A 121,896-nucleotide genomic window follows, 5' to 3' on the forward strand; every position below is an offset into this window, starting at 1 on the left:
AGCGAACCAAGGACACTTTCACAGTTTATACCTGTCTATAAAGAAACCGCCTATGGATGCTGAAATGGGCGTAGTGTTAACTTGGTACTACCAATATTGGCACAGGAAGGCATGAGGCATAATGAACATTATTGACTGGTCATACATGAATAGCGTGAGAAGCTTGTCGTGTACTTAATACAACCGTTTCCTCCACTCATGTGTGGCATATACCAGCAATACACGGGCCGTAGTATAGGGGTATGCGCCACAGGCAATTCACAGTTTATATCAACCCAGATACGTCGAGAACAGACGCTGGTAATTTTAACACCAGAGCGTTGTGAGCCCCTATCGCAGAAAATCCCTTGTCGGCGGCGTTGTGTGTAAGTGAAAAAAACACGACTGCTGCAAAGAATAAAAATCAGGATTCCAGTCGGAATCCAACCCAGAAATTCTGCGTGGCACGGTCCAGCATTTCGCCCCTGAGTTACGCCAGGTCTTGAAACTGCTTTGAAGAAGAGCCAGTGCAATACTCATGTCGTGGCAACGTAAATTGCGGTTGCAGTGTTGGCTATACACTTTTATAACAAAGCGATAAACATTACACAGGTACCCTTACGACTCATCAGCCTCTATTGAAGCATTTCTGGACCCCGGAAGAATACACTACAGAACGCTACGCATGATATCTACATATTCCGTTGAGAGCACTTTTTTTTCGATCAAAGTGACGTCCGTGCTCTGACGCGATAGTGGTGACGTTACATGGGACCATAAGTGCCCTTTAAGCGCCAGTGCAGTCGGCGTACTTGGTAAACCCACGATATGCACACAGCTACTCTGTTTACGCAACCACGTCGATCCACCTTGTGTAACGTTTGGCTCAAAGCCATAATATGCGGCATAGTCTCGCTGGCTGCTTCGCATCAAACCGATTCCCACGATTCGTGGGCTCTGCCGGAATATTTAACGCGAACCCGTCAGACAGCTCGTTCCGCAGAAATTGCGGTGTCGGCGTCGCTGGTTGTGAGCGAAAAATCAGCCTTGTCCAAGAGCGAAAATTCGAGAAAGATGCAAATAAATAAATATCAAGAACTTCGGTTCCAATGGGAAACGAACCCAGGACTTGAGCGTCGCAAGCAGGTGTTCTACCACAAAGCCATACCGGTGCTTGAAATCGTTTCCGAAACACAGCCGCTAAGAACGTTTTGCAGCGCGAGAAGTCTCCGTTAAGCACGTAATATTGCGTGGCAGAAGCGTAGAATAGCCCCAGGCGTCAAAACATGTGAATTGCGCAACGACTGCATGCTTTAAAGGCCAAGTAATTACAAAGCGCACAGGCAAAATAATTAACATCAGCGACAGCATCAACAAAGTGTGCGGCGGCGAATTGCGCGTGTTGCCTTACGGAATTGTCGTGGGTAGTCCCATTTGAAAAGGATGAGTCATGGCGTACTGGGCACTTCGCAACTGTGCTTGCAGTAAGCGTTCTAGAATAGTTTCAAACGGCCAATGTTAGGCACACACTTGGGGCACGGTTGAGGAGAAGCGACGCGAGGCTAGCGATTGAGAAGGCGATGCGAACGAGGCCCGGTTACTCTATCGCGTTCTAGTCTTGAAGGCGAAGCTCAAGCGTCCTCCAACCTTTTTCAATGTTTTTACAGCAAAGGTCTTAGTCGGACCTGTGACGTTGGCGTCGTTAATCTTCAATCCACCGCTCGTCGTGTCACTTGTTGGGCGAGAGTGAGGCTTGGTGGAAAGAGGGAAAGGGCTACACCAACACCCTCTAGACTTCAAAACCTGAAGACTGCCGCCGTGACGTCACGAAGCGGCGGCGGCGGCTGCTCGCCACGAAGCAGTGAAGGCAAGCGTAGTAACGTCTGCTCTGCGCTTGTCCGTGTCTTTTCTTTCCTCAGTGATCCTACTTCGCGTCTAAGAATTGCGTTCCCACGAGTGAAGGAACTGCGGGCAAATATTTGCGGTCAAATAAGCCTCACATAATTTCACATAATTTTTCCCCTTGCGAATGAGTAAACGAAGTGCGGTTGCTCTTAGGAATAGCAAGTTGTTAAACACAGTTTTGTTGAGCTTATGCACTCCATTTCAGGTCAGTAATAAACATAAATAGATATACCAAATGTCCAAAAACTTCGCATCATTTTGTTCATCGCTTCTTGCTTATACATCCGATAGGTAGCAGAAATCTCCGACTGATTGATATATCGACCACAAAAGAGTCCGAATACGTAGTCGCACCTCGAAGAGAATTATCTTTGCGTGATATTCCGGAAAGTTCGAATAAAAAAAAACTATTCATAGCAACAAGCTAACGTTCGACGTTTAGTAAAATTACAAGGTTAACTGTTTGTGGGAACATGCGTATGCTTCATACATTCGGTTTCTCCAGTTGCGCTTGCAACTGATAGGGAAACCTACGTGCGAGTAACAAATGAAACAGGAAATCTCACACCAGGTCGCAAGCGTGCTTTATAAACGAGAACGGCAGACTGGTGGCACTTTGTCTGGTCAACTTTATTTACATCGGCGCCAAAGGCAATTCCAGAGCTTTTTCTGGCTGCGCGTTTCCAGCTTCCCCTTCTTTGATTTCGATTCAGCTTCTAAAACCTTATCATTCATGCGGCTAAAGACATGTGAGAGAAGATTCGGGCTGCACCGCAACACGTGCTTCAGAACAAGCTCTCAAGCGTGTCCATCGTAGCAGGTATGAAAATCTGACGACTCGTCGTTGGTTAGGAGGTCCACGGTGAGGTCTGTAACCACTTGGCGCTGGTTCGAGAACTTTAAAAGCACTTGTTGTTTTGGCGATTGCTCCACGACTGCATAATTATGTGCAAGAGCATTTACGCCAAACAGTGCTGAAAGCAGGATATCACCTCAATCGACAAGGTCACAATGCTGCTCTGCAATACCAACATTTCTTTGAATACCGTGAATGCTTCTCTGCATTTCTCACACTTGAGTTTCTTCAAGGCGGCGTAGACAGCATACCCTGCCATATACACGAATACCGTGATAATGCCCTTCATCTTTCACAGCGTTTCTTCGGCTACAACTACATTGCAGCCAGGCCGTGAACAGTTAGCTTCCCTCTGAAGATTATGCCTTGCTCGTCCTCGTCATTGGCATTGCTAGAAGTGGCGACCGTCGTACTTTAATCACGCTGGGAAGTATATGGAGAATATTCTGCAGGACAACTCACCATGGAGTACTGCGAAGTAGTGATGCTGTCACGTGAAATCGCGCGCAGCCATTTTCTGCACAGCTCTGCGTCTTGGGGAAATCTGAAAACGCGCACCTTGCACTGCAAGTCGTAATCGTCACGGTACTGAGGAACACTGCAATTGTTCGGTATGACGAATTCAATGCCCCACACACGCTGCAGAACGCACGATGTTCTTACAATTTCGCAAAAACGGCACATTGAACTGAGAGGGCCGACGTACCACGCGCGGCAGCAAGAAACAAACTGCCGGGCCGGTGTGCCGCTGCACTGTTTGCCCTCCGTCATTAAATATAGCGCGCTTTTGAGTAGAACGTTTTCTCGCTAGATGCTGATATTTCATTAAAACTTTACTGTCATGGGAATATCGCAGGCTTCTTCTGCCGATTATCTTTCTTTATTCAGAGAAATGCTGCGAATTTCTAAATGACCACCAGTATCGCATGTTTCAAGTTGTATCGATCCGCGTTTGAGTTGTTCCCTGTGCGACCTACTCAAGCGCGCCACCGGGAACGGGGGAAACCGGATTCCTGCCGCCACCTCCTTCACTTAGTGACGTCAGCACTTCAAATGCGGAGAGCGCTCCAGCCTTAGAGTCTATTCGCCGCGAGATCGGGCTACAGGTGGCAGCACCGTCGCCGCGCTAGTGTGGATAGGCGGTTGTCTCTGCGTATACAAACGCACACAACAGCGCTTCGTTGTGAGCGATTTGACCCGATTTCCGGCAAACAAAATGCGTTGACTGCAGTTTTCTGGTAATATGTGCGCTCTTCATTCCCGAATTAATGCACGAAGCGCGCCGAACGTTACTATTACTTGTGCGAGAAGCGCATTCTGCCAACGAACGGGTTGGTTGCCTTCGGCAACAGTCGGCGTTTTCGCAATGGATGACGTTTTCTTGTTCTATTTGTGCATGTTTAGCTTGCGAACCACCTACTACGCACGGCTGTAGTGTCACTGAATTAAGTGGTTACTTCTTGTTCACCTAGATATCACGCAACAAAAAGAGAGCCCGTAAGTATTCCTGCACAACTTATCTTGACAGTGGAGCGAAGGCTACGGAGGCGGGGCTTCCGCACATTCGTGTTGCTCCGCAAGTAGTACGGCAGCTTGCGGCTGTTTTCGGTTTTGGTTGCTCGCATCGTTAACGCGTTTAGAACATTATATACACGAAAAATGTGAATGGGAGACACATTTCGATTGTTCAGTGTACATTACGAGTATTGTTCAGTGTACATTACGAGTATAGTTTTTTTTTTTTTTTTTTTTTTTGGAGAGCTAAACAGCGCGTTTGGGGCCGCACACTGACCCACTACGTCATGGACGCCATGTTTACTTTGGAAAACGGGCGTGCTGAAAATGAGGTGCTGTCTAAGAAATGGAAAGAACAGGAAGGCATTCTTGCAAAGTGAACAATAACTGTATTTTACTTACGACTTCCCGCAACTGTTTCAGTCTCCTAATACATAAAGCAGGATTTATTTCAGCAAGGCAAATGAGAAAATTATCAGTAAACTTAAGTACTATTTTTGGCGCGGTAGCAGGCATGCGTTTCGGTTCTGTAGCTACCACAGCGCTGTCAAAAAAAGTTGCCGCCGAGTATGGAAGGTGTTGGCTACACCCCACCGAAGAGGCCTGGCTGAAAGAGGGAAAGACTGGGCCTCGCCGAGAGGGTCAAGAGTGAGGCTCTGCGGAAAAGGCAGAAGCGATGAGGCGCGAAAAGTAGGTGAGCCAGGGGCTTCAGCACAACAGAACTGTAATTAAATAACGATAAATCCTTGCGTGGAGCTAGCAGTACTGTTTTTTCTACTAGAATTCGCAGCTTCAAACTGCATTATTTAAAGATATATAGACGCTGAAATTGGTAAGCACTTTGTTTCAGAGTGAGTGCACGCGCATACATAATCACATTTCGTCAGACCTGCTAAGTTGTAATGAATAAGTCCTATGCAAAACTACGACTTATACACCAATTTCATTCTTAATCTTTTAAATGTCCAATGCACCCCTTTCACGTCAGATTCGATCAGTGAGCACGTCGTGTTCTTCAATGATGAAAGTGATTTACAAGCTATACAGCGACAGGGCAAGCTAAAGACATATCTGTCCCGACAACCAGTTCTAGAAATACAGGGTCATCTTCATTTTTCGACGTTAAACCATTCTTAAAAATCGCCTTTGAAAGATAATTCGAGTCGCCCAGCTCGATTACTCCTGGTCGTGGAAATGAATTGCGCGAGCTAGACATGTATTTATTGAAATTTTTATGAAAAGTTTATTGACCGGAGTCATCCGAAACACTGTCTTCATGAGGTTTTTTATAAGGATGGGCGGTGGGCTGGAACTCCCTCAAAACACATTTTCTTCGATCCATGCAAGAATGTTGGTGATGCCATTCGTTAATGTGGGCTAAGGTTGGAAATGAGATGCGACAGCAGGCACCTGCACGTTACCCATTACCACAGCTGACGGCACGCCACCCATCGCCATAGCTGACGGCACTTCCATCACGAACCACGCCTAAATCATAGCACATTGTGGCTGGCCAGCCATAAGCGCACTACCGATCTCAACAGCCGACAGCACTTGTGGTAGATGGGTGAAGTTATACTTCGATGCTGGTTGGATCCCCGTGCATCTGCGTCAAATATCACCTGCAATCCAGATGGCGGAGCCACGGAAGGAAAATGTAGTTGTTGCGTGCTCTCTAAGAGGTCGTGTATCTGGAAGCATGTTGGCACTTCTGCCTGCTTTGGCGACCATGCACTTGCCGGTGGTTGTAGTTATGCACTTGTGCCGGAGATGGTTGTGGCGCGGCCATAAATGGTCGCTGCTGCGCGCTCAGCGTAGCACGGAAAGTCTACAGCGCCGACGTCATTTCTGCAAAGTGGATAGGAGATGTGTTCGTTGACTGTTGGACCTGTCCGTTTGGTACAACTTCGCACATCTGCATTCGCCGTGATGATTGTCACACAGGGTACGTGGGTACAAACGAGAGTCCTTGCGGTAGTCCGCTCACTTCCGGTGGTGCCTGTGCGACGGGCGATATGGTAATGGCCACTGCACGTTGTGCTGGGCCGATGGTGGGGACCTTGCAAATCTGTAAACCAAGTGCAGAATAGCAATTGTCGCATATTAGTGAGATACTCATGGGCAACACTGTGGCGCCTATCTCTGAAACCGACCGCGTTGTCACGTCAGGATCCGAGACCGACGCCATTGTGGCGTCGGACTCAGTCAATGTTTCCATAGGAACGTCTGTCTCGGTAACCGACGCCATCTCCACATCGTATTTACCACACTCACTGTAACATTAACTCGGCTCTTTTAGAATCCGGAAGCTGCACGCGATTACGTGTGCCTAATTATTTATTAATTAAATAACGTGAACAATGCTAGGTACCTCTGGCAGTCGATAAACGGACTAAGCCCGAGATAAAGCATAAATTTTCGAGAATACAGCACTCTGTGCTGTATTCACAACTTCACTGTCTAAACAGTATCACAAGAGAAACGATGGTTTCAATGTATCAAACGATGGTTTCTTCAGTATCACAAGAGAAACGACGGTTTCAATACTTCATACCTTCAACTCATTAATAATGGGGCGTCTAATTGTATAAAGAGCGTTTCTTTTCATGAGAGGCACAAGTGTTCAAGTTCCATTGGAAGGACCTATATACCTCAGATATACCTCAGATGGCTAGTATATCGCTTGGTGCAACACTACAAACAAATTAAAGTTTTAACGCATACGATACCTAGCAATCGTTTCGTGCAATGAATGCCTAAGTTAATCTGAAAGCATGCACACATGCACCCATAAGCCTGCGCAGGGTTACCCTTCAGGGGGGGGGGGGCGAAGGTTCGTCGCAGCGCCCCCCTCCCTATTATGTCAATGTATGCGGCTGCCTTTGCGCCCCTCTTCTCGCCCCCCTTACAATGTATAGGGCTGACTTTGCGCCCCCCCATTCTCGCCCCCTTGGCCCCCCCACCTGCGCGCGCCTATGCATGCACCACTGAGCTCGCACGCACATATTTTAAATGCATAATCATTCCCATGTCGACTGAACGAGAAAACTGCCCTTCGTCTGTCACATAAGACGAATGCCGCTACAAAGAAAAAAATCAGTAAAAGAAAATGAGTTTGCACTTCGATGCTTTGGTTTGAATCTGCACTCTCACATTCGGAAGGCAGTGTCTTAACCACTACGCCAAGCGTTCATGGTTGCAAACTGCAAACATACGTGACCTACGTGAATGTGTCGCACTTGCGGTGCAAAACAAAGGTAGCAAGATAACACTGAAGGCTTCGTTAAATCTTGCAGAAGTGGAATCAAATATATAAGCGTCTGCAGGACCTGACAAAAACCCGACAGGAAGGACTGCACACATCAGAAAAGTTCACCCTTTCCAGAATTTTGATGCCAGACACGCCTTTCAGTGGTCGCAGGATGCGCGTACCATTGGACAGCGGCCAATGGCACGTGCAAGAGTGTTAGAGAGAGGATAATACGTATTTGAAGTATATGGCGCGAAGACGACAACTGACAAAAGGGAGAGTACACACATACGGAGCCGCACAGACTGCACACACACACAGGGAGTCGGCGCTCCGCGTGTGTGTACTCTCCCTTTTGTCGGTTGTCGTCTTCGCGCCATATACTTCAAATATGCTGAACCAACAAGTCTAATCTGTCATTCTTGCATAAGATAATACACTGACGAGGGCTAAAAAGGAGATACGTCATGCCGATGCCGGCCCAAAACGGCTTTCCAAGGAACGACCCCTACCTACAATAAAACGCAACGCTTACGCGTCACTTAAGCAACTCTCAAAGATGATTCTGCGCTTTTTTTTTTAATTTTGACCCACACTGCATATTTTGCACATACAGACGACAGCAGAAAGAACAAAGGGAAAGCTAAAGCCCGATACATATTTAAACCTTTGTATATGCTCTATTCGTTTAGCAAATACAAGATCTATGACGCCATCTGTCTTTTCTGAGTATTGAATCTTTTTACGAAGAGTGCTTTCTGCTGCTAGGTTTGCCGTGAATTATCATTTATTGCTACAGTTGTTTCACTCCAAGAACCACAAGCCTTTATCGGACCATCTGCAAGTTACACACGGCGACCATGTTGCGAGAGGACGCTAGCAGAGTTGAATCAGACAGTCTCTACGACAATTATTTTCGATTACCGCACGTATCCACGCCATCACCCAATACTGCAGGCCTTGCGCAGAGAATATTCGCCCATTTCCCTGCAGGATCGCAGTCGATTCCCCACGCCGGATGAATGCAGAATCTGTTTCGTTAAACAGCTTTCGAGGTCAAACAGCCAGCGAGACCAAAGTGGGCAGGGGTAGCCGAAGAAATTGTCTCAAATATACAAATCAGTCAATCAGTTCTCGCATGCGGTTCACGGATAAAATTTTATTTATAAATATGATTCGTTGGAAAGCCAGCGAATTGGCCAACTCTGTTCGAATGCCAAACTGGACGCTTCCTGTAGCACTTGAAGAACTTAGACATTATGTGTATGTGTGCGTGTGTACATCTTCGTGTGTGCGTGTGTATCTGTGTGCGCGTGGTCGTGTATGTAACCATGTGTACATATCTATATTTATGTGTGCGTGTCGTGCTATCTATGTATGTGTATTCGTGTCAGTATAGATACGTGTGTGTATGTGAGTATGCATTGTGTAAGCCTGTCTAATCTATGCATGTGTTCGTATGTACCTGTGTGCGTACTCTAAGCTTTACAAGAGTATGGGGCATGGCACCCGCGGCATTGCTCCAACACACGAATGCCGATATCTCTCAGCTCACCAGTTTCGATGGGGACCCTGCACTGGACGAGTACACCGGTGACGGCAGCCCCATCTTGACAGGTGTCATTCAGCGACGACGACGGTGCTACACCGTGCAGCGCATGCTGGTACGGCGCGTGGCGCACTTCTGCTTCTCGCTCTTCTTGATGCCAACGTGATGGTTCAAACCCAGTACAGGAGATGTGCCAAGTAGTCAACGGATTTTTCCAACAGGTTCTGTAGTTTAACACTACTAGACGGCTATAGTAAAATAATATAATAATTTGAATTGCAAAGGATCAATAACGAAATATTTAAAGCCGGCAGGATTTACGAAGGCATTTGATTTTCTATGAGAAAGTCCTCAATAGCGAAGCAAACATCCCAATGAATGTATACCAGACTAGAGGCCCCAGACGAAAGAAAAACTGGTTCTGTGAATTGCAGGCCAAGCTTTCGAGGAGGTGGCACTGACATTCTTATCTCGGAGTCGTGATGCGGCGACTTCTGATTACAGACACAGCACAAAGGGGAAGCCACTAAACCTATCCACTGCAAGTAAAAACTCACAGTGTCATGCATTCGCCTAAGACGACTCGAAAGCGAAAGCCATCTTCCTCTTCGTTTTCTTCTTAATTGATTCTCCAACACCCGCTCCGAAAGATGTATGCACCTAACGTAGTTGTGCACTGCCTCCAGTATCGGAGGCATTGCGAGCTTTGTGTACCTCACCTGGTTTAACACTGCCTTTATGGTCGGCCCCCCTTTGACCACGAGATGATGTCATCTGATGACGTCATCATGGAGATGTTACGTTATGTAACGTCTTAGGGAGGTATGATGACGTTACAAAGTTTTACAATATGTGACGTCATAATGACGTCATATTATGACTACATCCCGTGATGATAATTTTTTGCATGATTCGTTCCGACTCTGACACCGCGGGATGCCGCCATTCAGTTTTCGCGCTTGATGATGAATCTAAGGCTTTCCGTTTAAAGGACCCCTCACCAGCCTCTTAAAATGCAAAAAACGAGCGCAATATTCTCTCCTGGCGTTTCTTGTCTTTCTGGCGCACTTCGTGACGCACAACAGTGATTCTCGTGACGTCTATCTAGTACATACTCTCGATTGGCCCATATACGCGAGATATCAGATGTGAATTGTCTCCTTCACTGCTTTGCTATGTAGCCGTCCATCCGTTCTTCCTTGACTCGCATGACTATCGTGCGCGATCAACTGATTTCACTTCATTTTCTTTGTTTGCGACTGCGCACACGCAGGTAGCAGTGTGTAGACGACAAGCGTGAAAACTTCATAGGCTCAACGCTTGGTGCTGACATGGTACACGTGCTTTTAAGAAATAAGTGGCGAGGGGGAGATATGGCCTGTAGGAAGGGTAGCAAAGGCGAGGAGGAAACCACTCCCTCGTCTTTAAACGCCGGGTGGTGAGGGGCCCTTTAAGGGTAATCCAAGGGAACGTTGCAACGTGATTTCGTGATGGCCACTTGCATCATCCTTGAGTTCACTGCGAGTGCCGCTCTCAGATCACTGTCTTGCCTTAAGGTTCATTTACTTCTCTTGAATACTTTTGCAAGAATTTGCCGCTTATCAATATATTGAATATAGATAGTCATTGCCTGAAATAGCAAGTAGTATGTTTCGCAGTAAGCGCACAAGCATAGATAATCAACTTTCATCATGCCTGTAGAGTTACAAGGCATGCGCCCTAAACACAGCTGCAGCTTTTACACAAATTCTCACGCCACAGAAGTAAAGAGCTCCTTTCGCAGAAATTCCGGTGTTGGCGTTCGGCGTTGTTGGTTGTGAACGAAAAATCGGCGTTGTCTGTAAATAAATTAATAATAAAAAAATTGGCCGCGTATCTGCGTGCTTCGCTGCAAATGTCGTGTAAAGACGATAGAAGAGGCGCTGTGTGAGATATAGACGCCATCTGGCAATACGTCGGGAAACATGAGTGCTGTGTTGCGTGCTGGTAGCCTCGGCGCAGCAGCAGGCGAAGACCGGCGGTGACCAACGCGACCGGCGGGGACGCCAGCCAGCCCGAAAACGCGGTTTGGCGCGAAGCGCTGAAGCAGAGAAACGTCCGCACTCAACGAGTACTCTCCACACACTCTTTTATTTACACGTCGCCTGGGTAAAACAGGAACGCCAGAGCGGCGCCCACAACCGGCAGCCTGAAGGCCGCCCACCACGCTGCTTTTTCATTTTTTAAATATTTTTTTTTCACCTTCTTGGCCTTCTCAAAACTAAAGTTTTTCAACACCAACCCATGGCATTCGTACAGTGCAATACAGAACCGAAACCGAAACACAACAATGAGCTCGTGCGAAGGGCACGGAGGAAGGCAAATTTCAGTGCAGTCGCATTTTCAGCTTTGTTGAAACAGCGCTCACTAGACGACGACAAAGTAAAAGAAGGCACACGACAGGCAGCGCCTGTCCTGTGCCTTCTTTTACTTCGTCGTCGTCTAGTGAGAGCTGTTTCAACAAAGATGAACGCATACCAACTCGCTCAAGCTTCCATTCTTATGCATTTTCAGCGCAGCTTAAGAAACTAGGGTCCTTAAAATTACGTATGTATGCATTTTCTATTAAAGGAACACGCCACCTAATACTTACCTAATGATGTTGCACCTCAGATATGCATGATATTTACTTTTTGATTGACAACGTTCACAAGTATGAACAGCCGTACCAGTTCAAGACGGCTGGCCCTTGGGCAAGTGGTTCAACTTTGGCCGAGTGGCTGAATCGAGGGACGTGCCGACAAACAGAAAGACAGACAGACAGAAAGACAGACCAAAATTTCTGCGTTTAAGTTCCCCAAGAAAGACTATCGTCTTTAAAACTTGGAGGACGCTTTTTCTTCGCCTTCAAGAGTACAACGCGAGAGCGTAACCACGTTCCGTGCACATCGCCTTCACAATCACTAGGCTAGCTCCGGTTCTAGGCTAGCTCCGCGAGGAAACGAAGGTCCATGCGCGTAACTTGGCCGTTTCGAACTATCCTAGGATGCCTACTGCAAGTAGAGTTACGCTGCGCCCTCTGCGCCATAATTCTTCCTTTTGCGAATCAGCGAAGGACCCACTACGCGTCCGTTAGGCAACAGGCGAACCTACGCAGCTGCTCACTTTGTTGATGCTTTTGATGATGATGATGCTTAAATATGTCTGAGCGCTTTGTGATGAATGGCCCTTAAAACACCCGCTCCTTGCGCAGTTCACATGTTTTGACGTCTGGCGCAATTCTACGCTTCTCCCATGCAATATTACATGCGTTAAGGAGACTCTTCTCACAACATGACATTTATATAGTGCTTTTTTTTTTCGAAGCAGTTTCGACCAATCGTGCCGCTCTGTGATAGAACCCCTGCGTGCCACGCAGAAGGCCAGGGTTCACTTCTCACTTGAACCAAATATTTTAGATGCGAAGCAGCTTTTGCGCTGGGCTGTGTCCGTAGTTCCATTGGCGACCGTCCCACCTAGCATAGCCATCTGAGCGCGCGCTCGCGCCAAGGAGAAGTCTTCTTCCTCTTGTCCTTCGACCGCCTTTATGATGATACGTGCAGAGCACTTTAGGGGCCCGGGCTGCCGTATAGACCTTATGCAAAATTGCTGCCATCTGTCGGAGGTTTGACGAAGCTACCCATTCGGCGCCATGTTGGAGGCTTGTGGCCGAATCGTATTGCTGTCGCTGCTGTAACTTCTTGCTTGTGTCTGCTTTGATAGTGGGCAATCGGGGCATTGAAACGTCAGACGAGTGCGTAAGGGTCTGTACACGTTACCGGCATTTCGTAGTTATTACGTTGACGGTTATTACGTGTAAAGAACTGCCTTATAGAGAGAAGAAAATACGAGTTTGACATCGCGAGTCGCATGTTGGCCTGCCGTCGTCGAGAATGAAACTTTGTGCTAGATTACAAGTTTGCTCTTTCTGTTTTCAATGTAGCGAGCAAAGCGTTGTTAGCTATCTGAATAACATGCGTGTAGTACAGGATGGATGGGAAAAAGCGTTAACGTGCGACACGGATAGGCACAGCGATGACGGAAAGAAAGTTCTGTAGACCCAATTTAAAACGTATTTCTTAAGAGACAGCCTATGTCGAGCTGATGTATTGTGCATCTAATTTTAAACTAAAGGCGTTGTCCTCGTTTTTATTTTTTAAATAAAAAATATTTCGCAGCTTTGGCCACCGACGTATGTTATGTATAAAATTACCGCACGATTAAAATGTAAGATATTTGCGCATCTCACGCACGTGAAAAGTGAACATGAAAAGTGTTGTGTCTCCAAGCAGTAGATGCCGATCAGCTGGTGTTTTATTGAATATCCTTCCGACATGTGTTCCTATATAACACGATACGCCAAAATCACGTGCACATCGTCGATTTCGGGGCCTACTGGTGCCTTAAAATGTCAACCCGTAGCGGCAAGGCAGTTTTGCGTCGCCGACTGTATGCCTGCGAAACCACCAGTGGTAGCGCGCCCACGGTCGAATACAGCACATTTCCCGGAATAGCATTTTTTTTAGTTTTATAAGAAAAGTGCCACGCACTTGAAGCACCTCTTAAAATTTCCTAGCACACAGGGGTGGATACAGGACTTTTCCGAAGGGTGATCAGCTTTTGGGAGCAATTGATGTGCTCTTCTGGGGGTATAAATTAAACAAAAAGAAGTAAGGGGAGGGGGCGGTCAGGACATCCGCGCCACCCGTCTGAATCTGGCAGTGACTCCACATGAAATGCTTGAAAAATACGCATAGTGAAGCAATACGCACGCAAAGCATCCCACCAAACGCTACCTTGTTAAACTCCACAATCGAAAACAAACTACAAACAACACGCTGCAGCACTATCGGTCCGTACGCTGAGAATCAATGACGCGCACGAGCTACTTGTGTAACATGTAATTGTTATCGCAATGCAATAAACTAGGTAATGTCAACAGCAGCGCAGGCATGCGCGAGTAGCCGCGATGCAGCTTTGAAGCTCGTACACGAAGCGGGTTTGTCTGTGCCTGTAAGCACACGGCACGAAAACTGTCGCGTTCTGGCATGACATGAAAGAGTGTTCTCTGATGAGTGCCGATGGTGTCACATACCGCATATATTAAGAATGGCGAGCGTAAACACGGCGTTAGTCGTAAGCAGTAGCCGCAGCAACGAAACGATCTGCTGATTCTCGTAGGCTGTAAGGAAATCTAATGACATGAAGGTTAGTTTTCTGCAAGCCTTTTTTTCAGCATCGCAATTTCCTCAATATGAGCAACACGGCACAAGAAAATATGGTGGCATTGCCGCTCCTATCAGCCTCCACACGTTGATTCGCACGCTCCGTGTGTGCACATGCGGAGCGCGCTTAGCCTTGAACATGGCGGAAATGCGCACGGCGGCCGCTAGATGGCAGCACTTTTGCATAAGGTCTATACTGTCCTAGCTTGGTGTAACGCAGACAAAACCATGTGTGCTGGCGCGCGCTAGCGCGTTCGGGCCTGTGTAAGGGGCTGGGTAAGACGCTGTGGCCTCTTCCTTTACACTCTATCAGCAATCCTGTGGTGGCATCGGGGAACGAGATTCTGCAGACGCGCGATGAACCAACGCGTTGTATCATAGTCAGAACGCGCTGGCACGCGCTAGCGCTTTCGGACCTGTGTGAGGGGCTGGGTAAGATGCTGTGGCCTCTTCCCTTACACTCTCTCAGCAATCACGTGATGGCGTCGGGGAGCGAGATTCTGCAGACGCGCGATGAACCCGCGTGGCGTGCTCCAACAAGAGTTCGGGATGAGTAACAGCAACAGCAACTACAGTGAATTCATGGTGTGCTTCACATGCAAGGGCGCGTTAACATCGGGCAAGGTGCCCGTGATGAAAGGAACATTAAGTCGACCCATGCGCTGCTTTCCATCCCCACATGGTTCCCTTTATTGGGAGATGGTGTAATTTTTTTATTATTATGCTGTGAAAATGTCCCGTCCAGTACCAGAATGTTACTACCGAGACCCTCTCGTCGAGATGGTGCGCTGCCCTGCGTAGCTCCCACCTCGACGATCAGCTATGGGCCATCCAGCAAGCCCGCGAGGCGGCGAAGAGGCAAGACCTCGACGTCCCCACGTGGGAGGCCTAGGCCAAGGAACTGAAATTGCTGGTTCGTAATAAAGTTTATTCCTCCTCCTCGTTTTGCTTGCATCTCTCTGGATTTTTCGGTCACGGACAACGCCGATTTTTTGCTCAAAACCAACAACGCCGACACCGACGCCAGAACTTCTGCGTAACGAGCTCTTTAACGCTATCGCGTTGAAACCTTTGGTTCGAGTAGGAATCGTAGGCAGGGCTTCTAAGTGGTGAACAGGAGCTCTACCACAGAGTCACACCATTGCTTCGAAGGGTTGCAGAAAAAGCGAGGAGTCCCCTCGATCCTCGAAAAAAGCGAGGAATGAGGAGTCTGCTTAACGGATGTAATTTTGTGCGGCAGAAACGTAGAATCGCAGCAGGCCTCAAAACATGTGAATTGGACAACGAGTGTGTGGTTTAGAGGCACCCCATTACAAAGCACCAACACATATTTAATCATCAGCAGCAGCAAAAACATCAACAAAATGGGCAGGTGTGGAGGTACGTGTGTTATTTACTGTCGCGAAGTGGGTATTTCGGCAATTCGTAAACAGATGAACGGCGTAGTGGGCGCTTGGCAGCTGTACTTGCAGTAAGCATTCTAGAATAGTTTGTGACGACCAATGTTACGCGCACAGATGTTCCTTTCCTTGCGGCACGGCTGAGGTGTCCACCGAGAAGCGAAGCGAGGCTACCGATTGAGAAGGCGATGCGAACGGCGCCCGGTTACGCTATATAGCGTTCTATTTGAAGGCGAAGCTCAAGTATCCTCCAACTTTTTTCAATGTCTTTACAGCAAAGCTCTCAGTCGAACATGTGTCGTTGGCGTCGTTGACCTATCCTTCGTCACGTGACTTGATGGGCGACAGTGAGGCTCCGTGGAAACAGCGAAAGGGCTACACCCAACCTAGAGGGGCCTGGCCGAAAGGGGGAAATACTGGACCTCGCCGAGAGGATCGAGAGTGAGGCTCGGCGGAAAAGGGAGAGCCAATGAGGCGTGAAGAGTGGGTCACTGAGGTGCTTCAGCACAATACAAATGTGATTAAACTGCAATAAACGTGTGAATCTCCAGCTTTAATGTCTCGTTTACGTAGTTTGTCCGGGAGAATTCACAAATAAAAAACTGCCAGTTCCACGTCGTCATTACCGTCGAACCGTAACCACACGAATATAATTCGCAGAAAAAAGAAACAACACTGAAATTAACAGAAAGCTTTGCAACAGAGGGGCAACTGTGAGGGTCCGAGTGAAAGGGGAATAACTTCACTGCTGGACGGTTTTTTCGGTGTGGAACTAGCAGTGCTGCTTTTTCTTCTAGAACTTGCAGCTTCAAAACCATTTTTTATTGATATATAGAGGCTGAAATTGGTAAGAACTTTGTTTCAGAGTGATTGCACGTGCATACATAATCACATTTCATCAGATTTGCCAAGTTACAATGGATGTGCCCTATGCAAAACTGCGACTTATACACCGATTTTATTCTTACAATATTTTCAATCTCCAGTGCACCCCTTTCCTGTCAGCTTTGATCAATCAGTATGTCGTGCTTTTCAATGATGAAAATGATTTAGATTTTATACAGCGACAGAGCAAACTAAAGACACATCAGATATATCCCGACAACCATTTCTGAAAATACTGGGTGTTCTTGATTTTTCAACGATAAACAATTCTTAAAAATCGCCTTTGAAAGATAGCATAATTGTAGTCCACCAGCTCGATTACTCCATGTGGTGGACACGAAATGCGCGAGGTAGAAAAATATTTAATGGGCTATTTGCGACAAGTTTATTATGAAATTTATTATAAAAATTCTTTTTAAAAATTTATTATACGCTTGCTGCTGAAGGTTGAGGATTGGCGTTGCCTGGAACGGCCTTGAAACAGACTATCGTCGATCCGTGCATGAAAGTTGGTGATGCCAATCCTTAATATGGGCTGAGGTTGGCAACCAGATGCAAGAGCGGGTATCTGCACGCCGCCCATTAACATAGCTGACGGCACGCAAGCCATCACCATAGCTGATGGCACTTCCATCACGAACCACGCCTTCATCATAGAACATTGTGGCTGGCCAGCCATAAGCGCACTACCGATCTCAACAGCCGACAGCACTTGTGGCTAGATGGGTGAAGCTGTACTTCGATGCTGGTTGGATCCCCGTGCATCTGTGTGTCAAATATCACCTGCGATCCAGACGACGGAGCCACGGAGGGAAAATGAAGTTGTTGCGTGCCCTCTAAAAGTCCGTGCACCTGGAAGCATGTTGGTACATCTGCCGCCTTTGGCGACCATGCATTTGCCGGTTGATGATGCTGGCCGCTCGGGAGCATCTTACAAGTTTGGAGTTATCATGTTACGTGTGTCAGAGATGGCTGTGGCGCGGCCACAAATGGTCGCTGCTGCGCGCTCAGCGTAGCCCGGAAAGTCTGCAGCGCCGAAGTCACTTGTGCAAAGTGGATGGGAGGGGTGTTTGTTGACGGTTGGAGCTGTCCGCTTGGTACAACGTCCCACATCTGCATTCCCAGTGACGATTTTGGCACAGGGTACGTGGGTACAACCGAGAATCCTTGCGGTAGTCCGCTCACTTCCGGTGGTGCCTGTGCGACGGGCGACATGGTAATGGCCATTGCAAATCACGGGGACGTTGCGAATCTTTAAGTCCTGTGGAGAATAGCAGTTCTGGCATATTAGTGAGACACTCATGGGCATCACAGTGGGGTCTATCTTTGGATCTGACCGCGTTGTCACATCAGCATCCGAGAGCGACGCCATTGTGGCGTCGGACTCAGTCGAGGTTTCCATAGAAATGTCTGGCTCGGTAGCCGACGCCATCTCCACATCGTATTTGCTGCACACATTGTAACATGAACTTGGCTCCTTTAGAAGCCGGAAACTGCGCACGCTTACGTGTACTTAATTAATTATTGATTAAATAATGTGAACAATGCTAAATACATTTGGCATTCGATCGACGGACTAGTCCCGACATAAAGCATAAATTTTCGAGAATACAGCACTGTGTGCTGTATTCACAACTTCTCTGTCTAAACATAAAAATGTTCTACGCACACGCATGGCCAGTGTTGAATGCCATAAGAGAAACGATGTTGACACGTCAAATCGTCAACTCATGGAGAAGGACGCGGCGCATTTATTAACCACAACAGCGTTTCTTTTCATGACAGGCGCAAGTGTTCAGGTTCCATTCGAAGGACCTCTATACCTCTTATTGAAGGCGTGTTCCCCTTATGGCTAGTATATCGCTTGGCCCAACACAACAAACAAATTCAATTTTTAACAAATGGGATATCTAGCATTCGTTTCGCGCAGTTATTGCCTAAGTTCATCCGAACGCATGCACACGTGCACGACGTAGTTCGCAGCACATATTTTAAATGGGTAAGCATTTCTATGCCGACTGAACGAGAAAACTGCCCGTCTGTCTGTCGCATAAGACGATTGCCGCTATAAAGAAACAAATCAATAAAAGGAAATAAGTTTGCACTCTGATGCTTTGGATTGAACCCGCTCCCTCACACTCGGAAGGCAGTGTCTTAAAGGGGTCATGAACCACTTTTCCAAGTAATGATCTAATGACCTCAGCATCGGAGTTTACTGCCTCCCGAATCGATTGCCGCAAAAATTTCTTGAATCCGTCAAGAATGAGCGGAGTTACGGGGGTTTGGCGCACACTCTCAGCGCTTTCTCTCTCTTCTCGTGCCGACGAGCGCACTGGATGCTAGACAGGGAGGGATGGCACGGGGGTAAGAAGTTACGTCAGCGCGCGTCATGAAACGCGATCGCTCTCCCGCTGCGATTCGCATGCGCGAGTGCGGCTACCGTGTAAATTTAGCAGACTGAGGAGTGCGGCGCGGGCAAGCGGCGACACCCCGTGGCAAGAAGCGCATCTCATCCGGCTATCGGCCAATAAGCATGCCATATCTCTTGCGACATAAACTGGCAGATCCGCGACGTCAACGTGCAGACGCCCCGCCCACCGACGAGAGTGAGAACCGGCCTCTTTGAAAAGAGGGCGCCTGAGGAAACGGCAACTTCGCGCTCCGCTTGTGGCCTTTACGCGGCGCGCACGACTGTAATATTTTGCAGAGCAGTTCATAGCCGTGTCAGCTTTCCGCAGGATGTGTTTTTTCAACAAGCCCAAGGGGTGCTTCATGACCCTTTTAACCACTACGCTAAGCATTCACGGTTGCAAAATGTGAACATTTGCAAACAAACAAATTTGGCAAGATAACACTCATTATGAAGGCTTCGTTTAATTTCGTTGAAGTGGAATCAAAGCGTCTGCAGGACTATATGTAAAGCCGATAGGAAGCACTGAACACATCAGAAAAATTTACACTTTGCTAAATTTTGATGCCAAACACACCTTTCAGTGGTCGCGGGATGTCCGTACCATGAGGCAGCGTCCCATGGCACGCGCGCAATTTTTAGAGTGAGGACAAGATGCTGACGAGTGCTATAAAGAATATGAAATATGTCATGATGATGCCGCCCGAAAATGGCTTTCGGGACGGCCCCAACCTACAGTAAAACACAACTCTTACACCAGTTAGACAACTCCCAAAGGAGATTAGGCGTGGTTTTTTGTATTTTAAGTTTCAACTTCGCTTGCATGCATTGTCGTACGGACGACAGCAGTAAGAACAAGGTGAATACTAAAGCACTATTCGCGTGTTTCATAAAGCACCTTGATCTTTAGTGTTTCACAGGTCGACGGACCTGCGCGAGGTGGAAGCACCGTCTCGATTATTGCCGGCAGTGGCCGCTATTTTTAACGTGCGGTGTTGCTTGAGCGGCATCGTTGTTCTTCTGCGAGTCGACGCCTCCTTTTTTCTTTCCTCGAATTTTTCGAATGGCTCCATGCATCAAATCGGCTTTCCGGGGCAACTGCGTCTGCTGTCTGTGAGCCCCTTTACACGGAAAAGGCTTCGTAGGAGACAGGAAAAGACAGCTAAGACAGATAAGGGGTTCGGTGCTGTCATCATGCCCCAACGTGGCAGCTACAGGTTCAAAAATTGCGCCAGTGGCAGCGAGATTTCAGCTCACCGCAGAAGCACGGCTCGGTGCGATGATCTAGTTTGGCGCCATGTTGAAAGACGCCCATCGCAAATACACAGGCCGTGATGCATGCGAATACGTATTTAAACGGTCGTAAATGCTCTATTCGTGCAGCGAAAACAAGATCTATGACACCACCTGTCATTGCTGCGTGTTGAGTCTGTTACGAAGAGTACTTCCTGCTGCTAGGTGTGGCGTGAGCTATCATTTTTTGCTACATTTGATTCACGTCATGACAACAGAAAGCCTTTATGGGACCAGCTGTAAGTTGAACACGGCCACCATGTTCGGATCGGATGCTAGGAGAGTTCAACCGGTCAGTCGCTACGTCAATTAATTTCTTTACCGCCCGTATCCACGCCCTGACCAAAAAGTTCATGCTTTGGGCGGATAATATTCGCCCACTTCCATGCAGGCTCGCATTTCGTTCCCCACAGCAAATGAATTGCATAACCTGTTTCGTTAGACACGTGTCGGCTAAACGCTTGCTTCGAGGCCAGACAGCCAGCGAGACCAAAGTGGGTGGGAGTAGCCGAATCAATGGTCTCGAATATTTAAGTGATTCAATCAGTTTTTGCGCGATTCAAGAAACTATTTCATTTCCAAATGTGATTTTGTGGAGAGTCAGACAATTAGCCGGCTCTGTTCAAATGTCAAACCGGACGTTTCCTGCATCGTTTGTAGAACCCAGATAGTTTGTGCCTGTGCGCGTGTGTGCATCTGCGTGCGTGTGTGTTTATGTGTACGTGTCTTCGTGTCTGCACGTGCGTGTATATGAGTATGTGTGAGCGCATTCGTATGTGTTTTCGTGTGTGTTCTCTAAGCTTTACAATAGCATCGGGCATGGTACCCGAGGCATGGTTGCAGCATACGAGTACCGATGTGTTTCAGCTCACCCATTCCGATCCGGACCTTTGATGGGACAAGCACACTGGTGACGGCAGCCCCACCTTGGCAGGTCTCATCGAGCGACCATGCATGGTGCCGCGCCGCGCAGGGTACGCTGGTACGGCACGTGGCACACTTCTGCTTCTTCTTCTTCTTCTTGGCGTCAGTATGATGGCTGATACCCATTACATAGTGCTGGGCAGTATCGAAGGTACATGTATCTTAGATACTATCTTAGCTACTCATTGGGTATCTTCCATCTGTATCGCGATACGTCTCGCAATACGCGTATCAGTGTCGGTATTCCCGATAAATGAGACAGTGTATCGTGTATCTTAGGATATAAGAGAATAAACGTTGGCTGAACTCTGCTTCTCAGGCTTATACTGCTGCCACTGAGCCACTTAAATAAAACTTCAGACTGTCATAGTATTTTACCGTTCCGCCAGAGTCCTCCAGCAAGGACAGGTGATGAGGACAGTTCCTCCCTACTGGTGAAGCAGAGTCACGTGGTGGCGCTCGCGCTGTCTCGACAAAAACAAGCGCGCGAACGTGTACGCCCAGCTGACTTTTTGTTTTCTCGTTTTTTGTTTTTGTTTTTTTAATTTTAGTTGTGGTACTGTCACAACACTTGTCCTTAGCTCATGTCCTGTGCCGTATACTCCAACGCGTGCGGCGTCTATCGCACAAATTCTGAAGTCGCTATAGTGTCGTTATCGAAGTTTCTATTGCGTGGTGCTTCGTTAAGAAGCCTGAAAAATTCAAGACAGGGGTTGCTTTCCGTCTCTTGGCTTTCACACATAAGCGACCTGAAGGATATCGTGGATGCAAGTTTGACTTAGATGCGATGAAATCAAGTTATATGCAAATAAGGTTTTAACAGCTATAGCCTCATCGGTACCACTGCTAAAGCTAATACAACAAGTATTTTCCTAACAGAAGATATCTTGCCATGCCTTATTTATTTCTTCCTGCTATCTTTATTCAAAAAATTTCTTAAATCATAAATTGGTTGTTAACACAAGTGCTTTCTTAGCTGTGCTCCGTTAGGTCTCTCCGTTATTCTTCCGGTCTCTTTACTGCAATATGTATTTTGTAACGTGCTGCAAAATCACCTCTCTGCTTTATTCTTACTTTAACTGTCTGCGCAATTTTTATTACTGCTTACATATTTACAGTCCACTTTAGTTCAATGCTATGTCAATATGGTGTTGAGGACAAATATATAGGAATGTGGGCGTGCCTGGAGTAACAAAAAAAATGAGGCAGCTTCGCACTGGTGGTGTCAAGTCTGAAGGAACAGCGCAGCTGGACGGCCTTGCTTGTTTCTGTTTATTTTTCTCTGTTGTTTTCTCTCTCTCTCTCTCTCTCTCTCTCTCTCTCTCTCTCTCTCTCTCTCTCTCTCTCTCTCTCTCTCTATTTCATTCTCAATCTTTCTGTCTTTTTTCTTTCTATTTCTTTCTCTATTTCTCGGTTGCTCTTTATTGCTATCTGTTTCTTTTTTCTCTCTCTCTCGATTGCTGTTTGTCTCTCTTTTTCTCTCTATTTCTTTCTCTCTCTTCCTCTCTGTCTGTTTCTTTCTCTTCCGTTTTCTGTTCTGTGCTCTTTTGTTTTCTTCAAAAGGCACATGCATAGAAGAAACGCCTACACTGCACATCCATCGTGTCAACTTTAATGGGTGTGCTAGCCACAGGACTTATTATCCGCCAAATCACTATAGGCGATACCGAAAAATAAAATTAAGGCAGCTTCGCACTAGTGGTGCCAAGCCTGAAGGAAGAGCGGAGCTGGACTGCCTTCCTTGTTTCTCATGCATTTTGAGCAAGGGTGAGCACAACTATTTCGTAGAGTTTATTTACTATTGATCGATTATCGATTAGCTATCGATTGGCTATCGGTTGGTCATTGCAAGGTATTGGCCATGCACTTCGGGCTAGACCAAGCCCAACCAAGCATTTTCTAGAATTTATTGGTTATGGGCCGATTATTGATTAGCTATTGACTGGTTATCTATTGGCCATTACAAGGTAGTGACAATGCATTTTGGGCTAGGCTAAGCTCAACCAAGCATTTTCTAGGATTTATAGGTTACTGATCGATTATCGATTAGCTATTGACTGGCTATGGATTGGTTATCACATGGTATCGATTGCTAGACTAAGCTTAACTATTCAGAATCATGTTTAGCTAGAATTAGCCAGGCTCAACTAATCTTGACTTAGACTTGGCTATGCAAAGCCAGGCCATGTTTTTGCGAACGCCGCACGTACCAAGGGCGAGCTTAAACAGCTCCGATGTTAAAATGTACTGTAACTATCTTTATTTCTCGAACGTACGTCGCCAAGAGCAAACTGTCTTTATTTATAGTGAATCTATACATAAAGAAGAGGACGAAGAGAGCGCGCGCCGGTCGCGTTATTTCTTTGCACGCGCTATTCGCCGCGAGATCGGGCTATAGGTGACAGCACCGTCGCCGCGTTTGTGTGGATAGGCGGTGCACAAATGTACGCAGCGGCGCTTCGCCGTGGGCGGTTTGAGTCGATTGTTGGCGAGTAAAGCGCGTTGACTGCAGCTTAATGGTGATTTATGCGCCCTCCATTGCCACATCAATGCACGCAACCCTCCTAACGTACCTATTAATTGTGAGAGAAGTGCAATCTGCCAATCAATAGGGTACTGGCCTTCAGTCACATTCGTGTTTTGCACTGGGCTCGATGTTTTTTCTTGCTTTATTTGCACGTGTTTAAATTGTGTTTTGCCTATACCACAATTTGAACTGTGTTGCGCGACTGAGCCAATGAAGTATTTACTTCTTAATCTAGCGTACACATAGAAAGAGAGCCTGTATTTCTGCGTAATTAGATGAAGTAGAACTTTGTGCACTCTGCTTTTCTGTTTGCATGAATACGCGTACTGCTGTAGAAATGCGTGGCTTCAGGTCTTTTTTACCGCTAACCATCCTCTGCAGACGCTAGTTCATGCTTTGCGGTATCACAAGCATTTCCAAATCGCCAACACTTCACGACATGGTGTAGCTAAAATTCTGCATTCACACCTCGACATTTAGTACTTTTTTTTCGTTTAGCACGACGCCGAATGAACTATATGACGTGCTTGAACGAGAAAGCGGTACCAACATTGAAATGATTTTGGCGAATGGACGGTACGATGGTTAGACCTAGCGCCATACCGACACGGGCATGTACTCACTTGTTAGAGTGCATACAAGTCTCGTAAGGCGAAATGCTTATGTATATCGTGTAGGCGCACCTGCAAGGATTCGATGCTGTGCTAGAACAGCGGAATAAGCTGTAATCTGAGGACGCGCATGACGTACGCACACTGCGAACACGGTGTGGCTAGCAGACGACGCAAGGAGCCACCCACACCGCGGGGTTTGGTCTGCTCGCCGCTAGGTGCCGACTCTGCTTGATCTCGCCGCCAATAGGCGCAGCAAAGCCGTTCTTGATGATGATAGTTTTCGTTAACGCGAAACGGCAGAACGGTGAGCTTAAACAGCTCCAGAGTTAAAATTCTACTTACCACTTATTGAACTATCGAAATTGAGCTTTTATAATATATATGCGACGGTTCAGGTGTAAACGTGGGAATCGAAGAGAAGGAAGACTTGTTGCTGGGCGAGTTGGTTTACATCTAAACGATACATATTAGCGCATACTAGGAAACAAAGAGACGAGAAAGAAGTAGGAGCAAGCATAAAGGTCAGGCTTCCTCCTACTTCTTTCGCCTGTCGTTTCGTTGTTTCATAGTTTGCGCTAATATGCATCTCTTAGAAGAGAAAGGAGAGGGGGACAGTTGGAATAAACGTGTTCTGACAGACACCATGTCGTGTTCGTCCTGTATATAATAATGGAAAATGATAAAAAGCCATATTAAAGGTGTTAGGAAGGGAATTCTAGAAACATTGTTTTACCAAATGCTTCATTTTTCTCATGAGCATCCCTACGAGCCGTTTTAGGCTATTTTCCATATGCAATGAATTGTCAGTTGTCTTACCTTAACAGGTAACTCCCGTCGCTTGCGCTTCTTCACCTCGATAGACAAGAGCTTTGGCTGCCCGGCTGCAGAACTCGAGGTGCTCCATTTTCTTTTTATGTCCTTTGAGTCCCTTCCACAAACTCCATGCGTTCACAACAATTGCGTTAAGGAGGTGACAAAACATCATGAGGTAGCCCATCTTGTTTCCTGTCCGTCATTCATCTAACGGGCCACTACCGACTTCGTGTGGTCCACCTATTTGGAGAAAGGCCTCGAGAGAGAGAGAGAGAGAGAGATACGAAGAGGAAAGACAGGGAGGTTAACCAAGCTTTGGCTCGGTTGGCTACCCTGCACTTGGGGTGGGGGAAGGGGAAATAATAGAAAAGAAAGGGTAAAGAAGAAAGAAGAAGAGTATGAAAGGGATGGATGAACAGTTTGAAACTACACAACACGAACTCGCGCTGTTAGTTCACAGGCGCTCGTGAAGTCCTGTGGTCCTCAAGAAGCACAAGAGGGCTTTCGTGGCCTTGCGCATATGCGAGACCGTAGGCCAAGGTCCCAAGATCTTCTTTTCTGTCAGCGGTCTTGAGTCCAGGTGACGGAGCTTGACTTCCATACTACGTCGTTGAGCTTGGTATGATGGGCAGTGGCATAGAATGTGTTCAAGCGTCTCCTCGCAGGCGCAAATGTTGCATGCCGCACTGCTGGCCATTCCAATGAGACTCAAATACGCATTCGTAAATGCCACGCCCAACCACATGCGGCACAGTAAAGTTGCATCGCGTCTTGAGAGTCCGGATGGCAAACGAAGTTGTAAATTCGGGTCAATCGAATACAGGCGCGCGTTGGAAAAACCCGGCGTATTCCATTGTAGAAGAGTGATACGGCGTGCGAGTGATTGTAGTCGCCACGCGGCATCTTTTCTCAAGAGTGGTATGGGTGTCCGCTGGTCTAGGTCATGAGCCGATCGTGCAGCTTCATCCGCGCGATCATTGCATTTCAATTATGCATATATCTCTGCGGTTGTACCGCTTCGTCGTCCCGTCATGCTTTCGCTCAGCATAGCTGGACACAAGTTAAACAAGGAAGTTTTTCGGCCATCTTGTCACTGTTATGTTATCACTCGAACTGCGCACGGAAGTGCTTCCTGATCCTTCACACTTCAGTTATTTCAGGAGCTTCAGTTTAGCGCTTTAAATGCTCGAACCTTGCTTTTAAAGAACAGCTTCTAAAAGCTGGTGCAACGCCACTGGACAATAGAACGCCTGCTGTATAGCCTCCTCAAATGAAGACCGCTGTACATGTGTGCTTTTCTGCTATTAGACTTCATTAAAAAACGGCCGAAGACGTGTTTGCGCCCTCAAACTAAGACTCCTGAACAGAACAAAATATATCGGGCAAAAAGAGCCCGTCTGTCGGTTAAAATTCTTTTTTGTTACGACAACTGCTTCTGGGAGGTCTGATATTTCGCGAGGCTAAATTAAACCAACACATAACATAGACACTAAGTGTCGTCTATGATATACTTCTAAAGGCTTCTTCTGTCATTACTTGGGGACATCACGCAGAAACGGAAGGAATAATCGCAGTCCAATGCCATTTATAAATTTTTACTTAGGTGTCAACTCCTGGCCGTCCGGAGAGCTCACGCCATCGGGAAAGCCTCTGGCCCTACCGGTGCCGTCGTGGGCGGAGCCACCGACTTAGCCTGCGGGCTTTGCCCTCGGGTCGTAGTTTCTCTGGACCATAATAAAGTTCTTGCCATGCCATGCCTAGGTGTCCTCATATGAGGTCACTATGCATGAGAGGGTTAACTTGAACCTGCCCCTTGCTTGGTCAGGAATTTGTAGGATACATTTAAACGGAACTACTACAGGCAATTTCATTATCTTACAACCGTTTGGTTAAAGGATGAAACCGAAACATAGTGCCTTTTTTTCAGTAATTTGCATTGTGTAGGATATGAGTAAAGCCATATGAATAGGCAGCAGAACTCTCGAATATAACCAGATCGAGCACGGAGGCTTTCTCGTGCAACTTAAGCTCGGCATACCCTCGAATTCTTGGCTCCATGGAGATGTCTACCCAATGCAAGTCCACAGCGTTGTACATTCTGGTTTCGGGACTGTTCTCCCATAGTAGAGTACAAAGCAGTGTTGCGGAGTTGCCACTCCGGAATCATTCCACATTTTCGCGACCCCGGAATGGAATGGGAATGGAATTACGTCTTTTTCCAAAAATATAGCACGTTTTCTTCTACGCGCTGTTTTTCAAACTTCAAACATTAGTAAGTCATAGCCTCGAATTTAACAATAAAGCAGTATTTTTAAAATGGATTTGCTAATTACAAGCACGGTACACTTATAAGCAACGCGCCTACTAGGATTCTGTCCTTATATAGACTGTTGTTGCTCCGAAGTTTTTCTCCATTCTTCATGTAACCACGGTTCTATGCCGTTGGTATACGTCGTGCGGAAATACGGCGGTGGCATATACCCCCCCCCCCTTACGCTTTGTGATTTTTTTCCCTCGGCGCCTGCTGTCTCCCCAACCTTCACTTCTTTGTTTTTGCTTCTGTCGCCATCGGCGACTCGAACGGATATTCGAAAAAGCGCTTCTCTAAGTTGTGATGCGTACTGACGCTGGCGCGATGCTTGTGTTCACTGCAAACAGCCCCCCCCCCCCCCCCCCACAAACCTTTTACAATACTGTCCCGCCTGTAGACACATGGGCGCCTTTGCCCGAAACTCTGTCGGCGAAGGTCTGTAGGTCAGCCCAGCACACAGTCGTACACGATGATCTGTGCCCTCCCGCTCCGTACAGAGAGTGAGAGAGGCGCGCTTGACAAGCGTGAGTGCTGACGAGCAGTGCGGCCCGTGTTCCGTACTCGATGCAAAGGCACAAGGTGCCCGAGCGGTGCACTGTTCAAACTAATACAAGCAGGTCTAGAGGGTTTTGTTTCCCATTAACTAAATCTTAGTTTTCTCCATATTCGCGACCGCTCCAGACACGTGGTAAAACTGCTTAGTCTTCTTGAATACTACTTTTGTCAGCATAAAAATATGCTATGTTGTCATTTTAGCGGTAACGCATTTAAGCTTAAACAATATTAAAACATCACGATTCGTTCAAACATGCTTACCATGCAAATACTATAGGTAGCCGGAGAACTGCCCATGGGAATTAGTAGGGTGGTTGTAGTGCACGAGATATGTCACCAAGCTACTATCCCTCAACCTTGGTAACGTGTTTTGCGTACTTTTGCAATTCATAATGCATCTGATGACATCAGCTTTGTGGGGCGTTCATTTTTAACTCGATAAAACTATCAAGATGCCTATTCTACGTTGAGGAATTAGAGGAATGCAATTGAACTGCCCGGCCATTCCCGGAGTGGGAATGGGCTAAGTTTTTTTTCATTCCGAGGAATTGAAAGGAATGGAATTGCGGCAAGTTCCAATTCCCCGGAATGGAATTGGAATGGAATGGAGGCGCTCATTCCGCAACACTGGTACATACCACTGTAAGTTGTCAATATTTTTGCAAACAGCAGAGCTGTTTAATCTCGAGGTTCGGCGCGTTAGCAGGAACTCGCAATGCCTAGCAACCACTTGGCACAGCTGCACCTGGCTTCGCCGAGTGCGCCGCCTAGCAACGCGCTGGAGGACGGAAAGGAAGATGAGAAGAAATTAACAAAATTTCTTGGCGAGGCGGGATTCGAACCCCGGTACCCACGGTCTGTAGCTGAGCGTCGTAACCACTAGGCTATCCAGGCACACTAAGAGAACAAGCATTTGTGGGAACCATGTTATTGTGCTACTATGCGCGGCAGAACGAGAAAAGGATACAGAGAAAGAAAGAATTAGAGAGAGAAAAAAAGATAGAAACAAACAGAACGAGAGAGAAACCTGGCATCGCCGCGACTCGCGTAGCTTCTATAGCAAGGGAGTGGGAAAGGGAAGTGAGGGTGCGGAGGAATGATGTAAGGGTGAGGGGGAGGGGAAAAGGGTGAAGCATAGCATAGCCTTATATAGTATGGTATAGCAAGGGCGTGAAAAAGAGAAGTGAGGCTGAGAAGGAGGGAAGGGAGCAGGGGAGAGGGTGAGAAATAGCATATCCATGTATAGTATTGTTAGGGCTCCGTGTTTTCGGATAAATTCGAAAAAAATTTCCATAAACAATCGCGGATAAAATTTGTTAAACTCCGATATGAGCAGCCACTATGGCCTTGCTCCGTTCTCTATTGAAAGGGCACGTTCGAAGCGGTCATTGGTTCATCAGTCGGTTTGGCCGATATAAACTTTACCTCACGTCAACAGTATCTCGTAGACCGAACCCATCGTACATTTAATAAAGGGCTCGTCGCGCACGGAGCAAGAGACGTCAACGTAGGTAGGGCCCCAGGAGCGCGGCACGACGTCTTGTCCGTCCCCTGGCGGCACTGAAGTGCGCCAGACGACATCGGCAATACGGACATAGTTAAGTACGCTTGCCTCTATTACAATACGTTTGAAGGTTCTAATACGCACAAACAAAGGCGTTTCGTATTCAAGTATCTGTGCATGTGCGTATATGTATTTGTGCGTCCAAACCTTCCAGCCAACTAAGATACGCTTCGCGTGCTCTGATGTTCACGTGTTAGATATTGAAGAATGATGCAAAATTAAACACCGAATTTCGGAGAATTGGGGATATATGAAAAGTAAACTCCGATAAACGCCACATTTCCGCCAAAAAATAAACTCCGAAAAACGCCCTCCAAATTTCAAGAAATGTAAACTCCGAAAACACGGGGCCCTAAGACTAGTATAGAAAGGGGTGGGAAAGGGAAGTCAGGGTGAGGAGGAGGGAAAGGAGGAGGGTAACGCCACCAGCTCCGCTCTTTCCTCAGTCTTCGCACCACTAGAGCGTAGCTACCCTAATGTTCTTTTCTAAACAGTACCTCTCCCATAGCAGCCTAAATAGTACCACAGAACGTGAGAGCACTACAGTGAGCTAGAAAACACTACTCTAAATCGTCTCTATTGTAATGCGAGAGCATCACTTGGCTCATTTGACCCGCCACGGTGGTCCAGTCGTTATGGTGGTCGACTGCTGATCCGAAGGTCGCGGGATTCATTCCCGGCCGCGGCGGCCACGTTTCCATGGAGACGAAATGCTCAGGGCCCGTGCACTTAAATTTAGGTGCACGTTGAAGAACACCAGGTGGTCGAAATTTCCGGAGCCCTCCACTACGGCGTCGCTCATAATCATATCGCGGTTTTGGGACATAAAACCCCAACAATTATTATTATTATTATTATTATTATTATTATTATTATTATTATTATTATTATTATTATTATTATTATTATTATTATTATTATTATTATTATTATTACTTGGTCATTGTGCGACCATGCTGTCGCTAGAAGGCTGTGGAAGAAAAGTGGAACATAAGATACGTCGTCTTCGAGGGCGTGTACGTGGTTGTTCGGAACGCGAGCGTTCGAATACCGAACGTTGGCAGGTGATTGACTAGACGGCACCCAAGTTCCCGAAAAAGCCAAAAGCAGAGCGCGCGTGGTGATCTGCAGCGCGGCAACGCTCCAGCCTCGGGATGGTCCATTCGCTTTTTTAATCGGTTAACGATCAATCATTAACCGGCTTAGCGATTAATCACTACTGATGCGGCTTTCTTTCTTCGACTAATCTGCATTTTTGGCATCCGCTTTCACAAAGGCTGAAACAAAGGTTATACTCACGGACGACCCAATTTATTTTGTTGTTCGAAAAAGCACGAAAAACACAAGAGCGTAACAATTTAATTGATGAGTGATATTATTTACTTTCTTAATTACTAAGTATAATTGGCGCTAATGATTAGTGAAGGGAAAAACAAAAACTTGGAGGACGCCTCAGCTTCGCCGTCAAGAGTGGAACGCGACAAGCGTAATCAGGCCCCACTCGCATCCCCTTCTCAATCCCTAGCCTGGCTTCGCTTCTCGGCGGAAACCGTACGGCAAGGAAGCGAACGTCTGTGCGTGTAACATATTGGCTTTTTCGGACTATCCTAGATTGCCTACTGCGAGTAGAGTTGCGAAGTGCCCACTACGGCATAATTCTTCCTCTTGCGAATTGGCGAAGTACCCACTACGCCTCCGTAGGGCAACACGCGCACCAGCACAGCTGCGCACTTTGTTGATGCTTTGCTGTTAATGATGATCAATTATTCCTGTGCGCTTTGTAACTGGTGGGTCTTTAAACCCACCACTCGTTGCGCAATGCACATGCTTTGACGCCTGGAGCGATTGTACGCTTCTGCCACGCACTATTACATGCGTTAAGGAGACTCCTCCCACTAGACGACATTTATATAGCGTTTTTTTTTCCGAAACAGTTTCCAGCAGTGCCGTGGTTCTGTGGTAGAACACTTGCTTGCCACGCAGAAGTACTGGGTTCGTGTCACACTCGAAGCGCAGATTGTTTATTATTTATTTATTTGTATCTTTCTCGAATTCTCGCTCAGGGACAACGCTGATTTTTCGCTCACAACCGCCGACACCGACACCGGAATTTCTGCGAAACGAGCTCTTTAACGCTCTCGCGTTAACGTATGGTACCAAACCAAACTAGACAAAGACGAAGACGGAGCCTTGAAGGGATACGAAAAATCTTCGAACAAAGACTGTTGCTGGAAAGCTTCAGAAAATGGAATACCGCTATACACCGCAACTTAGTGCTTGCATATTTAGAAGTTTAGCGCAAACGCCGCAGGAAGGTATAAAACACAAGGACACAGCACTGCGGCGTTTTCGTGTTTTCCGTTCTCCTGTGTTGTTCTATTGCGGCAAGCCTCAAGCTATGCAGTACCAAATAATCTATAGCCCACCAGTCTGCTTTGTTGAAATTGTTGAGTGACACAGCAGCAAGATACAAAAAACAAGAAAAAGAAAAGACAAAAAAAGAACCCTATTGAAAGATGAGGTTCAATGAAATATGCTAGAAATTCAAGATGTACATCAGAAAAAGGAACTTACAGGTTTCGGTTTTTCGAACTCCGTGCTCTTTTGTTCAGACTAAGGACATATAAATTGGCAGAGGCGTTTGATACGGCATGACCGCACTTGAACGCTAGCACCGTTGTTCGGGTGACAACCAATGCCCCTAACTATAACAACAAGCCACCTTGTCCTTTCATCAATTGTGTAGGAAAGGAGGGGGGAGGGGAGGGGGGGGCGGCTCATAACCCCTGTAAAGTTGTTTTCGCCCCATGGCGCCCGCGCGTCGTGGCAGCGCCTCCTCTATTTTTCAGTGCCTGGGCGAAGGAGCGGAGCGCAATGGGAACCGACCGTCGGCGTTAGTGCGGCTTTTAGCCGCCGGGCGCCGCCACCGTAGTAGACCTGCCGTCGCGCCGTCGCTCGCGGAAACGAATGCCATTGCTGCATTCGAAGCTGCTGTATGGTTCAGTTTTCGGCTGTATTCGCGTTGTTTAAAGTATAATGAAAACTTGTAAACTGGAATCATGAAGCACTTGTCGTTCTGGGCAACCAGCCAATTTGGAAGGCATGTGTCTTTCGCGGCTATTTGATCGAGACACTCGCGCGTCGTCTGCTAGCCCGGTACAGAGAGCGCATGCCAGTGACGCGCGGAAATTGTTTTGTCACCATTACGTTAGCTTGACTGAGAGTCGGTTTTTGACTGTCTGAAAGTCGATTTTCGAAAGCAGCATTTGCCAAGAGCTAATACTGAAAGCTTGGCATCATAACTTCCTTCCCCGATGCGTGCTACCGTCTCAGTGGTGTAGCACCCTACACGCTGTAAAATAACCACGTTAGGTGCAGAAATATCTCGGAGGGAGGCAGGGAATGTTCAATACATTGACTGGAAGAAAAAGAATACGATGGCTTTCGCCTTTCAGTCGTCTTAGATGAATGCATATGGGACCCTGTGAGATTTGTTCTCTTTATCAATAAAGGGAAATAAGAAAAAACAATCGTAATTTCTTTCAGTTCAATTTGCAGAGTGGAACACAGCAGTATGACATACTAAGGCATTGGGGCGGTTGCGATAGCCTGAAATAGAAAATAAAACGCGAATACTATCAAACTCGAGTGCAAGTATCGAACCGGCAGCATGCACAACCTGACAGACTGCCTGCGGAATACGTACAGCGGGGATGGAAATACACGCGAACATGCGGCATCTGTGTTCTTTGCTGTTTCGCATCTATTTTCAAGTGGGTATAGCCTGGATGATTGATGAAAAGACGACGTCATCCCTGACACAATAAAAGACCATCTAGCACCTTTTTATTGCCACCACGGTTAGAGCGTGATGAAAACAGCGCGCCGCTATGTTCGCGTTTCTTTCCATCCCCCTGTACCTGTGAAAGGCTGCAAGAAGCACAAATGCAATTAAACTCAGATGCAAACACGAATTCGTGAGCTTCGTGATACGCGCGGCCGTTCAGCGCCAGCTTCCCGTAGTCTACTTGCACAGCGCCACCACGCGGCAGCGGCGAGCGGACGCGGAGCGCACGCGCGACGGCCCGAGGAGAGCGTTTGCCCAGGCACTGAAAAATAGAGGCACTGGTCGTGGTTAGCTTAATTTCCACCGAGCGATAGATGGCGCTGTGCTCCCGAGGTGGAGCGAGTAGAGATGCTTTATATGGCTCCTTTACCTAAAGTAAGAAGCAGAATATTAAGGGATCTTTGTTTGTTTGTTTTTATTTTTTGTTAGACACAACATTAATGAGAACGGACAATCAAGCCAAAGAAAGCATAGGGGGTGTTATATGTAGTCATTGTGATATAAATGAGAAGAAATCAAAGCGAACGAAGAGACAACTTGCCGCAGGCAGGGACCGAACCTGCAACCTTCGAATAACGCATCCGATGCTCTACCAATTGAGCTATACGGCGTCGGTCATCCTCCCGTCCACTTAATCAGGATACCTGTGCATTTAAAACTTGGGAGTGTCAATCAGCGCCGTTCGTAGCCATGACGGCGAGGGTGGAACACTGTTTTCTGCCTGCTGGCGTCACGTAGCACGTGATCTTTTAACGAGCTGACAGTTGACCAATAATCCCACGCATACTACCTGAAGACATGAAGTCTGCCAGAACGAGACCCTTGCCATGAATGAACGAAACAAGGGGAATTTTAAGGGCTCGTTTTGATTTATTAGACACAACAATAATGAGAGAGAGGGAGAGAGATTTATTATGACAGAAAAGCTGAGCGGTCGGCCTGAATAAATTTTCTGACCTGCTACTCAGCGTTAGGAGAGGGGAGGGGATGGAAAAGAGAGGAGAGAAAGTGTTGATGGTTTAGGATGAAGGCGGTGATGATAGAAACCCTTGTATGTCCAAAAATATTTACAGTATCTTGTCTAGTTTTGTCTGGCGCAAGAACTTGTTCAGAGCTTTCAGAATATTGCGCTGGTGACGAGGTAGAGGTCCCAACAGAACATTACCCTATACTTCTTTCTTGAAAAACTTCAACAAGGTGGTGGCCATCGGTTTTATTTGTACGGTATATCGCGGGCAGACGCACAAGAGGTGCTCAGTGCGACATGCCTCGCAGTTCGGACTCTCTGCACAGCCGACTAGATGTGTGTAGCGACGAGTGAACGCCACACTATAGTCGTAATCTGTGCAGTAAGCTTGTATTGCACCTTTTCATGGTTGACGGTATTTTAACGTGCATGTCTGGGTCGAGCTTGTGAAGACGGCGGTCACGATGACTTGGTAAAGTCATCGTGACCGCCATGTCCATCGGTTTGCTGTTCAAATGAACTCGGTGCAACGCTTCTTCCCATTAATATCGTGGTAGGACAAGACCAATCTGTCGGCTCTGCCCAGAAATAGCGACGGGTATTGTATGCATGTGTCCAATGGTTACGACCTAATTTGCGAAGTTTTCTGTCGGCGCGGCCGGCCGATCACACAAGACATGGCGCCCTGGCTTTTAGGGGCGAAGCTCCTCTTAGTCTAAACTTGTCACGTCTCCGTTGTCCGGCGTAACCACCTTCGCAAACTGCCCACTACTTCGTCTTTGCAAACCATCCCTCTACGACCCATCACCGATCCATCACTTCACCGACCATAAAGCCGTTATAATGAAGGGGGAACGGAAGCCACGTCTAGCTACCACTTACGATTAATCAAGTTTCTTGTATAAATATATATAGTGTTTGTCACGTCTTTGATGATGTGCTGGGCTATCACTTTGATTACTGCTGGGCGAAACCACTGAACATTTCACGGTGTAACCATGATTGCTTCAGGAGCTTCGCCCAAGCTCTTCATCATTCACCCGTGGATATGCTGTGATTTTTTTTACTTGCAATGGCGGCATCTGCTGTCCTTGATATGCGCACGGCCGTACGTATATACATAAAATTTGCACTTCTCATTTTTGTACCCAAGGGGAGGCATCTCGTGCAAAAAATCACGCCATATCCACGAAGTGAATTATGATTGAGGAGCTGGCTTGGAGATAATCGGGTAAACCGTGAATGCTCCGTACGATTCTTCTACTGTAATATAAAGACGTCACACGTTGTTATAGTAGCGATTGTGGTCAGGTTGTTGTCGAACCACAAGCAGTCGCAGACCTTGCAGCTGTGGCCGAACGTGTGGTCCAGGAAATCGCGCTTGAAGCGCGCGTCAGCGCCACCGTGCACATTCAGGTAGCGACCGCTTTCAGCGCTTGGCCGCTGCATCCCGCGCCTATACCTATTCGAGGTACTCTTGCCGCCGCTTCCACGCTGATTCGGCTTCGCGGGCTTGTATCTCGGGGTCCGCACGACGCTGACGTCTCTGCGGCCTCGCGAGCTCTCACCGCAGGGTCTTGGCGGCGAGCCCGCGCTGCTTCCTTGCGAGCCCTTCGCTGTTGTTGTTGGTGTATCCTCTGCCGTATGGCTCATACCCACCCCGGGGCTACGCCACCTTGTCTTCTTCGTTCATGTTATTAGTATCGAAGCGCACTGCCTGAGTGAAGCGAGCGCCGCATGCTACAGTTGGCTATGCTATATGTGGTTTTGTCTGCGTTAGTATCATCATCAAGGCGCTCGAAGAACAAGAGGAAGAAGACTTCTGTTTCGCGCAAGCGTGCGCATGCTACAGTTGGCTATGCTATATGTGGTTCTGCCTGCATTAATATCATCAAGGCGCTCGAAGAACTAGAGGAAGAAGACTTCTCTTTCGCGCGAGCTGCGCCTGTAGCGGTCGCATCTGGAAGTAAGGTTACGCTTACGGCGCGGGACTTTGCCCCAGCTTAAGAACCTGGCGAGCCACCCCATAAAATAAAAAATTCAACAGATCTCATGGGTTGTGGGAATCGTTTCATGCGAAGCAGTCAGCGAGTACTTCTATGCTGTTTATTATGGCTTTGAGCCAAGCGTTACGAGGTGGATCGACGTGAAACACTTCACTTGGCAGCAGCGACGACTCATCTACTGCAACGCTGAACGCTTGTCTGCATTTTTGCTGCAGATTCCGTTTCCGAAGCTGCAAGTTGTGCCCCCCACCAGTTCGTCTGCAAGCCTGTCTGTGATGTGGCGGACACGGCGACGATTTTCCTGGTAGCTGTAGGCACGACTGTTAGCTGAGCCAATCAACTGCAGCATCGGCGGTGACGTCACAGCGCCAAAGCTTCAAAAAGGAGTGCTTCGCGGCAGTTCACTTGGCAGCAGCGACGACGCATCTACTGCAACGCTGAACGCTTGTCTGCATTTTTGCTGCAGGTTGGTGCTTAGAAAGCTCACTAATACTATAGCATACAATTTATCGTCGCTGCTGCCGGGTTTCTTGGCTCTTTCGATTTGATTTTGCTTTCATTTTGTGACGTGAATACTTGTGTTGATAGGGTATGGCCAAGGAAATAACTAAACTAAGAGAAGATATGAAAGCTGAACTTGCTCAAATGAAACAGGAATTTAAAGAGCAACTAAAGCAGCATCGTGAGGCATTGAAAAGGGACATGCGCAATGAGATCCGAGAATTGAAGGTAGAACACAAAAATCGGATTCAGAGCATTGAGTTCGGTCATGCTTCAGTTGAGGAACTGAAGGCAAAACTGAGTGCTGAGGAAACCGCAAGACGGAAACTAGAAAGTGAAAATATAGCACTTCAAAAAAGATGTCAGGCCCTCGAATGCAAAGCACGAAAACTTGAAAAACGGTTTGTGCGCTCTGAGCAGTACTCGAGAAACAAAAATCTCGAGATACAGGGCGTCGTGAGTACAGATGATGAAAGTGTGCTGGACACTGTTCAAGTAATAGGGAAGGCTATCAAAGAAGAGATTGTTGAGACTGACATTGAAATATGCCACCGTGTGCCCACACGAGACCCTGAAAAATCGAACATCATTGTGCAGTTTAAGTCCCGGACCAAGCGTGATGCTGTACTTAACAAAGCAAAGAAAGCGCGTCTTTCTAACAAGGACATTGGCAGTGATAACACTCAGAAAATTTACGTGAACGAGCACCTACGTCCTACCCTAAAGCGACTACTTGGAATTGCTATTGGTAGAAAACGTGACAACGGTTGGAAGTCTGTCTGGTCGTACAATGGCAAGATCTTCGCGAGAAAGTCTGACGAGACACCGATTTTAAGAATAGAGCATGACGAAGACCTTTTAAAGATATGCTAGTGTTCCATTAGATTTTGCCCTTTCTGTTCGAAATGGAATATTTTGATTTTGTTCTACCACAAAACGTTCATCTGCAAGATACCAAGCTTACATCTATTCTGCACTTTAATTCTCGTTCCGCTGTTTACAAAAGTGACAGTATCTCTTTTCTTCTCAACCAATTTTCTTTCCGGTTCGACGTCATCATGATATCTGAAACTTGGTTTCAACACAGCTACGATGTCGTCGGACTTGATGGTTATACGTCATTTTACATAAACCGTCAGAATAGGCGAGGGGGAGGCGTCGCTCTTTATACAAAAAATAATTGCCATTACGAATTGATGCCGGAATTTGCATTCATAAGTCTTGACTGCGAGATGTTAACTGTCAAAGACAAGAAAAGGGTCTTATCAGTAATATACCGCCCTCCGAGCGGAAGTATTGAGAATTTTTTACTTGTTTTGGTAAGCTTCTAGAATTCTGCTCATTTATTAATCTTCATTTTGTCTGTGGAGGCAATTTCAACATAAATATTTTAGACGACAATAAGCATGTGCACGATTTAAAGTCTACTACTATCGTCTGGCCTTGCCAATCTGATCGCTACAGCAACGAGGGTTACTCAGCCGACCTCATCTGCCCTCGACCTTCTCATTACAAATATAGAAACGTCTGTGCATACTGCGGGTACGATTTCTAATGATATTAGTGATCACTGTCTAGTCTTTATAGTGTACGCACTGGAAAACACTATCAAACAAAACACTGATTTAATTGCTTACCAACACATTTCTAATGAAGCACTGGATTTATTCACTTTGGCTGTAAGTACGCACAGTTGGAATTCTGTGTTAAGAAAAACAAGCGTGAACGAAGCATATAACGAGTTTCTTGAAGCTTTCGTGCGCGTCTACACTGCACATTTCCCATTCAAGCAAGTTAGGAAATCTAAAAAGATACGAAAACCGTGGATTATGAGCGAGCATATCAAGATGATAAAAAAGAATAACCGTCTCTACCATGCGTTTCTACACTCCAGATCAGAAATTAAACTTAAGGAATTCAAGATAGAAAGAAATAGACTGAATAAAATACTAAGGCAAGCAAAAATAGATTACTATCAATGCCTCTTTCCTGAAATTAACAGGAAGCGTCCGGATGCGGTCTGGAAAGTAATAAATAGCGTTTTAGGTCGTCAAAATAAAAGTAATGTACCAAAATCGATAAGTTATAAAAAGTGCGAATTAAGCGGCAAAGCACTGGCAGACCACTTTAATACTCATTTTGTGAATGCAGGTGTTACGCACACCCATGACTCTGTAGTCAGGTATTCACTAAGTAAATGCGTTACAGAAACCATATTTACGGAGCCAACTGACGAACACGAGGTTTTTACAATAAATAAATATCTAAGTAACAGCAAAGCATTAGATATCGACAAGTTACAAATTAAGCCTATAACGTTTTAGATTACTTTCCATTTATTCGCGCATTGGTCCATATATTCAATTTAGCAATAGAATCGGCGACTTTCCCAGATGGCATGAAACGAGCTAGGGTGTCTGTGTTATTCAAAAACGGTGATATAAATAATGTTTCCAATTACAGGCCGATATCTGTCCTACCCATTTTTTCTAAAGTGCTAGAAAAAATTATTGCTGCACGCCTAACAAAGTTTCTGGACAAACATAATGTAATAACAAACTCACAGTTTGGCTTTAGAAAAGGTAGATCTACTGAGGCAGCCCTTTTATGCTTGAAAGAAAGTATCGTGCAAAGCATAGACAGAAATAACATTGATTTTAGCAAGGCATTTGATTGCCTCAGCCATGACATTCTTACATATAAGCTATCAATGTACGGAGTACGCGGGCATCCACTCGCTTTGATGAAATTATATCTTGCAAATAGAACTCAGTGTGTATGTATCGACAACATCCTCTCTTCTTTCCTAACACTTAAAGATGGAGTGCCACAAGGGAGTGTTTTGGGCGCCCTGTTATTTAACCTGTATATTAATGACTTAGTAAATATAGATCCTACAGTTGATTTCTTTATATATGCGGATGATAGCACCATACTCTTTAATGGAAAGGACGCAAACGAACTAATTATCAGATGTAATGCATTCCTAATGAAACTATCTGATTGGTCACTTTTAAATGTGATTAAAATTAACCCCACCAACACCAAAGCCATTCTATTTAGAACCAGAAATAAACCTTTTCAGTCGGAGCACTCAATCACTTATTCAGGTCAAAATATAGAACTAGTTAATGAACATAAAATCCTTGGGGTAATATTTTCATGTCACTTGAGTTGGGATGCTCATTTAAATAACCTTCGGAACAAGTTTTCTGCTGTTGCCGGTGTATATTGTCTCGCTGTAGAGCTTTCATACCGATAAAAGCCAAGCTACAAATTTATCACGCATTATTCACCTCGCAGTTTAATTATTGCAATTTAGTATGGGCGACCATAACGCGAACTAACATAAATAAAATAATTTCATTGCAGAAGGCGCATCTTCGGAACATTGCTAATATCGAACCCCGATCAACAACAAAAACATTGTCACAAAAATACCAAATCATATGGGTAGGTCGATACTACGAATACCGTGTTTTACAAGTATATTATTTTGCAAAAAAGAATATAGCGATTTTATTACATCCATAGCGAGCTTGCAACCCCATGAGATACCTGTGCACATCAGAAACCCTGAACCTTGGTATGTACCACGCTTTCGCACCGAATATAAGTTGCAATCCATTAAACACATTTTGCCGAAAATTCTAAATAATCATGTGAACGCTACTAATCTATCTCGCAAGGAATTGAAGATGTATTTTGTTAACATGTAAGCATGTATATTATTGTACATTGATGCATATGAAATGACCATGTTTTGTTTTATTGCCTCTCTATTTGCACAACAATGTCTCTTGTTGAATGTTAAACGTTCTGTCGTAAAGCATGTATCTGAGTGTCAAATTTTTGTTTTAGTTTTGTACCGAAACGTTTACTGTTATCGCGCCGTCATGTACAACGCCTCCTGGGTCCAGTCAAGCTGCTCACGGCAGCTTTTAGCCCAGGAGGACGTTTCTAGTTTCTAGTAGTCTGTAACTAGAAGAATAAAGAAAGTTGAAGTTGAAGTTTTTGTAAGCTTTCTGCACATCGTGGGCTTACAACACTGGCGACGTAACGTCAGCCCTCACGTTAGAGTACATACGTCAGTATTATCGAAACTAAGTGCACTTTATGGTGCAATCATGTGAATATCATACGGAACTTTCGTTAATGTATTCCTCCGGGGTCGAGGAATGCTTCAATATAGCTTGCTGAATCATAGGAATACAAGTGTAATGTTTATTAGACTGCCATAAAGCGGAGGCAACACTGGAACCACATACGTTAATCTGATATGACGCCTGCATCGTAGGAGTACATATGTTGTGTTTATTGCTTTATTGTAAGATTAGATAGCCAGCACCACAACCACAATTAACGTTGCACCTACATTACGCCTGCAAAGGCTGTTTTTTCTAAACCAGTTTATACACTTGGCGGGGCTCTGCGGTAAAATACCCGATTGCCACGCAGAATGCTTGGGTTATATTGCTGCTGTGATCCTAATTCTTATTCTTTCCATTCGTCGGGTCAACGCTGCCGGTGTACTGAGTAGATATAAACTGTCAATCACCTGTGATGCATACCCGTACACCGCGCCCGTGGTGAACGGGTATGTGCTACATTTGTCTGGAAGAAAGGGTTTCACGACGTACGCGGCAGGATTTTCACGTTATTCATGTCATGACCCGACAGGTATATTCGTCAAATCCTCTTACCTTCCCATGCCAATTTTGATCTACACCACGTTAAACAGGTGATCATTAGAGCACCTAGATAGATAGGCAGATAGATAGATAGATAGATAGATAGATAGATAGATAGATAGATAGATAGATAGATAGATAGATAGATAGATAGATAGATAGATAGATAGATAGATAGATAGATAGATAGATAGATAGATAGATAGATAGATAGATAGATAGATAGATAGATAGATAGATAGATAGATAGATAGATAGATAGATAGATAGATAGATAGATAGATAGATAGATAGATAGATAGATAGATAGATAGATAGATAGATAGATAGATAGATAGATAGATAGATAGATAGATAGATAGATAGATAGATAGATAGATAGAAACGCTCGAAGTGCCAAAGGTTCGCTAAGAAACGCTTCGCATTTAAAATACCTGGGCTGTTTTTCATATCATTTCGGGTGCAATTTGTGGTTGTCCTGGCGCACAGCGCAAAGGCCAACACCCTTTTTTTTATTTTTATAGTGTGCCTGCTGCGAGTTTCAATCGCTCCCTGTTTTATAATTACAGGCGTTTTCTCCCTTACGAACCACTTCCAATAATTTACCCTCACCTAAGTAAAACACGCACGCGCACGCACGAACACACACAAACACACAGACATACACACAGAGGCATAGCGGTGCAATACCGGTGCGGCGTAAGCTGACGTGCTAATCGTGCATTATATCTGTTTCCTTCGCCTTGGCAGACTGCCTGCATATATTTGAGAAGACGGAACTTGTGCAACCTACTACACAAGTCAGATAACGCTTGAGCGTTCCGATGTTCCACGAAGCCACACCGAGGCACGCAACTACGAATGGAAAACAATTCTCAAAGTTGCGGTGCCTTGTTAGTTGATATGTCCCTTTCCAGAAAGAAATTTGAAAAAAACGCTGCAAAGATTAGCTTGCCAGCGTTGCCTGCCTGATCTGAACGAATGAAGACGAGTGCAAGGTTATACCGCAGCTGGCTTCGACCGCTCTAATCTTTTCACGGCAAACGGGTTCTCGACCCCCAAATGCGGCCGCATTGCGATGACGTCTGAATAAAAACGAGTGTATACGGTACTGCAAGGAACGATCATCTGCCAAGTCGTCGCTAACTCCCATAAAGAGGAGGAAATAAACAATTGATAGATCGCACGCTTTTCTAGTGTATCTTATCTACCTTCGTGGTGGTTCGCGGAAAACAAAAAAAAAAACGTGCCGGAGAAAAAAAAAATTACGACGAAGATGGGATTCGAACCCACGCGGGCAGAGCCCAATGGATTAGCAGTCCATCGCCTTAACCTCTCGGCCACCTCGTCACACAGTTCGCGGGACTTTGCAGCTGCATGTTGAGAGCGTCGAGAAATAAAATTATGGCCAAAAATAAGTTGGTTTATTTCGGCCGCGATCAATCATGCGACGACTACTGAATGCACATTGTAGCGCGTACTTGCTACTTGCTGCACAACACGACATACATTCAGCTTCTGAGCTACATTATGTATATAGCTTCAGAAGAAGCTTACGGGCTATTCGGTTAAGAATGTGAATAAAACAGCCTCAGTGAAGAACATTACATTTATTCTGTCTCGACGTGTGTGTGTGTGTGTGTGTGTGTGTGTGTGTGTGTGTGTGTGTGTGTGTGTGTGTGTGTGTGTGTGTGTGTGTGTGTGTGTGTGTGTGTGTGTGTGTGTGTGTGTGTGTGTGTGTGTGTGTGTGTGTGTGTGTGTGTGTGTGTGTGTGTTATGTATGCACGCATGCATGCATGCATGTATGTATGTATGTATGTATGTATGTATGTATGTATGTATGTGTATGTATGTGTGTGTGTGAGCGCTCGAATCGCAATTAGGCAACAGTTCAAAAGCATATGATCAAAGGGGACCTGCAACACTTTTCCAAGTAACCACCTAATGGCTTCAATAAGTTAGGGCGAGTTGGTGCCTAAGTTTGCTATACATGTTTATTCTGGCGCAATGCTTGAAACATGAAGAAGGACTGGGAAAAGCGGACAGGGAATGGCGCTCATCTGTCTCTTTTCCCTGTTCTTCATGTTATAAGCATTGCGTCAGAAATAACATGTATAGCAAACTTAGGCACCAACTCGCCCAGGAACAAGTTCTTCTAGAGTTCATTTAATGAAGCCATTCTGGGGTTACTTGGAAAACTGTTGCAGGTCCCGTTTGAGCATATGCTTTTGAACTGTTAGCTAATAGCGATTCGAGCGCTCACATACATACATACATACATACATACACACACATACATACATACATACATACATACATACATACATACATACATACATACATACATACATACATACATACATACATACATACATACATACATACATACATACATACATACATACATACATACATACATACATACATACATACATACATACATACATGTCAACATGTATGTATGCATTAGCATGCATGCATGCATGCATGTATGCATGCATGCATGTATGCATGCATATACATACATGTTGACATGCCACCTACCCTCGAAAAAAATATTTCTGGCTACGCCACTCGTTAAAGGCACATCACATCATATGTATCCCTACAACCATTTCCGAAAAAAAACTGGGAGTTCTTTCGATTTTATTAAGGCGAAAGCCTTAGATGCCCCATTAAACGCGAAAATGTACCGTCGGCGGAGTCGGCGTCCCTCGAAGGCGGCGTCAACACGATTGATGCAAAAAATCATCATCACTTGACGACGACGCCATATGACGTCATCGTGACCTCACAGATCACCACAATTTGTTATGCCACTATGAGGTCAAATGATGGAGTCACCACATGACAGTCCCTTGGTATAAGGTGGGCCCATCATGGAAGCAGTGCAAAACCATGTGTGGGGCAGAAAGCTTCCGGAAAGAGGCGTGGAAGGATCAATGCGTCGACTGAGAAAAAAAAGGGAAATGGCTTTCGCCTTGCAGTCGTCTTAGGCAAATGCAGAGGGCACCTTGTGATTCTTGCGACAGCAATTATATGGACACTGTCGCCGTGCATCGCATGTCCTACGCGTGCTTTTAAGCGCTCGAGCTCTGGGGATGAACGAGGCTGAAGCAGAGAAGAAACTAGCCGGCCATCTCCGTCACACGAAGGGCGCATGCAAAAACACCGCCCCGCGTGCGAGGCATGCTGTCGACGGCTTCTCGAAGTTTCATCAAAAGGGCTCTGTCGCGAGAACTGCCGCGCGTGCTATCACGAGATGCATCAGCAGACGCCTCGTATATCCTTGTACGATCTGTACTCAAATCACTTCGCGTTGAGACAACAGACAGCAAGAAAACCGCTTCGCTCTCTGGAACGGTCATATTCCCTTACACCTTTCCTACAGTTACGCGAGATCGGACACAAAAAGAGTTAGCAGCTAGCCTTGCTTCGTGAAACATTCCAGTTTGTTGCTATCGCATTCATTGCTTCGCCCTTGCGGCGAAACTGATTTTTTCTATTATACACAATTCTTAAAAATCGCCTGTGAGAGATAACATTTTTGTAGTTGCCCAGCTAGATTACTCCAAGTGGCGGAAACGAATAGCACGAGCTTTGAAAATATTGAGATATTTAAGAAAAATTTATTGACCGCAGCGATCCGCAACGCCATCTGAACTCGTGATGAAGGTTGTCAATGTGAGGACGTTACCCCAGCCGCTGAAAGTTGACGGTGGGCGGCTGGAACGACCTCAAAACACGCTTTCGTCGATTCCTGCGTGACGAGAGGTGCTGCCAGTCATTAATTCGGCTGGGGTTGGAAACAAGACGCGGTAGGAGGCATTACCCGGAGAAGGTTGTGGCTGGTTGTTCGAAGCAACGCTTTGAACTTGTATGTTCAGTGGCAGCTGTTTTTCACCGGCCTGCCTGGAAAACAAAACACGTAACGCAATTAGTCTATGTTGGCGACTGCCGAGTAGCTGTCGCGCAGACCGTAAAGTAATTGTTGCACCATAGTGCACGTCATCTCGGTGAGTCTGCCGAGTTGTACTTATGGTCGCACAGTTGTGTGCAGTCTAGTTTGTTGAGATGTGTTTGGCTATGTGCTTGATTAGAGTGTGACGTCATCTTGGACGTCAACTTCTCGTTGTATCTACGGCATTTTATTATTATGTGCGACAGACGTTGCTACTTCCTCATTTATGGGGACAGTTACTACACTGAGTTATAACATGAACTTCGCTGCTTTAGAATCCGCAAGCTACACGCTGTTACGTGTGCGTAAGTAATTATGAATAAAATAATGTGAACACAAACAGATATATTTGACAGCTGGTATAGACGGAGTAGTGTCATGATTAAGTGTAAATTTTCAAGAATGCAGTAGACTGTGTAACACAATTCCACTGTCTAAACAAAAGAATTTTATACGCACATGCATTGTATAGTCTTCAAAATGATAAGAGAAACGATTATGTCGATACGTCACATCATTTCATTAAGAAGGACGCGCCGCACTGTGTAAACAGGCGGAATTGTTCAAGTTTCATTGGAAGGACCCATATACCTTAATTTGAAGACGTTTGCCCCTTATGGTCAGTATATCGCTTGGGCCCAGAGTATAAACAAATTAAAAGCTTTCAAAATCCGATATCCAGCATTCGTTTCTCGCAATGATTGCCCAAGTTAATCTGAAAATGTGCTCACATACGCCATGGAGCTCGCAAGAACATATATCATTTTGTATTTTCAGTCACCGTTGCAAATATTTCGTACCGACGAAAGCAGCAAGAAAAAGGTTAATGTTAAAGCAGGATACATATCTAAACGCTCGTCAATATTCTATTCGTATAGCGAGAACAAGACCTCTAACACCCCCTGTCCTTGCTGCGATATTGAATCTGTTACGAAGTGTGCTCTCGGCTGCTAAGTGTGCCGCGAGGTATCGTTTATTGCCACATTTGGTTCATTTCACAACAACAGAAGCCTTTATCGGACCAGCTGCAAGTTACACACGGCGACCACGTGGCGAATGAAATCTGGGCGAGTTCGATCGGACAAGCTCTACGACAATTAATTATTTCCTTTACCGCACGTATCCCCGCGCTCACCCAAAAGTGCAGGCTTTGCGCAGAGAATATTGGCCCACTTCCCTGCAGGCTCGGATACGATTCCCCACAGCAGACGAATTGTAAAAATCTGTTTCGTTAAACGCGTGTCGGCGAAACGCTTGCTTCTAGGCCAGACATCCAGCGAGAGCAAAGTGGGTAGGGGCAGCTGAAGAAATTTTCTCGAATATCTACATTATGCAATCAGTTTTCCCGCGATTCGTGGCAAAGTTCTAATTTATAAATGTGATTGTTTCGAAAGTCAGAAAAGTAGCCTCTTCTGTTCAAATGGCAATGCTATTGTTCTCGCCAGTCAAAGCTACAAGTACAGTACGGTCCACTGTTAAATGGAACCCTCGAATGAGCACCCTTCATATTGCTGGCCCCCGAACGGCAAGTGGATGGGGAAGCTTCATTCGTGCATGGCACTGTTCTGTCAAAAGGAGTCGTAACTGTCAACCACCAGTAGTCTTATGCAAATCTAAGCCACTATGCTTTCGCGAGAGGAAATCCGAACATGCCCTGCACGCAAGTGTTCCCTTTAACAGTGGACCCGTCTGTACATCGTGGTGGGCTTCCTTATAAACACGCTTACATGAGTTGGTTTCATGGAAGTTATCGATAGCTTAGAAGGGCAAGAAAAAAATAGCTGTCCCACTGGGGAAGCTGATCACGAGGGTGCGGTAGTCAAAACGCAAGCATTACACCCAGTGGATATACAGCGTGTTCAAAATTAAGCTATGTTGCTCTCTTAAAATGTAGCACAGGGAGGTGCGTGAAAACTAGCTTTGCGGATAAGTTATGTATTCAGGGGGACACAAAGTGAGACAATATCTATCGCTGTCAGCCGCTCAATGAACAAATATTGAATAATGAACTTTTGAATGAGTGCAGCAAGCGGGAATGTTTATATGGAGAAGTTGGAGCGCGCGATCTTTTAACGAGCTGGCAGCTGAGCCATAATCCCACGCATACTACGAGTCGTCTTAGACGAATGCAGAGGGCACCTTGTGGTTCTCTCGACAGCAATTATATGGACACTGTCACCGGGTTCTTGCCGTCACCTTCATCTTCCGTATAAAGTCCAAATCTACAACATCGCCCCGTGCATCGCATGTCCTACGCGTGCTTTTAAGCGCTCGAGCTCTGGGGACGAACGCGGCTGAAGCAGAGAAGAAACTAGCCGGCCATCTCCGTCACACGAAGGGCGCATGCAAAAACACCGCCCCGCGTGCGAGGCATGCTGTCGACGGCTGCTCGAACTTTCATCAAAAGGGCTCTGTAGCGAGAACTGCCGCGCGTGCTATCACGAGATGCATCAGCAGACGCCTCGTATATCCTTGTGCGAGCTGTACTCTAATCACTTCGCGTTGAGACAACAGACAGCAAGAAAACCGCTTCGCTCTCTGGAACGGCCATATTGCCTTACACCTTTCGTAGAGTTAAGCGAGATCGGACACAAAAGAGTTAGCAGCTAGCCTAACTTCGTATAACATTCCAGTTTGTGCTATCGCATTCATTGCTTCGCCCTTGCGGCGAAACCGATTTTTTCTATAGTACACAATTCTTAAATTCTTAAAAACAGCCTGTGAGAGATAACATGCTTGTAGTTGCCCAGCTCGATTACCCCAAGTGGCGGATACGAATAGCACGAGCTTTGAAAATATTGGGATATTTAAGAAAAATTTATTTGCCGCAGCGATCCGCAACGCCATCTCAACTCGTGATGAAGCATGTCAAAGTGAGGACGTTACCCCAGCCGCTGAAGGTTGACGGTGGGCGGCTGGAACGACTTCAAAACACACTTTCGTCGATTCCTGCGTGACGAGAGGTGCTGCCAGTCATTAATTCGGCTGAGGTTCGAAACAAGACGCGGTAAGAGACATTACCCGGAGAAGGTTGTGGCTGGTTGTTCGTAGCAACGCTTTGGACTTATATGTTCAGTGGCAGCTGTTTCTTGCCGGCCTTCCTGGAAAACAACACATATAACTCAATTAGCCTATTTTGAAGACTGCCGAATAGCTGTCGTGCAGACCGTACAGTATTTGTTGCACCATACTGCACGTCATGTCCGTGAGACTGCCGAGTTGTACTTGTGGTCGCACGGTTGTGTGCAGTCTAGTTTGTTGAGAAGATGTGTTTGGCTGTGTGCTCGATTAGAGTGTGACGTCATCTTGGACGTCAACTTCTCGTTGTATCTGCGGCATTTTATTATTATGTGTGACAGACGTTGCTACTTCCTCATTTATGGGGACAGTTACTACAGTGAGTTGTAACATGAACTTCGCTGCTTTAGAATGCGCAAGCTGTGCGCTGTTACGTGTGCCTAAGTAATTATGAATTAAATAGTGTGAACACAGATAGATAGATTTGACACTTGGTATAGACGGCGTAGTGCCAAGATAAAGTGTAAATTTTCGAGAATGCAGTAGAGTGTGTAACACAATTCCACTGTCTAAACACAAGAATTTTATACGCACACGCATTGGTAGTCTTCAAAATGATAAGAGAAACGATGATGTCCATATATGTCATATCATCAATTCATTAAGAAGGACACGCCGCACGGAATAAGCAGCGTTTCTTTTCTTGACAGGCGCAAGTGTTCAAGCTTCATTGGAAGGACCCATATACCTCAGTTTGAAGACTTTGCCCCTTATGGTCAGTACATCGCTTGGGCCAACAGTATAAACAAATTAAATTTTTGGCAAATACGACATCCAGCATTCGTTTCTCTTAATGATTGTCTAAGTTAATCCGAAAATATGCTCACATACACCATTGAGCTCGCAAGCACATATTTCATTTTGTATTTTCAATCTCCGTTGCAACTTTTTTCGTACCGACGAAAGCAGCAAAAACGAGGTTAATGCTAAAGCACGATACATATCTAAACGCTCGTAAACGCTCTATTCGTGTAGCGAAAACGAGACCTCTAACATCCCCTGTCCATGCTGCGATAGTGAATCTGTTACGAAGTGTGCTCCCTGCTGCTAGGTGTGCCGCGAGGTATCGTTTACTGCCACATTTCATTCATTTCACGACAACACAAGCCTTTATCGGACCAGCTGCAAATTACACACGGCGACCACGTGGCGAATGAAATCTGGACGAGTTCGATCGGACAAGCTCTACGACAAATAACTATTTCCTTTAGCGCACGCATCCCTGCCCCCACCCAAAAGTTCAGGATTCAGGTTTCTACACAGTTCCACTTGGAAGGATTCTTTTAGCCTGCCTGTGCCCCGAGATATTCCGCTGCAAAGTTTAATTGCGTTTTGCATGATTACGCATGCAAGACAGTGAGCAATGGCGGTGCTGTACACGGTGCTGCGCACGGCACAGCACCGTGTAAAATCAAAACATCAGGTTTACTTATATTGTGACGGAACAATATAAAAGACCTAAAAGCATAAACCCTTTATACTAGTCGGCGACTTCAACCTATACCCATTATGGACCTTAGGACCTAGCTTTGTCGTCGACTCTCACTCGCCGCCGTCATTTTATATAGAAAATCGTCGCTGTAGTCGAAACATATGTGTGTATGTGAATCAAAAAAGGTTTACAATAAACGAACATCAATCATAATTGCGACGAAACAATATAAAACATTTACAAGCACAAACCCTTTATACTAGTCGGCGACTCCAACGTAGACATTATGAACCTTAGGACCTAGCTTTGTCGTCGACTCTTTAAGGCACTTTATGTCACTCACTTTACATTATATGGGGCAACGCTCGGGTAACGTACGCTTACTCACCCATACGATACCCAGAGCTTCGCCCACTGGTCATGATTCACTTCGTGGATATGCGTGGACTTTTTTTCTATTTCTCAAAGCTGCGATGGGTTCTTCGCATTAAGAACTTCAATTCTCTTATTTGATATAACCGCCAAACACCACTAAATAAAAAGTTAATTAAATCGACTTTCTTAATTACTATCCCAAATTATATATTTAACCTTCTTCGAGAGCATGCACTTGCTCTCGCCTATGTGGCGAGAGCAAGTGCTTCCGAGAAAGAGTGCGCCAACATAAGAACTACGTCAGGAAGATGGAAATGCAACGCAGCGCTCTTGCAGAGCACTGTGAAAAGCACGACCGTGAGATCGACTTCGACGGCGCTTCTGTTCTGGAAACAGAAAGGAATCTGGGAAGGAGGCTCTTGCTCGAGTCGTGGCACATTCAAGGCGCTGCGCCGTGCTCCCGACCGGGCTGCAGAAATTAGGTGCCTTTTCCTCTTCAAACCACTACCACCACCACATTCAAAACACGCCGGCAAATGTGAACCGGTCCCTGGGAACAATGCCCTCGGTTTACATTCACGGCCTTCGAAACGTGAGGGAAAGGAAAATCCGGAGCCGCGGTGGAACAAGTCGGGGAGAAGCTTCCATGACCAAACCAGTCAACCCCTGAGGAAGGGACCGAATCGGTCCCAACCTCCTAAACCTGTATATTGTACGTGTATTTGTACTGTAAGCTTTACAAGGGCATCGCGCGTGGTACCCTCGGCATGGCTGCAACAGACGAATGCCAACGTGTTTCAGCTTACCTATTTCGGTCAGGCCATTTGACAGTTGTCCTCCAGCGACGACGCATAGTGCTGCGACGCGCCGCCCTGGCTGGTACAGCGCGTGGCACACTTCTGCTTCTTCTTCCTCACCTCAGTATGATGGTTCATACGAAGTACAGTATCAACGGAGAAATATTGGCAAAAGTGACCGGTTGCCGGAGCGGCAAGAAGGGAAACACTAAAGTCCCTGGATATTTTAGGAAACACACGCGGCGCTGAGATTTTTCCCGAGCGCGCCGATATCGAGAGTGCCAAGCACATTCCATTTTCCAATGCAGGGGTGGCCGGCGGAAAGCACTCCAATAAGCAGTTTTTTCTGGGCAACTGCGATAAAGATACGGTTGCTCGCACTTCAACGAAGGAAGAAAGGCAAAAAAAAAAATCCACGCATCTCCACGAAATTACTCATGAAGGGGTGGAGCTCTGGGTACCGTAGAGGTCAGTAACCGTACGTTACCTAAGCGTTGCCCCATATAATGTAAACTGAGTGACATAAAGTGACATAAATATTCCACGACAAAGCTAGGTCCCTAAGGTCCATAATGTCTACGTTGAAGTCGCTAACTAGTATAAAGGGTCTGTGCTTCTACGTGTTTTATATTGTTTCGTCCCAATTATGATTGATGTTCGTCTATTGTAAACCTCTTTGATTCACATACACACATATGTTTCGACTATAGCAACGGTTTTCTATATATCGTTACAGCGGACAGTGAGAGTCAACGACAAAGCTAGGTACTCAGGTCCATTATGTGTATGTTGAAGTCGTCGACTAGTATAAACGGTTTGGGCTTGTAGGTGTGTTACATTGTTCAGTCACAATTACGAGTGCTATTAGTCTATTGTTAAACATGATGTTTCGATTTTACACGGTGCTGTGCCGTGCGCACGGACGCCAAACGGACGGACAAGCCTCGGAATCAAGGTGCTTCGCCCCTAAAATAAAAATGATATTGTGTGCATAGCCACATCTGGCGATGAGCAATGAACAAGCGTTTCTATAAGATATGGGCTTTCAAGTTGGCCAACAGCAAGATGGGTTGCTTTCCGCCGGTCCGCCGGCCACCCCTGTTTTGAAAAGTGGAATCTTCTTGGCAATCTCGCTATCGGCGTGCACGTGAACAACAGCGCCTCATGTCGCAATTTTGCAGCTCCGGCCACCGTTCACTTGTGCTAATCTTTTTGCGTTGGGACTGTAAAGGAGATTGGCCAAGTAGTGGGTGGATATATTCATTAGGTTCTATAGGTTAACACTGCTAGACGGCTATAGTAGAAAAATATATTAATTTGAATTGCAAATGATCAATGATGAATTCTTTAAAAGCAGACAAGATTTTCGGAGGCATTATTTTAACCTCTATGTGAAATTCCTCAACAGCGAAGCAAACATCCCTGTGGCTCTATCCATGTTTATGTGGATACCCGATAATGTGGACGAGGGGACGACTACCGCCGTAGATCAATTCGTAAAAGCATCGGGCGCGTAATCCGAAGGTTGCAGGTTCAGATCCTGCCAGCGGCAAATTGTCTTTTCGCCCGCTTTTCTCTTCACATCTATGTCACAAGTACTACAATACACTTAAAACGGTACTATTAACGTGCCCTATAACTTCCTTGACTTCATTATCTGCTGGTTCTGATTGAGGATGCGCAAAGGAAGCAACCTACAGGGGACAAAAATTGATCTGGAGTGTCCCACTTGAGCGGATCAGAACGATTTAATGGTGCCGGCAGGTAAGATGCTAAAACTGTGAATTTCGATGTCGGACTGTTCAAAATTTTATGTATGTCCCATTCCTTAAAGGGACACTAAAGGCAAATATGAAGTCGACGTTGATTGTTGAAATAGCGGTCCAGAAACGTCGTAGTCCTACTTTTGTGCCAAGCAAGTGCTTATTTTGAAATAAAATCACGTTTTAGTGGTCCGCATCGCGTTAGGGCACTTCAAATCACCCGCCTGAAAGCGGTCTTTCTCATGTCACTGTTTCCGTGCCCAACGTTGCCCGCCTTTCCTGCGCGGCGGCGTGCACTGGCGGCGTGCACCATTCGGGCATCCGGCCACATAACATGCAGCCGGCATTTTGTCGAACTTTCTGTCAGAGCGACTTTAACGAGCGCGCAAAACACACGCGGCAGTACGCGATACCGAAACTATATACCACTGAGACGCGACCGCGTGAGCGAAGCAGGGCACCGGGCGAAACGCAGTTCGGCGAAAACGGAACCTTTGAACCACGCGCGCCGTTCCCCATGGCAACGCCAAAGAGGTTCTTTTTTCCATTAATCAAACAGAAACGAACAAGCAGCATTTTATTACCTGTCTTGATGCAAGGAAGGTTCTTTTTTTTTACTGCAGCTAGCTTGATTACGAGTGATTAATTGTAGTCGGACTCTCTCACGTCATCGGGATCATTTCCAAAATGTCCCGCTCGTGGCGCTCATCGTGTGATACATTTAGCTTAATTTCTCGGTAAGTAGGCCACTGCTGTTGATAATATTGCCGTTTTAGACGTTGTCATACAATGAGCTCTCACTCTAAATTGTTATTTGCCTTTAGTGTCTCTTTAATATATTGCCGGCTCCTCAGCAATAGGCTTCCTCCGTCCCTCTCCATCACTCCCTGGCTCGAATGGATCGGAGCTGAGGGGCAAACATAACAGCGCCGACTTCTCGCACGGGCGGTCGAAATGCTCGGCCTGTAATTTAGGGCTGAATAGAAGTCACATACTAATTATACAGGGCGTCCCAAATATCACGCAGCACGATTTCAAAAAAGAGGAACGTCGTTACGCGAAGCACACCTATATAGTGCATATTGTTCCCGGTATACTGTAGTAGCCACTACTCATTTTTTCGTTAATGAGGCTTAGTTAATTAGTCCTAATTATGTTTATAACTCGACCAATACTCACCTAATCATTAAAATCTCAATGAGGCATATGTAGGCATGGTCAAATGATATCTAATTGCGTTATTCTCAACAACGTACTAATTACGTGCCGATTTTTTTCCGGCTGATAAAGAAAGCATGCGAAATATGAAAAACAACACGTGACTATCTCCCACACGCAAAAGGTGGGAGCGTAGTCTTGACCTGGTACCTAACAATGATTGTTTTAGGGCGCTGCTTCCTGATATGCGCTGCAGCCTATAGTCACGTGTCAATTTTCAGATCTCGCGGCCTTTCTTTATTAGCCAATAAAGCGAGCACGCAATGATGAAAATGATGAAAATAATAAAAGTTATACAGTGACAGATTAAGCTAAAGACACATCATATGTATCCCGACAAAGATTTTTGAAAATACTGGGAGTCCTTTTCCTTTCTCGAAGATATACAATTCTTGAAAACCGTCCCTGAGAGATAGACACAATTGTAGTCGCCAATCTCCATTACTCGAAGTGGCGGACATGGAATCGCGAGAGCTATACAAATATTTATTGGGCTATTTACGAACAATTTATTGACTGCAGCCAACCCTAACGCCGTCATGATGATATTTGTGAAGCCGCTGAAGGTTGAGGATGGGCGGCGGCTGTAACTCCCTCAAAAGACACTATAGTCGAGTCCTGCGTGAAGACAGGTGCTGCCAATCATTAATACGGCTGGGGTTGAAAACCAGGTGCAACAGCGGGCATCTGCACGCTATTGCACGCACGTAACTGATTGCCATAGCTGACGGCACTTTCCCCCAACGCCGTCTTCATTATGTTTGTGAAGCCGCTGATGGTTGAGGATGGGCAGCGGCTGGAACTCCCTCAAAACGCACTGTCGTCGAGTCCTGCGTGAAGACAGGTGCTGCCAATCATTAATACGGCTGGGGCTGAAAACCAGGCGCAACAGCTGGCATCTGCACGATATTGCACGCACGTAACTCATTGCCATAGCTGACGGCACTTTCCCTCAACGCCATCTTGATTATGTTTGTGAAGCCGCTGCTGGTTGAGGAAGGGCGGCGGCTGGAACTCCCTCAAAACACACTGTCGTCGAGTCCTGCGTGAAGACAGGTGCTGCCAATCATTAATACGGCTGGGGTTGAAAACCAGGTGCAACAGCGGGCATCTGCACGCTATTGCACGCACGTAACTCATTGCCACAGCTGACTGCACTTTCCCCCAACGCCGTCTTGATGACGTTTGTGAAGCCGCTGAAGGTTGATGATGGGCGCCGGCTGGAACTCCCTCAAAAGACACTGCCGTCGAGTCCTGCGTGAAGACAGGTGCTGCCATCATTAATACGGCTGGGGTTGAAAACCAGGTGCAAAAGCGGACATCTACACGATATTGCACGCACCTTACTCATTGCCATAGCTGACGGCACTTTCCCCCAACGCCGTCTTGATTATGTTTGTGAAGCCGCTGCTGGTTGAGGATCGGTGGCGGCTGGAACTCCCTCAAAACACACTGTCGTCGAGTCCTGCGTGAAGACAGGTGCTGCCAATCATTAATACGGCTGGGGTTGAAAACCAGGTGAAACAGCGGGCATCTGCACGCTATTGCACGCACGTAACTCATTGCCATAGCTGACGGCACTTTCCCCCAACGCCGTCTTGATGATGTTTGTGAAGCCGCTGAAGGTTGATGATGGGCGCCGGCTGGAACTCCCTCAAAAGACACTGTAGTCGAGTCCTGCGTGAAGACAGGTGCTGCCAATCATTAATACGGCTGGGGCTGAAAACTAGGCGCAACAGCTGGCATCTGCATGATATTGCACGCACGTAACTCATTGCCATAGCTGACGGCACTTTCCCCCAATGCCGTCTTGATTATGTTTGTAAAGCCGCTGCTGGTTGACGATGGGCGGCGGCTGGAACTCCCTCAAAACACACTGTCGTCGAGTCCTGCGTGAAGACAGGTGCTGTCAATCATTAATACGGCTGGGGTTGAAAACCAGGTGCAACAGCGGGCATCTGCACGCTATTGCACGCACGCAACTCATTGCCATACCTGACGGCACTTCCCCCAAACGCCGTCTTGATGGCGTTTGTGAAGCCGCTGGAGGTTGAGGATGGGTGGCGGCTGAAACTCCCTCAAAACACACTGTCGTCAAGTCCTGCGTGAAGGGAAGTGCTGCCAATCGTTAATACGGGTGGGGTTGAAAAACAGGCGCAACAGTGGGCATCTGCACGCTATTCCACGCACGCAACTCATTGCCATAGCTGACGGCACTTCCATCACGAAGCACACGTATACATCATTGATTATTGTGGCTGGCCAGCCTTAGGCGCACGTCCCCTCTCAAGAGCAACGGCACTTGTGGGTGAAGGAATGTAGCACCCATCACATCAGGCTGTATTTCGATGCTCGGAGGATAGCCGTGCATCTACATGTCAAACATCACCTGCGCTCCAGACGACGTAGGCACAGAAGCAGAATTTAGTTGTTGCGTGCCATCTAAGAGGCCGTGCTTCTGCAAGCACGTTGGTACCTCTGCCGGGTTTGGCGACCATGCATTTGCCGGTGGTTCATGTTGGCCGCTTGGAGCCATCTTACACGCTTGTAGTTATCATGCTATATTTGTGTCGGATATGGCTGTGGCGCGGCCATAAATGGTCGCTGCTGCGCGCTCAGCGTAGAACGGAAAGCCTGCAGCGCCGAAGTCATTTGTGCGAGGTTGATGGAAGATGTGTTTTTTGACGGTCGTAGCTGTCCTCTTGGTGCAACGTCGCACATCTGCATTCTCAGTGGGGCTTGTGGCACAGAGTAGATGGATCCAACCAGGAATCCTTGCGGTAGTCCGCTCACTTCCGGTGGTGCCTGTGCGACGGGCGATGCGGCAATGGCCACTGAACGTTGTGCTGGGCCGATGGTGGGAACGTTGCAAATCTGTAAGCCGAATATCACTTGAGACATATTTGTGAGACACTTATCGGCATCACTGCGGCGTTTATTTCTGAAACCGACCACATTGTCATGTCAATATCCGAGACGGATGCCATTGTGACGTCGGACTGAGTCAGCTTTGCAATAGAGACGTCTGGCTCGGTAACCGATGTCATCTACACATCGCATTTACTACACTCATTTTAACATGAACTTCGCTTCTTTAGAAGCCGCAAGCTGCGCGCTGTTACGTGTGCTTAATATATTAAGATTTGAATCACTTGAACGCTGCTATAGATACATCTGACAGGCGATAGCCGGAGTAGTGCCAAGATAAAGTATAAATTTTCGAGAATACAGCACCTTGTGTAACACAACTTCACAGTCTAAACATAAAAATTTTATATGCACACTCATGGGACGTCTAAGTGATTAGAGAAACGATGATGTCGATACGTCACATCACCAACTCGTTAAGAACGACGCGTCGCATTGAGTATGACACGTGCAAGTGTTTATAAGTTCCATTGGAAGGACCCATCACCTCAGATTGAAGACGTTTACCCTTTATGTTCTGTATATTCCTTGGGCCAACAGTACAAACAAATTAACTTTTTAACCCCTAAATACGATATCTAATATGCGTTTTGCGCAATGATTGCCTAAGTTAATTCGAAAGCATTTCAATGGCGACTCAGAGAGAAAACTGCCCGTCCGTCTGTCTGTCACATAAGACGATAGCCGCTATAAACGAATCGAAGAAAAGTTTGCACTCCGGTGCTTTGGTTTGAATCCGAAACCTCGCGCCGAAGGCAGTCTTCAATGAGCACTGACAAAATTGTTTTTTCAAATTGTATGCTTTAATTAGTAGCTCTTTGTCTGATAATTCCGAAATTGAATTTTAAGTGCTGTAACGTATCGCATAACTAACGCTAACGTCCAGGGGCGCAGCCAGAAATTTTTTTGGGGGGAGGTTCAAACATACATTATGTATGTTCGTGCGTGCGTTTGTATGTGTGCGTGTACATATACCCAAGCAAAATTGAAAATATTTCGGGGGGGGGGGGGGTTGAACCCCCCCAACCCCCCCCCCCCCCCTTGGCTACGCCCATGCTAACGTCACTGATTATGAAAATTTTCGGCGTCTTTCAAAACGCTCGTCTAATATGAGAAATTTAGGGCCCCACCGCGGTGAATCACCGTATGTTCACGTGCACCTAGGTTTTGGTGACGTTGTGAGAGCGCCTTTTGAATCAGGGCCCCGCGTGCGGGAGAGAACGAAACGAGGGGTGCTGCGGTATCAGTTAATGTGTGACCAATCAGGCACTCTTAGTACTCGCTGTTGGGCTAGCTGGTGCATGTCTGAATTCAATAGTCAATTTCGCGCCAAAATCACGACCACACTATAATACGAAGAAACACATAGACAGGACGGGCGCACACGAGTGCCCGTCCTGTCTATGTGTTTCTTCGTATCTCAGTGTGGTTGTGATTTTGGCGCGAAACTGACTATTGAATCAAGCACGTTCTCCTGGCGAAATTTCTGGGACACACCCGCCTGCCAAGCACCCATTATACTGTCAAGAGTGTGCCTCCTCAGAAAAATAAATACTCACTCGGTTTTAGAACATTTGAGTGAAAACGTGAAAAATAAGCAGTCCAGTGGCTCACAACGAAACAAAATATGTACGGAGGCCTGCTTTCCTATATATATAATATGCGAGCCAGCCAAATGAGGACTGTTGACTCGTGCGAACTGTCTTCAATTGTTTCCGGTGGTGTGCAGCGTACATGGTACCACATAATCCGGAAGCATTGATAGGTCCCATAGGGGACCTATCAACGCTTCCGGATCGCTTACGATTGCGGGTCTTGCGGATCCCAGTGCTCCGTCCTCCGCGCATTCTCCTCTCCGCACAACTCGACATTACGTGACTCACTTTCATTAACTACGATGAAACTTCAGTGGTGCATTCATGTCGTGTAACGTTTTGTTTTTTTTTTAATTCCAGGTTACGGTGGCGTCCTATTACTAGGCGCAGTTTTCGCTCACGTGAGGCGTAGAGAGCCTCCTACGGTATGAGGATTATCACGGGAATGTTCGAAATATAACGTGCGTGCCTAAGAGATTGGCGCATGATGCATGCGCAGAGGCAACAAACTCTAACACACAGCTTTGCAATGTTAGTAATGTTAAGCAATCGTTTTCTAGGGAACTTGAGAGAGGCGTGGCCTATTATCATGAAGGGACAGACGTCAAGTTTTTCGCTCAAACTCACTGAGATAGAACGCGCCGAACATTCACCTTTCGCAGATGACATTACTATCTGGTGCACTGGACGGGGAGGAGGAAGACTCCCTGCAGAAGGCTACCGAGAACATTTTGGAGAACGCGGGGCTTAAGCTGTCCCCCAGCAAGTCGGAGCTCCTTCTCTGCTTACAGCCAGAGAAAAAGAAGTACACCACCATCCCCCCACCTCCAGAGAAAGTCAGAATTACTATCTCCACGAAAGCGGGACAGCCGATTCCCCGCGTGGAGAAGATTCGCATACTAGGCATGCTCCTAGAGTAAGACGGAAGTAATTCACAAACGATAGCACGTATTGCCGCTACATCGGACAGCATGGTTAAGCTGATAGTCAGGGTCTCGAACGGACGAGGAGGCCTGAGTGAGACGAACCTATCGAGACTATTTCATGCATTTTTAATCAGTCACATAAATTACATAGCAGCAGCGCATAGATGGAAAAAGAGGGACCAGACGAAACTGGATTGTATCATTACCAAGTGTATAAAAGCGATTCTGGTTCTCCCGAACAGAGCCAATGAGGACAAACTCAAGCAATCGGACGTGCATAACACTTTTACGGAGTTAGCAGAAGCACGACAGGTAGCACAAATCACAATACTGCACTCTTCCAAGGCAGGTCGGCGCATTCTAGAGGTTCTTGAATGTGAGCCCACTCTAGTGGAAGACAAAAATGTTCAACTACCGCGACAGGTTAGGGAACGTACGTTCGTATCGCAGATCCCACGCAATGTTCATCCTCAATACAACGTCGGTAGAAAAACCGCCAGAGCAAAGGCCCATCTAAGCCTTGCTGCAGGCCTCCCCAATCTTGTCTCATTCGTGGATGTAGCTCAATATCTCGTCACGTCCAGCTTTGCAGCCGCGGTCGCTGACCTCCACGGTAATATTACGGCGGCATCGTTCCGCAATACCACTCTGACCAGGGCCGAACAGGCGCTAGCCATCGGTATCCCGTCCCGAGCACAGGTCTTTACAGATTCAAGGGCGGCTGCCGAGCCTATACATGACGGGCTCAATCCGTAACGAGGCAGCTAGAATCATTCTCCCCCATTCTATATGGATGGAAGAGAGAACCGAGATCATTTTGTTCCCCGCTAACATGGGTGAGGGGGCCCATCCGGTCATCCCGAATGCCAACGAATGGGCCCATGCCCGAGTACACGAACTAATACACTGTGACGGACCTGCGCCAATTCGGGGCGAAGGGGAGACGCGGCAAGGAGACCCATGCAGTCCTCACCTTTAATGAAATTTGTAAGCACTCAGTAGGCGGAACTTCCCGCCGCCACATCCGAGACTCACGAGGCCGCAGTCCATCATGCGCAGAATGCTGCAAACGGAACCGTACCCATCTCCGCTGATATTTAGAAAATTTATGGACAACATTAAGCAAAACTGCCCTGACTGCATGGAACGACGGTGTACACTTCCGCACATGCTATGGCAATGTTCGGCACTGCATGACGCCTCACTCCACTCATCTGAGGCCTGGCGAACGACGTTCACCAGCTCGGACTACGACGTCCAACTTCGGGCTGTACAGAGGGCCTGCAACTTGGCGGCGGGGCTCGCCCTGCCCGTCTCCACGTGGGTGCGGCCCGCAGCCGAACCTCCCCCTTGAGGAAAATCGGCCCCTCAGGACCTTAATAAAGTACTTTGATTGACTGACTGTCAAGAAAGTTTTTCAGTATATAAAGATTTTATTATTTTTATTGACAGCTCTTCGGAAAATTTTGAAAGTGAGAGTAGCAATGCGTTGAATGTGTTTTGCGATTATCTTGATCCCCTTGATGTGACAGATGAATGGCCGAGTGAAACACGCGCATGAGGTTTTTAGACTTGAGAATCGTTTGTTCTGACAACCGGCTATGCTGGTGCTATGACCCTTGCTAAAAAAGCTTTACTCCGATTTCATTCTATTCGTTCCACACTAAGAGAGGTATTGCGACGACGTGCCTCAGCAACGCGTTGAACAAGTCCTGTGTCCGCCTAACGAAGCATATATTCCAGAACCAGATTTCACGCTTGAAGAAATCTAGTTATCAAACCATGTTTTAGTGTATGTGGCAGGAAAACAGTTAAAAAGAATTCGCAGAAGTTCAATTTAGTCTAACGCTCATGGCTGCATGTTGCGAGCGGACGCTAGGTGAGTTCAGTGGGACAGTGTCCACGACAATTAATTTGTTTCTTTATCACACGTCTCCAGCCTTCTACAGTTGTCTGTAAGGGCATCGGGCATGGTAGCCATAGGCGTGCGCACGGGGGGGGGGGGAGGGAGGCAGCCGCTCTTTCCTAGTCGCCGAAGAGGGTGGGGCGCAAAGTCTGCCCCATACATTGACTTAGTATGGAGGGGGGGGGGGCGCTGCGATAAATGTTTGCCCCCCATCTGATGAGGAACCCTGCGCACGCCTATGATGGTAACCGTAGTATGGCTGCAAGAGACGAATGCCGATATACTTCAGCTCACCCATTTTGATCATAGCCTTTGACAGGACAACCACACCGGTGACGGCAGCTCCATCTTGACAGGTGCCAACGAGCGAGGACGCGCGGTGCTGCGCTCCTTGGCTGCGCCGCGCAGTGCAGGCTGGTATGGCGCCCGGCAGCGCCGCCCGGCACACTTCTGCTTCTTCTTCTTGACGTCAGTATGATGGCTCAAACCCAGTACAGGGTAGAGCATGGATTATCGCACTAGGTTCTACAGTATAGCACTACTGCACGGCTATAGTTAAATAATATATTAATTTTAATTGCAAATGATCAATACTGAAATATTTAAATCTGGCAGAATTTAGCAGGGTATGTTTTTAGACATCGCGACGCAAACATCCCTGTAGCTGTATCACGCAGTAGAGGCCCCAAACAAAAAATTAACTGCTACTCTTAACCCTTTCGACCCTGGCGGTGTCAATCCGCCCTTTTCACGGCGCCCCCACGCATGCGCTCTCCCCTAGCGGAAAAGTCGCAAAACGTCTCATCATCTCAGAGGCCTCGCTTCCGGCGATACCGGTAGTCCCAGCCCCATGGCCTCCGAGATTGCGCGCCGGCGGGTTTCTCTCCGGCCGTCCCAATCGCCGCGCTCCCCAGCAAAAAAAAAAAAAAAACATGTTCAGAGCCTCGCGCGCCCGACTACCGCGAGAGGGCGCGTTTCGTGAGGTTTCGTTTTTTTTCTGCCATGCCGGACTGCTAGAGAACGGACGTGTTTTTCGTGGGCTCCGGAATGACAGCGTCAGATAAGTTTTTTTTTTTTTGCATGATTCGAGCTTGTTTTTTTTAGTTATATGAGTACATAAGCCACTAGATTGAAGGTTAATAGGGCTTACAACTTTGTACTGTTTCCTGTGTGACAGTTGCCTGGGTTTTTTTTTATTATTATTTGTTTGTTCGGACACCACGTGGCTGAAAGGTACACATGTGATTTGCAGTGTAGCATACTTGCGGAGTTTAGTGATATCATTTGGCTTTAAGTGTATTTAATCCGCCGTGTGAACGATCTAGCCATGGTCAAAAAGACCGTAAAGTGTTCAGGGTGCGGAATGGGATGGAAAATAGAGGTTGGTACGGATGAGAAGACAGAGGGAGCTGACGCCAAGTGTAAGCAATGCGACTTAGAGGCGAAAATGGAAATAATGATGGCTGCCCAGAATGAGCTCATGGTAAGAATCGCCGAGCTGGAAAATGCGTTGGCGACAGAGCGGGAAAAAACGATGGCTATGGGGGAAAGGCTTAAGTCAGCCGAGGAGGGGTTAGCAAAGGTAGTCATGGCGAACAAGGAAGCAAGCGACAGCGGGAACAGAGGGGCATCGACCCCCACAGTGGTAGACGCGAAGGGGGAAACAGGTTTGGAAAAGACAGGTGCAAGGGTCACAGGACCTAGCTTCCGCGAAGTAGTTTTGGGAAGGGAAGGGGACAATACAGCAGCAGTGGCACGCGCTAAAACCGAGGCAGTGGCCAGGTGCGGGAGAGTCCAGCAGAAAAGTCGGAACACGTGATAATCGCCGGGGACTCGAATTTAGTTAGATGCGCAGAAGCAGTCAAGGAAAGGGTGAGAGGCGACAAACGAGTTTTAATAGGGAAGTTCCCGGGACATGGGCTGGGATCAGTGATGAGACAAGCTAGCGCAAAACTCGCAACTAAGGCTAATGGACGTAACCTCGTGATAATCGCGGGAGGTCTAAACGACGTCTTGAATGAAGAATCAGCCGAACTAGCGACCACATTAGCGAAAGGGGTAGATGACATGCGCGCCATTTCCCCTCAGGTGCAGATAGTGGTATGCACAATACCGGAGGTACCGGTGCGTGACGTCAACCTGCAAAGAGCGGTTGTCGACGCAAACAAAGAGATATGGCATATGAGTCGAGAGAAAGGCATCGAGGTAGTGGAAATAAACAGAGAGGTGCACAGGTGGGGTGGTTTTCAAAGAGACGGAATACACTTCGATAGGAGGCTTGGTCATGAGGTGGGTTGGCGACTTGCGGGACGCGCAGTAGCTTTTTGGGGGGCACGCGGGCCCTTCGGTGCCCAGGGTAGCTTGTAATGAGGAAAACAACCAGGGGGACTCTTTGACAGGCAGTATAGCGAAAAACCAGAGAAAAGGTAAAAGAAGGGAGAAGGCGCGTGTTGCAATTAGTTACATTAACATGCAGGGTCGCAGAAAAAAGGAAAAATGGTTAGAGATTGAGGGACAGTTAAACAAGGAACAGATAGGTGTTTATGCGGTTACAGAAACACACCTTAGAGACTTGGAAGAGCCACCACATATTGACAATTATATTTGGGAAGGATGTAACAGGATCACATCAGAAAGGAGAGGTGGGGGTGTTGGAATGCTAATTCATAGCAGAACAAAATGGGATAGAGTGAAGCAGACGTGTTCAGAGCACCTTTGGGTTTCGGGCACAGTAGGTGGAAAGAAAACGTGGCTAGGTGTAGCATACTTGTGGACGGGGAATAACTGCAGAGAAAAGAATCTGGAGATAGTGAAATGCATAAGCACCGATATTAAAGAATTTGGTCATGATGCCGAAATAATCCTTCTAGGGGACATGAACGCTCACATTCATGACCTTGACGGATATTCAGACACCAATGGCAAGTTATTGCTAGATCTCTGCGAGCAACATAGTCTTGAGATAGTTAACGTGGGGCCTAAGTGTGAGGGGCAGATCACGTGGGAAGTCGGAAACAGGCAATCGAGCATTGATTATTGTCTCATGACAGAAGGAATATATGACAAACTTAGAGAGATGAGAATAGACGAGGAATGCATTAACAGCTTGGGTAGTGATCATAAACGCATAATATTACAAATGGGATATAAAACTGAAAATAAGAACATAGAATCAAAGTTTGGCAGCTTGTATCTAAATGACAAACAAATAACAAATATAGCCGCAAGAGTCGAGGAAAAAGTAGACGAACTACCAGGCAAAGACTGGAAGTATAGTGAGCTGCTACATGTAATCACGAAATAAATGGAAAAAGAGAAGAAAACTATTTGTTGGAAAGGAAAGAGAAAGCCAAAAAGTTGGTGGAACAAAGAAATCCGGGAGGCGATCGAGAAGCGACGTGAGGCATCACGGGAGCACAGACAGGCAAAAAAAGAGAAGCGGCCACAGGACGAAGTCAACCAAATATGGGAAATATATTTAGAGCAAAAATCCATCGTGCAGAAATTAGTCGAGGCAAAAATTAAAGGTGAAAGTGAACGCTGGATGACAGAGATTCGCGAAAAGAAGAAGGCCGCGCCTAGGATATTTTGGAGCCACCTAAAAGCGCTAGGTAGGAAGTCTGTCACAATGCAACAACGTTTGGTAGATGAAGGAGGAAATCAATTGGAAGGGCATGAAGCGCTAGGTTACATCCGAAAGATAACAGCCGATTCGTTTAAAAAGGTCACCCAGGGGATTCCCCCGGTAGGTAATAGTACGCAAAGGAGTGCAACTGACGAAGATGTAGTACTAGAGAATTTCAATTGGAAGAAGGCCGAAGGAAAAATTCCTAAGCGCACTACTCCGGGCTTAGATAGGGTTCCCGTCAGCCTCATTAACGAACTCGGACATAACACTAAAGAAGCACTGCTGAAAGCCGTAGAAAAGTGCTTACAGGAGCGGGAAATACCAGACAGTTGGCGAAAAAGTAGAATGAACTTAATCTATAAAGGCAGGGGAGAAAAGGATAACATTCGCTCGTATAGACCGCTAACCATTACATCGGTGCTATACAGGTTGGCGATGCAGGCAGTAAAATTAAAAATAGAAGCGTGGGTAGAACAAAATGATATTTTGGGAGAACTTCAGAATGGATTTCGAATCGACAGGCGGTTAGACGATAATCATTTGTTCTTACCCAGTGTATAGAAATATCGAAAATAGAAAACAGGCCCTTATACATAGCTTATCTAGATATCACCGGAGCGTATGACAACGTTAAGCAGGAAATTTTGTGGGATATATTGAAAGAAGTGGGCATAGGGGACGACTGTATACAGCTTTTGAGGGAAATGTACCGAGAAAATACAGTTTTTATAGAATGGGAAGGAATAAGTAGCAAGGACAGCGTTGAAATTAGCAAGGGGCTGAGACAGGGATGTCCTTTGTCCCCGCTGTTATTCATGCTGTACATGGTGAGGATGGAAAAAGCGCTAGAAGGTAGCAACATTGGATTTAATTTGTCACACAAACAGGTCGGCACGATGGTTGAGCAGAAGCTTCCAGGTCTATTTTATGCTGATGATATTGTCTTATTTGCAGACAGTCAAGATGATATACAGCGACTGGCAGATATATGCGGAAGGGAATGTGAGGCTCTAGGACTAGGATTTAGTGCAACAAAATGTGGATTGATGGTATTCAATGATCACGAAGACCATGCGGTCTTCATACAGGGCCAAAAAATACCGAGGGTAAGCGAGTACAAGTACCTCGGAGTATGGGTAAATGAGGGGGATAGATATATGGAGGTACAAGAGAAAGCAGCGGCAGCAAAGGGAAAGAGGAATGCTGCAATTATGAAGCACAGAGCTTTATGGGGATACAATAGGTACGAGGTGCTTCGAGGGCTGTGGAAGGGTGTGATGGTCCCGGGGCTTACATTTGGGAACTCAGTGGTTTGCATGAAGTCAGAGGTACAATCAGGAATGGATGTAAATCAAAGGACGGTGGGCCGCCTCGCGTTGGGCGCTCACGGGAAGACGACAATTGAGGCTGTAAAGGGTGATATGGGATGGACAGGCTTTGAAGTGAGGGAAGCTCAGAGCAAAATGAGATTCGAAGAGAGGCTGAGGAAAATGAAGAAGAGTAGATGGGCAGAGAAGGTTTTCATGTATTTGTATAGAAAAAGCGTTGACACGCAGTGGAGAAAGAGAACTAGGAGGCTCACCAGTAAATATACGGCTAGCAGTGCGGGCGATATGGCAACAGGGAGCATTAAGCGGAAGGTCAGGGAGGCGGAGAGGACTTATTGGATGACAGCGATGAAAAAGAAGCCGGCTCTGAGTAACTACCGAAAGGGAAAAAACGAAATAAGGAGGAAAAGGTTTTATGATAATTCAAGGGGAAGCGCTTTACTGTTTGAAGCAAGGTCGGGCTGCCTTAGAACGCGAAGTTATAAAGCGAGATTCACTAACGAAGACGAACACTGCACATGCTGCGGGGGAACTAAGGAAACGATGGAACATGTACTGATTGAATGTGGCGATATTCACCCAGGTATACTTGTGGGCACGAGTCTACAGGAAGCCTTGGGTTTTAGGGACAACAATGGAAAGCTGAACACGTCCGCGATAGAAATAAGTAAGAGACGGTTAGAGTATTGGTGGCAGAAGAGTAGAGATAAAGTACAAAAATAAATAATGGGGGGGAAAAGAATAAGGTCATTCTGCCTTAAGAGGCAGAGAGATAGACCGTGAATTTATAATTTTTTTTTGGTATAATAAGATAGATTTAATCAATGTAGACAAGGTATTAGGCCAGCATGAAACAAGGAAGTTTTTTTTTTCTTTTTTCTTCGAGCATGGTGGCAGACATGTCACCGCCCCGTTATAAAGGGGACGCTCATAGCATCCATCCATCCATCCGTGAGGTTTTCGCGAGCCTGGTGGCACACTTGTCACCGCCCCGTTACAAAGGGGACTCTCATAGCATCCATTCATCCATCCATCCGGCGGCAGCGGAGACCGCGGCAGAAAGCAGAGCACACGGCATACCATCGTGCACGTTGGCACTTTTTCGCGTGCAAAAAAGGGTCAGCGGCCGGATGTTCTGAATGCATTGAAGGCAAGTATTTTTTTTCTGTTACTGCATTTATTATCGCCCAATCAACAAACCAAAGCACGGAAACTGCTCAATTTTCCTTATATAGATCATTGTAAGGACGTATCAATTCGTCTCATGGTAGTATTACTTTTTTTTTACTGTACCCGTTATATATCGGCGCGATGTCCCTCGCGATTTGAGAAATATAGGGGTGTTCTAGCATCCTTCCTTTCTCGAGACGTGTATGGGTGGAAACTGGGCTAATTTTCGTCGGTGAATCATATTGTCCTCCTATCGTGACACATCGTTTTACCATTTGATCGCGCACAGATATTTATTAGGTGGTCAATCCAAGCACGCTTACGCTCTAGGGAGAAACGCTCAAGATAACCGAGTGCCCTGGTCATGTCATTGAAGTAGGGTCGTAAGTAATTTTGCCGGAATATTGTTGCAGGCTTTGAATAGCCGACCTACATTTACTACACGTCGTTCACAGTGAAAATGCCTGAGAAAGCTCCTATTTCGTCGTCTCTATTTTGTTTATGTTTTGGTTGCGCAATGGTAATATCAATATCATCTACGTTTACTGTACACTCGACTGCATCCAAAGGGTCGCACATGCAACGGAACAGCGTCCTTCTGAAGGAAAACGAAGTACTCATGCAGGAGGACAACTGAAAAAAAAAAATCAGCTGATTATTCTTAGCTTTCTTGGTGTTCAAACTTCCCCGCTTTTCTGCGCCGCTTAGCAGCATTTGCGCTCACCTTGTCCATGGCTATACCACATTGGCAAACGCCAGCCAGCCGGTCTGACAAATGGCTAACCTCCCTGTCCTTCCGTTTTCCTTTTCCTCCTCGTCCTCCCCGCTATATGTATTAGCCTCGAGGCCCACCACTGGAAACGACGGCGCCACCGTCGGCGTGACGTGCTTGGCAGGATCACGTGGTCTCAGCGGCCGCGTCGGCTGCTTGTGGAGCGCTGCCGCGTGCTTTGAAAATGAGTTTCAAGTCCCACATGCGCGGCGGTCTGTTCAAATACGGAAGTTTTCTCGCATTTTCTACTCAACTGAAACCATTTTAATAGGGTGGCTGCCGCCGAAGGCGACAAACACGGGACTCTACCGCTCGGTGCCGGGCTTACGCAACGGAGCCCAGTGTCAGCCTGCACCGGTAACCGCGGGACAAGAAACTGCGTGGAGCATGGTTTGTAAAGCTAAGAACCGGCAAGTAGCCATCGGCTACGAGTCTTCTGTGCAACAAGCACTTCCGCGACGAAGACTCTCGTTACTGCGTCGGACCTGCGATGTTCGGTCAGTAGCAAACAGCGCGCACTGAGACGATGGCTCACGCGCGCTTCCCGCCGGCAAATGATGCTTATCTGCCACAGAATGGAAAAGGCGCTACCTTTTACCACGTGCGATGCCATCTCAGAACCCTCCCGTGCGACCTCTTGATTGTTGGCCCCGTGCTCAGCGTCCACAAAATCGGCTGCAGATGCGCAAGTCATTGTCTAGATAGGTTGAATTAAAAAACCACAGGGTCCCTTATGCATTCGCCAAAGATGACTGGAAGGCGAAGGCCACCTTCTTCTTCTTGTCAGTCGATGTATTGATTCTCCCCCCTCCCCCCCCTCCGAAAGCGTTCTGCACCTAACGGTTTTGCACGGCCTCCGGGACCGATCACGGAGGCAATGCAAAGCGACCATGACGTGTGAATACGTCATCATGTGACATCTCGTTATGGCACGTCATGGTGACGTCATATTGTAGTTACAAATTTAGGAGGTCTGTGACGTCATGATTACGTTATATGTTGACCTCATCACGTGACGATTACTTTTTGCGTCACTCGTCTTGACGCCGCGACGGTCAATCTTCCCGTTTGAAGAGGCATCTGGCTTTCGCCTTCATAAGCTACGCGACGTTTGCTGGTGGACGTACATAGCGAGAGAGTCAAATGCTGCGGCTGTGTGCTGCATTCTTGTTGGCAATAACATTTTTTCAGTCAAGCTTGGGTTCCCTTACGCAAGTTCACTGGAATGCAAATGGAACGGTAATTAAGGAGCATTAAAAAAAGGCGTTGCACGATCACGTTTTGTGTGAGCACCAAACGAAACGAATGCACTGAATAAAGAAACAGAACCAGCAGCATTTGCCCGCTCAGAAGGTCGATCAATACGCAGTGCGAGACAACTTGTCAAATGACATTGAAACGTAGACTAAATTAAAAAAAAAACACTGAATCGTCAGGACGGCACATCACAAAGTTGCCATGCGCACCGAAGCCGTAGTTGTAACGAAATTGTTTTTGGACTGCTCTGATACCATCCGCGCAACAGTAGTTGTTTGTGTACTCACAAATTCTCATATTTTGCGGCCTTAAGTTAACAGCGCGGTGCCAAAACGCGCTCGTAGCAAAAGCGAAGCCATCAGCACGAGCATACATGCAGCCGCTCATACGTGCAGAGGCACCGTCAGTCGTCGCGAACCCGTGCGATCGCTGGCTTGAGGCTTCTTTCTGTTTTGCTCCGTTTGGTTATACAGGCAGTCTACACTAACGGGATATTTCACATATTTTGCACTCAGCGAGTGACTACCATTCACGCAAGAAGCCGATTCAGGGGTCTCGAACGCGGTGACCGCGTGAAGCGGGTGCTCGGTTTTCTGCACAGAGACAGCGACTGTAGACTATCTTGTGCCTTATGTTCCTCCAAAAATCATTCTTTTGACATGAAAGAACATATTTCTTTTCGAAAGTACCTGCAAAAATGTCTCGGAGGGCTTCCGCGGGGTGATTCTGTAGAGCGCCCACAGCAAAACCTATGTGGCGCGTGCCGGCGGCGTCCTGCCTAGCACGCAATCGAGGCGCGTCCGATAGAGGGCGACTCCGTAACTCCTCGCCGCCAATACCCCCACTGATACGTCTGCGTATGCGCATAAAGTGAGAGGCGCTATCAAGCGGCTCCAGCGCAGCGTCAGACGGCCACTGCGTAACGAAGGCGCACAGCTGGCAGCGCGCCGGCGCCAATGCGTCTGCCACGGCTATGACGTCACTCGTCTGGAATGCGCAGACAGGCGAGGCGCGCTTGGCGGCGGCTCCGGTGCGCCAGCTGTACACTGTGTGACGTCACTGCTCCTCGCGCATGCGCAGCACGGCTCTCAAACTGGCACGCGAAATTGCTCCGCCTCGGCCTGTGTAGCTAACGCTACAAAAAAGCGCAAATTGTGACTGCTATGTAACGCCCAGTGTTTTATATCAGGTACACGAAACTTTCGACGCGTGTTGCATTCTATTAGAAAAAACTAAAGATTTCGATGTCCGTTTTTACAAAGCCCAACGTATCTACTAAACACCGTAAAACTAGCAATGCAAATGGGCGACCATAAATGAATAAAACGCGCCTGTAGCATGTCCGGAGCCGTCACAGCACCGGCGACGCTCAGTCTAGACGTACGGCGACCGCCTCCACCCTCCTCCCTGTATCTTGCTTCTGCGGTGCGACGGGAGGTAGTTGGAAAGGGAAACTGGGGAAGCCTCGTGGGCGAGTGCGAAGCATTGTGCGCTCCGCGAGCGCAGCTTTCGCAGTGACTATTCTGTGGTCCAGACCACAGAATAGAGTGCAGCTTTATTCTGCGGACCAGACCACAGAATAGAGTGCAGCTTTATTCTGTGGACCACACAATAAACTTGCGCGCTGTGGGCTGTGCTGAAATGTTCTGTAGCCCAAGCAGCCTACCTCTCTTGACGACGGTTTCTGCGCACCAGACCACAGAATAGAGTCCCAATCTATTCTGTGGACCAGACCACAGGGTAAACTGCAGCTTTGTTCTGTGAACTAGACCACAAAATAAAGTGCAGCTTTATTTTGTGGACCACACCAAAGAGACTTGTTAGAGCCACCCTAGACTTGTGCTGTGGACCGTGCGCACCAGACATCGCTGTAGCCCAAACAGCCCACCTCTCTTGACGACGGGTTTCTCTCACAAATTGGTAGAGTTTATTCTGTGGTCTAATTCACAGAATCTCTCGCGAATCTCAATATACGCTCACAGCTTTGTGAATAAGTCCGGACCAAGGAGGCCATGTCCGGGCATAGTACGCGAGATGGAAGACGCTTATGCATGAAAGGTTCGAAATACGAAGGCGAAGCCCACCTTTGGCATGCTTGCTGGTCTGACATGCCAAAGCAGGTAAACTTGTCGTGAATTGAAGCAGCAAAAAGAAGGCGTATAATAACAAATGACAGCGGTTCTAAAAATTTCTGGACCTGATCTATCGAGAGCGGAACACTTAAGTCACTTTCACCACAGTACATCTGTGTCATGCAAAAAGAAAATGTGCACTAAGATCTGCACGGGAGTCTCAAATTTTGAGCGATCCCCCGATTGTGCGAACACAGCCACAGATCTCCTTAAGAACAGCGTCAACGCCACCGCGAGAAGGGAATCATAATGACAGAGGGCGACACTACTAAAATAGTCTGGCCCTGATCTCTCGCGTCAGGACACAGTTCAGTCACTTTCACCGCAGTGCATTAATGTCGTGCAAAAAAAGTGGACTGAGATTAAGGGGCTATTTTAGCTGTTTCTGTAAAGTTTTCAGACGTTGACGATCATACAAGTACTCGTAATTATACGGCGCGTGCAAGTGTATCTAATTAAGTGACAATGTGTGCTGTGTCCAGTGACAACTAGTAGGTTCTCGCCAATCTTACTGCGCTTTTTTTTTTGCTTGACACAGGTGTACTGCGGCGAAAGTGGCTTAAGCGTTGCGTACTCGATGGATCAAGGCCAGAAAATTTTATACACGCTGTCATTTGTTATTATTGTTTTCTTTTCGCGGTGGCATTAGCGTTCTTTTACGGGTGATTTATGGCCGCGCCCATTCAGAAGGATTGCTCAAAGTTCGAGTCTCCCGTGCAAATGTTTGTGCACTTTTTCACATGACACAAACGTACTGTGGTGAAAGTGACTTTAGTGTTCCGCACGCGATAGATCAGGTTCACGAAATTTTAGAACCGTTGTCATTTGTTATCATTATACGCCTTCGTTTTGCTGCTTCCGTTCACAATAACAAGTTTATCTGCGGCTGATATCAATACTGGCATATGTCAAAACATTGGAATCTTTCACGCATACGCGTCTTCAATAGCGATTCACAAAACGGCGAGCACATATTGAGATTCGCGAGAGAAGCTGTCGTCAAGGGAGCTCGAGCGTTGGCAAATCGAAGTCTTCATGGGGTGGGTTCAGTTCCTTCTGAGGGCATTAACAGCGCCTGTTCTGTGGACCAGACCACAGAATGAACCCTTGCAATTTGTGACAGAAAACCGTCGTCAAGAGAGGTGGGCTGCTTGGGCTACAGAACATTTCCGCACAGCCCACAGCGCGCAAGTTTATTGTGTGGACCACAGAATAAAGCTGCACTCTATTCTGTGGTCTGGTCCACAGAATAAAGCTGCACTCTATTCTGTGGTCTGGACCACAGAATAGTCACTGCGCGCAGCTTTCGCGCCAGACCCGGCGGCGCCGGCGACATCGTGAGGAGAAAGCATGCCAAGTGCTGTTGCCGAGCGCCGAGTTTGGTCGGCGCGGTTAGCGCTCCAGCGTGCGCTCGACCAGAAGCGTAGCCAGAAATTTTTTTCGAGGGGGGAGGGGGTTCACCCATCCTTTTTGTATGTTTGTGCGTGCGTTTGTATGTGTGCGTGTATATATGAACATGCCAGGGTTGCCAATGGTGGCTACTTTTCGCCACATTGGCGAATTTGGGAGGCCCTTGACGACCTAAAGTTATGAATGGCGACATGGCGAAATTTTGGCGATTTTCGGCTTAGGTCTCCGCTGAGTTATGCATCCTAAGCTCAGTGTTTTCCCAACGAATGAGCGGCAGCATTCTCTGTATTATTTTTTAGACCCATGAGTAGAATGTGCACATTACGCATCATTCGGTATGTCCGTCCTGTAACTCGTGTGTATTTCCTCAATTCGTCTAGATGCAGGAGGTACTGGAACGTCCCCAAGTGACATTCTAGCAAAATGTAAGTCAGCGGACCGCCTTGCAAACCGCGAGCGAGGGGGCAGTGTTTGACTGTAAGTTTATGGCTTTAGGTGCTTTAAGCTTCTCTAAAGTTTCGCTTCTGAAGGAGCTAGACGACGGGCTGGTCGCGTGTTCCGACCATTTTTTCCGCCAAAGCTCCAACTGTTCTGAATAGCTTGGCGACTTATTCACTGTTGTAGTACCCCCAATTTAGCTCGTAAAGACTGTTTTGGAATAGCGAAGAGAGGCGGATACCCGACTACTTTTGCAATAAAAAAATATTTATTGAGGCATTTTCCACTGTTCTCGGTGAGCCTGTACAATGAAAACAACTGCTATATAACATTTTACATTGTCTACCTGTTCATTAATAACGCATCGGATTGACATGTGTAGATATAAGTGACTATAAGGAAGGGTCGGTGGCGTCCTTTATCATATTAGTTCACACTTAAAAGGTGTAAGACTCACTAATGATCGGTTCCTGCAAGAATTCTGTCGTGTTACCTTGAATAAACCTTTTAATCCTTTTAATTCATATAAGGGTATACATAAAGCTGCCTACAAACAACGGTTTTCGCCCAAGGTTTACCACACCTTTACCTTTGAAACGAGCGGACAGGGATGGAAGGATATCATGAGCGCTTCATTCATTCATCCTTGCGCCACCACGCACATCTTGCGGCTAGGCGGAGAAGCAGCACCATGCACTACCATGGTGAAGCGGGCGATACGACTGGCATTGAGAAACGTCAATATATAATTTAAGGGCCTTGGATGGTACTGTATTCTACGGGGCTATACGTGAGCGGAAATTGTTATTACTAGCTATGCCGCACATATCTAGAATGGCGACTTTTCTGGCGAAATTTGTAAAAAAATGGCGACTTTTGGCGACTTTTTGCTCGTCGTTTGGCGACATTTACTCGAAAGTCAGTGGCAACCCTGGAACATGCAAAATCGAAAAACTTCGGGGGGAGTTTCAACCCCCCCCCCCCACGGCTACGCCCCTGCTCTTGACCTTATTTCTTTGAAGTGTACGTGACGGTGCGATGATGTGAATACCATACATAACTTTCGTTAGCGTTTTCCTCCGGGGTCTAACGAACGCTTGAATATAGCCTGCTAAATCACAGGTACACAAATATAATGTTTATTAGACTTCTATGAAAGCGGAGCGAACGCTGAAACCACAATTGACGTTAACTCGGCATGACGGCTGTATCATAGGAGTACATATGTAATGCTTATTGCTTTGTTATAAAATTAGCGAGCCAGCACTACAACCTCAAATGACGCTGAACCGACATCACGCCTGCATAGGGCCGTTTTCCAAAGCTGTTTCAAGACGTGGCGTGGCTCCGTGGTAGAATACCTTACTGCCACGCAGAAGGCTTGGGTTCGATTTGTGCTGGGATCCTGATCTTTATTATTTGCATTCGTCGGGTCAACGCTGCTGATGTCGATTTTTCTTTACGCGCTCGCATTTAAATTACCAATGTCCTAAGAGGGTGTTGAGGAGAGCTCGTTGGTACGGATCCATTTGAATGTAGCGCTAAATGAACACAAACACATTGCAGCGAGAACGAGGCAGCCCCCGTCCTTGTTTTGGCTCCATGTGTTTGTGTTCCTTTAGCGCTGCATTCTAATGGTACCAATGTCTGTTCTCGCCGTTCCTGGTAAGATATGAACTGTCAATCACCTGTGGCGCATACCCGCTTACCGTGGCTCGTCGTATACGGGTATGTGCCGCACGTGTATGGAGGGAAGGGTTTGACGACGTAAGCGATAGGATTTTCGCGTTACTCGTGTCATCGCCACACAGTCATATTCGTCAAGCCCTCTTACGCTCGCATGCCAATTTTGGTCTACACCATGCTAAGGAGGCGATCGCGAAAGCACCCAGGCGTAGATAGATAGATAGATAGATAGATAGATAGATAGATAGATAGATAGATAGATAGATAGATAGATAGATAGATAGATAGATAGATAGATAGATAGATAGATAGATAGATAGATAGATAGATAGATAGATAGATAGATACGCTCGAAGTGCCAAAGGTTCGCTAAGAAATGCTTCGCATTTAAAATACCTGGGCTGTTTTTCATATCATTTCGGGTGCAATTTGTGGTTGTCCTGGCGCACAGCGCAAAGGCCAATACCCTTTTTTTTATTTTCTTAGTGTACCTGCTGCGACTTTCAATTGCTCCCTGTTTTATAATTAAAGGTGTTTTCTCCCTTACGAAGCACTTCCAATAATTTACCCTCAACTAAGTAAAACATGCACGCGCACGCACGCACGCACGCACACACACACACACACACACACACACACACACGCACACACACACACACACACACACACACACACACACACACACACACACACACACACACACACACACACACACACACACACACACACACACACACATAGCGGTGCAATACCGGTGCGGCGTAAACTTACGTGCTAATCGTGCATTTATCTGTTTCCTTCGCCTTGGCAGACTGCCTGCATATATTTGAGAAGACGGAACTTGCGCAACGTACTACACATGTCAGATAACGCTTGAGCGTTCCGACGTTCCACGAAGCCACATCGAGGCACGCAACTACGAATGGAAAACCATTCTCAAAGTTGCGGTGCCTTGTTAGTTGATATGTCCCTTTCGAGAAAGAAACTTGATAAAACGCTGCAAAGATTAGCTTGCCAGCGTTGCCTGCCTGATGTGAGCGTATGAAGACGGGTGAAAGGTTATACCGCAGCTGGCTTCGACCGCTCTAATCTTTTCACGGCAAACGGGTTCTCGACCCCCAATTGCGGCCGCATTGCGATGACGTCTGAATAAAAACGAGTGTATACGGTACTGCAAGGAACGATCGTCTACCAAGTCGTCGCTAACTCCCATAAAGAGGAGGAAATAAACAATTGATAGATCGCACGCTTATCTATCTTGTCTATCTTATCTAGCTTCGTGGTGGTTCGCGGAAAACAAAAAACAGAAACTTGCCGGAGAAAAAAAAATTACGACGAAGATGGGATTCGAACCCACGCGGGCAGAGCCCAATGGATTAGCAGTCCATCGCCTTAACCTCTCGGCCACCTCGTCACACAGTTCGCGGGGCTTTGCAGCTGCATGTTGAGCGCGTCGAGAAATAAAATTATGGCCAAAAATAAGTTGGTTTATTTTGGCCGCGATCAATCATGCGACGACTACTGAATGCACATGGTGCCGCGTAGCGAGCTTTACTTGCTACTTGCTGCACAACACGACATACATTCAGCTTCTGAGCTACATTATGTATATTGTTTCAGAAGAAGCTTACAGCCTATTCGGTTAAGAATGTGAATAAAACAGCCACAATGAAGAACATTACATTTATTTTAATGTCTCGACGTGTGTGTGTGTGTGTGTGTGTGTGTGTGTGTGTGTGTGTGTGTGTGTGTGTGTGTGTGTGTGTGTGTGTGTGTGTGTGTGTGTGTGTGTGTGTGTGTGTGAGCAAGCGCTCGAATCGCAATTAGCTAACAGTTCAAAAGCATATGAACAAAGGGGACCTGCAACACTTTTCCAAGTAGCCATCTAATGGCTTCAATAAATGAACTCTAGAAGAACTTGCTCCTAGGCGAGTTAGTGCCTAAGTTTGCTATACATGTTATTTCTGGCGCAATGCTTGAGACATGAAGAAGTACTGGGAAAAGAGACAGATGAGCGCCATGCCCTGTCCGCTTTTCCCAGTCTTTCTTCATGTTTCAAGCAATATATAATGCAATATATATATATATATATATATATATATATATATATATATATATATATATATATATATATATATATATATATATATATATATATATATATATATATCACAGTATATTCACTAACGTTTCGTCTGGTGGACCAGACATTGTCAAAGCTACAAGTACGTCGTAGTGGGTTTCCTTATAAACACGCTTACATGAGATGGTTTCATGGCAGTGATTGATAGCAATAATGGCAACAAAAAATAGCCGTCCCACTGGGGAAGCTGATCACGAGGGTACGGTAATCAGAACGCAAGGATTACACCCAGTAGATATAGATTCATGCATTGAAGCCATAGCGCTGATAAGACAGGGACCACAGAAAGAGGACAGCACGTCCTGTCCTCTTTCTGTGGTCCCTGTCTTATCAGCGCTATGGCTTCAATGAACGTAACGAACCAACTAGCCCAAAAGTCTGTCCTCATAGATTCATGCGCACACATTTCGTACTCGTGAAAGCGTAGTCAAGTTACACAATGTTATGATAGATTACCCACACTGTTGGCATGGCATTACACACTGATGATATGGCGCTATTCCTAGATTGTACGTGACATGCAGGAAAATAATAAAAAATATTTAAAATATAAAATAAAGGATGAGATCAGAACTGCGCTTTTACCTATACTTCTTTCCAACCGGAACGTAATCACATGCTAGCATTATACTGCAAACCGTTGGAAAGCGCAAAGAGAAGAACATGGCACACAGCACTAGGATCATTTTTTAGTTTTTTAGTTACTCCTGCAATGACATTAAAAAAAGAAAAAAAAAGCGGTGAGACACAGCGCAGGCATATCTCACATGATGCGCACTACTCAGTTCCCACGATCGGGCACTGGATGAATGATCTAACCTTTAGTGGCCCATGTACAATAACACGTAGTTTGTTACACACACTATGGAAAATAGTGGCAGCGTAATCGTAGACGAAACACAAAGGTTATTAAAAACAAAGCTGCGTATAATATTATCCCGAGGAAGGCGTGGTTATGACTAATGATGCTTAGTGGGAACGCTTGTAAGTGTGCCTGTGCTTTCGTTCATACCAGATAAGACGGTGTTAAACTTATAGATTAGGTAAGACTAGCGGGTTTAACTATCGCGATGAAAACGAAAGCCTGACTCAAGTATAGTGGCCCAGATATTCTCAAAGGAATATTCAGGTAAGCGAATTTGTTTTGATAATGGCAGGGTAGGAAGCGCGTTAGCATCCGAGCTATGGTTGTTGAAGCGTAACCGAAATGAAGTTTCTGTTTGGCCAATTTACTGTTGCCTTTCTTCTTTTTCTTCTTTCTTTTTCCTTTTTTTTTTTTGCAGACGGCACACTCAAGCATGTATATAACGTTACAGCTATCGCAATTAAATGAACCTCGAGTGTTAAGGGTGAAGTTTGAAACCGTGCTTGTGGCTTCCTGGGTAGTTTCCAAATGTACGCACACCATGCAACGTGCTTTGTTGCTGGGTGCACAGTCAGTTATTTCGTGCTCCTTTACTTTTGATGATGCGAATAAGTCTCGGAGATTCTCAGAACGTCGGTACACAACGCGAGGTGGTTCAAGAAAAATATTCTTGAGATGTACACTTTGAGCAAGGATGTTATATATGGTGGCGTTTTAATATAGATTGTACGTGGCGCTGATGCTGAGTACGTTAGTACAAGATGGTGCTATTCCGTTTTTCGGGCAAACGGTTCCCGCTCAGAATTTCCGCTCTGTTCAGTTTATCTGCTCGACATATTTCGTCATCAATTAAAGTTGATGCATATTGCCGTTTAATGAGGTAAGATTTAAGTGGTTCGCAACCAGATGTGAAATCTTCGCGGTGGGAACACAGGCGGTGGGCCTGACTAGAGGGAGCGGCGGTCTTGCCATGTCGTACACGGCTGCTCTCGAAATGCAGAAGCGGGTTTTTGTCAGTAGGCTTGCGATACAGTTCAGTCAGCAGTTTTCCTTGGGATAGCGAAACAGCGACGTCTAGAAGGTTGAGAGAAAGTCAGGAGCAATTATGCAACAGTTTGATTGAAGGATGAAAATTATTAAATGCGTCTATAAACCTCAAGAGGTTCTCCTCCGCATGTGTCCAAATCAAGAAGATAACCATCCATAAATCGCTTATAAAAAAAAAAGTTTGTAAGTCGGTACTCGATAAGAAATCATACTCCAAAATACCTATAGAGATATTAGCATAATTCGGGCCTATTCGAGTTTCCATTGAAGTACCACTGACCTGAATGCAATGATTATTATTGAATTCAAAGTTAATAACTTCAAGAAAAAGCTTCAACAGGGATCCCAGGATTTCTTTATCAAAAGGTTTTTTCGAAACGACAACCTTCATAAGTTTGAATAGCATGGCAGGGGTACAGGGTTGCCAATGGTGGCTACTTTTCGCCAAATTGGCGAACTTGAGAGGCCCGTGGCGACCTAAAATTATCAATGGCGACATGGCGAATTTCTGGCGATTTTCGGCTTAGGTCTCCACTGAGTTATGCATCCCAAACTCAGTGTCTTCCCAACGAATGAGCGGCAACATTCTCTGTATTTTCCTTGGTTTTAGACCCATGAGTAGAATGTGCACATTACGCGTCATTCGGCATGTCCGTCCTGTAACTCGTATCTTCTCAATTCATCTACAGAGAAAATAAAACGTTTATTTGATGTTCTGTGAGAAGATCGGTGAGTGGAATCCTTAATCCGGGATCCCATCTAGATGCAGGAGGTATTGGAACGTCCCCCAGCAACATTCTAGCAAAATGTAAGTCAGAGGACTGCCTTGCAAACTGCCAGGGGCCAGTGTTTGACTATACGTTTATGGCTTTAGGTGCTTTAAGCTTCTCTAAAGTTTCGCTTCTGAAGGAGCTAGACGACGGGCTGGTCGCGTGTTCCGACCATTTTTTCCGCCAAAGCTCCAACTGTTCTGAATAGCTTGGCGACTTATTCACTGTTGTAGTACCCCCAATTTAGCTCGTAAAGACTGTTTTGGAATAGCGAAGAGAGGCGGATACCCGACTACTTTTGCAATAAAAAAATATTTATTGAGGCATTTTCCACTGTTCTCGGTGAGCCTGTACAATGAAAACAACTGCTATATAACATTTTACATTGTCTACCTGTTCATTAATAACGCATCGGATTGACATGTGTAGATATAAGTGACTATAAGGAAGGGTCGGTGGCGTCCTTTATCATATTAGTTCACACTTAAAAGGTGTAAGACTCACTAATGATCGGTTCCTGCAAGAATTCTGTCGTGTTACCTTGAATAAACCTTTTAATCCTTTTAATTCATATAAGGGTATACATAAAGCTGCCTACAAACAACGGTTTTCGCCCAAGGTTTACCACACTTTTACCTTTGAAACGAGCGGACAGGGATGGAAGGATATCATGAGCGCTTCATTCATTCATCCTTGCGCCACCACGCACATCTTGCGGCTAGGCGGAGAAGCAGCACCATGCACTACCATGGTGAAGCGGGCGATACGACTGGCATTGAGAAACGTCAATATATAATTTAAGGGCCTTGGATGGTACTGTATTCTACGGGGCTATACGTGAGTGGAAATTGTTATTACTAAGTATGCCGCACATATCTAGAATGGCGATTTTTTTGGCGAAATTTGTAAAAAAATGGCGACTTTTGGCGACTTTTTGCTCTTCGTTTGGCGACATTTACTTGAAAGTCAGTGGCAACCCTGCAGGGGTAACTAAAAAACTTAAAAGCTAAAAAATGATCTTAGTGCTGTGTACCATCTTCTTCTCTTTGCGATCTCGACCTGTTTGCAGTATAATGCTAGCATGTGATTACGTTTCGGTTGGAAAGAAGTATAGATAAAACGTAGCTCTGATTTTATGCTTTATTTCTATATCTTTAATAATTTTTATTCTCCATGTCACGTGCAATCTAGTAATACCGCGCCATATCATCACAGTGAAATGCGATATCAAATGTGTGGGTAACCTATCTGTGTGTGTAACCTGACTACACTGCCACGAGTACTAAACGTGTGCGTACTAATATATATATATATATATATATATATATATATATATATATATATATATATATATATATATATATATATATATATATATATATATATATCGCTGTTTCCTCAGTCTTCGCACCACTAGAGCGTAGCTACCCTAATGTTCTTTTCTAAACAGTACCTCTCCCATAGCAGCCTAAATAGTACCACAGAACGTGAGAGTACTACACTGAGCTAGAAAACATTACTCTAAATCATCTCTATTGCAATGCGAGAGCATCACTTGGCTCATTTGACCCGCCACGGTGGTCTAGTCGTTATGGTGCTCGACTGCTGATCCGAAGGTCGCGGGATTCATTCCCGGCTGCGGCGGCCACGTTTCCATGGCGACAAAATGCTCAGGGCCCGTGTACCTAAATTTAGGTGCACGTTGAAGAACACCAAATGGTTGAAATTTCCGGAGCCCTCCACAACGGCGTCGCTCATAATCATATCGAGGTTTTGGGACGTAAAACCCCAATTATTATTATTATTATTATTATTATTATTATTATTATTATTATTATTATTATTATTATTATTATTATTATTATTATTATTATTATCATTATTATTATTATTATTATATTTGTGTCCAAGTTGAGCCCTGACACTACATCTGCTGACCTCAAGAAACACATTGAGTCTGTTGACCTTTCTGCCATTTCCTGCCGGAGGCTCAAAACAAAATATCCCTCTTACTCCTCGTTCTGCGTTACAGTTGACGAAGATACATTGAAACGTCTGAATGACCCGTCAATGTGGCCGTGCGGTTGCATTTTCAAACCACTCCGTGGGGTCCTCCACGAAGACATGCTCCATCCCTCAGAGTGCGCACCCGTTTGCAACGGTGCCGTGTAATTTGGATATATTTTATCAGAACGCTCGTGGTCTTCGCACTAAGACGCGCGAATTCTTTGCTAATGTTGTTTCGTCTTCTTTTTACCTTATTGCGATTTCTGAAACGTGGCTGTGCAGTGAAATTCCTTCCTGCGACTATCTTCCGTCGAACTACACCACCTTCCGCAGTGATCGGGACTTCTGTGCAACTAAACAAAAAGGTGGTGGTGTATTGATGGCTATAGACAGTTCGCTAAGATTTGTTAGACGCAAGGACATAGAAACAATTTCTGAATCAATTTGGGTCGAAATTAGTCTTGAGCACTGTGAAAAATTGTTGATTGGATGTTTCTATGTATCGCCTAGCGTTTCACCAATTGCTTTTAATCAGATCGTCTCTTCTATTGAAAATGTAGTAATTTCACATAAGAAGCACGAAATTCTTGTACTTGGCGATTTTAACACACGTAGAATTGACTGGACCACACTTAATTTTTCTCATTATCATCATTTCTTAAAGAACAAATGCAGCGTATTGTTAGATTTTCTCGCTTTTAATTCCCTACAGCAGCACAATAGTATTGCCAATTCCTGTGGTAACGTCTTAGATCTGTGTATTTCTAATAATCAACCTATCGAAGTATCACTCTCTCACATCTCTCTTGTTCGTCCTGACAAATTTCACCCACCACTCAAACTAACACTCTGTATTTCACCAGAAAAACCAAGCTTTCCCAGAAAAATCGACAAAACGCCCAGATTTGCCTTCAAGCGAGGTGACTATGTTGGCTTGTACCATGACTTGTCCACCACAGATTGGTCACTGGTAACTGACAAACCCAATGTTGATGATCAAGTCGATCAGTTTACGGAACTTATCTTGAACAGCATGCGCAAGTTCATTCCCCAGTATACACCTAATCATTGTAAATATCCCTCCTGGTTCTCATCAGAACTTATAAGTGCACTGAAATATAAAGATCGTGCACACAGGAAGTATAAATGTTCTCCATCAACTCATTTGAAGGAAGAATTCTGTCGTTTTCGTACTCTTTGTAAACGCCTTTATAAACGGGATCACAGTCTATATATTTCATTTTTAGAAAAAAGCGCGTCTGACAGGCCGGCTGAGTTTTGGAAGTATGTGCGCAAACGGTCGAGCACAAGTGGCGAGTCCTTCAGGATACTGGACCCAAATGGAGTAGAAGTTCAAGCCGTTGCTGACTGTTTTGCCATGCATTTCTCATCTGTTTATAAGTCTCCAGCCTCTGTAGCTAGTAACGGTCGACAGGTTAAGGCAGTTGGCACAGCTGATGCTGTGTCGCTAGATGAAGATTCCATTTCAGGATGCATTAAGCGTCTGAAACCATCCTTTTCAGCTGGCCCAGATGGCATCCCCTCTGCCATACTAAAAGCCTATGGCAGTATACTTGTACCAGTATTGACTACCCTATTTAATAAGTGTCTGCATACTTCAACTTTTCCTAGCATGAGGAAAACTGCTCGTGTTTTCCCAGTATTTAAGTCTGGCTGTAGAAGTGACGTCTCGAACTACCGCCCTATTTCGCTTCTTTGTGCCGCATCCAAAATCTTTGAGCTTGCTCTTCACAAAATATGGTCTTTTGATGTAAAAAATTCATTGATTGTGAATCAGCATGGGTTTCTCGCTGGCCGCTCAACTGTCACTAATCTTGCCAGTTTCATGATGCAAGTCTCCACGCCTATTTCGCAGAGAGGACAGGTTGACGCTATTTACTGTGACCTCAGCAAAGCTTTTGACGTTGTCAGCCATTCGCTGCTTGTGGATAAACTTGCACACTTTGATGTTGATTCTTCAATTGTGAATCTCCTCCATAGCTATCTTCTTGATAGATCATGTTATGTTGCCGTTAATGGCCAAACGTCCTCTTTGTACAAAGCTACTAGTGGGGTTCCTCAAGGGTCGGTACTGGGCCCACTCCTCTTTTTAATTTATGTTAATGATGTTTCTTCTGTCATTCGGAATTCTTTCCTTTTGTATGCCGATGACATAAAGATGTTTAAGGAAATTCATTCAGTTCTCGATTGTCGCTTGCTGCAATCTGATTTGTGTTCTTTTTCTGAATGGTGCAGGAGCAATAACCTCTCCCTAAATATTTCAAAAACCAAGGTAATGAGTTTCACTCGAAAAACATCTAGTGTGCCATTTTTATATTCTGTCAATTCTGTGTCGTTGTGTAAGGTATGTGAGATCAATGATCTAGGTGTTCTTTTTGATAGCACCTTACACTTTTCTGCTCACGCTAAGCGTGTTGCTTTGCGGGGTCTTCGCACCCTAGGCTGTGTTTGCAGAATGTCTAGAGAATTCCGTTCTCCTGTGCCCTTCCGAAAATTGTACACCGCGCTATGTCTTCCTCAACTAGAGTATGCATCTGTGATCTGGAATGGCATTCCTAATTCCAGCAGCAACGCCATTGAGCGAGTCCAGAAGAAATTCCTAAACATTTACAACCATCGTTTCGCTAGAAATGACTCTGGATCTCGTTCTAACGCTGCTGGATTATTATCATTGCCATCACTTTGCTGCCGACGAAATCGCGCTGATCTGTTATTTCTTTACAAGCTTGTGCATGGTATCATATCCTGCCCTGTACTGCTCAACTGTCTTAATTTCCGAATTCTACGTAAGCTGACCAGAGAGAATAGACCTTTTCATGTAACCGCCTGCCTCTGTGAACATTCGACCATTGGCAGGATACAACGTCTTTACAATGCTTACTTTTTGGAGCTAGATGTTTTTCACAGCTCCCAGTCATTGTTCTGCTCCGAGCTTTGCACTGTACTTACATAGCCTCGTACACTGTTGACCTTTTTTTTTTCTGCGCATAGCTGTATATGTGCAATTTTATAACGTTTTTTATCCCTGATATTTTATTATGAATGTTGGCCTTTGTTTGTTTGTTTTGTTTTTTTTTTCGTGCGCCAGTACAAAGACCTTATGGTTGTTCTTGGGCACGTTAAATAAACGTTTGATTGATTATTATTATTATGATTATTATTATTACTATTATTATTATTATTATTATTATTATTATTATTATTATTATTATTATTATTATTATTATTATTATTATTATTATTATTATTATTATTATTATTATTATTATTGCTCCCAGTCGGGATGCATGCTTGCTATGCTCCTGCCCGTTCTTCGGTAAGCAGCAGTTTTTCCGCTGTGAAAGTTGTTCTAAACGTGTTCATGCGAAGTGTGTAACCTGGCCTGATGAAGAGCTGCAACTTCTGAAGTCTGGATCGCGCTCATTTTGCTGCAATTTATGTGATCTGAGCAGTTCTTCTGGTAAGCCTAACGAAGACAACTCGGCGGCGTGCAGCGATGAGCCCTGCAGCTGCTCTCAAACCGGTTCCCTCTCCACGTGTGCCCCTACGGGTGGTGAGCTCGCCGGGCTGCGCCGCCTCCTCCTCGACGCGTTGGAGGGAATCTCGTTCCTCAGCGACGAGGTATCCCAACTACGCGAAGAAAACGAGCGCCTCCGCAAGGATCATTCCCGCGGTGTTGAACAACAAGCCCGTGTGGTCGCCTCCCTTCGTGCAGAGGTCCGCTTCCTGCGTGAGGAGCTGACGCGCCGCACGGCCGCCGTGTCAGTGAAGGCGCCTGTGATCCCTCCAGAGCAGGTGACCGTTGGCCGATCTGTGACCTCCAAGCAACCTGCGTACTCTGAACAGCCTCTGTCCAAAATTCTTTCATCTTCGAATTCGCCGCCATGTGACGTAGACACGTCCGAGCGTGTCAGTGTGATGCCTGCGACAGCCTCTTCTGCAGCGGTAACTGAGGGTGTAAGAAAGAAGAAACCCGCCTCGTTTGGAGCATTGAAGACATCCACTATATCTGTAGCTCAGCGGCCACAACAGCCACAACGGCCAAAGGCCATTTTTGTTACGAAGCTGAGCCCGGACACCACTGCTGCTGACATCAAAAAACATATTGCTTCATTCGATATGTCTCCCATTTCCTGCCGGCGACTTCAAACAAGATTCCAGTCATATTCTTCATTCTATATCGAAGTTGACGAGGAAACGCTACAACGCCTGAATGACCCTTCGATGTGGCCCCTCGGATGCCTCTTCAAGCCATTTCGTGGGGAGCTGCGCGATGACATGCTTCATCCCTCTGAGCAAGTGACTGGAAACGAAAGTGCCGTGTAACGTAGACATATTCTACCAAAATGCTCGGGGTCTGCGTACCAAGACACTGGAGTTTTTCTCTAATGTTCTTTCGTCTTGTTTTCCTATTATCGCTATTTCTGAAACCTGGCTCGGCACTGAAATTCTCTCATCGGACTTTTTTCCCCCGACTTACACCACCTTCCGCCGTGACCGAGATTTCAGTGAAACCAAACAGAAAGGCGGTGGCGTGCTGATTGCCATTGACAATTCACTGAAATCCGTTAGACGGAAAGACCTAGAAACTATCGAAGAATCGATCTGGCTAGAAATCAACCTTGAGCGCCGTGAAAAATTGTTGATTGGATGCTTCTATTTACCGCCCAGCATTTCCCCTGCCTCGTTTCACGATGTCATGTCTTCTATTGAACTTGTGATATCTTCTCATAGTGGGCACAGAATTATTGTTCTTGGGGATTTCAATGCACCTGGAATTGACTGGAGCACGCTTACCTTTTCTCATTACACTCATTTCACAGAGAAAAAGTGCAGCCTGCTCTTGGACTTTCTGGCGTTTAATTCCCTAGTGCAACATAATTCAGTCGTCAATTCCAGTGGCAACGTCTTAGACCTGTGTGTGTCAAACGATCAACCCCTTGAAGTTTCCCGCTCCAACATCTCTCTTGTACGTCCGGACAAATTCCACCCACCACTTAACGTAAGATTATCTGCATCAGCCGAAACAACGAGCTACAGCAGTTACGTAAACAAATCTCCAAGATTTGCGTTCAAGCGAGGTGATTACACGGGCCTCTATCATCACTTGTCCACCGTTGAGTGGTCACAGGTTACTGACAAACCTAATGTTGATGACCAGGTTGATCGGTTTACGGAGCTTGTACTGAGCAGCATGCTTAATTTTATTCCCCAGTATACACCTAAACAACGTAAATATCCCCACTGGTTCTCATCTGAACTTATCAGTGCACTGAAGCATAAAGATCACGCACACAGGAAATCTAAATGTTCTCCATCCAGCGAGTGGAAGGAAGAGTTCAGCTTTTTTCGAACTCTCTCTAAACGCCTATATAAACGGGATCATAGTTCGTACATTCAATTCTTAGAAAAAAGCGCCTCTGACAGGCCGGCTGAGTTTTGGAAGTATGTGCGTAAACGGTCTAGCAAAAGCGGAGAGTCCTTCAGACTACTAGACTCAAATGGGGTAGAAGTGCATGCCGTCGCTGACTGTTTTGCCACACATTTCTCATCCGTTTATAAGGCCTCAGACTCCAGCACTGATATCAGACAACAGCCCAAGGCAGTTAGCTCATCCAGTGCTTTGTCGCTGGATGAAAATCTTATCAGCGAATGCATTAAGCGCTTAAAACCATCCTTATCATGTGGCCCAGATGGCATCCCCTCCGCCATACTAAAAGCATATGGTACTATATTTGTCCCAGTACTGACTACGATATTTAATAACTGCCTGGACACTTCCACATTTCCTAGCATGTGGAAAACTGCTCGTGTTTTCCCAGTATTTAAGTCGGGCTCTAAGACAGATGTTTCTAATTATCGCCCGATTTCTCTACTATGTGCCACATCAAAGATCTTCGAACTGGCTCTTCACAAAATATTGTCTTTTAGTGTGAAAAACTCACTGATTCCAAATCAACATGGTTTTCTTGCTGGCCGCTCAACTACCACAAATCTTGCTAGTTTCATGACGCAGATCTCCACACCTATTTCTCAGAGAGGACAGGTTGACGTAATCTACTGTGACCTGAGCAAGGCTTTTGACGTAGTCAGCCACACACTGATTATGGTTAAACTTGCGAACTTTGACGTCGATTGTCGATTGTGAATCTCTTGCACAGCTATCTGCTCAATAGATCTTGTTATGTTGCCGTAAATGGCCAAACCTCTTCTTTGTATAAAGTGACTAGTGGGGTCCCTCAAGGGTCGGTATTAGGCCCACTCCTATTTTTAATTTACGTTAATGATGTTTCTTTTGCCATTCGTAATTCTTCTTTCCTCTTGTATGCCGATGACATCAAGATATTTAAGGAAATTCATTCAGTTAACGACTGTCGCTTGTTGCAGTCAGATTTGTGTTCTTTTTCCGAATGGTGCAACGGCAATAACCTTTCTCTAAATACCGCAAAGACAAAATTCATGTCTATCACTCGCAAAACATCTAGCGTGTCATTTCAATACTTTGTCAATTCTGTGCCGTTATGCAAGGTTTATGAAATCAGTGATCTTGGTGTTGTTGTTGACAGCGCGTTAAACTTTTCTTCTCACGTTAAGCGTGCTGCTATGCGGGGCCTTCGTTCTCTCGGATGTGTTTGTAGAATATCTCGAGAATTCAGGTCTCCCATGGCCCTACACAAATTGTACACGGCAATATGTCTTCCGCAACTTGAGTATGCGTCCGTGATATGGAATGGCATTGCTCAATCCAGCGGTAACACCATTGAACGAGTTCAGAAAAAATTCCTCAGCATATATAACCATCGCTTTGCTAAAAATGACTCTGGATCTCGTTCAAATACTGCTGAGTCATTATCACTGCCATCACTTCACTGCCGACGAAATCGTTCTGATCTCTTATTTCTCTACAAGCTAGTCCACGGTTTCATATCCTGCCCTGTACTTCTCAATTGTGTTAATTTTCGAATTCCGCGTAAGTTAACCAGAGAGAACAGACCGTTTCATGTACCCGCCTGCTTCTTCCAACACTCTACCGTTCACAGAATACAAAGTCTTTATAATATTAATTTTCTTGATCTTGACGTTTTTCATAGTCCACAATCACTGTTTTTATCCGAGCTTTGCACTGTTTTGACATAGTATGGCACAGTGTACAAAGTCTTCCCTTCTCCGTCTTTCCGCATAGTTGTATATGTGCAATCTAATTTTTTATTCCCCTTCAATATTTCTCATATTGTCTTATTTTACTCCTCCCCTTTAGTGTTCATTTCTCTTTGTCTACGTGTTTTTGCTCTTTTTATTTCTGAAGACTGTCTGTATTGTATTGTTTATTTTTATTGATTTTATTTTTGCGTGCGCCTGCACAAAGACCTCACGGTTGTTCCTGGGCACGTTAAATAAATGATTGATTGATTGATTGATTGATTGATTGATTGATTGATTGATTGATTGATTGATTGATTATTATTATTACTAACACTTGGTCATTGTGCGACCACGCAGGCGGTGGAAGAAAAGTGGAACATAAGATACCTGATCTTCGAGGGCGTGTACGTGGTTGTTCGGAACGCGGGCGTTCGAATACCGAACGTTGGCAGGTGATTGACTAGACGGCGCCCAAGTTCCCAACAAAGCCAAAGGCACAGCACGCGCGGTGATCTGCAGCGCGGCAACGCTCCATGGCCTCGGGATGGTCGATTCACTTTTTTAATCGCTTAACGATTAATCATTAACCGGCTTAGCGATTAATCACTATAGATGCAGGTTTCTTTCTTCGATTAATCTGCATATTTCGCATCCACTTTTAGAAAGGTTGAAACAAAGGTTATGCTCATGGACGACCCTAGTTGTTTTGTTGTTCAAAAAAGCACGAAAGACACAAGAGCGTAACAATTTAATTGATAAGTTTAACTGGCGCTAATGACTATTGAAGGGATAAACAAAAACTTGGAGGAAGCATCACCTTCGAGGTCAAGAGCAGAACGCGACAAGCGTAATTCAGGTCCCACTCGCATCCCCTTCTCAATCGCTAGCCTGGCGTCGCTTCTCAGCGGAAACCGTACGGCAAGGAAGCGTATGTCTGTGCGCGTAACATATTGGCTTTTTCAGGGCTATCCTAGATTGCCTACTGCGGTAGATTTGCGAAGTGCCCACTACGCGTCCGTAAGGCAACACGCGCACCCGCACAGCTGCACACTTTGTTGATGCCTTGCTATTAATGATGATCAAATATACCTGTGCGCTTTGTAACTGGTGGGTCTTTAAACTCACCACTCGTTGCGCAATGCACGTGCTTTGACGCCTGGAGCGATTCTACGCTTCTGCAACGCAATAGTACATGCGTTAAGGAGACTCCTCCCACTAGACGACATTCATATAGTGTTTTTTTTAAACAGTTTCCAGCACCACCGTGGCTCTGTGGTAGAACACTAGCTTGCCACGCAGGAGTACTGGGTTCGTTTCACACTCGAACCGCAGATTTTTAGATGCCAAGCATCTTATAGCGGAGTTCAAACCGGTGGTGGTGGGGGTGGTGGTGGTGGTGGTGTGCGGCGTGACCACCCTTACTGCGCGTGCCCATACCCTCTCCACACAACCCCTCTCCACTCCCCCATCCCTCCCCCTCTCCACTTCCCTTCTCTCCTCTTCCTGTCCCCTCTTCCTCTAAAACGCGGGCTAGACATGCCGAAATTCTCTCCTGCGCAACGCCGCGATGAGCGCCAGCGCATGCCCGTCCCCTCCCCCTCTCTCTCCTCTCCTACGCTACCCCCTTCAAGCGCTCCTGTCGACCGCGTTCCCCGCTCGCCCTGCGGGAATTAGCGGCCAGTCTAGAGGGAAGACAAGACGCGTGTTGCGTTCTTCTTCGCGTTCCACGACGCGAGGTCGGTAGCATGCCCAACGAACGCCAACGGAACGCGATCGTGCAAGTGCTCCGGCTTCGCACCGTTTCGTGGTCCCCTTTAGTGGGAAATGGTGTAATTTTTTATTATTTATTTATTTGTATCTTTCTCGAATTCTGGCTCATGGAGAACGCTGATTTTTCGCTCACAACCAAATTTCTGTGAAACGAGCTCTTAAACGCTATCGCGTTAACATATGGTACCAAACCAAACCAGACAAAGGCGATGAAGGAGCCTTGAAGAGATCAAAAAAATTTTCGAACAAAGACTATTGCTGAAAAGCTGCAGAAAATGGAATACCGCTATACGCCGGAATAAGTTCGTGCATATCTTGAAGTTTAGCGCAAACAAACGCCGCAGGAAGGTGTAAAATACAAGGACACAGCACTGTGGCATTCTCGCGTTTACTGTTCTCCTGTGTTGTTCCTTTGCGGCAAACCTCAAGCTATACAGTACCGAATAATCTATAGCCCACCAGTCTGCTTTGTTGAAATTGTTGAGTGACACAGCAGCAAGATACAAGAAATAAGAAAAAGAAAAGACAAAAAAGAACCCTATTGAAAGGTGATGTGCGGTTTCTTCTCTCTTTACAGGGGTTATGAGCCCCCCTTTCCTACACAATTGATGAAAGGGCAAGGTGGCTTGTTGTTAGAATTAAGGCATTGGTTATCACCCAAATAACGGTGCTAGCGTTCAAGTGTGGTCGTGCCGAATCAAACGCCTCTGCCAATTACATGTCATTTACATGGTCTGTAGAAAAGAGCACGGGGTTCGAGAAACCGAACCTCACCTCACTTGCCGCAGGCAGGGACCGAACCTGCAGCCTTCGAATAACGCATCCGATGCTCTACCAATTGAGCTATACGGCGTCGGTCATCCTCCCGTCCACTTAATCGGGATACCTGTGCATTTAAAACTTGGGAGTGTTAATCAGCGCCGTTCGTAGCCATGACGGCGAGGGTGGAACACTGTTTTCTGCCTGCTGGCGTCACGTAGCACGTGATCTTTTAACGAGCTGGCAGCTGACCAATAATCCCACGCATACCACCGGAAGGCATGAAGTCTGCCACAACAATACTCTTGCCATGAATGAACGAAAGAAAAGGAATTTTAAGGGCTCGTTTTCCTTTGTTAGACACAACAATAATGAGAGAGAGGGATAGAGATTTATTATGACAGAAAAGCTGAGAGGTCGGCCTGAATAAATTTTCTGACCTGCTACTCAGCGTTAGGAGAGGGGAGGGGATGGGAAAGAGAGGATAGAAAGTGTTGATATGGTTTAGGGTGAAGGTGGTGATGAAAGAAAGCCTTGTACGTTTTACAGTATCTTGTCTACGAGTTTTGTCTGGCGCAGGAACTTGTTCAGAACTTTCAGAATACTGCGCTGGTGACGAGGTAGAGGTCCCAACAGAACATTATCCTATACTTCATTCTTGAAAAACTTCAACAAGGTGGTGGCCATCGATTTTATTTGTATGGTATATCGCGGGCAGACGCACAAGAGGTGTTCAGTGGTCTCAGGAGTGCCACATACCTCGCAGTTCAGACTCTCAGGACAGCCGAAATGATGTGGGTAGTGATGAGTGAACGCCACACTATAGTCGTAATCTATGCAGTAAGCTTGTATTGCACCTTTTCATGGTTGACGGTATTTTAACGTGCATGTCTGGGTCGAGCTTGTGAAGACGGCGGTCACGATGACTTGCTAAAGTCATCGTGATCGCCATGTCCATCGGTTTGCTGTTCAAATGAACTCGGTGCAACGCTTCTTCCCATTAATATCGTGGTGGGACAAGACCAATCTGTCGGGTCTGCCCAGAAGTAGCGACGGCTATAGGCTCCGTGCAGACGTAACTCCGCTCGGCGTCCCTAGCGGCAAGAAGCGCAGATTTGGCGGGATGCTCTGACGCGCTCGCAATGTGGTGAAGTCGAGGTACTATGCCTTTTACGATGACTACATTTTTCGTGCTTCTTGTGCTGGGCTAGTGACCAGAGCGACGGTACGTCCGCGTTATCAACGCGATCAGTCAGCAGCAGGTGGTGGACGATAAGAATAATATAGCATACAACATTGCTCCGCGATTGCACCCCTGCTCGCTCCACGCTCCCGCTGTGACGGCGCGAGGTATTTTCGCGGGCAGTTCGTTTTGTGCCGGTTCCGCTGTTCGTAGGAGTGTTGAACTCCAGGGATAATTGCTGCATTGTTGGTTGCAATAACCCCTAAAGGAATTCTCTGGGCACGCGTTTTTACCGGTTTCCATTTAGAGAATATGAACGGAATCGGCGTGAACGGTGGATCGCACTCGTTCGACGCCAAAAGTGAGTTTTGTAAATAGATGGGGTTTTTTCTTTCTGGAGTTGCATTTGCCCGTGATTGTTGATCTGCCGAGCAACACCTCTTCCACGAAGCCGTGAACGTGCCCCGCTTCGAGGAGGTCCCTGCCCTTCTCCAGGTTACCTCCTCGGAGGAAACTATATCACGTAGCTCTCTGTATCCAAACGTAATAATAATTGGCACGCTTTGCAGTGCCATGGCATAAAACACGAGCCACGACGACGAACTCGGCTGCACTGATTACGTCAGCGCGGTGAATGCAGCGCCGTGGCCGTTCGATGGAAAGCGTTTTTTTCATTCAGTGGCCGTGACAGTGCAATTGCTGGTATCGCCAGTTTCAAGCTGCCGCGTTAGCCCGAGGGTGATAAGCTGTGATTGTTTAGTGAGCGAGGAGGCCCGCGTTATACATGCGCAGTTTCGCTCAACGGGCTCGTCACCTCCGTTGTCTTCCGCCAGCTCATGCATTTTATGTTGTCGCGTTCGCCTCAGGATACACGAGGTCTGGCGAAAAGAAGCACCCGCGCTAACGCTACGTTCTCGGACAGCTGCTAACAATTTGACGTCTTTTGGAAGCGAACGGGAAAGGAAACGCCTCAAGCGAATCACCAAAGCACGGCGCAGGGGCTTGCCGCCGCCTGCGTTGTCTGCTCCCTTATCCCGCCAGATCTGCTGCCGCGGCCGCTTTGGCGCTGGAGGCAGCGCGCGACTGTGGCGGTTCCTAACGTATGCACGGTGCCCATTGTATGCATGTGTCCAATGGTTACGACCGAATTTGCGAAGTTTTCTGTCGGCGCGGGCGGCCGATCGCGCAAGACATGGCGCCCTGGCTTTTTACTTGCATCGGTGGCATCTGCTGTCCTTGATATGCGCACGGCCGTACGTATACACATAAAATTTGCACTTGTCATTTATATACCCTAGGGGAGGCATCTCGTCTAAAAAATCACGCCATATCCACGAAGTGAATGGTGATTGAGGAGCTGGCTTGGAGATAATCGGGTAAATCGTGAATGATCCGTACAATTCTTCTACTGTAATATAAAGACGTCACACGTTGTTATAGTAGCGAATGTGGTCAGGTTGTTGTGGAACCACAAGCGGTCGCAGACCTTGCAGCTGTGGCCGAACGTGTGGTCGAGGAAATCGCGCTTGAAGCGTGTGTCGGCGCCACCAACTTCAGGTAGCGACCGCTTTCGGCGCTTGGCCGCTGCATTCCGCACCCGTACCTCTTCGAGGTTCTGTTGCCGCCGCTTCCGCACTGATTCGGCTTCGCTGGCTTGTATCTCGGGGTCCGCACGACGCTGAGGTCTCTGCGGCCTCGCGAGCTCTCACCGCAGGGTGCTCCCTTGCGAGCCCTTCGCTGTTGTTGTTGGTGTATCCTCTGCCGTATGCCTCATACCCACCCCGGGGCTACGCTGCCTTGTCTTCTTCGTTCATGTTATTAGTATCGAAGCGCACTGCTGGAGTGAAGCGAGCGCCGCATGCTACAGTTGGCTATGCTATATGTGGTTTTGCCTGCGTTAATATCATCATCAAGGCGCTCGAAGAGCAAGAGAAACAAGAGTTTTGTTTCGCACGAGCGTGCGCAAGTTACAGTTGGCTATGCTATATGTGGTTTCGCCTGCATTAATATCATCATCAAGGCGCTCGAAGCACAAAAGGAAGAAGACTTCTCTTTCGCGCGAGCTGCGCCTATAGCGGTCGCATCTGGAAGTAAGGTTACGCTTACGGCGCGGGACTTTGCCCCAACTTAAGAACCCGGAGAGCCAGCTCCTAAAGTAAAAAATTCGAAAGATCCCACGGGTTGTGGGAATCATTTCATGCGAAGCAGTCAGCGAGTACTTCTATGCTGTATATTATGGCCTTGAGTCAAGCGTTACGAGGTGGATCGACGTGTTCGTGTAAGTGTAGTAGCTTTGTGCACATCGTGGGCTTACAACACTGGCGACGTAACGTCAGCCCTCACGTTAGAGTACATACGTCAGTATTATGGAAAATAAGTGCACTTTATGGCGCAATCATGTGAATATCATACGTAACTTTCGTTAATGTATTCCTCCGGGGTCGAGGAATGCTTCAATATAGCTTGCTGAATCATAGGATTACAAGTGTAATGTTTATTAGACTGCTATAAAGCGGAGGCAACACTGGAACCACATACGTTAATCTGATATGAGGCCTGTATCGAAGGAGTACATATGTAGTGTTTATTGCTTTCTTGTAGCATTAGATAGCCAGCACCACAACCACAATTGACGTTGCACCGACATCACGCCTGCATAGGGTGTTTTTCCAAGCCAGTTTATACACTTGGCAGGGCTCTGCGGTAAAATACCCGATTGCCACGCAGAATGCTTGGGTTCTATTACTGCTGTGATGATAATTCTTATTCTTTCCATCCATCGGGTCAACGCTGCCGATGTCAGTTTTTCTTAACGCTCTCGCATTTAAATTACCAATGTCTGTTCTCGCCGTTACTGGGTAGATATAAACTGTCAATCACCTGTGACGCATACCCGTACACCACGGCCCGTGGTGAACGGGTATGTGCCACATTTGTCTGGAAGAAAGGGTTTGACGACGTACGCGGCAGGATTTTCACGTTATTCGTGTCATGACCCGACAGGAATATTCGTCAAATCCTCTTACCTTCCCATGCCAATTTTGGTCTACACCACGTTAAATAGGTGATCATTAGAGCACCTAGACGTAGGCGGTTAGATAGATAGATAGATAGATAGATAGATAGATAGATAGATAGATAGATAGATAGATAGATAGATAGATAGATAGATAGATAGATAGATAGATAGATAGATAGATAGATAGATAGATAGATAGATAGATAGATAGATAGATAGATAGATAGATAGATAGATAGATAGATAGATAGATAGAAACGCTCGAAGTGCCAAAGGTTCGCTAAGAAATGCTTCGCATTTAAAATACCTGGGCTATTTTTCTTTCATATCATTTCGGGTGCAATTTGTGGTTGTCCTGGCGCACAGCGCAGAGGCCAACACCCTTTTTTTTATTTTGTTAGTTGTGCCTGCTGCGAGTTTCAATCGCTCCCTGTTTTATAATTAAAGGCGCTTTCTCCCTTACGAAGCACTTCCAATTATTTACCCTCAACTAAGTAAAACACGCACGCGCACGCACGCACGCGCACGCACGCACGCACGCACACACACAGACACACACACACACACACACACATAGCGGTGCAGTACCGGTGCGGCGTAAGCTGACGTGCTAATCGTACATTTATCTGTTTCCTTCGCCTTGGCAGACTGCCTGCATATATTTGAGAAGACGGAACTTGTGCAACATACTACACAAGTCAGAAAACACTTGAGCGTTCCGACGTTCCACGAAGCCACATCGAGGCACGCAACTACGAATGGAAAACCATTCTCAAAGTTGCGGTGCCTTGTTAGTTGATATGTCCCTTTCGAGAAAGAAACTTGATAAAACGCTGCAAAGATTAGCTTGCCAGCGTTGCCTGCCTGATGTGAACGCACGAAGACGGGTGAAAGGTTATACCGCAGCTGGTTTCGCCCGCTCTAATCTTTTCACGGCAAACGGGTTCTCGACCCCCCAATTGCGGCCGCATTGCGATGACGTCTGAATAAAAACGAGTGTATACGGTACTGCAAGTAACGATCGTCTACCAAGTCGTCGCTAACTCCCATAAAAAGGAGGAAACAAGCAATTGATAGATCGCACGCTTATCTATCTTGTCTATCTTATCTAGCTTCGTGGTGGGTCGCGGAAAACAAAAAAAAAAACGTGCCGGAGAAAAAAAATTACGACAAAGATGGGATTCGAACACACGCGGGCAGAGGCCAATGGATTAGCAGTCCATCGCCTTAACCTCTCGGCCACCTCGTCACACAGTTCGCAGGGCTTTGCAGCTGCATCTTGAGCGCGTCGAGAAATAAAATTATGGCCATAAATAGGTTGGTTTATTTTGGCCGCGATCAATCATGTATGTCGTGTTGCTGCACAACACGACATACATTCAGCTTCTGAGCTACATTATGTATAGAGTTTCAGAAGAAGCTTACGGGCTATTCGGTTAGGAATGTGAATAAAACAGCCACAGTGAAGAACATTATATTTATTCTAACGTCTCGACGTGTGTGTGTGTGTATGTATGTATGTATGTATGTACGTACGTATGTATGTATGTATGTATGTATGTATGTATGTATGTATGTATGTATGTATGTATGTATGTATGTATGTATGTATGTATGTATGTATGTATGTATGTATGTGAGCGCTCGCATCGCAATTAGGTAACAGTTCAAAAGCATATGATCAAAGGGGACCTGCAAAACTCTTCTAAGTAACCACCAAATGGCTTCAGTAAGTTAGGGCGAGTTCGTGCCTAAGTTTGCTATACATGTTATTTCTGGCGCAATGCTTGAAACATGAAGGACTCGGAAAAGCGGACAAGGAATGGCGCTCATCTGTCTCTTTTCCCTGTTCTTCATGTTTCAAGCATTGCGTCAGAAATAACATGTATAGCAAACTTGGGCACCAACTCGCCCAGGAACAAGTTCTTCTAGAGTTCATTTAATGAAGCCATTCTGGGGTTACTTGGAAAACTGTTGCAGGTCCCGTTTGAGCATATGCTTTTGAACTGTTAGCTAATAGCGATTCGAGCGCTCACATACATACATACATACATACATACATACATACATACATACATACATACATACATACATACATACATACATACATACATACATACATACATACATACATACATACATACATACATACATACATACATACATACATACATGTTGACATGCCACACCCCCCCTAGAAAAAAATATTTCTGGCTACGCCACTGGTTAAAGGCACATCACATCATATGTATCCCTACAACTATTTCCGAAAAAAACTGGGAGTTCTCTTTATTTTATTAAGGCGAAGCCTTAGATGCCCCATTAAACGCGAAAATGTACCGTCGGCGGAGTCGGCGTCCCTCGAAGGCGGCGTCAACACGATTGATGCAAAAAATCATCATCACGACCTCACAGATCACCACAATTTGTTACGCCACTATGACGTCACATGATGGAGTCACCACATGACATAGTCCCTTGGTCAAAGGTGGGCCCATCATGGAAGCAGTGCAAAACCATGTGTGGGGAAGAAAGCTTCCGGAAAGAGGCGTGAAAGGATCAATGTGTCGACTGAGAAAAAAAAATGGCTTTCGCCTTCGAGTCGTCTTAGGCGAATGCCGAGGGGACCTTGTGATTCTTGCGAAAGAAATTATATGGACGCTGTCGCCGGGTCCTTGCCGTCGCCTTCATCTTCCGTATAAAGTCTAAATCGACAACATCGCCCCGTGCATCGCGTGTCCTATGCGTGTTTTTAAGCGCCCGAGCTCCGGTGACGAACGCGGCTGAAGCAGAGAAGAAACTAGCCGGCCATCTCCGTCACACGAAGGGCGCATGCAAAAACACCGCCTCGCGTGCGAGGCATGCCGTCGACGGCTGCTCGAACTTTCATCAAAAATGCTCTGTCGCGAGAACTGCCGCGCGTGCTATCACGACAAGCATCAGCAGACGCCTCGTATATCCTTGTACGATCTGTACTTTCGCCACTTCGCGTTGAGACGACAGACAGCAAGAAAACCGCTTCGCTCGCTAAAACGGCCATATTGCCTTACACCTTTCGTAAAGTTAAGCGAGATCCGACACAAAAAGAGTTAGCAGCTAGCCTTACTTCGTATAACATTCCAGTTTGTTGCTATTGCATTCATTGCATGGCCCTTGCGGTGAAACTGATTTTTTTCTATTACACAAAATTCTTAAATTCTTAAAAACAGCCTGTGAGAGATAACATACTTGTAGTTGCCCAGCTCGATTACTCCAAGTGGCGGAAACGAATAGCACGAGCTTTGAAAAACTTGGGATATTTAAGAAATATTTATTGACCGCAATGATCCGCAACGCCATCTCAACTCGTGATGACGGTTGTCAAAGTGAGGACGGCTGGAACGACCTCAAAACACACTTTCGTCGATTCCTGCGTGACGAGAGGTGCTGCCAGTCATTAATTCGGCTGAGGTTGGAAACAAGACGCAGTAAAGGCTCGTTCACACCAGCGACTAGCAACGGTCGCGCGACCGTTTGCGACTGGCGGTCAAAAAGCAACTCAAAGCGACCGATGTTCACACCTGCGTGCGACCTATATGCGTCGACATATAGAATTCATGTCTGCTCGTATACACCTTGCATTGCCGTTGCCCCGTAAAATAGGCTGACGTCCCGTTCCCGCGCATCTGATTGGTTCAGAGGTTTGCGACTGCGGTCGCGCGACTAAAAATCGAGCAGCGACCGACTGAGCCAAAGCAGTCGCTTTGCGACCAAAACGGCCATTTGCGACCGCTGGCGACCAGTCGCTTTGCGACTAACTTAGTCGCGTGACCGCTGCTAGTCGCCGGTGTGAACGGGCCTTAAGAGGCATTACCCGGAGAAGGTTGCGGCTGGTTGTTCGAAGCAACTCTTTGGACTTGTATGTTCAGTGGCAACTGTTTTTCACCGGTCTGCCTGGAAAACAAAACATGTAACGCAATCAGTCTATTTTGACGACTGCCAAATAACTGTCGTGCAGACCGTACAGTAATTGTTGCACCATACTGCACGTCATGTCGGTGAGTCTACCGAGTTATATTTGTGGTCGCATGGTTATGTGCAGTCTAGTTTGTTGAGAAGATGTGTTTGGCTATGTGCTTGATTAGAGTGTGACGTCATCTTGGACGTCAACTTCTCGTTCTATCTACGGCATTTTATTATTATGTGCGACAGACGTTGCTACTTCCTCATTTATGGGGACAGTTACTACACTGAGTTGTAACATGAACTTCGCTGCTTCAGAATCCGCAAGCTGTGCGCTGTTACGTGTTCCTAAGTAATTATGAATAAAATAATGTGAACACAAACAGATATATTTGACAGCTGGTATAGACGGAGTAGTGCCATGATAAAGTGTAAATATTCGAGAATGCAGTAGAGTGTTTACCACAATCCCACTGTCTAAACACAAGATTTTTATACGCACATGCATTGGAAGTCTTCAAAATGATAAGAGAAACGATGACGTCGATACGTCACATCATTTCATTAAGAAGGACGCGCCGCACTGTGTAAACAGGCGGAATTGTTCAAGTTTCATTAGAAGGAACCATATACCTTAATTTGAAGACGTTTGCCCCTTATGGCCAGTATATCGCTTGGGCCAACAGTATAAACAAATTAAAAGCTTTCAAAATCCGATATCCAGTATTCGTTTCTCGCAATGATTGCCCAAGTTAATCCGAAAATATGCTCACATACGCCATGGAGCTCGCAAGAACCTATATCATTTTGTATTTTCAGTCTCCGTTGCAAGTTTTTTCGTACCGACGAAAGCAGCAAGACAAAGGTTAATGTTAAAGCAGGATACATATCTAAACGCTCGTCAATATTCTATTCGTATAGCGAGAACAAGACCTCTAGCACCTCCTGTCCTTGCTGCGATATTTAATCTGTTACCAAGTGTGCTCCCGGCTGCTAAGTGTACCGCGAGGTATCGTTTATTGTCACATTTGGTTCATTTCCCAACAACAGAAGCCTTTATCGGACCAGCTGCAAGTTACACACGGCGACCACGTGGCGAATGAAATCTGGGCGAGTTCTACCGGACAAGCTCTACGACAATTAATTATTTTCTTCACCACACGTATCCCCTCCCTCACCCAAAAGTTCAGGCTTTGCGCAGAGAATATTGGCTCACTTCCCAGCAGGCTCAGATACGATTCCCCACAGCAGACGAATTGTAAAAATCTGTTTCGTTAAACGCGTGCCGGTGAAACGCTTGCTTCTAGGCCAGACATCCAGCGAGAGCAAAGTGGGTAGGGGTAGCTGAAGAAATTTTCTCGAATATCTACATTATGCAATCAGTTTTCCCGCGATTCGGGGCAAAGTTTTCATTTCTAAATGTGATTGTGTGGAAATTCAGAAAAGTAGCCTCTTCTGTTCAAATGGCAATGCTATTGTTCTCGCCAGTCAAAGCTACAAGTACAGTACGGTCCACTGTTAAAGGGAACACTCGAATGAGCACCCTTCATATTGCTGGCCCCCGAACGGCAAGTGGATGGGGAAGCTTCGTTCGTGCATGGCACTGTTCTGTCAAAAGGAGTCGCAACTGTCAACCACCAGTAGTCTTATGCAAATCTAAGCCACTATGCTTTCGCGAGAAAGCGAAATCCGAACATGCCGCGCACGCAAGCGTTCCCTTTAACAGTGGACCCGTCTGTACATCGTGGTGGGCTTCCTTGTAAACACGCTTACATGAGTTGGTTTCATGGAAATTATCGACAGCAAGAATGACACCAAAAAATAGCTGTCCCACTGAGGAAGCTGATCACGAGGGTGCGGTAGTCAAAACGCAAGCATTACACCCAGTGAATGTACAGGGTGTTCAAAATTAAGATTTATTCTTCTCTTAAAATTTAGCGGTGGGAGGTACGTGAAAACTAGCTTTGCAGAGGAGTTATGTATTCAGGGGGACACAAAGTGAGACTATATTTATCGCTGTCAGCCGCCCAATTAACAAAGATTGAATAATGAACTTTTGAATGAGTGCAGCAAGCGGGAATGTTTATATGGAGAAGTTGGAGCGCGCGACCTTTTAACGAGCTGGCAGCTGAGCCATAATCCCACGCATACTACGAGTCGTCTTAGACGAATGCAGAGGGGACCTTGTGATTCTTGCGACAGCAATTATCTGGACACTGTCACCGGGTTCTTGCCGTCACCTTCATCTTCCGTATAAAGTCTAAATCGACAACATCGCCCCGTGCATCGCATGTCCTACGCGTGCTTCTTTAAGCGCTCAAGCTCTGATGACGAACGCGGCTGAAGCAGAGAAGAAACTAGCCGGCCATCTCCGTCACACGAAGGGCGCATGCAAAAACACCACTCCGCGTGCGAGGCATGCTGTCGACGGCTGCTCGAACTTTCATCAAAAGGGCTCTGTAGCGAGAACTGCCGCGCGTGCTATCACGAGATGCATCAGCAGACGCCTCGTATATCCTTGTACGAGTTGTACTCTAATCACTTCGCGTTGAGACGACAGCAAGAAAACCGCTTCGCTCCCTGGAACGGCCGTATTGCCTTACACCTTTCGTAAAGTTAAGCGAGATCGGACACAAACGAGTTAGCAGCTAGCCTTACTTTGTATAACATTCCAGTTTTTTGCTACCGCCTTCATTGCTTCGCCCTTGCGGCGAAATTGAATTTTTCTTTTATACACAATTCTTAAATTCTTAAGAACAGCCTGTGAGAGATAACATTTTTGTAGTTGCCCAGCTCGATTACCACAAGTGGCGGATACGAATAGCACGAGCTTTGAAAATATTGCAATATTTAAGAAAAAATTATTTACCGCAGCGATCCGCGACGCCATCTCAACTCGCGATGAAGCTTGTCAAAGTGAGGACGTCACCCCAGCCGCTGAAAGGTTGACGGTGGGCGGCTGGAACGACCTCAAAACACACTTTCGTCGATTCCTGCGTGACGAGAGGTGCTGCCAGTCATTAATTCCGCTGGGGTTGGAAACAAGACGCGGTAAGAGGCATTACCCGGAGAAGGTTGTGGCTGGTTGTTCGAAGCAACGCTTTGAACTTGTATGTTCAGTGGCAGCTGTTTTTCACCGGCCTGCCTGGAAAACAAAACACGTAACGCAATTAGTCTATGTTGGCGACTGCCAACATAGACTGTCGTGCAGACCGTAAAGTAATTGTTGCACCATAGTGCACGTCATCTCGGTGAGTCTGCCGAGTTGTACTTATGGTCGCACGGTTATGTGCAATCTACTTTGTTGAGAAGATGTGTTTCGCTATGTGCTCGATTAGAGTGTAACGTCATCTTGGATGTCAACTTCTTGTTGTACCTACAGCATTTTATTATTATTATGTGCGACAGACGTTGCTACTTCCTCATTTATGGGGACAGTTACTACACTGAGTTATAACATTACCTTCGCTGCTTTAGAGTGCGCAAGCCGTGCGCTGTTACGTGTGCCTAAGTAATTATGAATTAAATAATGTGAACACATATAGATACATCTGACAGCTGGTATGGACGGAGTAGTGCCAAGATAACGTTTAAATGTTCGAGAATGCAGTAGAGTGTGTAACACAATTCCACTGTCTAAACACAAGAATTTTATACGCACACGCATTGTTAGTCTTCAGAATGATAAGAGAAACGATGATGTCCGTTCCATACGTCATATCATCAATTCATTAAGAAGGACGCGCCGCACTGAATAAACAGCGTTTCTTTTCTTGACAGGCGCAAGTGTTCAAGCTTCATTGGAATGACCCATATACCTCATTTTGAAGACTTTGCCCCTAATGGTCAGTACATCGTTTGGGCCAACAGTATAAACAAATTAAATTTTTGGCAAATACGAAATCCAGCATTCGTTTCTCGCAATGACTGCCTAAGTTAATCCGAAAATATGCTCACATACACCATTGAGCTCGCAAGCACATATTTCATTTTGTATTTTCAGTCTCCGTTGCAAATTTTTCGTACCGAGGAAAGCAGCAAGAAAACGGTTAATGTTAAAGCAGGATACATATCCAAACGCTCGTCAATATTCTATTCGTATAGCGAGAACAAGACCTCTAACACCCCCTGTCCTTGCTGCGATATTGAATCTGTTACGAAGTGTGCTCCCTGCTGCTAGGTGTGCCGCGAGGTATCGTTTACTGCCACATTTCATTCATTTCACGACAACACAAGCCTTTATCGGACCAGCTGCAAATTACACACGGCGACCACGTGGCGAATGAAATCTGGGCGAGTTCGATCGGACAAGCTCTACGACAATTAACTATTTCCTTTAGCGCACGCATCCCTGCCCCCACCCAAAAGTTCAGGATTCAGGTTTCTACACAGTTCCACTCGGAAGGATTCTTTTAGCCTGCCTGTGCCCCGAGATATTCCGCTGCAAAGATTAATTGCGGTTTGCATGATTACGCATGCAAGACAGTGAGCACTGGCGGTGCTTTACACAGTGCTGCGCACGGCAAAGCACCGTGTAAAATCAAAACATCAGGTTTACTTATATTGTGACGGAAAAATATAAAAGACCTAAAAGCATAAACCCTTTATACTAGTCGGCGACTTCAACCTACCCATTATGGACCTTAGGACCTAGCTTTGTCGTCGACTCTCACTCGCCGCTGTCATGTTATATAGAAAACCGTCGCTGTTGTCGAAACATATGTGTGTATGTGAATCAAAAAAGGTTTACAATAAACGAACATCAATCATAATTGCGACGAAACAATATAAAACATTTACAAGCACAAACCCTTTATACTAGCCGGCGACTCCAACGTAGACATTATGAACCTTAGGACCTAGCTTTGTCGTCGACTCTTTAAGGCACTTTATGTCACTCACTTTACATTATATGGGGCAACGCTCGGGTAACGTACGCTTACTCACCCATACGATACCCAGAGCTTCGCCCACTGGTCATGATTCACTTCGTGGATATGCGTGGACTTTTTTCTATTTCTCAAAGCTGCGATGGGTTCTTCGCATTAAGAACTTCAATTCTCTTATTTGATATAACCGCCAAACACCACTAAATAAAAAGTTAATTAAATCGACTTTCTTAATTACTATCCCAAATTATATATTTAACCTTCTTCAAGAGCATGCACTTGCTCTCGCCTATGTGGCGAGAGCAAGTGCTTCCGAGAAAGAGTGCGCCAACATAAGAACTACGTCAGGAAGATGGAAATGCAACGCAGCGCTCTTGCAGAGCACTGTGAAAAGCACGACCATAAGATCGACTTCGACGGCGCTTCTGTTCTGGAAACAGAAAGGAATCTGGGAAGGAGGCTCTTGCTCGAGTCGTGGCACATTCAAAACACGCCGGCAAATGTGAACCGGTCCCTGGGAACAATGCCCTCGGTTTACATTCACGGCCTTCGAAACGTGAGGGAAAGGGAAATCCGGAGCCGCGGTGGAACAAGTCGGGGAGGAGCTTCCATGACCAAACCAGTCAACCCCTGAGGAAGGGACCGAATCGGTCCCAACCTCCTAAACCTGTATATTGTACTTCTATTTGTACTGTAAGCTTTACAAGGGCATCGCGCGTGGTACCCTCGGCATGGCTGCAACAGACGAATGCCGACGTGTTTCAGCTTACCTATTTCGGTCAGGCCATTTGACAGTTGTCCTCCAGCGACGACGCATAGTGAGTGCTGCGACGCGCCGCCCTGGCTGGTACGGCGCGTGGCACATTTCTGCTTCTTCTTCCTCACCTCTCGATGATGGTTCATACGAGGTACAGTATCAACGGAAAAAGATTGGCAAAAGTGGCCGGTTGCCGGAGCAGCAAGAAGGGAAACACTAAAGTCCCTGGATATTTTAGGAAACACACGCGGCGCTGAGATTTTTCCCGAGCGCGCCGATATCGAGAGTGCCAAGCACATTCCATTTTCCAATGCAGGGGTGGCCAGCGGAAAGCACTCCAACAAGCAGTTTTTTCTGGGCAACTGCGATAAACATACGGTTGCTCGCAACTTCAACGAAAGAAGAAAAGCAAAAAAAAATCCACGTATCTCCACGAAATGAATCATGAAGGGGTGGAGCTATGGGTATCGTAGAGGTCAGTAACCGTACGTTACCTAAGCGTTGCTCCATGTAATGTAAACTGAGTGACATAAAGTGACATAAATATTCCACGACAAAGCTAGGTCCCTAAGGTCCATAATGTCTACGTTGAAGTCGCTAACTAGTATAAAGGGTCTGTGCTTCTAGGTGTTTTATATTGTTTCGTCCCAATTATGATTGATGTTCGTCTATTGTAAACCTTTTTGATTCACATACACACATATGTTTCGACTATAGCAACGGTTTTCTATATATCGTTACAGCGGACAGTGAGAGTCGACGACAAAGCTTCGACGACAAAGAAGTCGTCGACTAGTATAAACGGTTTGGGCTTGTAGGTGTGTTACATTGTTCAGTCACAATTACGAGTGCTATTAGTCTATTGTTAAACGTGATGTTTCGATTTTACACGGTGCTGTGCCGTGCGCACGGACGCCAAACGGACGGACAAGCCTCGGAATCAAGGTGCTTCGCCCCTAAAATAAAAATGATATTGTGTGCACAGCCACATCTGGCGATGAGCAATGAACAAGCGTTTCTATAAGATATGGGCTTTCAAGTTGGCCAACAGCAAGATGGGTTGCTTTCCGCCGGTCCGCCGGCCACCCCTGTTTTGAAAAGTGGAATCTGCTTGGCAATCTCGCTATAGGCGTGCACGTGAACAACAGCGCCGCATGTCGCAATTTTGCAGCTCCGGCCACCGTTCACTTGTGCTAATCTTTTTGCGTTGGGACTGTAAAGGAGATTGGCCAAGTAGTGGGTGGATATATTCATTAGGTTCTATAGGTTAACACTGCTAGACGGCTATAGTAGAAAAATATATTAATTTGAATTGCAAATGATCAATGGTGAATTCTTTAAAAGCAGGCAAGATTTTCGGAGGCATTATGTTAGCCTCTATGTGAAATTCCTCAACAGCGAAGCAAACATCCCTGTGGCTCTATCCATGTTTATGTGGATACCCGATAATGTGGACGAGGGGACGACTACCGCCGTAGAACAATTCGTAAAAGCATCGGGCGCGTAATCCGAAGGTTGCAGGTTCAGATCCTGCCAGCGGCAAATTGTCTTTTCGCCCGCTTTTCTCTTCACATCTATGTCACAAGTACTACAATACACTTAAAACGGTACTATTAACGTGCCCTATAACTTCCTTGACTTCATTATCTGCTGGTTCTGATTGAGGATGCGCAAAGGAAGCAACCTACAGGGGACAAAAATTGATCTGGAGTGTCCCACTTGAATGGATCAGAACAATATTCTGGTGCCGGCAGGTAAGATGCTAAAACTGTGAATTTCGATGTCGGACTGTCCAAAATTTTATGTATGTCCCATTCCTTAAAGGGACACTAAAGGCAAATATTAAGTCGACGTTGATTGTTGAAATAGCGGTCCAGAAACGCCGTAGTCCTACTTTTGTGCCAAGCAAGTGCTTATTTTGAAATAAAATCACGTTTTAGTGGTCCGCATCGCGTTAGGGCACTTCAAATCACCCGCCTGAAAGCGGTCTTTCTGACGTCACTGTTTCCGTGCCCAACGTTGCCCGCCTTTCCTGCGCGGCGGCGTGCACTGGCGGCGTGCACCATTCGGGCATCCGGCAACATAACATGCAGCCGGCATTTTGTCGAACTTTCTGTCAGAGCGACTTTAACGAGCGCGCAAAACACACGCGGCAGTACGCGATACCGAAACTATATACCACTGAGACGCGACCGCGTGAGCGAAGCAGGGCGCCGGGCGAAACGCAGTTCGGCAAAAACGGAACCTTTGAACCACGCGCGCCGTTCCCCATGGCAACGCCAAAGAGGTTCTTTTTTCCATTAATCAAACAGAAACGAACAAGCAGCATTTTATTACCTGTCTTGATGCAAGGAAGGTTCTTTTTTTTATTGCAGCTAGCTTGATTACCAGTAATTAATTGTAGTCGGACTCTCTCACGTCATCGGGATCATTTCCAAAATGTCCCGCTCGTGGCGCTCATCGTGTGATACATTTAGCTTAATTTCTCGGTAAGTAGGCCACTGCTGTTGATAATATTGCCGTTTTAGACGTTGTCATACATTGAGCTCTCACTCTGACATAAATTGTTATTTGCCTTTAGTGTCCCTTTAATATATTGCCGGCTCCTCAGCAATAGGCTTCCTCCGTCCCTTTCCATCACTCCCTGGCTCGAATGGATCGGAGCTTAGGGGCAAGCATAACAGCGCCGACTTCTCGCATGGGCGGTCGAAATGCTCGGCCTGTAAATTAGGGCTGAATAAAAGTCACATTCTAATTATACAGGGCGTCCCAAATATCACGCAGAACGATTTGAAAAAAGAGGAACGTCGTTACGCGAAGTGCATATTGTTATATAGTGCATATTGTTCCCGGTATACTGTAGTAGCCACTACTATTTTTTTCGTTAATGAGGTTTAGTTAATTAGTCCTAATTATGTTTATAACTCTACAAATGCTCACCTAATCATTAAAATCTCAATGAGGCATATGTAGGCATGCTCAAATGACATCTAACTGCGTTATTCTCAGCAACGTACTAATGACGTGCCAATTTTTTCCGGCTGACAAAGAAAGCATGCGAAATATGAAAGACAACACGTGACTATCTCCCACACGCAAAAGCTGGGAGCGTAGTCTTGACCTGGTACCTAACAATGATTCTGTTTGAGGGCGCTGCTTCCTGATATGCGCTGCAGCCTACAGTCACGTGTCAATTTTCCGAATTCGCGGCCTTTCTTTATTAGCCAATAAAGCGAGCACGCCATGATGAAAATGATGAAAATGATTAGGAAGTTATACAGTGACAGATTAAGCTAAAGACACATCATATGTATCCCGACAAAGATTTTTGAAAATACTGGGGGTCCTTTTCCTTTCTCGACGATATGCAATTCTTGAAAACCGTCTCTGAGAGATAAACACAATTGTACTCGCCAATCTCGATTACTCCAAGTGGCGGACATGGAATCGCGAGAGCTATACAAATATTTATTGGGCTATTTACGAAAAATTTATTGACTGCAGCCAACCCTAACGCCGTCTTGATGATATTTGTGAAGCCGCTGAAGGTTGAGGATGGGCGGCGGCAGGAACTCCATCAAAACACACTGCCGTCTACTCCTGCGTGAAGACAGGTGCTGCCAATCATTAATACGGCTGGGGTTCAAAACCAGGTGAAACAGCGGACATCTGCACGCTATTGCACGCACGTAACTGATTGCCATAGCTGACGCCACTTTCCCCCAACGCCGTCTTCATAATGTTTGTGAAGCCGCTGATGGTTGAGGATGGGCAGCGGCTGGAACTCCCTCAAAACACGCTGTCGTCGAGTCCTACGTGAAGACAGGTGCTGCCAATCATTAATACGGCTGGTGCTGAAAACCAGGCGCAACAGCTGGCATCTGCACGCTATTACACGCACGTAACTCATTGCACTTCCCCCCAACGCCATCTTGATTAGGTTTGTGAAGCCGCTGCTGGTTGAGGATGGGCGGCGGCTAGAACTCCCTCAAAACACACTGTCGTCGAGTCCTGCGTGAAGACACGTGCTGCCAGTCATTAATACGGCTGGGGTTGAAAACCAGGTGAAACAGCGGGCATCTGCACGCTATTACACGCACGTAACTCATTGCCATAGCTGACGGCACTTTCCCCCAACGCCGTCTTTGATGTTTGTGAAGCCGATGAAGGTTGATGATGGGCGCCGGCTGGAACTCCCTCAAAAGACACTGTCGTCGAGTCCTGCGTGAAGACAGGTGCTGCCAATCATTAATACGGCTGGTGCTGAAAACCAGGCGCAACAGCTGGCATCTGCACGCTATTACACGCACGTAACTCATTGCACTTACCCCCAACGCCGTCTTGATTATGTTTGTGAAGCCGCTGATGGTTGAGGATGGGAGGCGGCTGGAACTCCCTCAAAACACACTGTCGTCGAGTCCTGCGTAAAGACAGGTGCTGCCAATCATTAATACGGCTGGGGTTGAAAACCAGGCGCAACAGCTGGCATCTGCACGCTATTGCACGCACGCAACTCATTGCACTTACCCCCAACGCCGTCTTGATTATGTTTGTGAAGCCGCTGATGGTTGAGGATGGGAGGCGGCTGGAACTCCCTCAAAACACACTGTCGTCGAGTCCTGCGTGAAGACAGGTGCTGCCAATCATTAATACGGCTGGGGTTCAAAACCAGGTGAAACAGCGGACATCTGCACGCTATTGCACGCACGTAACTGATTGCCATAGCTGACGCCACTTTCCCCCAACGCCGTCTTCATAATGTTTGTGAAGCCGCTGATGGTTGAGGATGGGCAGCGGCTGGAACTCCCTCAAAACACGCTGTCGTCGAGTCCTACGTGAAGACAGGTGCTGCCAATCATTAATACGGCTGGTGCTGAAAACCAGGCGCAACAGCTGGCATCTGCACGCTATTACACGCACGTAACTCATTGCACTTCCCCCCAACGCCATCTTGATTAGGTTTGTGAAGCCGCTGCTGGTTGAGGATGGGCGGCGGCTAGAACTCCCTCAAAACACACTGTCGTCGAGTCCTGCGTGAAGACACGTGCTGCCAGTCATTAATACGGCTGGGGTTGAAAACCAGGTGAAACAGCGGGCATCTGCACGCTATTTCACGCACGTAACTCATTGCCATAGCTGACGGCACTTTCCCCCAACGCCGTCTTTGATGTTTGTGAAGCCGATGAAGGTTGATGATGGGCGCCGGCTGGAACTCCCTCAAAAGACACTGTCGTCGAGTCCTGCGTGAAGACAGGTGCTGCCAATCATTAATACGGCTGGTGCTGAAAACCAGGCGCAACAGCTGGCATCTGCACGCTATTACACGCACGTAACTCATTGCACTTACCCCCAACGCCGTCTTGATTATGTTTGTGAAGCCGCTGATGGTTGAGGATGGGAGGCGGCTGGAACTCCCTCAAAACACACTGTCGTCGAGTCCTGCGTAAAGACAGGTGCTGCCAATCATTAATACGGCTGGGGTTGAAAACCAGGCGCAACAGCTGGCATCTGCACGCTATTACACGCACGTAACTCATTGCACTTACCCCCAACGCCGTCTTGATTATGTTTGTGAAGCCGCTGATGGTTGAGGATGGGAGGCGGCTGGAACTCCCTCAAAACACACTGTCGTCGAGTCCTGCGTGAAGACAGGTGCTGCCAATCATTAATACGGCTGGGGTTCAAAACCAGGTGAAACAGCGGACATCTGCACGCTATTGCACGCACGTAACTGATTGCCATAGCTGACGCCACTTTCCCCCAACGCCGTCTTCATAATGTTTGTGAAGCCGCTGATGGTTGAGGATGGGCAGCGGCTGGAACTCCCTCAAAACACGCTGTCGTCGAGTCCTACGTGAAGACAGGTGCTGCCAATCATTAATACGGCTGGTGCTGAAAACCAGGCGCAACAGCTGGCATCTGCACGCTATTACACGCACGTAACTCATTGCACTTCCCCCCAACGCCATCTTGATTAGGTTTGTGAAGCCGCTGCTGGTTGAGGATGGGCGGCGGCTAGAACTCCCTCAAAACACACTGTCGTCGAGTCCTGCGTGAAGACACGTGCTGCCAGTCATTAATACGGCTGGGGTTGAAAACCAGGTGAAACAGCGGGCATCTGCACGCTATTTCACGCACGTAACTCATTGCCATAGCTGACGGCACTTTCCCCCAACGCCGTCTTTGATGTTTGTGAAGCCGATGAAGGTTGATGATGGGCGCCGGCTGGAACTCCCTCAAAAGACACTGTCGTCGAGTCCTGCGTGAAGACAGGTGCTGCCAATCATTAATACGGCTGGTGCTGAAAACCAGGCGCAACAGCTGGCATCTGCACGCTATTACACGCACGTAACTCATTGCACTTACCCCCAACGCCGTCTTGATTATGTTTGTGAAGCCGCTGATGGTTGAGGATGGGAGGCGGCTGGAACTCCCTCAAAACACACTGTCGTCGAGTCCTGCGTAAAGACAGGTGCTGCCAATCATTAATACGGCTGGGGTTGAAAACCAGGCGCAACAGCTGGCATCTGCACGCTATTGCACGCACGCAACTCATTGCCACAGCTGACGGCACTTCCCCCCAACGCCATCTTGACGATGTTTGTCAAGCCGCTGAAGGTTGATGATGGGCGCCGGCTGGAACTCCCTCAAAAGACACTGTCGTCGAGTCCTGCGTGAAGACAGGTGCTGCCAATCATTAATCCGGCTGGGGTTGAAAACCAGGTGCAACAGCGGGCATCTGCACGCTATTGCACGCACGCAACTCATTGCCATAGCTGACGGCACTTTCCCCAACGCCGTCTTGATGATGTTTGTGTAACCGCTGAAGGTTGAGGATGAACGGCGGCTGGAACTCCTTCAAAACACACTGTCGTCGAGTCCTGCGTGAAGGTAGGTGCTGCCAATCATTAATACGGCTGGGGTTGAAAACCAGGTGCAACAGCGGGCATCTGCACGCTATTGCACGCACGCAACTCATTGCCATAGCTGGCGGCACTTCCCCCCAACGCCGTCTTGATGATGTTTGTGAAGCCGCTGAAGGTTGAGGATGGGTGGCGGCTGGAACTCCCTCAAAACACACTGTCGTCGAGTCCTGCGTGAAGGGAGGTGCTGCCAATCGTTAATACGGGTGGGGTTGAAAAACAGGCGCAACAGTGGGCATCTGCACGCTATTCCACGCACGCAACTCACTGCCATAGCTGACGGCACTTCCATAACGAAGCACACGTATACATCATTGAATATTGTGGCTGGCCAGCCTTAGGCGCACGTCCCATCTCAAGAGCAACGGCACTTATGGGTGAAGGAATGTAGCAGCCATCACATAAGGCTGTATTTCGATGCTCGGAGGATAGCCGTGCATCTACGTGTCAAATATCACCTGCGCACCAGACGACGTAGGCACAGAAGCAGAATTTAGTTGTTGCGTGCCATCTAAGAGGCCGTGCTTCTGCAAGCACGTTGGTACCTCTGCCGGGTTTGGCGACCATGCATTTGCCGGTGGTTCATGTTGGCCGCTCGGAGCCATCTTACACGTTTGTAGTTATCATGCTATATTTGTGTCGGATATGGCTGTGGCGCGGCCATAAATGGTCGCTGCTGCGCGCTCAGCGTAGAACGGAAAGCCTGCAGCGCCGAAGTCATTTGTGCGAGGTTGATGGAAGATGTGTTTGTTGACGGTCGGAGCTGTCCGCTTGGTGCAACGTCGCACATCTGCATTCCCAGTGGGGCTTGTGGCACAGGGCAGATGGACCCAACCAGGAATCCTTGCGGTAGTCCGCTCACTTCCGGTGGTGCCTGTGCGACGGGCGATGCGGCAATGGCCACTGAACGTTGTGCTGGGCCGATGGTGGGGACGTTGCAAATCTGTAAGCCGAATATCAGTTGAGACATATTAGTGAGACGCTTATCGGCATCACTGCGGCGTTTATTTCTGAAACCGAGCACACTGTCATGTCAATATCCGAGACGGATGCCATTGTGACGCCGGACTGAGTCAGCTTTGCCATAGAGACGTCTGGCTCGGTAACCGATGTCATCTACACATCGTATTTACTACACTCATTGTAACATCAACTTCGCTTCTTTAGAAGCCGCAAGCTGCGCGCTGTTACGTGTGCTTAATGTATTAAAGGAGTCCTGACACAAAACTTTTCGCCCCGCGTTTTTTTGCTGCAATGTGTTGCTGGGAGCCTGTTAGTCATAACACGGCACATGGTTTGCTGCAGCGCGTGACAGATAATTAATTACAAGCTCCTCATTACCGACACAGCCTCAGTTTCGGTTTGACAGAGCTCCAAAAACGACAAGCCGCCGGGTGCAACTATCACCACCTAGCGAGTGAAACGCTCGGTCACGTGAGCACACAGAACAGTGACGCATTTCCGCGCGGTCTGTCGTCGTCGGGCTCATTGTCGTCTGATGGCGACGATTTTCTTGCAGCGGGGATGGAAGGAATTTTCGACGTGGCGAATCACTTCAGGTTTGACCCGCTGGCAAGGAGCGATTTGTCGGGAAGCGCGTCAAAACAGAAATGGCGGCTACGACGTCATCATAACTTGTACCGGCTGAAACGTTTACGTAGGGGAAGTAGGGGGGTCACCTCGGGTCACCTCCGAGGGTGTCAGTGCACTAGGTGCGGCCTATAATGCTGGATCGCGCTCGCGAACTTCAAAATTCATATAAAATACCTTCCAAGCTATATTCGCTGTCGATATTTTGCAGATGGTACACACACGTACACGGGAATCGATCCAGCAGGCTTTCTCGGCCGCGAAATTTTGTGTCAGTACCCCTTTAAGATTTAAATCATTTGAACGCTGCTAGATACATCTGACAGGCGATAGCCGGAGTAGTGCCAAGATAAAGTATAAATTTTCGAGAATACAGCAGCTTGTGTAACACAACTTCACAGTCTAAACATAAAAATTTTATATGCACACTCTGGGGACGTCTAAGTGATTAGAGAAACGATGATGTCGATACGTCACATCACCAACTCGTTAAGAAGGACGCGTCGCATTGAGTATGACATGTGCAAGTGTTTAAGTTCCATTGGAAGGACCCATACACCTCAGATTGAAGACGTTTACCCTTTATGTTCCGTATATTGCTTGGGCCAACAGTACAGACAAATTAACTTTTTAACACTTAAATACGATATCTAATATGCGTTTTGCGCACTGATTGCCTAAGTTAATTCGAAAGCATTTCAATGGCGACTCAGAGAGAAAACTGCCCGTCCGTCTGTCTGTCACATAAGATGATAGCCGCTATAAACGAATCGAAGAAAAGTTTGCACTCCGGTGCTTTGGTTTGAATCCGAAACCTCACGCTCCGAAGGCAGTCTTAAATGAGCACTGACACAATTTTTTTTTTCAAATTTTATGCTTTAATTAGTAGCTCTTTGTCTGATAATTCCGAAATTGAATCTTAAGTGCTGTAACGTATCGCATAATTAACGCTAACGTCCAGGGGCGTAGCCAGAAATTTTTTTCGGGGGGGTTCAACCATACATTATGTATGTTCGTGCATGCGTTTGTATGTGTGCGTGTATATATACCCAAGCAAAATTGAAAATATTTCGGGGGGGTTTGAACCCCCCCCCCCAACCCCCCTCCCCTTGGCTACACCCATGCTAACGTCACTGATTATGAAAATTTTCGGCGTCTTTCAAAACGCTCGTCTAATATGAGAAATTTAGGGCCCCACCGCGGTGAATCACCATATGTTCACGTGCACCCAAGTTTTGGTGACGTTGTGAGAGCGCCTTTTGAATCAGGCCCCGCGTGCGGGAGAGAACGAAACGAGGGGTGCTGCGGTATCAGTTAATGTGTGACCAATCAGGCACTCCTAGTACTCGCTGTTGGGCTAGCTGGTGCATGTCTGAATTCAATAGTCAATTTCGCGCCAAAATCACGACCACACTATGATACGAAGAAACACGTAGACAGGACGGGCGTTCACGAGTGCCCGTTAGTCTATCTGTTTCTTCGCATCTCAGTGTGGTTGTGATTTTGGCGCGAAATTGACTATTGAATCAGGCACGTTCTCCTCGCGAAATTTCTGGGACACACCCGCCTTCCAAGCACCCATTATACTGTCAAGAGTGTGCCTCCTCAGAAAAATAAATACTCACTCGGTTTTAGAACATTTGAGTAAAGCCAACGTGAAAAATAAGCAGAGTGGCTCACAACGAAACAAAATATGCACGGAGGCCTGCTTTCCTATATATATAATATGCGAGCCAGCCAAATGAGGACAGTTGACTCGTGCGAACTGTATTCAATTGTTTCCGGTGGTGTGCTGCGTATATGGCACCACATAATCCGGAAGCATTGATAGGTCCCATAGGGGACCTATCAACGCTTCCGGATCGCTTACGATTGCGGGTCTTGCGGATCCCAGTGCTTCGTCCTGCGCGCATTCTCCTCTCCGCACAACTCGACATTACGTGACGCACTTTCATTAACTACGATGAAACTTCAGTGGTGCATTCATGTCGTGTAACGTTTTTCTTTTTTTTTTTAATTCCAGGTTACGGTGGCGTCCTATTTCTAGGCGCAGTTTTCGCTCACGTGAGGCGTACAGAACCTCCTACGGTATGAGGATTATCACGGGCATGTTCGAAATATAACGTGCGTGCCTAAGAGGTTAGCGCATGATGCATGCGCAGAGGCAACAAACTCTAACACACAGCTTTGCAATGTTAGTAATGTTAAGCAATCGTTTTCTAGGGAACTTGAGAGAGGCGTGGCCTATCATCATGAAGGGACAGACGTCAAGTTTTTCGCTCAAACTCACTGAGATAGAACGCGCCGAACATTCACCTTACGCAGATGACATTACTATCTGGTGCACTAGACGGGGAGGAGGAAGACTCCCTGCAGAAGGCCTTAAGGTGTACCGAGAACATTTTGGAGAACGCGGGGCTTAAGCTGTCCCCCAGCAAGTCGGAGCTCCTTCTCTGCTTACAGCCAGAGAAAAAAAAAGTACGTCATCCCCCCACCTCCAGAGAAAGTCAGAATTACTATCTCTACGAAAACAGGACAGCCGATTCCCCACGTGGAGAAGATTCGCATACTAGACATGCTCCTAGAGTAAAACGGAAGTAATTCACAAACGATGGCACGTATTGCCGCTAAATCGGACAGCATGGTTAAGCTGATAGTCAGGGTCTCGAACAGACGAGGAGGCCTGAGTGAGACGAACCTATCAAGACTATTTCATGCATTTTTAATGAGTCATATAAATTACATAGCAGCAGCGCATAGATGGAAAAAGAGGGACCAGACGAAACTGGATTGTATCATTACCAAGTGTATAAAAGCGATTCTGGTTCTCCCGACCAGAGCCAATGAGGACAAACTCAAGCAATCGGACGTGCAAACACTTTTACGGAGATAGCAGAAGCACGACAGGTAGCACAAATCACAAGACTGCACTCTTCCAAGGCAGGTCGGCGCATTCTAGAGGTTCCTGAATGTGAGCCCACTCTAGTGGAAGACAAAAATGTTCAACTCCCGCGACAGGTTAGGGGACGTACGTTCGTATCGCAGATCCCACGCAATGTTCATCCTCAATACAACGTCGGTAGAAAAACCGCCAGAGCAAAGGCCCATCTAAGCCTTGCTGCAGGCCTCCCCAATCTTGTCTCATTCGTGGATGTAGCTCAATATCTCGTCACGTCCAGCTTTGCAGCCGCGGTCGCTGACCTCCACGGTAATATTATTACGGCGGCATCGTTCCGCAATACCACTCCGACTAGGGCCGAACAGGCGCTAGCCATCGGTATCCCGTCCCCCGCACAGGTCTTTACAGATTCAAGGGCGGCTGCCCGAGCCTATACATGACGGGCTCAATCCGTAACGAGGCAGCTAGAATCATTCTCCCACATTCTATATGGATGGAAGAGCGAACCGAGATCATTTTGTTCCCCGCGCTCACATGGGTGAGGGGGCCCATCCGGTCATACCGAATGCCAACGAATGGGCCCATGCCCGAGTACACGAACTAATACACTGTGACGGACCTGCGCCGATTCGGGGCGAAGGGGAGACGCGGCACAGAGACCCAGTCCTCACCTTTAATGAAATTTGTAAGCACTCAGTAGGCGGAATTTCCCGCCGCCACATTCGAGACTCACGAGGCCGCAGTCCATCATGCGCAGAATGCTGCAAACGGAACCGTACCCATCTCCGCTGATGTTTAGAAAATTTATGGACAATATTAAGCAAACCTGCCCTGACTGCATGGAACGACGGTGTACACTTCCGCACATGCGCTGGCAATGTTCGGCACTGCATGACGCCTCACTCCACTTATCGGAGGCCTGGCGATCGGCGCTCACCAGCTCGGACTACGACGTCCAACCTCGGGTTGTCCAGAGGGCCCGCAACTTGGCGGCGGGGCTCGCCTTGCCCGTCCCCACGTGGGTGCGGCCCGCAGCTGAACATCCCCCTTGAGGAACATCGGCCCCTCAGGACCTTAATAAAGTACTTTGACTGACTGTCAAGAAAGTTTTTCAGTATATAGAAGATTTTATTATTTTTATTGACAGCTCTTGGGAAAATTTTGAAAGTGAGAGTAGCAATGTGTTGAATGTGTTTTGCGATTATCTTGATCCCCTTGATGTGACAGATGAATGACCGAGTGAAAGACACGCATGGGGTTTTTAGACTTGAGAATCGTTTGTTCTGACAACCGGCTATGCTGGTGCTATGGCCCTTGCTAAAAAAGTTTTACTCCGATTTCATTCTATTCGTTCTACACTAAGAGAGGTATTGCGACGACGTGCCTCAGCAACGCGTTGAACAAGTCCTGTGTCCGCCTAACGAAGCATATATTCCAGAACCAGATTTCACGCTTGAAGAAATCTGGTTATCGAACCATCTTTTAGTGTATGTGGCAGGAAAACAGTTAAAAAGAATTCGCAGAAGTTCAAGTTAGTCTGACGCTCATGGCTGCATGTTGCGAGCGGACGCTAGGTGAGTTCAATGGGACAGTGTCCATGACAATTAATTTGTTTCTTTATCACACGTATCCAGCCGTCTACAGTGTCTGTAAGGGCATCGGGCATGGTAGCCATAGGCGTGCGCACGGGCGGGGGGGGGGGGGGGGCAGCCGCTCTTTCCTAGTCGCCGAAGAGGGTGTGGCGCAAAGTCTGCCCCATACATTGACTTAATATGGAGGGGGGGGGGGGGGGGCGCTGCGATAAATGTTTGCCCCCCATCTGATGAGGAACCCTGCGCACGCCTATGATGGTAACCGTAGTATGGCTGCAACAGACGAAAGCCGATATACTTCAACTCACCCATTTCGATCAGTGCCTTTGACAGGACAACCACACCGGTGACGGCAGCTCCATCTTGACAGGTGCCAACGAGCGAGGACGCGCGGTGCTGCGCTCCTTGGCTGCGCCGCGCAGTGCAGGCTGGTATGGCGCCCGGCACACTTCTGCTTCTTCTTCTTGACGTCAGTATGATGGCTCAAACCCAGTACAGGGTAGAGGGTCGATTATCGCACTAGGTTCTACAGTATAGCACTACTGCACGGCTATAGTTAAATAATATATTAATTTTAATTGCAAATGATCAATACTGAAATATTTAAAGCCGGCAGAATTAAGCAGGGCATGTTTTTAGACATCGCGACGCAAACATCCCTGTAGCTGTATCGCGCAGTAGAGGGCTCAAACGAAAAATTAACTGCTATTCTTAACCCTTTCGGCCCTGGCGGTATCAATCCGCCTTTTTCACGGCGCCCCCACGCATGCGCTCTCCCCTAGCGGAAAAGTCGCGAAACGTCTCATCATCTCAGAGGCTTTGCTTCTGGCGATACCGGTTGTCCCGGCCCCTATCAAAACCGTACCGAAACGGCAGAGGGCAGTACAGGAAAATGGAAGAGGCGGATTGACACCGCCACACAACATTTCCCCTAGCACCTAGGAAATGAAACCAAAACTGATCATTCTTGGGGGAATACTTCTTCAATAATTCACACTGCGACTGACACCAAAACTGTGGGATGTTTGCCGAGCTGGGAGCCACAAGGAAGAAGAAGCTTGACCGAAGTCATGGGTGACGCCGATGCGGGTAAGCTGAGGCGGATATGCGCCATTTTCGGATCGACATACCGAAACTGTTTCAAGGAGTATCACACTGACGAAAACGATGTTGGTTCCCATTTTGTGTACTGTAGTGAGTAGCAGGAGTAAAGAAGCCATTTTTCTCATTTCACGACCACTGAGCCCTAATGAACTAATTTGACTCCATATTTATTAATCCATAAATACTTGCACCACTGGCTCAAATTTTGGTTCATGGTCTTGTGAGGTCCTGACTATTAGGAAAACACGCACATAAATAGTCTGTGACCAATATAAGAAATCCAGGACTGAAAGGGTCAATTCAAGGCCCAGCTTTCCAAGAGGTGGTGCTGCTATTCTTTTTCCCGGAATAGTGAAACGGCGACTCCTGATTACAGAAATAGCACTAAGAGGAAGCCCTGTCCTGTGAAAGTAAAAATTAAGGGAGGCAGCGCGGAAACGTGCTTTCGCGATGACAATTTCCATCATCCTTGAATCCCAGGGATCGCTACGCCAGGAAAATAGAAGGCCCTTATATTATGGAGAAGCTGCTTATGGTCTGGAGAGTCGTTTTCTGAATGAGAGCGAGCGAAATCTCGCCGTCGTGATGCGTGCTGTTAGTGGGGGAACATGACTGATTACCGCGTAATGCAACACCTTTGAAAGTGAATAGGCAGTTTCATTTAAAAAAAAAAACCTTTCTGACCAGGTAACCAATCTAACTGAATACATTGCAGATGAGCAGGAACTAGTCATTTAAAGAGCTCTGGTACAGACGAGTCACTAGGTGCGGATAGGAAAGAGAACAAAAATGATTGGTCGGTTATAATCGCAGCTACTGTAATTGAAGCGCTTATTTCGCATAAGGATAAAATCATTGTTATAAATTTAGCAAGGAAGATAGAACCAAAATCAGTCAACCCTAATTAAAAAGGACTTGTTCAGTTCAGGGCATATATTTCAATGTCAGATCGTTCCTCACATTGCGATGCATTAAATGCATCGATAGTCATTAATTAATCCTCACCGATTAAGACTAGTGAATCGACCATCCCGAGGCTGGAACGTTGCCATGCTGCAGGTTGCTGCGCTCGCTTTGCCATTGGCTTTTTCGGGCGCCATCTAGGCAATCGCCTACTAACATTCGGTATGCGAAGGCTCGCTTTCCGAACAAACACGTACACGCCCTCGAAGATGACGTAATTTATGTTCCACTTTTCTTCCACGCCCTTCTGGCAACAGCGAGGTCGCACAACGGGACACGTAATGCTTTCACATTACAATAGAGACGACTCAGAGCACTGTTTTCTAGCTCACCGTAGTGCTATCACGTTCTGTGGTACTATTTAGACTGATATGGGAGAGGTACTGTTTAGAAAAGAAAATTTAGTCAGTTTCACGCCTCTAAATTGTAAAAAAATAAAGTTCTTTTTTTTTAAACAGTACCTCTACCATAGTCAACTGAATAGTATAACAGAACGAAATACTACTGTGAGCTGGAAAACAGTATTCTAAGAAAATCTTCGGCGCACCACGCGAGCTCTCATATCTCCGCGTGGTCATGACCTCCTGAGTGGACTTACTTGTCAAGAGGAGGTATCGCTCCGAAGAGTTCGTGAGTGCGGCTGTGACGCCTTCAATCCGCGCTAAGTGGGGCTACACCGACACAACTTCAAGCTGCCCATTTTGTCCTGCGCCGGTGCGGGAAGCAGACCTGAACCACCTCTTATGGACATGCCCTGGGCTACAAGCAGCTCGTCGACGCCACCTGCGGCGTGCGGGACTTCAGCACACCAGGCCACCGGACTTGCAGCGATGGATATACGGTCGGAACCATAGGTCACTCCTGGACTTCATGGAGGAAACACAACTGCACCATTTTGTGTCATGTGTATTGATGCCGCAGGGTAAACTAACGCAATAAAAAAAAAGCCGTCTCTATATATATTGTAATGCGAGAGCATTTCTTAGCTCATAGTGCGATCACGCTGTCGCCAGAAGGCCGTGGAAGAAAAGTTAAGGATAAGTAACGTCATCTTAGAGGGCGTGCGCGTGGTTGTTTGGAAAGCGAGCGTTCGAATACCGAACGT

General features: G+C 46.5%; 1 long non-coding RNA gene and 3 other non-coding genes across 9 annotated transcripts; 1 reads left to right on the forward strand and 3 right to left on the reverse strand.

Annotated features, from left to right (window-relative positions):
• Positions 1-42,873: 42,873 nt before the first annotated feature.
• Trnas-gcu (transfer RNA serine (anticodon GCU)) lies at positions 42,874-42,955 on the reverse strand. The gene has a single exon. It is a non-coding gene; the product is annotated as a tRNA-Ser (tRNA).
• Positions 42,956-55,413: 12,458 nt separating this feature from the next.
• Positions 55,414-112,233, forward strand: LOC125758113 (uncharacterized). 6 transcript variants are annotated; one of them, XR_007415870.1, is made up of 3 exons: positions 55,414-55,431; positions 109,890-109,955; positions 112,193-112,233. It is a non-coding gene; the product is annotated as an uncharacterized LOC125758113 (long non-coding RNA). The 6 variants fall into 6 exon arrangements; XR_007415869.1 differs by lacking the exon at positions 112,193-112,233 and adding an exon at positions 111,174-111,214; XR_007415867.1 differs by lacking the exon at positions 112,193-112,233 and adding an exon at positions 110,155-110,195.
• On the reverse strand, positions 76,738-76,819 carry Trnas-gcu (transfer RNA serine (anticodon GCU)). The gene has a single exon. It is a non-coding gene; the product is annotated as a tRNA-Ser (tRNA).
• Trnas-gcu (transfer RNA serine (anticodon GCU)) lies at positions 97,300-97,381 on the reverse strand. The gene has a single exon. It is a non-coding gene; the product is annotated as a tRNA-Ser (tRNA).
• Positions 112,234-121,896: the final 9,663 nt, after the last annotated feature.

This window comes from Rhipicephalus sanguineus, chromosome 1, assembly GCF_013339695.2.
Source record: "Rhipicephalus sanguineus isolate Rsan-2018 chromosome 1, BIME_Rsan_1.4, whole genome shotgun sequence".
In the NCBI taxonomy this organism is placed as follows: Eukaryota; Metazoa; Arthropoda; class Arachnida; order Ixodida; family Ixodidae; genus Rhipicephalus; species Rhipicephalus sanguineus.